Source organism: Rhizopus delemar, genomic scaffold (assembly GCF_000149305.1).
Source record: "Rhizopus delemar RA 99-880 supercont3.9 genomic scaffold, whole genome shotgun sequence".
NCBI lineage: Eukaryota > Fungi > Mucoromycota > Mucoromycetes > Mucorales > Rhizopodaceae > Rhizopus > Rhizopus delemar.
Window position 1 is genome coordinate 705,125 of NW_027137835.1, and position 136,774 is coordinate 841,898.

Genomic DNA, 136,774 nt, shown 5'->3' on the forward strand with positions numbered 1-136,774 from the left:
TCAAACAAACTTTAATTCATGTAGACTCGACACATTTTTACTATGTACATATCAGTATAAGCTTTATAAAGATTATTTACTATAAATCAACTCTGCTTATGGACAATATACCTAAATGTACTAGTGCATTTTATTGTTAAAAATTCTTTCTTGTTTAAATTTATGCTGTACTTCTATTTTTCTTGGCGATGTGTACTATATGCTTTTTGGATGTCTCCCTTAGCTTGCTTCTCATTATTAGTAGTCATATCAGGATATTTACTTACTTTATCTTGATCCTTATATCATTTTGGTCTAGTTTGATCAAGTGTCTCGCGTTTCCCTCATCTATCCTTCCTCTCCCCTTACTCATTCTTGATAGGCTACACAGGAATTCCACAAGTAAAACCTTTGGAAAGGAAAACGACATAATAATATAAAAGGCTGGGTTATAAATCATTTAGTAGTGTAACATTCATCGTAATATTAAGTAATGTCGTCAATACAGTAGTCGCTCTATTTAAGGGTAGCCAAAATTTTTGGAATATCCACCCTTAAATCGAAATTTGTAGCTGTTAAAAAATTGAACTCACTTCACATGTATTGTAGCTACATTATAGACATGTTTGTACAACATGTTTCCACATAGGCCACTGTCGGTTGGTATAGATTTGGTAATTGTGTAAGAACAAATCAAAACTTGCTTAAGACTTGGTCAAAATTGCTGGAAGGATAATATACGAGTCGTAGACTCAAAGTAATTTTGATGAGAATAAATATATGACATAACAAAATTTATTTTCTTTGTTTAGATTCTATCTATAAAAAATGTCTAATAATAAACGTGTACGCCTTTCTTTCTCAAAAAATTGAGCTTTTGGATCAAAATGCTACTGGCCGGCTTAATCAAACAGAATTAGATGAATGAGCTAAGAATAAATTCAATTTAGATCAACCACTTGCCCAACAGACTATATCAAACATTCTCAAAAATGCTGAAACGTTAAATAGTGATGTTAATGTTGTCAATAATGGCAAAAGTCTAAAAACAACACGCTATCCTCAACTTGATGATGAAATAGTAAAGTTTGTTGCAGATATGAACAATAACAATCTGCCAGTCAATCGAGACTCAATCCTTCAATATGTAAGACCTATTGCTTGAGTAAAGTATAGAATCCCTAAAAGTGAAATTTCATTTTCCTCTGGATGGCTCACCAAACTTTTTAAGCGAGTTGAAAGTAAAACGCAGGCTAATGCATGGTGAAAGTGCCTCAGTAGACGCCACTTCTGAAAACATTCAGAACGGGTTGAGGAAGATAGAAGAACTTCTTGAGCCATATGATCCTGTAGATATCATGAACTTTGATGCAACAGGCTTATATTACCAGAAACCACCAAGAAGAACCATATGTTCCGAGTCGCTTGATGGCCTAAAAAAAGCAAAACTCTTCTGACAGTTGGGTGGCTCTGTAACTCGGATGGGACTTACAAAGGACAGCCAATTGTTATCGGATAACACAAGAGCTTCAAATGTTTTAAAGCAAGAGCTGACTTGTTATCCATGGCTGCAATTGGAAAAAAACATGAAATGGAATACCATTTTTCTACTATGCTTGGATGACAACTGAAATTTTCATAGCCTGCATGAAAAAGTTAAATGTTGCTTTTGGAAGACAGAATCAAAAAATTGCTCTTCTTTTGGATAATGCGTCCGTTCATAAAATAAGAATTCCGCTCAACAATATTAAATTGATATTTCTCCTAGCAAACACGACTAGCAAGCTACAGGCTCTTGATGCAGGTAACCTATTATTTGTTGATAAAATGCTATATAAGCTGTCTTTTTGTTTTACAGTTTTCTCATTCATATTTTGTATACACAGGAATTACTAACAACTTTAAGGCGCACTTCCAAGCCCAGCAGTACGACTGTGCTTTATGTCTGTATATCAGTAAAAAGTTGGATAATCCAAATGTTTACAAAATGGATCAAGCTCAGGCTATGTTTTTTCTAGCTAATGCATGGCTTAAAGTAAAGCCAAAAATAATAAAAAACTGCTGGCAGCACACAAAAATATTGGCATTTAAAGAAAGAACAATTTGTGATTTTGAGCCAATTGAGTCTCCAACAAGTGCTTTGCCATTGGAAGAGGATATTACTTCCGAGCTAAATGGAATGCTCCCAGATCTCCCCAGGAAATTTGACAACAAAATTACTGATGTTAGTCAGTTGAACCTTGAAGCAGATGAAAGCGAGATGATAGTATGTTATACAACAGGTACTACTAATGATGAAGAAACGGCAGAAGGCAACATAGATGAAACAGAAGAAATCGGTAATACAGAGCAAGATGAGCAGTGTGTCGATATAGTAGAGTGTAAGAAACGGTTGAGAGAAGCCTATGAAACCATTCTCATGTACAAAGTTCCTTGGACGATCTTGATCGTAAATTACACCGCTGAATTAAATAAGTCAAAAGAGTAAACAGATCTTTGACCTTATTTTACAAAGTAAAAAATTTATTGTTAGAGTGCTCCAAAAAACAGTTAGTTATAAAACATTTTTCTATTTAGTGGCAAAAAAATATTTACACTGCACCTTTAAATAGAATAGTGGTATAGTGGTATTTATGCTGGGGACCTATGCCGTTCTTTAGAAATACATCCATAAATAGAAAATACCCTTAAATCAGACACCCTTAAATAGAGCGACTGTTGTATTTATGTAAGATAAAATGAAAGTTTGGAATGTCGATAAATTTTGAGTTGCTATTTTACTGTCTTAGTACCTCGCATTCATACATTGTTGACTTATCTGATGGCATTTGGAAAGATCACATGAAGCAAGAAAATTTTGAAAAAACATCGACTTGCTATGATAACGCCCTCAATGAACCATTGCCTGATTATTTGAAAGAAATATTGTGCAAATTGGACAAGAAAGTAAGTTTATAAAACTCCATGTTAACACTTAAACATGTTCTAATTATTTTCTCAATTATCAGTATTGTTCAAGTGATATTTATGACGAGTTTAGTACAATTACCGTACACCCGGTCAAAGATCCACAGGTGTTTCTGGTTGAAGCAGGCTGTTATTGACTATGTATTATTATTCATGGATCAAAATGATGCCACCTTGAAGATGCCTTCAACGGAGCAGGGTCTTTTGGAAGATATTTTCGGCTTCATTAAGAAATCGAAGAGATTGACTGAAACGACCTGTGTGACGTATGATCAAATACAATATATTGTGTTTTAAATACATTGTTAGAACTAACGTACTTCCGCTAATATATAGAGGTAATGAAAGTCTTGCTTCTTCCCAGCATAGAAACAGTATGCGAACGATTGGCAGCATATACCAGGAAGAAAGAAAGACTTCTGGTGAACATGCAGATCTCTGTTTTTACTGCGGTTCCAATGAGCTCGCATGTCTTGAGCTCGGACTTGCCGATAGTGGCTCTCATGGCACAAAGGAACTAAATGAAGTAGGCATCAAGGTGCCAAGAATGATGAAGAACTTCGCTCTTCAAATATCGCGACAGTACGGCATCAATATGAGCGGCATTAAGATTGTTGGCTTCATGATTAGCGGTAAAGGGGAAAAAGAAAAATCAAAGAATAATCGTCTCATTTATGTAATAGGTTTAAACTTGACTGCTCTTTTAATGACATTTAGAGGCTCAACGTCTTTGATCACTCGATCAAAACGACTGCGCTTGCCTGAAACGGTGGCTGATATCCCCCGTCTTCTTCCTTTTGTTTTGAAGCTGGTTTTCAATGCAGCGCAAATTGTCAAAGGTACCATGAATACCATTAAAGAAGCATCGAATTTTGTTTGTTTGGATAATGACAATGACTTGCTATTTTTCCCTCCTTGTTATGTCAGCAGCAACAAAAGAAAAACTCCTGAAGACTATTAGCTGATACCATCATGTCTTATGCTCCCCTATCTTTAAACATTCCTACTGTTTCTACCAATCCTCAAATATCATACATTCTTTTACCTCCTATACCTTTCCGTCCTTATAGCCTATGCCGTTCTGTCCTTATACCCTGTTCCTTTCTTTATTTATGCCATCCTACTGTCACAATTACTACAAAAGCAAAAACAAAAAACAAAAAGAAACAAAGAGACGACAGTAAGATTTATTTTCTATTGTTCTTTTTTTATTGTTTTCTTTTTTTTTCCATTCCTTTCTCTAATACCAGTTTGTGGTAAAACAGGTATTGATATTCGACCGATTGTCTCTGTGGCCTTGCTGGTTTGCTGGTCATTTGTGCCTTTTTTTTTTCATCAACAGTATCAGAGCAACATTCGTTGAGCAAATTATTTCATTATTTCAATAGCTTATAAAAATAGACGTATATATAGTTATTATAATACTACGATATAACAATGTCTCCTACAGGGGTCTCTTTTCGTTTCAAAGCAACAAGCTTCTACTTATAGGAATAACCATGAGAAAGTGGAGATCATTTATTCCCAACCCCCAGATCCCAAACTTGAAACTCTATCAAGTTCGCGCTGAAGTACGAAGACCCAGTAGAGGAAAACGCAACATTCAGGTATCCCTTGATCGTTCGCGCTGAAGTACAATGCCGCGACATTCAGGTATCCCACAAGCTTAATGCTCATGTTCGCGCCGAAGCACAGTATTGCAACATTCAGGTATTACGTGAGTTACAAGATAGCCCCAGATCCCAACTATTCATTACGATAAAAATGTAAAGTTTAAGGGGGGGAATGTTCGCTTAAAATAAGGATTTTGATGATGACGTAAGTTATTCAAGCACACACAGACTTCTAAGAGGTATATAAAACATACGAAATTTGATTGGATAATATTAACTTTGATGACGTGTTTTTCACCTTACAGCTTATGAAATGGTCAAAATGGTCATAGTATGAACTACTGTACATTGTACGTTAAAGTTTCTTTAATAGCCTCTTGAGAAGTGTCTAGCAATAATTTTGAGAAGATTTACAAACATTTTGCATAATGCCATGGACTGGGAAAACAATGTAACTTAATTCTACTTGACAACCCTAACTCATATTAGACAATACTGTGAAATACAAGAAAGTGAGCAGGAGCCTGGCTTGGAGTTAGATGCAACCATGGAGGAGATTGCAAATACAGTTAAACTGCAGAGAAAGGTGTATAATAACAAAAACTTTTTTTGTATACATGAATAGAATTAAGCTTTTCAATATTGTCAAGTCTGATCGCTTAGCTGACAGTATTGCCGAATGAACGGCTCAAAAGTGGGTTAAGAGATTTATAGAAGATAAGGACTGGAATATTTTAGAAAGCAGACAAACTTGGTTACTAGACCAAAGCCTTAGCTAGGACCAGAGCATAAAACTCACTTAATTTTTTCGATGACTGACGCAGCTGATTCTCTCACTCACAACTTTGCAGACTTAAGTATTAAAAAGAGTACTGTTCATAACTTCTTGAAGACTGAATGCAATCTTTCTTTCAAGCACGTAACGCTTCAACCGGTTGCTAGAAACAATAGTACCAAGATTAGTAATTGACTGGCTTGGGTCAAACAATGGACTGCAACAGATATGAGTTATCTTGAAAACAGCGCTTTTGTAAATGAATCTGCTTTCAATATCAACATGCGACCTTCAGGTGGTTCGGCTAAAAAAGGAAAACCAGCTATTGCAATCACTTCCTCTACGAGAGCAGGATCTCAAACGATTCTGGGAGCCATTTCCTCTAAATTTGTTGTATCCATGGAGCTTCAAAGCCCCCAAGAGGAATGGTCCAAGCGCATCAAGATCGATTTTTATAATCGCAAAAGAAAAGCGCCTACTAGTAACAAAAAGTCTGTGCCTAGAGGTACTGTTACTGGCCATTACCTTGTATTTCTTGAGAAAACTATAGATGGGATGAAGGGCCGTTATATAGTTATGGACAATGCGCCTATTCATACTGCCAAAAAAAAATAGATGAACTTATAACTAGGAGAGGCTATAAGCCTATTTATCTTCCACCCTATTCTCCAGAGCTCAACCTAATCGAGCAGTTTTGGGCGATATTTAAGAACAAAGTCAAGCGTAGTAAGTTTGAGGACAAGGAGGACCTAGCTACACGAATTACTGAAGCTTGTAATTCTGTCCTTCCCAATCATCTCCATGCATTTTTACAGTATTCTGTGGACTTTTTTTTTTTTTTGAAAAGTACTTAAATGAGAAGCATATTTAAATCAACACTCAATAAACAAAAATTGTTAAAGATAGTGAACTTCAGGGAAAAGAAACCCGTCCTTTGAGAGAATAAATGCCGTCCTTTGGTGTTGGAACGACTGTACGAAAACGACAAACTGAATTAGTCTAAAACGACAGTTTGGGAAAACAGTTACGAAATTAAGTAACAACAAACCTGCTAATTTGAGTAATCAATTTCCGACAAAATTTTGGAAAAAAAGGGACAATATTTCCAGAACTGACTGTACACTCTCTAGAAATCAATGTTGCGCTAGCTTGTAGTTTTTATGTGTTGACTTTATTAAACTTGTGAGAATAGTAGACATGATTTTAATTGTGTCCCAACCTAGTACAGCACTTGAACAAATTCCTTTTACAAAAAAAAAAATATATTTAAGCACGTGCCACATAGAAGGCAAATCTGATCTTGGCGAATAAGAGATGCTTACATGCGCGCTATATAAATTAGTGTTGCACTTAATTTTGATGTTGCTGAAAAGAAAGGCACAGTCTTCAGTGAAAACGAGGAAAGCGAGGATTGGTACATGTACTTTGTGTATAGAATTGCTGCAATACGTCATTATCTCTCTTTTTTGTAGAGTCACAAAGTGGTTTTTTAAATTTTTTGATCCAACACTGCAATCATAATAAATATAGTCTTCTTTTTCTTTTTATATACAAAAATATGTCACATAGTTCTGTGTCTGCATCAAGAGTAGCAGACTATTTCTTTATTGCAGGCTTGCACGATGAACACATTGTACCCACTTTAGAAAATGCCAGAAAGCATCAACAATTAAGTGACAACGATAGTGTTTATTATCAACAACAAGAAAGGGCCCTTAACAACTTGAATCGTCCTCGCATTCAAACTGTGATTTCAGATCCTACTCCACTGGCATCTTTTCCAGACAAAGAACAAAATTCACTATTGGGTGTATTAGACCATGTTCAGCATGTGATTGATAACTTTGACAAAGAAAGAGATATTGCTCGTGATAATGTGATTGCTGTTGTTCACGAAAGATACAAAAGAAGCGAAAGTGAGAAAACGGGGATTCACAGAGCAAATACCAGAAAATGGAGAAGTCCTTCCGATCCAAAAATAGGTAAAGCTGCGTTTATGCAAAACCTGTTTAACATTTAAAAGATGAAGGGAAAAAGCTGCTGGAAGAGAAAAAAGCACCTAATCCGCTTGAATTAAAATATACACCGACTGTGTTGATGCGTTATCCGAATACAAATTATTGTGAGCAAGAACCATTTCCTGCTTATGCTGCCATGGTAAAAAGCATAAGAAAAATGAAAAAGAAATAGGGAATTGACCCTTTGATAGTTTTGCTTTCCTAAAGATATATCCCTGTTTTATGGTGAATCTCCACCACCAGAAAAACACCATTCATTTGTAAAGTAGATAATCATCGTTCCCATCCTAAACTCATGCGTTATGTAGGTAATGACAGATGAAAATGGATCGACAGTGTATGGATCATGTATTGTATTTTACGAAAAATTAACCTTCAAACTACATGAACCTGTCAACAAAACCATTCAAGAATGGGTCACTGCCAATATACCCCCAAGTACAGTTGAATATGCCCAACACTTGCAAGAAAAGATCAAAGCCGAACAAGAAAAGTTGGCACAAGCAAAAAAGGATTATTTAAGTGGCGCTATAGAAGAACAAGTGAAAGCATGTCAAGAGAATATAGATTTATATAGAGAGCTACTAGAGCCTGTAAAGATGGGTATATGTGATGCGCAACAAATTTGGGTGCCCAAGAGTATTGGTTTGTTGGGAAGAATGCCTTGGATTGATTTATATGGAGATTGGCTTCGAATTGTGTTGGATAATGTTGTAGGTGTCAGTGGTTATAGACACGATAAGCCTACGATTGATATCAAAAGGTATATAAAAATCTTTGGCATAAAAAAAAAAGTAAACTTATCCATCGGTACTAGTGCCATTGTAAATTTAATTGATGAGGTACCTTTACCACCACCTGGAAGGTTCGAAATTGGTTTAACCATTAATTCAAGACCTCTTTTCTTTTCTCGACCACCTATCAATCAAGTTCCTATATTAAAAAACGTAAGCAAGACAATAATGACAACTAGAACTAACATTCAGAGTAGTTTTCACTCTATCCACTATTTCGCGCTCTATCACCCCATTTAATTCTTGTTGTTTTAGAGGTAACGGTGTACTCGTGTCACTCATACTTGTAAGCTCATAGTGATCTGTAGAATTTATTAGCCGAAGGAAAAGTTGTGTTTTTATCCAAGCATACAGGCATGCTTTCTCTTGCATGTGAATCATTCCGTTATTTATTATTCCCCTTTTACTGGCAATTTGTATATATTCCTGTTTTACCCGAGAGATTATTGACATGTTTACAAGCTCCTGTTCCATACATGGTTGGTTTTCAAGGTACTATGGCTGAACTGGATGACCATGCACCGGATGACGTAAATGGCATTTCTTGTTTGAAAATTAAAAAAAAATTAAATTGAATAATAGGCTTGTATTGTCAACATTGATAGCAACACAATGCATCAGAGTCAAAGATCCATGCCACTTCCCGATCGACAGAGGCGTAAGCTTCAAGTAGCGCTTGAACAGTATGCACCACTCCATACACGTTGCAAAATACCGTATGGTGTACCGCTCCCTGTTCAACATACGTTTCCCAAAGGAAAACTCATTCTGCGTTGTAACCGGTCCAAAACGACCGATACTTATGTAAGTCCGGCCAGATTGCCTCGAGACTCTGAAAGTTCAGATACCAATTCCATTTGGTCCAACACGACCTCATTTATATCCAATCCTACGTCATTCATGTCTAATCCTTTTGGACTAAGTAGCAACATTAGCACACAAAGTTCAAGTAGCAGCAACACGTCTTATGAAGATGAATCCAGCATGCCTCATTTACCCCAGTTTCCTGGTTCAGCCTTCTTCTCAAACAATTATGCATCTTCTTCCACTACCTCTTTACAAAGCGCACCTGTGAGTCCCATCCGACCGTCTATGTCCAACTCATCCCTTAAATCACATCAGCAACGTGTTTCCATGCCTATTACAGCTGCTAATCCTACCAGCAATGGCCATCATTCATACAGAAAGGCAGGACAACGACAGTCAGAGCCACCTCTTAAAGGAAATGGAAACACCTCCTTTAGTTTTGATCAAGGCGATGTAAGACTACTTAGGTTCCCTACACATTTATACTAAGCAAATATCGATAGATGACAAAGAACAGGATTTCTACATTCATGTCTAAACCCATGGCTGTATTTCAACAAGAAACCACACATCCATCACCACGTATATCTGTGTCAGCACCTCATCCGACACATGAGTTTGATCCTTATTACTATAATCAAGTGCGTCGACGTGTGAAGCATATGGAAGGGCACATTATGGCAGAGATTTTTAGTTCTGAATTAGATCGTTTCCAAGGCTACCGATGTGTGTGTGGTAAACAAGTGGTAGTTGAAGATGGAAGACCTCGGATGTTTATGTGCTGTCAAGGTAATTCTAGCTATCGATATCAGTAGACAATACTTACCATCTGGAATAGGATGTCAACTGGTGACGCACGATAACTGTACCGACCAAATTCTTCATCCCTGTTTGCCAAGTTGCTTTGATGAACAAAAGATTCAGAATGCCTTTATCCGCATGTTTGCTTCCCTTTTATATAACTATCGAACGGGATTCGTAGATCACTTGGATGATCATTCTTCATCAACCATCACAGCTTCCAACACAACCAGCTCAGGTAGAATCAAGCCACTGTATTTCTCTAAAGAAAAATTCTTGAAGCATTCTGATAAAGACTCGAGAGTATGTAACCTCTCTCCCTCCTTTTTTTTTTCTGGGAGCTAATGAAATTGTATAGGAATTCCTTTCACATCTAAGTGGCTCACAGATGTTTACTCAATTCATTACTGATCGATTGTTAAAACCAGATCAAGACCCTGAAATCTTGGTGTTTGATGAATACATAAAGCTAAAATTGAATCGATCTAGACTAAAACTTGTAAAAGACGACACACCCTTTTTAAACGTGAGTCTAATTTCTGTTTTTACAAATATGATATTTATACATGTGTATAGGATGATTCTTTTAGAGTCTCGCAAATCATTTGGGCAACTCCACCCTCAAATGAAATTGACTCAAAGAGATATGAAAGGTTCCCCATTCATCTCTCCTTTAACAAGTAATCCTGTTTTGTATATTGTTTTTTTTTTTTTTTTGTAATATTTAATTTTGTATTTTTTGTTACATTGTGGCTAAAATAGTGGACTCCTTATAGACAAGAAAGCCACACTAGAGCTTATTTTAGAGAAAAGATGTTATTAAAAAGGGCGTTTTAAATCATCATCTATTGTCTTCATTTTCTCCTGTTGATTTGGTTTTTTTTTTTTCTTCAGCTCCCCGATTCTTTTCTCACTCTCCCGCTTACTCCTTGATAATTAATGAAGCTTTCTTTTTCCCTGAATTACTGCAAAAATAACCTTTTTTTTTTATTTTGCCACATTTTTCCTTTGTAAAAGAACAAGGTCCCTAGATTATAGAATTCTCCTTCATTATATGCTTATATATCAATAGACATATATATTCTTGCTTTTTTTTTTCCTTTTTTTTTTTTCTTTGCAAAAATGATGACAAAAGAACATCGATTTAGGTAAACCGTAAGAAAAAAAAAATTGATCAATTAGCTACTAACTAAAAAAAAAAGGGTCCGAGTACAAGATCAACCATTACTTGACTTTTCTTTATGTCTTTTGAAGGAACCTTATCAAACAGTACAGTTAAACGATCTTGTCCACAGAATATATTTACATACCAAGGTACGCACCTAGAGATAAATAAGCCCAAGTGTGCTAATCATGTACTATAGAATGAAATTCAAAATCTAAAAGATTATGACATCACCATGAAAAGAAACAATGTTTCATACAGGATTCAAGATGACATCGACCTTCAGAACGCACTCAATTCGACAACAACTAATTTTGAAATTGAACTACACAAAAAGATACAGCATCAACCCATCTGTCTTGCACAACCCACCTATCACTACCATCGAAAGGATTCCGGCATATCTCTCAGTGATGAACCACTAGACATAAAGAAACCATCGAGCCCGATCAATCTCCCACGGCTCTCGACCATCATCGAATCCATTCCACCCTTTTATCCATCTCCGTACTGTAAAAAGAGAAGGATGACCTCACCCACACTACTCCTTCATAACGAGACTCCTTTTACATGTAAGCATGTTATTGACCCAGCCACAGGGAGAATGTGTCGACAGGCATTTCGAAGGTCTTACGATCTATCAAGGCATCAAATGATTCATCTAAAAAATAGACCCTTCTTTTATTGTTCTGATTGTGATCGAAAGTTTACTCGATTAGATGCTTTAAGAAGACATGAACGTATCCAAGGACATAGCCGTTGTAATAATAAAAAATAATTCCTCCCCTAATCTATATCCTCCCTGAACTGTCCTAACGTCTTCCACGACCACGGGTACCACGTCCACGCGACATGCCGCGTCCACGTCCACGTCCAGCGTCGTCTACAGAAAGTTTTTTTTTAGAAATAAAGAGTGATTCAAAACTCGGTGTGTTTACCATCCTTCTTCTTTTTAGATTTAGGTGCATCGTCAATCAACAGTGTATCGAGTGGTAAACTATCGGGCAAAATAACACAACGAATGTTGTTGCCACGAATGCTTAATGAATCCAAGCTGACGGGATCTCTATTCTTGATGGTCATTTTCACAGTCTTCAAATGAGTGTTCATGCTCATGTCGACACCTGTAATCGTACCGTGAACAACAGTACCATTCTTCATTTCCACTGAAACAGTTTCATTATTTAACTTCATCAAGAATCTAACAGTCAGGTTCAATTCCCTATTCAGTTCATTCAGCTCTCTTTTGCTTACCGAACCAACTTCATCTTTTCTGCAACACACACTAGAAAGAAAAAAAAAAAAAAGGCAGGAAAAAAAAAAAAGAACCAGAGGGCATACAACTCCATGCGGAGTCTGTAAGTTTTTTTTTTTTCCTATATATTATTTCAGTGCTTACGCCTCACAGGTAGAAGAAAAAAAAAAACACACATAAAGGCTTACTTTCATAAAAACATGCTCCTACGGTATGTCAATAAGAACAGAGCAGGCTATTTTATTTTCAATCGCATAAAAAAAAGTATCAGGTTTGGTTCTTTGTCTTTCTCAAATCACTGCATACCATTTGCAGCTCAAGCACAACAAGGGACTTGCGGCTGACATGATGGGAACCCCAGATTGAAATCCGTGGTTCTGTGCGTCTTCAGGCACATGTTTGGGTGCTCGGATAGGAACAAAGATTACTTTCCTTTCAACGTCACTTGGATTGTCATGATAATCAGCCCAGCCAATGCAGATCACATCGCTCTGAACCCACTCGCCTTCGCATCCTTCCCCTTTCCTCTCTCCTTCTTTTCGATAGTCTCGCGTAGCATGATCGTGACCAGTGTAGGATCGCGAGCGTGTATAATACGTGTTGTGATATCTTCTTTCTCTCTGACGATACTGTTCATCCGCAGCGGATTTTTCCAAAGCGATAAACATGTGGATCAACTGGCCTGCTTGAATTCCTTCTTTGTGACATGCTGCATTCACCCTCTTTTGGGCCTCATGCATCTCATCCTTGGTGTATCTTACAATAGGATCTTCATCGTCCACAAGCTGTACGGACGCTAGCGTTTCATCTATGACGTCCAAGAGCCAAGAAGGTTGGTCTGTGGCCGTTTGATGACTATCCTCACTCTCTTCACGTGACCGGTTGGGTTGAACGGTAGCGTGAGGAATAAAGGGACGATGAGGATCGGAAGGTGCTTGAGCATATGGAGTCTGTGGTAAACCTGACGGATCGCGAGAGGCACTGTATATGCTTTCCTTGGGATCCATCTTATTGGATGGTAAAGGATAAAGACCCATCGTCACACGGGCCTCACTTTCTTCTTGTTTGTTTTTCATGACATGACGCCAAGGCATACTGGTATCGGATGTGTTTGGATTCCCTATGTCTTCAAAGCCAAGTAGATCGCGTTCTTCATTGTGCCATGAAGAAGGGGGATCTGTGGCTGTTGGATATTCGGAAGTGACAGACGCGTTAGAAGTTGGACAGGTAGAGACCGTACATGAACCGGTTTGTGCTGTGTCAATAAGAACAAGTGGAGTGGGTTTGTATCATTTTTCTTTTTTTTTTTTCTTTGACTTACCTTCTTGAGCAAATATCTGCCACGGATTCATCGTTTCAACTTCTCCGATTGGTATGATATCAAACAAAGAGAAAGAAAGAAAAAGGACAAGAAAAGAGAGGAAAAAAAAAAAGATTTTATATAAAAAAAAAGCAAGTAACAACAACTTTAATATACCAAATAAAAAGTCTATTGTTTATTTCTTCTTTTTTTATGATAAATAAGCATACTTGATGTGGTTATCATTTCCTATAAAAATGGTCATCTTTTTTGCATTCATTCTCCATCTCACTTTTATTCATGTTGTTCATCTGCTTGGCTGCCCTGAATACAAGTGTTTTGTGAAACAGTTTGCATGATTTTTTTTTGGACTGAGTATCCTTTTGTCCGTTTAAATCCCCCTCACTTGGCTGCTTAGAGCGTAGTTTGACTTCAACTTTCAGGATTTTATTAGATGAACTTGACTTTAGAGTGCAAACTTTGATAAAAGCATGTATACATCTACTTTGACAAGTCATGATAGTGAGCCAGAAACGTTCTTACATCCCCCCCTCTTATAATTAGCCATCTAATTTTTTATACAAAGCTCTTGTTATTAGCATACACTGATTGAATCAATTCCACTTTTATAAGCTAGAAAATAGAGAAGGAAGAGAAAGGATGTAAAACATTTACTATTATTAATCATCGTGTAGAGTCTCAGTTGGTCAAATAAAGACAAATGTGAGTTGTTATTGTTTATTAGAGTTCATTGTTTCTATAACATAAAATAGAAAATTACATTTTTCATAAGCAAATCATGCCAGCTGCTCATGTTCAATATTTATTTTCACACAGTGTTGAATCATGTTGTTCTATCTGTTTCAAACATAACATGCTTCCTGGTTTTAGGATGGAATAAAACAATCTGTTTTAACTTGCAAGGTAGGAAGAGGATAATTTCATCCGTCAGTAACCCTTCCTAAAACGTGGATGATGATGTCGTAGTGCTGATTTTTTTTTAAATAAATTCCGATTCAAAATCAACTGTTTTACATCTGATATTAAATATCCTGTTTATAACAAGAAACAGTAATGAACTCTTTTTGTCATTCTCGCTTTAATTGATTTCATACAAGAAAATAAAACAAAACCATTTTTCAATCAACTTGTTACTGACATTCTATTGGAGAATAGAATATGTGATCATTAAGCTTTTTTTTTTTTTTATAAAAGAGAAACAAGTCAAAAAGAAAATTCTCAATGATACACACATTGGTCATCACCAAGTTTCACATACAACAACCAAAAAAAAGGGAGGAAAAAGAAAATAAAATCCATGAGAATTAAAAAAAATGAAAAATGCTGAATGGTGTTTTTATTTATAGATTAAGAATTTCATAAATAGTTTCTCTAGTTTACATAATTAACTCTACATGGGTTTTATAAAGATGACATCGTGAGTGCGGTGAGAATCAAAGCAGCCAAGGTGACTTTAAAGTTAATGTCATGTATCGACCGACTTGTGCTGGACGTATCGGACGTGTTGGACGTGGACGTACCATTCACCGAACTCACACGTCCTCCGACCCCTTTGCTTGCCGCCAGACCGACCCGATTCTGTCGCATGTCAAAGACCATGTAAGTCGAGCGAAGTACAGAATCCCCGACGAGGTACATGTTGGATCCAATCCCGCCGGATCCACCCAAGGGAGCGATACCAAACATACAGGCAGAGGCGGTCGATGGATCATTGGTATCGAGAGGAATGACCAGTTGAGAAGCAGGGACGCTCAGGATGACAGGGTTGGAACTGTTTGCACTCGATTGGGACATTTGCAACTCGAACCTGGCCGGACTGTTGGCCGTAGCGCAGTCGACGGCAAACACACCCGAGGAACGATCAAGCGAGTATCCATCAGGTCCAGCAAAAGCAGAGACGATCTCGGTCGCAACGGAGGTAGGCAAGTAGGTCAACGTCGTGCCGGTATCAAGGATGAAGGCGCCCATCTCCCGTAGACGCCAGTAAGGATTCGATCCATGCGTCCCATTGCGTACACCCAGTCCTTGGCCGTAGACCATCCAGTAATAATATCGGCTGTTATTGCCCCCAAGTGGGCCAGACCGTCTGCTTCGGAGGCCTGCGACAGGCAAATAGACCAGTTGGCCCTCGTACTTGCTTTGATCCACACCACCAAAGATGATTTCACCCGACCAACCTACTGCAGTGATACTATTGAGGTAAATTGAAAAGACGGGGTCCGTGATGATATTTTGTGCCATCAAATTGAAAACGAATGGATTGTAGGCACCATCTCCTTGACTGTTGGATTGGGTAAGAGAAGGATAACCAAGGCCGAGGATACCGTTGGCTTCGATTTGAGTCGAGTTCCTGCCTGAAGAATTCGGTGATGAATTGGGTAACAAAATGTCCTTTGTAAAAGTAGCCAAACCAAATTGTTGGTTATTAATACTAGCGCCACCCACGGATACAGTATCTGTCGCATAAGTACCATTGACACTACCAATACCGTACTGTATACCAAATGGGGCATTCAATGATTTGAATGTGGAAGAATTGGAAGAATCAAATCGGGAAAACGGACAGGCATTGGACGGACATTGATTTGATGGCACCCACAAGTCAGCACTGAGATAGAGGCATGAGCCAATGAAAAAAAAAAAAAATGATGGTTTGTTACCTTCCAGTGTCCAGAGTGACAATGAATTTTTGACCAGGCGTACCAATGCTGACTTCGATCAAATATTGAGAACCTTGATCATTGTATAAGCTTGCGTCGAATGTATCCCTTTTATCAAACCTTCTTCTTGACAAATGCTGATATCTTTTCTTTGCAAACTCGAGTGCATAGCTTGGGTCATGATTTCGAATGATGGGAGCTCGAATGATACCTCCGTCTAATGCAGCCACAGCTACAGCCATTAATGTCAGAACGGCAGCAGTCAGTTTCATTCTTTTTGAATAACAAGGATTAAACAAAAGAAAAATACTCTAAATACACCTTTCATTTTTTTTTTCTTCTTTTAAAGCGGATAAAAAAAAAATTATATCATTGCACCGACAAGTGACCCGAGGTGGGATGAAACCCCACCGTGTTTTTTTTTTTTTTTTTTCATAAGGCACGTCATGGTTACCCTTTGTCAAAAGCCGGGATAGATGTTCTTTTTCTTTAAAATCATTTGATGTCTTGTGTATTCTGTATACATGCTTTATACACAATGAATGCTATAAAAAGTGTCAAGTATCTGTCATACTCTTACGTCAGTGCCAAACGTACAATAAAACCCCTAACGATAGATTGAAGGAACCAGATGGACTCAATTCCAAAACGAACCAGATCATCCTATTCCTTCTGCTATTTTGCTCTGATTGTTTCTAATTTTTATTCATTTGATTTATGCAAATTTAACTTGCATTCAGTCAGAGGTCGGAGAATAGGTTGATATCAAGAATACACTTTCAATTCATACGTCTACTTGGACATCATTTTATTACACAAAATTAAATCACATGTTGAAATGAGTAAAAACAAGGAAACTATGACATCTGTTATAAACATACTCGTTTTGTTGGTTGCAAGCATCACTTTTATTTTTCTCTGTAAAACCAATGTCTGATGTAATACATACTCAGAAGTTTCAATTCATACAAAACGAGACATGTACATGCAACAAAATCTTAGAGACGATCTGTTTTTAATTATTTACAAACAGATTCCTTTTATGGTCTATCGTTTTGGATTAGCTACAATTCAGTTTGAACTTTTACAGACACTACTTTACAAAAGTTTGCAGAAAGCTCTAGGTTGTATTTGGCGTATGAATAGTGCTTTTCCTCATGTCTTTAAGTAAAGTTTGGTATTCAACTTGAGGACTAAAAGTGGGTATAGACATTCAACGAGAATAAAATGGTATGAAAAAAAGGGGGTGCAGTGGACTACTTGAATTCTCAAAGTTAAATCATTACGAGCCTTAAAACGAAACGATTGTAGTTGAGTCTGAAGATCATTTTCAAATTTCAATTTTTTTTTTTTTTTACATTTCAATTCATTCAAAAATGAATTGAATATAAAATACAAGAGTCGTGACACCCATAGACGGTTTTTTAAATTGAGAGGTATCCTCTATTTCTAAAGTTTTTGTGAATCAATCAGTCATCATTGTATTATTGACATATGGGAAGAATACAAAAGATTGAGTATTACAATTGTAAACTGTACAAACATGTGCTGTGATCAGGGCTGTTTTAAATACAATGATGATGTTGTCAGTTTTCTCCTTTTTCTGTTATTGCTATGAACAAAAGGCAATTTAAATTCATTCTTGGAAAAAAAAATGATATGTTTTTGTTATCCGTAGTTGGATTGAATCAGATCATAACCAGTGAGAGTTGTATTCATTTGGTCGTACTAGAAATACTCGTGTGGATAGAATGATCCATATTCTTTTATGGGGTTATATCACTGACTATCGACAAGATGTTATACAGTGATATTCTTGAAATATTAAATATAACAGGAAGATTAAAGTAATTTATATGATCATGTCATCTCACTTAACTCAACCTCTAAGAAACAAAACTAGATTTAGTATTTGGTTTCTTTGTAGCTGCTCAAAAAGTGGGGAAGGGCATTTAGAGACGCTCTAAAATGCCTATCTTTAAAGAAATTGGAAAAACTTGCAAAAACATAGTCAACTTTATACTCTGCAGAGCTATCGTCAGTAACCCAGAGCTGCTCATACATCTACCTTTGTCGTAGTGGTGACAACAACCTTTTGGTTCTCACATGCCCTGAACTGATACTTTCTCGTTTTGCCAAAGACATTAAAGATATTGCCCGTGACATAGAAATCCCCCTTACAACAAGTTTACATCAGAGAAGAGCGAACTATTCTCATGAAAATATCAAAAAGTCACCTCACTTGAGCATACTGAAACAATCATCAAATCAATGAAGTTAGTTTCCCAATTAGGATTACAATCTTGTTTGTTTCATTTCTTTAGCCAATAAGTTAGTTCACCTACAACTTATGCGAATGGTGACTAGAATGGTTTTTAAATGTGAATACCTTTGCTTTTCTTTAGGTTGTTGCTATTGCAAAGTGGTCAACTTCAAAGACATCACTCATAAAGAAGAACGGTAACAAGAGCATGTCTATAATGACTCGTTTGATCCATAGTTATGTTATGAAAAGGTAAAATATATCAAGGTCCCCATATCAAACAAATTTAAAAGATAAACTAGAACAGATCGCCTTGTTTGTTCCTATAGAACGGAATATCATGTCATTCTCATCAAAAACTTGAAATAAACAAACGAAATAGATCACAATGAAAAAAACGTCAAAGTAGACCTCATTCATTTTAATAACCAATTTGGGGAAAGGAACTGTTCTACATTATCAAAAAATCAAGGCAATCATCTCCACAACATCATCTCATCTGTCTCCAGTTGCGCACTTTCTGCTCACTATCATGTCCTTATAAGCTCTACTGCTGCTTTCATTGTTATTTTTGATACTTGCTATTTATATCTGCTGCTGCTGATAGAAGGTTATTATTCTTAATCTAGAAATAACGAAAGCTAATTGTAAAGCGGCTTTGATAAACTGTTAACTTTCTCTTGTCATACGGAGGAGTAACCAGCAATCTGTTTTCTCGAGACAACTCATCCTTGTCCTCCACCGGAACCAACCGAGCTTCTACCAGCACCGAGCAAGTCTCAACCACCAGTGGAAACAACTGGAAGCAAACAGAGCAATCCAGAAGGGTTGTACAGTTGATTGATCACAAAATTGAAAGAATGGACCTTTGATGATGACAATTTTGACTTGTGAAGACCGAGAAGATATGCTTTGTCTCAATCAAACTGGCGTTTCAATTTGCTCTTTTTCTCGGTTTCTGTGCTTGCAATTATGTCATTCAAGAACACACAAATATAAATATACCATTGCTGAAATGAAAATAGCTTACATTATTGCCGAAATACTGCGTATACGATACAATCATATAGATTGCTTGTTTTGTAGTATATATTCGTTGGTAGTTGACCAAATATGATTTAGGACTGAAAATCTACTTTACTTCATTCACAAAAAAAAAAGGGCTTCAAAAAGTATACTCTGTTTTCTTGCTTTTATTGCTCTGAAAGAATGTGCTGATTAGGGGCTAAACATGCTTCTTGAACTCCTGGCACGATAACTACTTCAATATTGTGTTTCTCTAGCAGCCCAATGCCTTCACAATTGACCAAATTAGGAGGTTCACGTACACCAACAACAACTCGCTTGATGTTGGCTTCAATGATGCGATCCACACAAGGACGGTTTCCAGAAAGCCTTTTAGAGCAAGGTTCCATGGTGGTATACATGACAGCTTGACTTACGTTGGCATCTGTCTTGGCTAATGCACATTCTTCAGCATGTGTGTTTCCAGGTAATTCGCGTGAGTAGCCTGTACTAAGCAATTGCCCTTGGTGAACAAGGGCAGCGCCTACACAATAAGCTGAGGGTGCAGGTATAGACTTATTGGCTTCTTCTATACATAGTTTCATGAACTTCAAATCCTCAGGATCATGAGTATAAGGCGTTCCGTAAGCGTCTGTCATGTTTACTAAAAAAAAAAAGCAAGCTTTAAATAACCGCAAAAATGCAACTTTTTTAGTTTTGCAGAAAAAAAAAAACGACTTTTTTATTGTATAAAAAGAATTTAATAAATATGTACAATAGATGAATTATATTTAGTTTGTAGCCTTTTTGGCCTTTTTGATGGCCTTCTTCTTTTGTTCTAATTTGGCTTTTTCGTCTTCCTTTTGTTGAATACCATATTTCATCTTTGTGTAGAGTTTCTTTTGTTTACTGGTCATCATGACGGTTGCCATTTCCTTTACTTCTTCCTCTTCAATTTCAGCAGCTGTGCGTTTCTTTGGTTTAGCTTCTTCTTCGACCTCTTCCACTTCTTCTTCTTCAGCATCACTTTCAATGCCCGCCTTGGGAACGTAATCGCCAGCCTTAGCTTCCACAAAAGGTGACAAGTGAGCGGGCAATTCAGCACCTGGTTCATACAAGCTAGGCTTAATGATCTTTCTGGCATTGATACAGTCAGCTACCCACTGAGGTTGAACATATTTACGAGACAAGATACGGTTACGGACTGAGGGACGATCGGTGATTTGATATCCAATGGTTTCGTCTGATTCAGCAAAAGGTGGATTGACACCCACAGAAGGATCCCAACTGACCTGTCCACCGCAAGATCGAATCATGAACTCAAGTGCATAACGAGGTGTTTCACGAGACAAGAAAAACCTTTGTCCTTCAAATAGGCGTCCTAATTCAGCGGCTTCATGCGAAGCGGCTTGGATCTTTTTCAATGTGTCGTCTTCTTCTTCATCTTGAGCAGTCGATTTGAATTCATCCAATTCCTCATCCTCTTCTTCATCCTGCTGTTGTCTGTTACCCTTGGGCATATGTTCATCTAAATGAAAACCACCTGTCTCGTCCACTTTGGGAGGGTAGGTCATGTTGAGTTCGGTATACAACTTGAAATTCACAAATCCAACCAATGTACGATAGAATTCTAAAAAGGTCAACATCACACGGAAATCAACATCGGTAGGAATGTTTTGAGAAAACTGATAAGGCACGACCCAAGTGATCGTCTGTCCCTTGATCTCGGCTTGATAATAGATGCCCTTGATGGAAAAGAAGACACGACGCAAGCTCTTGCTTTTCACTACGTAAGCTTGGAACTCGGCAATCAACTGTTGACAATCAGCAACGATACTGGCCTTGATCTTGTTATCAGCAGGCAACATGGCAAACAAAAAGAGCATGGAGAGCGCATCGTCTAAATCACGCAGGGCATCAATGAAGGAAGGATATCGCTCTTTCACGATATGGTCCAAGCTGTAGACCGGTTTATTATTCTCTTCTAGGGACTTGGCAGCAGCAAATTCACCCTTGTGAAGCACTTTGTTCAAGCGCTTGGTAAAGGCCTTGTGTTCACGAAACTTGACCAAAAGAGGCTCATGTAAAAGATACTTGATATCTTTGACATAGTAGAAGGTTGCAGGTGCCGTGCTTCCCTTGTTGGCTTTCTTTTTGTTTTTGGGTTCACGAGGATAGATTCCCTTCAAGATACAAAGACGTCTATGATTTTCCCATTTCAACATTAGATCTGATCTATAAAAAAGTGCAATCTATTTTGTTGTTACCTGAAATCAGCGAGTGAGATTTGAAGCTTATTCAAAGCTTGCTGTCTTGTAATAAAGTTGGCGGCAGCTCCCTTGGTTCCTTTCTTGATCAATTTTCCCATCTTTAAAATTATAAGAAGAAGCTCAAATATCCAATTTTCCAAAAAATTTTCTAATTTGTTGAAAAGATGAACATAATTTTATAAACTCAGCAAACTCAATCAATAATCAGTAACAGAAACAAGTATTTTTTTCTTTTCTTTTCTACATTCAGCTTCTGTCGATTGGTCATTTATAAAATAAAGCTTGATTGATTGCAGATTTCGTTATTTTGTCTTTTAATGTGTGGTATCTTCTGATTCGCTGATCAAGCATAAAACCAACTTGCCCATCCATTTCCTGAATTAGATAATTATCCTAGGGATATTTAAGAGTACTATCAAGAGTACAAACAACAGTGCAGATGTTCTATATGAAAATTTGCTAAGCTACGACAAAGTTATGCTTAGTTTCTTGTTGCTAGAATAAAGCACACTTAAATTCAGGACACCAGTACTAATATTTGTACTATTTACGAGTATCTACCAAAGCAACAACCATCACGGTGTAGCAAAGAAGTTAAAAAAATCAAAATACTCTTTCAACATTATCAGTCATATGATGGTTGGCGTTTAATGGATAGGATTGAACTCCCCTCGACTTGCACAGTTCAATAAAGCGTCACAGATAAGGAATCTCTTTACATTTGAACGCCAAAAAGTAAGGCATGGTGACCTCTTGAAATCATTACTGATTTTAAAAGAAACGCATTTGAACACTAAGCTTACGATTCAAAGATGACATGTTGCATATAATTAGCATCAAAACTACCAAGAGGATAAGAGAAAGATTGGTTAGGGTTTAGGAGGAACAATTAAATTGGGTCAGAGGTTTGTGTAATTGCTTGCTGTTTATGATCGAGATCCTAGCGATTTACTGTTTTTAGTTACTTTGTTGGTCGAGCAAGTAATATTATATATAAAGCAACAGCTTTCCCAAATTTAATGAAATAAAAACTAAAATAAATGAGTCTTGTGTGCAATACCTTTACTTTAGAATGAAGAAGGATAAAAATCACAAAAAATAAATATTGATCCTCTTAATGTTGCTGTCTATTTAAAATATAAAAACCAACAAGAATTAATAGACTACCAACGATGGTAGAGGAAGAGACCATGACACCAGTGACAAGGACATCTGTGATAGCTACAGCAGGAACAGTCAGCATCACGCCCACAGCTGCAAATACGGGATTGACGAGGGCAATGATGACCATAAAGGTAGCATTATAAATCACACTCATGGAAGCAATAGCTAAGATATATCCAAACGTACGAGCATCAGGCCAAGCAAAGGGTTCAATATCAGCCAAATGGAGAAGGGGAATAGGAATCCATAGAGTAAGAAAGGTAACGAGACCGATCAGACTTGTTACAGCATTTGCAAACAAGACGGTAGGCTTGGATGGCGAAGCATACTTTTTATAATAGACCTCGTAAAAGCCATAAAGTGAGGCACCTATACAAGAGACAAGAATACCCACCCAACTTCCACTTTCACCTCCATCATCTTGAATTGGTTCACTTCCTGGCCAATAAGCCATGGCTAACACACCCAGCATGCAGAGCATGACAGCAACCACCTTGGATGCCATAATATGCTCTTGCAGCATCACGATCGAAAAGAGATAAGCAAAGAGACAACTGGTGTTATAGATGGCTGTGAGGTTGGACATTGAAGTCAAGTTGACGCTGAGGTACCAAATATAGGCAGGTAAAGTTATGAGTATAGAGAGTAATAAAGTAGTCTTTACGATAAATACAAATACATTTTCGTTATTTCCCTGTGCATGATACTGTAATTCTTTAAAGGAACGTTGAATAGATTGCTGACTTGTTTTCATGATATCTTTGAAATCTTGTACCAAGCTGTGTTTATGTTTAAGTTGAATATATTCGAATATGTGTTGTATAGGCATAATGAATACATAACAGCAGTGACTTATATATCTTTAAGAAAGTATCAGAATAAAAAAAAAAGTTAGGATAATTTTTTGACTTTACAATATGAAATAAGGCTTTGAATAGTTTGTGGTTTTTTGAACGTATTGAGCAAGTTCGGTTTGTAAAACAAAAGTAATTATACAAACTGTCAACATTACTGTTGCTAAAGTTGTTTGAGATGCTTTTTCTTTTGTTTGTACAAAGTTCTCTTCTTCTTGTTCTTCTTCAATAGGTACTGTATAATAAGATGTCATATTTTATATGCAAAAAGGCGAGAAAAAAGAGAAAAAGGATGACCAATCAATAATGTCCCACTAATCAATGACTGTTTATTGCTTCTTTAATGCATTACTGTATCTGAATGTATCTTTTGTTGGTAAATCCGTCATGATACTAATAATATTAAGAAAACTTATTCATGCCACCTAATATTTCTATTTACCTCATCATCTTTAACCTTGTCTTTGCTGGACTCTATTTTATATTATTTAGTTTTCATCAAGAAACCAACACTTTTATGCTTAACTTGTTCGTCTTTTATGGATTGTAAAGCAAGTAATGGATATTGCTGTAGTGTATTGGCAGCTGCTTGCCTTTCATTCATTGTAGCATTGTCATTTCTTTTTGAAATAGGAACTAGCTGTTCATGATGACTTCCCATGTTGGTTGAAAACAGAAAGAAAGAGGAAAAAAAAGAGCGGGCTTTTGTTTGATTTTTTTTTCCTTATTTCTTTTACACTTTTAATAAATATGCACATAAAGACATGCACCAAGAGAGGTCTTACTTATACCTTTCAATCTCCTATCAAGCCTCATGCGTATACACTTTGCTTTATACCTGGCTTTCGGTCTGATTTCATTACTTCTAAAAAATCACAAGCCATCTATGACTATGCAACCAAACAAGGTCTTGGTTTTTTATCCTGGAACCATGCCCCTCAGGGTCGATCTGTTTATGACTATTATCAAGACAGCCTATTACTCGTTCAAAAGTATAAACCTCATTATCTGATAGGAGCTAGCATGGGTCTCTGGATAAGTTTACTTATTGCTAAACAAATACCAATCAAAGGTATCTTGGGTATTGGAGGAAGTATCCATTTCACAGAACGCTTGTTGAGCGAGTTAACACCGCAACAGAGAACAAATCCTGATTACGTGTGGAAACGACCTACAGTCTATGATCCAAAAGGCTATTACGAAATACCCGTATCGTTCTTGCTTGAATCAAGAAAGGCAATCATACATAATTTTAATGACATTCAGTGTCACAAATTGATTTTGGTACACGGTACTTTTGATCAAGAAGCTCCCATTACAGAAGCTAGAGAACTATCAAATAAATTGAGCAAATCTATGGATATCTCGCTCTATGAAATAGATCAAGGTGATCATCGTTTATCGAGCCCAAAAGAGCTCAACATTGTGTATGAAAAGCTTGAGGAGTTGATGACGTGAAAAAAAAAATTGAAAAAATTTCTTGATGAAAATATTTCAAAAGCCTCTTTTTCATTTTATAAAAAATGTGGCAAGAAGCAAAAGCCAATGATAAAAGGGTAAAGAATGGAATAAAAAAGAATTTTATAATAAAAGTAGTAAATGAAAAACAGATTAAAGATTTGATGGCCAACCATAAACGGCGTGCTGAAAGACGCCGTGCTTATCATGAATCAAGAGTAAATATATTCATTTATTGTGTTTCTCTTTCTTTAATTGCTTTCTTAGTTGGGCGATCCACAACAATTACTACGTGTTATTGGATCTTCTTTGAAGCTTTATCCAGATGCGGAACAATTTTATTATCATGAAAACCCAGAAAACCTGTAATAGATACCATTTCTTTTTATAATCGTATAAAAACACTACTATTGTTCAATACAAACAACATGATGAACTAAAAGGAAAATATTCTATTGTTTTTGTATAGAATGGCTTGGCAGGGAAATCCAGATATAAAGATAGACAGGTAATGATAGATATGTCTTTATAAATGCACACTTACCTAGTATGTATTTAGATTTGATGGGCGATCTTTATTGGATTTTGTACCAGAACCAGTTCAAGGATTAAAGGAGAACAACGAAGACAGTGATGAACTCAATTTTGAGAGATACAGAGATTTGATTGAAGCAGATCGTTTGAATAGTACCTAGTATTTAATATAAATGTAAGCAAATGACTTACATATCTTTTTAATAGTTACCGAAGCAGAAAGATTAGCACAAGTAGAAGAAGAATGGACAAAGTTATTAGATCGTCATCAAGCAAAGTTAGCGTTAATTGATAGAGCATCAAAGTAAGTAATGCATACGAATTAAGAACTTACTGATTTGCTTTTGTTAGCAAGGGAAAATCGAATGCTATTGGATTTGATTATGGAACAACCAAAGTAGTAACTGAAGATAGCAATACAAAGCAAAATGAAACAATACTTGCATATGATATCCTTTTTGCTGTTATTATTACTGACTAATAATCTATCAATCCTTATTTTCCTTAACTGATATGTTTACAGACAGACATTTTAGAGTATGTAGATGATTTAACAGAAAGAGACAAGGAGATATTAAACAACATGTCAGCAAAGTACGGTGTCAAGAGCTATGCTCGTTTACTCCGTGTAGCCAAAAAGGATCGTGATGCTGAATTAAAGGCACTCAAGAAAAAGCAGGATGAAGGCAAACCAAAGGAGCCAAAGAAAGGAAGAAGAAAAAGAAAGAGAAGAAGAAGACGTGATGATGATTTGAAATGGCAGAGATCGGTACAGGCGTAGATACAGTCCAAGCTATGAACCTTATCGGAATGATGATGAAGGCTCTATGACTGACAGTGGCAGCAGTATGACTGAAGAAGATGCTACGGATTCGGATGGTTCTGAATTTGTCATCGAGTTTGGGTCCCATGCACCGGAAGAAAAATCGGTCGCAGATGCTGAAAAACCACAAGAGACAGTACCATCGGATCAAAAAGCTGGACAAGAAAAGAAATTGACACCAATGGAAAAATTGAAATTAAAGATGAGAGCAGGATTAGAAAAACAAAGTAAGACGAGTATATTACATTTATTCTTAATTAAATAAACTTTTGTAGTTGTTTCGGACGAAAGAAGCAAGCGACAAAAAGAACGTGAAAAAGAAGTGGAACAATTGCAAGAACTTGCCAAGAGTCAAGGTTTACCTGTCCATAGTTACATGAGACCAGAGCCACCTACTAGGCCAATAAAAGAGCGATATCGTTCTCCTTCTTCATCACCCGAAAGACCTACTGAGGAACCCAAGAAAAGATATAGATCACCTTCTGTTAGCTCGCCTGAAAGAAAACCAGAAAGAAAACCAGCAAGGCGATATAGATCACCCTCCAGCTCAAGCGAAAGTCCCATCAAAGAACGCTACAGAGTAGCTTCTAGTTCAGCCGGCAGAAAAGACCGCTACAGATCGCCCTCGAGCTCACCAGTGAGAAAATCGAAAGCATCTTCATCAGGTCGGTATCGGTCTCCATCTGATAGTTCAAGGGAAAGACCTAGGAGAAAGGAGCGTTATAGGTCACCCTCTAGCTCAAGAGAAAGATCCAAAAAGGATCATCGTTACAGATCTCGCTCTAGATCTCCTAAAAGACGCCACAGATCACCATCACCTAAGCGACGACATAGATCTCCCTCTAAAAGATATAAGTCACCAGAAGATAAGCGTTATTCCTCAAAGAGGTACAATAGCAGTAAAAGACGATCTCGTTCCAGAGAACATGATCGTAAAAGATACTGATTTATTTTTATACAAATAAACATTTCTGTTTTATTCATTCTTGATGACCGGTTCCTCTGTTACATAATGCACTTTATCCCATATATTCTTTCCAAATGATTTCCAAGCAACAGAAGCGCAGAACAATTCAATAATTATGAATAGACTGATAAAAAAAAAGGCGGTCGTTATTGTTTTATGATACATATAATATCTATTGACTCTATGAGTTCATTTGTTGTCACTCGTGTTACCGTCTTACCTCAAACCATGGAAATCAGCCACGATGTTTAGAGTAGCCTTATAGAGCTGTAATTGAGGATGAGAGAGTGTGATCCTAGCATGGGTCACTGGCTGATTCTATGTCCGAATGTGTTATTCAATTGAGCCATTATGCTCTTCCATTACCTTTCTTTCAACAAATCCCTTTATCAGAGGTACATTGATACTCTGGCTTTCATCCATCCAACCGATGATCAGTGGCACCACTTTTGCAAGTACACGAAGGATACGTTGTGGGTTTGATTGATATCTTAAAATGGCCTATAAAGAAAGAGCGTCATGAGACACGACAGCATGCACAAGGTTATTTACAGGTCGACTGGACGTTGTCAACAAGGATCCATTGTGTAAAAGTAAGTCGAGGTGAACCATAAAATTACCGAGGTTAAAGTTAATGTCTGAAGTAGGCACGTAAAGTTGAACAGAGACATCATAGGCTTGATCAGTTGCCAACAACTAATGTATGCATAAGTATGGAAGGGAACAAACAACAAAAACTTACATGGCCCGGAAGATAAACATGACCTTGAGGTAAAGCATCTTTGCTATAATGAAAATAAATGGGCTCTACATGAACACGCTTGGGTATATAACGACGATAGAAACTGACATAAGCGATGAAGCTGGACAAAAGAACCGATATGATCAGGATAATGCTTGCCAATGCCTTTACATAAGTCCTTTGTGCTGAAGGAGTAAAGATGATTTTAAAAATGGGTGAAAGGATTCCAAAGAGTCTTTGGCTGAGATACCGCTTTACTCTCAAGGGTTCTTCTTTATCATTGTGTGAAGGAAGAAGGGCAGGATTGGAAGACTATCGTATATATTAATTGTGTTGTATTTTCAAAAGAATAATAATGGCTTACTTGATCTGAATATTCGTCTGTATCTGTACTCGACATTGAAATAAGAAAGAAAGAAAAAGTTTACTATTCATGCGAAAGTGGGCCTGATTTTATTCGCCGCTTAATACATGTGAATTCCACTTTGTTTTGAATGCTTACAATTTTTTTTTTTGATTGCAAGCCATTCAAGGAAGGGTCTTTAACCTCCCTTATAAATTTCATGAACAAGAAGATTCTATTTTGAACTTGTTGCAGTAAAAAAATATAAAAAATATTCCGTATTTATTATAATTAAACTATTATTAATATTTATTCTTCTTCTTTTTCTATCCCCTATAAAGATGTCAATACGTGTGAATATCGAATGGGCAGAGCAAATCATGAATAGCAATAACTCCACCCGAAAGCAATGGCTCCGATGCATCATTGATCAAGTCCAATCCCGCCGACGATCCATTCAACTCTATCTTCTGACCGTCCAAGTGATCGAAAGGCACTACCAACAGCAGTACCAGCAACGACAAGCCTGCATCGACCAACTGAGTGACCGAGAAATAGAACTGGAGAAAGACTTGGAAAGGCTGAGATCCCATCAAATGGATCTCAAGAAGCAGCAGCAAGACATTGAACAAAGCCTCCTCCTCCTCCGTCAAGAGGTAGAAAAGCATCGAGAGAAAAAGACGAGATGCGAGCAGCATTACGCTCGTCTTTCCTTTGTGCCCATCTTGCGCGATCAATCCAAAAAGAAGTACCTCAAGGCACGCAGTAGAGATTGGCAGCTGGAGCAGCAACTCTCCGAGATGCGTCACGCCCTCGATCTCTGTCGAGACCATCTTCGGATCATCAGCAAACAGGCCGCGGCAGGGCAATCGGAACGAGAGGCGATCTGTACAGAGAAGCAAGGGTCGCTAGATAAGGTGAAGGGGGCGTCCGAGACGTTGGATTATTTGAAGCAAGGAAGTGAATTTTGGTCTGGCTTTGATGTCTATCAAGCTCAGGTGGTGCTTGAGGCAGCTCAATACATTTTAAAAAATAACCGACACAAGGCATCCAAGAAATTGACAGTGGATGTCGATCAGGTCTGGATCAAGACGTTCAAGCTGGCTTGTCTTGAATATGGCGATCGTGAACTGTATGGTGATAAGCACTGGAATGCGAGTACTTTGAAGATTCAATTTGATTGTTCCATCTGCCAAATGTCGCTTGTGTGTTGGCCACGGCTAACACCAATGGATGAGCTTGTCTGTGAAACTTGTTTTAAATCGATTCAAAAAGAACCTACCATTGTATCTGTGTCCAATCATAATATGTTAAGGAAATTATTTCATTCTTTAAGTCTTTTTAAAATAAATATTTAAATGTGATTGGTGTAAAACAAGACGCGTATAAATTAAAAAAAAGGCAAAAGTTTTATGAAGAATATTTTTTGAAAGATCATTATTAACCCTTTTTTATTATTATTATTATGAGCTTGGTTACTATCATTCTTTTTGTACTTGTTTCTGTCTTTAATCTTAATGCCGCAATTTTCTATTGCTAGTGTCAACCTTATGCTTGATCAGAACAATTCCCAACTAACTATGCCCATCGCTGATATTGTGTTTAAACTAAAAAAAAAAAAAAAAGAAAATAGTACCCGCCACCATTTTAGCGCCTATATTGCTTGAAATGGCATTGTTCCAGTTGCCTTGATAGCTGATACAGTTAAATGTATTAGCTCCAACAATATGAAACGTACGCTCAATGGTCTACTACTGATTCAACTATCGTTGATTCTAGTTCAAATGTAATCTTGCGGCGATTTTATTACTGTAAAGCACTCTCTAATAGAAATGTATTCACATATACCATGTCCTTCTCTCATCTTCATGAAACTTACTGTTTTAAACTTGCATTTGACGATGGTGATAAACGGTAACCGAGCTCGTTTCTTTTTACAATTTCTCACAGACCCTTTGTACATAAACAAAAGAATTTTTTTTTCATAGTTTTGGTGCGTTTAAAGACAATAGTATGGCTCATGAGAACTTTTCTCTTCATATTAAATTAAATCCATCGTTTTTTTCATCTTGTCGTACCTTATTCTCGTGTAACTCATTGTTCACGTCATTATTTCTCCTTTCTGTGTTTGGCGCTTTTTGAAAATAGAGGGTCGAACGCTGTCTTTTTTTTTGAAACTGTTTCAAGTTTTTTTTTTTTTGCTTCTTTAATAATGAAAGTAACATCATTAACCACTATTGTTGCAAGTTTATTTACAGGAGTAGTACTTGGTAACTAGTAATAATAAACAACTAAGCAAAAGCGTATTGACTCTTTTCTATCATAGCACGTACTCCTGTTTATATCTTTTCCAATGAAGTGAGCACTACGCCAGAACAAATCTCGTTTGATACTTTCTCCATGTTTTATTCACACATGATGGACACAAATCAGCGCACTTCTGTTGTAGTTCAAAAGGAAGAGAGCAGCTGGTTACCTAAAAGCAATAATTTATTTGAAAACAAGTTGGATGCTAATTTAGTGGTTCTTGTTTCCTCTGTTCAAACACCTCAAGGTAAAGATAATCCTTACAACTCACTTCTCCTATTCACCTTCTATTTAGATATCTTGCCAACAAAGGATACTTCATTCTACATCACCGATGGCGATGATATCGATGAATATTCTACTTTGGCTAAAAATATTGTTGAAGAAAAGATGGATCAAGATGCTACTGTTACTACCTTCAAATTCCCTCAAGTAAAATAGATTGATATTTATTTATACAAACGGCTTATACTTTATAGGTCTGTCATAAAGAAACAGGTGTATCTAACGTCTGTAGCAGCAGAGATACTATTACGCGTTTCTCTAGATATTTTTCTGATTTTGAAACTGACTTGTTTGATGAGAATAAAGAGGTAAACAAGATAATAAAAGAAAGCAGATACCAACATATTCATGCGTATATAAAAGGCGGATAAACAATTTATGCTTGAAGTTGAAACAGTTCAAGAACATTGGAGTACTCCAGATATTTCTTCTACTAATTTGATTCAATTGAATTCACTCAAGGTAAAAACGAGAACGAAAAGAAAAGATAACTTACGATTGATAGGCGCTTGTTGAATCTTATGGGGCTCAATCTGAACAATACAAGGAAGCCACCCGTATTATTTCTTACTTGTTTGAATCCACTGTTATACCAAATTTCCAAACTGTTTACCCTCACAAATCTATGGCCGCCTTTGTCTTTACACCCGTCACTCGATTTGGAAAGCGTGCTGTTGACCAAGACGTGTGTTACAAATCAGCCCGTGCATGCAGAAATAGTACTGACCACTGTCAAGGTCACGGTCAATGTGTTGAAGACAGCAATGGCTGCTTTAGCTGTCAATGCAAGCCTTCCTATGTAGGCGAGTCGTGTGAATATGTGGACGCTGTAGGTGATTTCCAATTATTGTTCTGGACTAGCGTTCTCTTGATTGTTATAACTACTTCTGTAGTTGCTTGTATCTATCAAAGCGGAAGTGATGCAGACACGGGTATCATCATGACTCAATCTCCTCCAAAGCAAGAATAAAAAGAAATGTATTTTTTATTATTAATATTATGAAAATGCATTATATGAGAAAATAAAATGTGTGTGAATGTATTTACAAAGCAGAAAAGAGTGTTAAAGTTAATGCATGCGATTCATGTATGTATAATGTAATGGTAAAGGAACCACTAAAGGAGGCAATGATTCTTTTCGATATTTGAATTGAGGAGGAGGTGATGGTAACCAGTGATCTTTGACGGATTCGGAATCGATAGAACGCTTACGTGATTTACGGATACCTTGAAGTGTACGATATCGATTGAAACAAGTAGCTCGTTTTCTGTGAGGTAATTGATGGGATATTTGTCCCCAGGTCAATCCTCTAGCGACTCCTTCACAAATAATAGCATCTTCTGCATTCGAGAAACGACTTCTTGATTTGCCTGTCATCGATTGTTTTGTTTGAGGTGAAGGCGGAGGAGAAAGTAGTTGTTGTTCAGCAATAGTTGGGTTAAGCATGTCAGTAACTATAACAACAGTTAGTCATCTCAATTGAAATCATCTTTGCTCTTACTCTTCATTTTGAATATGAATAAAAGAAGAAAGAAAAAAAAAAAGAGAGAAAAATAGCGTTTTATTATATATACGCAATTAATGTACTACTTTAGATGCAAGGGTTTGGAGTAAGTATGCTTTTGCATATAACTATGTTTGGTGTATATTATTGACACTTACTATAGAGAGAGAGAGACATCAAATAAGATATGAAGGGAGAGTAAAGGGGAAGCTTAAATAGATAAAACCCTTTCTGTAAGGGGAGAAACAAATGGATTAACAGTGATTGGCTATTGTTGTTGTTTGTTACTGTATCTAATGTCATCCAACACACTCCTTGATCGTCTCATTGTTTTATACAAGTGAGGAATGTACATTATATGATGTACGTGAGTTAACAACCGTGTTTCTTTTGTGTGTGTATGTATGTGTATTTATCCCATTTTCACATTCCTTTTGTTTTATGAAACTTTAAAAAAATCAATTATTTTTACTACCAATAAATAATAATAAAAGAAGCTCTTATTTCAAAAAGAACTGTTTTATATAAATGTGTAAACAACTATAAACAAATGCATCTCATTCAATCTGCTCTGTCTTTCTCACTCTCACACTCTTTCACTTATCCCTTCTTTTTCCAATTCTTCTCCCTTACTTTTTTTGTTTTTATATTAAAAACCCCAAAGTTTCAGCAATGTATATTTCCTTCCTTTGTTTGTAACTTTTTTTAATTAAAATATATTAAATAACACGCGTTGTCATACATTGCTTCTATAATGACACGTATACACCCCTTAATTTCTCTTTCTTTATTCTTCCATAGCATCATCATCATCACCATCAGATTCAATTTCTAATTCTTCATTCACTTCTTCTTCCTCTTCTTCTACAGTTTCAGGAACAACTTGATTTATAATCTGTAAAAGTTCTTTCGAATGTTCAAACATGGCTTCGTCGTCAGATCCAATCATTTGGAATAACTAAGAACATATAAGGACCTATGCTATTCATTCCACTTCAACTTACTTTCACTGCTGTCTCTAGACAATCTCTTGCATCACCCCATAACGTAATACGCTCTTCTTGTGTTCTTTCTTCATCATCTCCCAAACAATAATAAGTCCATCCGTAGAGATACCATAAATCAACCACTTCATCATTTTCCTTTTGTAAATTTTCCAAGACTGTAAAAGCATGTTCAAACATGCCTAATTCTAACAATAACTTTACTAGCGCTAATCTTGTATCATAAATGGGTATCGTCGCATCTCCAGGTTCTTTGTGGATCCATAATTCCATGCTCTTATTTAATGCTGAACTTGCTTCTTCATTACGTTGCTGACTTAATCTGACAGAAGCTAATAATTGATACACTTCTGGATTTTCAGGATCCACTTGCTGTGCTTGACTCAAATACTCTTCACACTTTGATTCTGCTTCAGGTTCAAAACTATCTCGAATGATAAGAAGACGTACCACTTGACCTATTTTCGATTCTTACCAACAATCAGTTAAATAAATTTCTGTCATGGAACATAAAGCACTCGATATTTTTGAACACAAGAATTTGGCTTCTTCTGAGGAGGGGTCCTCGATTTTCTTTCTTTCATTCATCATTAATTCTACACCTTTTTGAAATGCCTCAATAGCTTGCTTTTCTGTCAACATTTGTCCTAAATACATGTATTTGCTGTACCCTTCGTTAGGTGCCACTTCAATCGATTGCAACAAATGCTATCCATACATTTAGTTTTAATTTTTAAACAGGTCGTATAGCTATTTTGTTCTTACGTTGTGTGCTTCTTCAAACTTTTCGAGTTCTAGTTCTACTTGAGCTGTCAGTTCTAATAATTCAGCGTTTCTGGAATCTAATTCAAGTCCCTTTTGACAGAATAAATGAGCTGCTTGATAATCCAGTTTATCAATATTTTCATTAATCTTTAATTTTAAATCATCGACTGTATATGACATTGTGTTGTAATTTATCAAACAAAAGAGATTGTTTTTTTTTGGTGTTGGTAACTTTCCTCTTGTATTTTAAAAGAAAAAGTGGTCATTTTAAGCCACATCACGTTAATTAAAAAAAAAAATCAAAACTGCCCTGAATTTCTTCACGAAATATCAAAGCAAAAATAAAAGAGTGATGAAGACAAAAAAAAAAAGAAAGAAAGGCGTATTGATTCTATTTTAAATATAAAGCTAACTTCAATGAATACATCGGCTGAAAGTATCATGTATGATTCAAGTTATGAGAGAAACAACAAATATAAGTATAAAAAAAAAAAAAAAAAAAATTTTATAATTAAAATGTAAGAAATGAGACTTTGTATATTTGATTATAAAGTTCTGCTTATTATTGCAATCACCAAAAATGAGTGCTTAACGAATGAATAAAATAGTGCACAGTGCTTCCAACAAGTAATGTCACAGGCCAATCAAAATCAATTTCATATTTTTAAAAATAAAGTCACTCGTCGTTTTGCTTGGAAATCACGTCGTGATTCTTGACTCCTGAAAAATATAGAGTATTTTTTTTTCTTCTGGTATTTTTTTTCTTTTTCAATACTTTACAATTTAGCATGAGTACAATATTTTTATATGAAGATGGGTATGGGAATGTTATTGATGAGAATGGTGGTCCTGAGCCCATGGACTACATTGTTGATCAGAATGAATTTATTGTTGAGACTATTGCTATTCATACAGAGTACTTGGTAAATACAGTCCCCAATGAATTTTCTTTGACGTGCCCAATGTTGTTAGAAAAGCCTAAAAATGAAGACATTCATGTGAAGAAGGCAAAACCAAAACGATCATATGTGCGCTATACAGTCCAGGATAAAACTAGGTTTTTCGATCTGAAGATTGAAAAGTGTATGACTGCATCCGCTGCATCAAAGCAGTTGGGCATTCTCGAACAGCTTATAGATGGGTTAGCTAGTATAATGCGTGCCCTGGCTGTATTTTTGAGAGTTGTAAAAAAGTAGGGCATAAGTGCATCTTAACTGAAGAGCATAAAGCGACGGTTATCAGCTTTATTAATGCTAATCCTTCTGCTACTGTTGTTGAAGTGTCCGAGCATTTATTGAAGCGATTTCATGACCTTAAAGTATCACGCAGCACTGTTAATAACTTCATCAGACGTGAATGCAACCTTTCGTTGAAAAAAGCAGATTTTCATTCTATTGAAAGAAACAGTTCCAAAAAGATTGAGGAGCGATACAATTGGGTTTGTAAACAGGAAAAGACAGATATGAACTTTCTGACGAACTGCTTGTTTCTAGACAGGTCTGCTTTTGATATAAATATGAAATGCTCAAGAGCCTGGTCCAATAAAGGTACTCATGCTATTGTTACCAGGCCTACCATGAGAACAAATACAACGCCCATATTGGGCGTAATCTCTGCCTCGGGTTTGATTACCGTGGGCATAAAAAAACCTAGACCTGTAAAGAAGAGAAAAGCTGATGGATGTATAAGCTCAGGAACTGTAACAGGTCACTACATTAGTTTCTTAAAAACGACACTCGATGGAATGGATAAACACCCACATATGAAAGGCCACTATATTGTTATGGATAATGTACCCATTCACATGCATGAAAACATAAAGAAGCATATTGACTATCGAGGATATAAGTGTGTGTATCTTCCTACTTGCTCTCCAGAGCTTAACCCAATTGAACAATTTTGGGCAGTGACAAAGAATAAGGCGAAGCGTCATAGACTTTTGCAGGAAGACACTTTGTCCAAGAGGATTACAGAAGCCTGCAGCAGTGTGAAGCAAAGTCATTTTAAAGGGTTTGTCTCGCATTCTTACCCGTGTTGGGACAAATGTCGAAACAGACAACCGATGCAATGACCCAAATAAATGTGTGATTAGGGGAAAACAGCAGGTGGTGTTCAGACAAAAAAAAAGTTTAAAAAAAAACTTGGATTCTTTGTAATCTTACACAAATGTAATTCCTCTATTTCATTCAACTAATATCAAGCTTCTGCCTTTTTTTATTTGCTTTTTAACTAATTATGTAGATGTTTCAAATGACAAGACCGTTTACGATTTTGAGAAGCAGAGAAAAGTTTGTTGAAGTTAGAGCTGCTTATGGTTGGGCGTTGTCGTTCGGAATGTGGAGAATCAACCGAAGGAATACAGAATCGATCGAAAACGTCAAAGACAAGCAGAACGTTAGAAATATCCATGATAAGTTTCGGCAAATCATCCAAACAATCAGGTATCTTAACTTTGGCAAGTTCATACACGACATATAAACCACTTGAAGGGAGCACCAAACTATAAACGGTGACTGTTCTACCAATGACCTGTAAGCCCATGACTCCCATCATCGTTTGCATATCCAGCGCGTTTTTGCAAAAAAACGAGATGCGTAAAAGGTCTCGACAGATCATATAGCCATTCGAAGCCTGATGTGCGAGTTTTGCTTCCCTCAAACCCAATACTTGACTTCCATTGCATGCCTTGTCATTTGGTGATACAGATGTCAGGACGCCAGCACAAAAGGTTTTGCTGTTTTTTTTTTTATTTTAAAGTCGTTTCATCGCAGAAAAATGCCTTCATCCAACAGACCAGACAAGAAAGGATCAACATGCCGAGAGCAGAGTTCCATTTCGTTTGATTCTTCTGCAAATGACATACGGGGAAGCTTCCTGGCCAGTTTAGCGACTGCTTTGGCAAACTTATACTCATTGGTAGCAAGATCCATTTTGAAGAGCTTTATCACAGCCATTTCTCTTGTTATCTTGTTTGCGATAAGGTCTTGGGTGACTTGGATGATTTCCATGACTGTATTGGTAGGCAGTGGTAGCTTTCAGATTATACTCGTTGAAAAACGGCAAAAGGTCGTCAGGACATGGATTGGAGGGGACAAGAATAGAATTGAGTTGGTAGCCAAGGCATAATGAATGTAATCTTCAAGAGAATGTTTCCATTTATGCGTTAAAATTGACGGTTGAAGCTTATAAAACGCGTCTGTAGCGCCGAAGCCATGGATCAAGAGATGGTCCTCATTGCAGGGAGGTACAAATAATATGAATAACGAGTCCAATAATTCTGTATCAATATCTTCGTCGTTGGTATCGTCTTTGGCGCTTCGTTTCCTTGATGAATGAGGTTCAGAATCATAGTTTTCTTGCTGAGGTGATGGTGGCATGGCTTCAGAATGGTCATTGATAAAATGATCTTATGATATCTGATACTTGTAATATGAAAACAGTAAGAAGTCAATAGCTGACAACTTTTATTTATGAAGTAAGAAAAAGGAGAGAAAATAATAATTTAGAATGAACACTGGATTATATCGTCTGACTATGAATTGTATAGTCTGAATTAGGCTGGACTGAGATCAATGATAAAATAATAAAGACATCATTAATGACCAAGCATGACAACCTTCAGTCAGCATTCTTTTTTTTTTTTTGAAAAGATAAGGATCTCTTTGACCCATTTGTCCTCCTTTGTTTTCTGATTAAAAAACGCGAGCATTCTCGTATCTGACTGGCCAATAGCCATGTTACGTTATATCAAATCTGTTGTAATATTTTAAGTATTAAAAATAGGACAAGGAAGAATTAACGAGGCCGAACAATAGTTCTAAATTCCAATACATTTACTAAAGAAAGATTTCAAGGCTAGCCATGGAAACATTTATCCTAACTGAGATATTATCATTAGCAATGATATCCAATCACGGAACTAGAGGTTTTTATATTCATCTGTACCGTCTCCTTAAGTAGTCCTATATCCATAGTTATCTGAAACCTTCTCAATAGCACACGATTGACAATACAAGCTAGGAACAGGCTAAACTAATAATTAGAAATAGTAATCATCTATTCCGTCAAACTCATTATACATCTGTCCTCATTCTTTATCCGTATCATGTCTATAAATACTCTCGCTTTTTACATGTAGAGTTCATTTTAAATCTTAATCTTAGTTATATCTTAGCTTAATAAAGAGATACCAAGTTCTAACAGTATTTCTTTATCTTTGTTGTTATACTACTTTTACCTAAAACTCTCCTATCCTAAATAACAGTGATGACTTTTGTTGTCCGCTGATTCATTACAAAAGCATTCATCGATATTCAACTGCTGCAATGTATGGTTGTTTAAGGAATTCCAATAATCGCGTTGACGGCAGCAAGAACAGGCCTTTTAGTATCATACAGTACTCTTCCATCATAAAAATAAGATTCATCCCTTACATTTTTGCTGCGATTGCATGAAATTGAGCCATCAACGCAAATTGTATTATCTCGTAAGAATAAAAAGACTATAAAATTCAATGAGACTTATAGAGTCTTGTTTTTATTTAATATCATTGTACCTAGTATTTATATCCTTTTCATGAAGGTTCAATTAAATCTTTTTCAAGATGCTTTAATTAATAAAGCATTCGCTATTCTGATTTCTTACAAATTGAATATGAATCATGTTTAAAGTATGTCGGGATATGACACAAACTCTCTAGAGAAATGCCGATGAAAATCGATCGTAAATGGTTTGAGTAATACCAAAAAAGCTAGTTGTGCTGTTTTGTTCAAATACGTTCAATTTCAGCAAGAATGAATCGAGTTTGTTAATATAAAAAGAAAGGAGGGCAGTAACAGAATAAGCGCAAATACTGTACGCGATTTTTTTTTCATGAAACTGAAAACATGAAAAACGAAGTTGCTAGCGCAAGCCTGTAATGCCGTGTAATGTTGCGAGCATGTTACGCAGATGCTCAGCCTCCCTACCATCATGTTTACTTGAAAACGCTCACATAAAACTCTTTGTGTAATGAATTGTTTTTTTTTTCAAGCCAAAGAAGAGAGCGAGAACGAATCGGACAGGAGCCAAGAAGCTTGGATGGACATCTAAAAGAGGATAAGAGAGGGTGGCGTTGAGGACTTGAAGTTGTGACCTGCAAATAGGACTTGCAATAGTTGACAAGTAAGAACGAGACAAAGATAAGTAAGATAGGAATAGACGATGTTGTGCTCCAAAGATAATCGTTGTGTAGCAATCAAGCATTATTAACGATTGATAGTGTGAGTATATGGAAATGTAGGCTTATTAATATGTATGTATATCTACCAAAATAGACTGGTGAATGAGAAGCAAGTGCTTATATTAAATTGTGTAAATATCTGCATAAGGCTGTGAGCATTTCGCCGTCCGCATAGTACATGTATTAATATCTACACTGTGAAAAACATATAAACTCTGGACATACACTATTAAATAAAGTCATATATAATTTTGGGTCCTATTGAAATCTCCATTTTGATTTTTGTGAACAAAACAATAAGAAATCAGAATAGTGAATGCTTTACAAAGATTTGTTACAGTCTTTTCTCTATTATTCAGTCATAACTAATTCCACTTCTTTAACTCAATACAAGTTGTTTTAATATAGCTCCTGATGCAATGAGACATGAATAAAAAATAGATCTATTTAAGAAATAATTATAAACAGTCCACTTGCATAGTCAGGAACATATCGTCAGATTAAAATTGATTCAATTAAAGCATCTTGAAAAAGATTTAATTGAACCTTCATGAAAAGGATATAAATACTAGGTACAATGATATTAAATAAAAACAAGACTCTATAAGTCTCATTGAATTTTATAGTCTTTTTATTAATACGATATAACATACACTTTCTTTCTATTAAAAGTAATATTTTATTGCGAAATGTACAAACCCTCAAAACTAGATCCCGCTTATGATGAATGGTTGAAAAAGGCCCATTCGCTTGTTCCTCCTTTCGACTATTTCTCCTTTGCCGATTTAGTTTTAAGAGACAATCGAATCACAAATACTCTTTACACAGGTATTTTGTCTAAAAGCATGGAAACGTCCAGCAAGTACTTGGATGAGAGCGAAAAAGCGTTGAAGTTATTTGGGGTAATTTATTGATGAAACACGTTGTTTTTTAAAGTGTACATGTTCTTACGATTCCTTACGAACTCGTCAACGAGTAGTCACGTTCAAAGAAAAACAGTGCTTTTTGTGGCACTTATGAAGCATATTGGTCGAAAAGGAAAGAAGATTCTGCTATTAATAGTATGAGAAAGAGACAGCTTGAAGGTGCATTGAATATTACTAATGATATTGTTTCAAATATGGAGCGCATCATTAAAAAGGTTTGTTTCCATACCTTTACTTTATATCAAAAATTTACGTTGATATATACGTTTATAGTCTCGCATTACAAGCTCGTCCACATCTGTGGAAGCAATTACAAACGTGGCTCAAACAGAAGAACCATACACTTCTAGTAGCAGCGAAGACGAAACAAACGGTCTTCTAACCACCACAAAACATGTTTACAGAAGATAGGAATAAAAGAAAAATACATACGTTTGCTATTTCACTTGATGGATTGTGCTTGTGTTTTCCTTATTAAATGCTTAAATATCGTTTGAGATTACTCAAGACTTTCATGTTGTATAATTTAAAGCTATCTCTATAGTCGTCAGTACACATGAACAAATTTAGTAATTTGCATGTGTAACTTCGGTTCTTCAATTATAAAAGAAGACGTAGTTTGCATTTAATAGACTTTTTCTCCTGTCTTCACTCCATAAAGAGGTTCAAGAGACTCATCGATAATCAAGTGTCCCTTTTTTCAACCTTAATTGACCACAAGCTACGTCTATATTACAATGCTGATTATTATTTCGCAGAATCTATACTCCAGCATTTGTATGGACATCTTCTAACATAGTATTTGATGGTTCATTATTTTTTTTTCTGCCTGAATAGCCTACAAATGATGACCAGCCCAAGAAACCCTATTCTTTTTTCAATGAAAGAAAGAACAGCTGCTCCTATCACAACCATTTACTTGCTGCATACCCTTTTTCTTAGTTGCAATGACCTGGTTTCTTTCCACTGGTGAACTAACTTGCAACAAATGAAAAAGTTGTCCACTCTAACAATATAAAATAGGATTGAGCGAACAGTGGAGATCACAGGAGCAACTAAATGGGATGGGGTATGCTTCTCAACAAAAGACGAACGGTTCACATCTGTTCTGGTTGAATTTTCTGGTGGCGTTTATTTCAACAGTACCACAGCAAAGGAACAGGGTGACGAAGCAAAAATGATCAAAAGCATGATCAAATGATTGGAATATGGCAAGTAGGTCAGAAAATGCAAGTCCCCTGTTCCGCAATTCTACTATCGCTTTTTTGGTAAGTTGATGATTGTCTATACTTTGATCATTCAAGTCATAACGAATATTGCATTTAGACAACCAAATCTTTTTTGAGGCTCTTTACCTGGTTGATGATGAAAAGAGCATCATCAAAAGATCTTTTTGTAGGATTGCCTGCCCAACAACTCCTCGCGAGTTAAAAACTTTTTCAGAAAAGATCCCTGATCTTTTAAAGTGAAAGCAGGCAATCCTAAGCTCCATAACTGAATTATATGAAAATGAAAATGAAAAATAAAATAAAAAAAAAAAAAACAGCTTTAGTCTTTTCATGTGATGAATACAAGTAAATGAAACCAGTCTGGAAAAAATAGTCATTTTTTTCTAATTCCCTCACAGTATTTTCAAAATAATGTCCAACTGACGGTGGAAGCACTGTGATTATTCATGTAGAATTAAAGAACAAACGTTGAGTGTTCTGCTTACAATTGAAAGTGTGAGGGCTATGATCGTCAAGAAAACAAAAAACGGGAATGTAACGATATGATAGTAAGGGTAAAAGGAGCAGCACAAGCATTATTGTAGATAAGGTCTACTTGATTGAAGCATGATACACAATAAGACATCACAAGACAGCAAGGACAGTAACATGAAAGTGATTTGAGTCTAGCAAAAGATGTAATCATCGATCGGCTTTTCATTGCGGATAAACAAAACAAAACGAAAAGACCCGACGTGGTTGCATAAACATTTTTTTTTTTATTTTCTTTTTTTTTTTTTTTTTAAAAAAAAATGAATAAAAAGAAAACTCGGCCAAAAGAGAGCAGTGAGAGAGCAGAGAATCCTTCAAGAAGATTTCGATTATCAACGACATCTGGACATCCTCTTCCGATACAAACCATCCAGCAAAGATTGAAAGGTCTCTGGCAATCATTAACATGGCCTATTTGTCTAAAGATTCTGAAAGCCAATATGGCACTGACCATTGCCTTTGGTCTCTTCCTGGTCGATCCGATCCGTCGTCTGACGGGAGCCAGCGGGATTCTGGCGGCCGTCGCGGTCGAATTTGTGCATCCATCGAAATCCTACGGGTTCTTGGCCGAAGACGTCTTGTTTGGTAGCATCATGTGCTGTCTGGCCGCCGCCTGGTCTATCCTCGGCACGTTTCTCTCCAGTCTGACTCGAGACCCAAACGATCCCAGTGTCGCACAGCCCAAGGTGTGTGCTGTCCTGGTCTTCTTCTTGATCATCGGCTGCTTCTTTTTGAGCATCATTCGTATCAAGATCGAAAAGGCGAATGTAGGTGGTATGCTGGCAGCGACGATCATGATGCTCAGTTTGACGACGGCTGTTTTAAATGTCGAATTCACTGTGGTGCCCACGGTAAGTGAGACTGCATGCGTTGATAAGTAGAAGTTGATGTTCATGGGTCCTAGTTGCAAGCTCTCTTATCCACCCTCGTCGGATTCTTTCTCATCTTTCTTGTTTTCTTGTTGATCTTTCCTGAAAATAGCACTGAAGTTTACGTAGAACAGCTGGTGAAAGTGTTGGAGGCATTCAATGATATCTCGAGACACCAAGTCCATCGTTTTCTCCAGACCGACACAAAAAAAGTAGATTCTATCGCTCTAATGCACAAAAAGCTCGATTTGCTGATCACAGCCTTGATCGAGAAGAAAAGGATGGCGAGAAGGGAACCGTCGTACAATGCGATGGCCCCAACGGACATCAGTGAACTGACGGCTTTGATCAAACAGATTCATGTCCCCTTGCGAGGTCTCGGTGTGAGTCGAGCGATGGAAGAAAATATGAGGCATGCGGAAGAGAAGATGATGGAACAGGAAGAGAGCGAAAAACAGACGGATCCAGGAGAAAACGAGAGGATCGAAAGGCCACGAAGTTATTATGGCGATACGGATGATGAGGAAGAAGGAGTAGGTGAAATTGTTGAAGAAGAAAATGAGGATCAAAGATCATTGTCCCACGACAGTAATAACAGTAATGACAGTAGCCCATCTGTTCGGCATCGAAAGGTACAGTGGGAAGATTCAATCAAAGTCATGACCTATTGGAAACACGAATACGACAAAATCTTGACGATCGTCAAACCAACCTACCTTCATCTGGCAGACGCATGCATTCAAGCCTTCCAAGAGTCTATCAAGCGATTAAGACGTATGCAGTCCCTCGACCCTCGATATCAAAGCAGACCCTACGTTTACCGATACTACTATCGGTGGAAGGTGGGCCGAGAAAGAGAAAGGGAAGAGGCCAAGATGCTTGAGTATGATTCAAGCCAAGATCCCTCTGTACCACTTTTCGAGGCCATCCAACGATTTCACCAGCACCGACTGGTGGGTCTCGACAGGCTGTACACGACCACCGGTGTCCCTCGACGTATTCTCTTTCTACTCCTCACCTTTCAATTCAACCTACACACGTTTGCCAAACTCCTCTATACACTCACCTCACTGATCTATGAGCTTGATCACTACCGAAGTCGAAAACGGCTTTGGTGGCCCCACATCACTTTCAACAAATGGCTCTTTCAAAGCCACGGGACAGAGGACTCCTTCGAGCTGGAGACGCCGGCTGCCATCGCAGATGCGACGCATCCGATCGGCATCGAAAGAAGTCTGACCCGACGAGCGACCTTGATCGCGGCTGCCAGTCGGAGACGTTCGACGACGATCATTGCCGACCTTGAGAGCCAAGAAAAGAAACAGTCGATCTACAGGCTCGATACACCTTACCGAGGTCGCGTTCGGACGCCGAGTGAGCATCGGGAAAAGAAGCAGGCAGTGAATCCTTGGCGAGAGAACGCGTTGGATCCGATGGATTACCATGACCCGGATGTCTCTTATCCCGTGACACGAACCCAGCGCACCTTTTACAAGCTTCATACGTTCCTGACCGATTATGTCTATACCACCGAGGCAGCCTTTGCCTTTCGAGCGATCATCGTCGTCGCCGCTCTCTCCCTGCCTGCTTTCTTGGAACAGTCAGCGAGATGGTACGCGGACTATCGAGGCCAGTGGGCAGTGGTGGTGGCTCTTATCTGGATGGGCCCCTCTGTAGGAAGTAATCTGTTTGGGTACACGGAAAAAGCAGGACAAGAGCATGTAATTATTAACGTTTTCTTCTACTAGGACCATGACGCGTACTGTAGGTACCTTCATTGGTGCGATCCAAAGCATCATCATTTGGGAAATAGCGCGTGGAACCGCACCCGGTCTGATCGTGTTATCCTTCGTTGCCAATTTACCTTGGCTCTTGGTTTATATTCACGGAAAATTCTGGAAGGCAGGGGGACTCTTTGCCCTGATAACCACCTCACTCAGTAAGTAAACGATGAATAGAGACAAACACTTACAAACTCATATCAGTCCTGGGTTATACATACAACATAGATCCCCATAACAGAGACACGACCATTTTTATCATTACTTACGAGGTACTTGGAATCCATAGACATTTAATCTTGTGAAGCTCATGTTTTGTCCAGAGAACGGTGACTTGTATCGTAGGCGTGATCGCAGCACTTATCATCAGCATATTTCCGTATCCAAAAACAGGCAGAGTCGAGCTGCGCCATCGCATCTCAAAGACCATCAGTGAACTGGGTGCTCTCTATTCCACCTTTTTAGCTCTCCTTGTAAGAGACACACCGGAGGATCCAGACGAAAGACGAGCCGATCGAAAGCTATTTCAAGCTGTGGCCACAGGGATCCGTCAGCAAATCAAGGGAGAACGCGTCTTGCTGGAACAGAGTCGGTTTGAACCTACCTTACGTGGCACATTTCCCGAAAGTAAATATGTTCATCTGTTGCAAGTGTTGGAAAACATATTAAGTTTGGTGATCGGTATGGAATTTGTGACTCAGAATATTTCGTTTGAGTGGCGAATGATGGTTGTCAAAGATACTTGGAAAGCAAGAAAGCAGATGGTAGTCAACCCCAACTTGTATCCACAAAGCAAGCTCTAATTCATTTCTTTAGATCGCATCTTATCTAACCGCACTTCACCTGAGCGCTGACTCCTTAAACAACAAAACACCACTGCCTCCTTATGTCATTCGACCCACAAAGGCAAGAAGAGTATTGACCAACATGGCACGTAGAATGGATATTTTTAAAATAGAGCATTTGGGAGAACGAGAATATACTTATTATAGCACTTACATGATGAACTCTGAACAGCTTGCAGTAGAATTAGAGCTATTGATGGCTACAGTCCGAGATCTTGTGGGGCCTGATAGTGTTAGTATCTGGCTTAATTATAAACATTAGAAAGAATGCTATGTATACCTCTACTTTTGTAACTAGATAGATTATAATAGAGCTTTTCATTTGATAATAAATCCTTCATTGTATAAATGTATTTTTATTTTGTTAAAAAGTCTTTAAAGGCTCAAGGGTGAATGATATCCACTATCGAAGGATTTTTTTACTATATTTATACCTATACTTTGTAATTCATTACCAAAATCACAAATGAGCTTGTAAGCACGATAGGAAGGACCCTCACATCATGATGTGCAGTACCTTTATTCATCATACAAACAGTTTGAAGGACAATGTGTCACACTAAGTATATCTCTCTTTACTCTCCCTTTCTTGAACCCCAATGGAAGCAGGGTGGTCAAAAAGCAAGTATCTCTTCTGTGCCTAGTGCTTTAAAATCACGTGCTGTAGGGCTAACTGATAAATGTTCAACAGCACACTCTCACAAGCATTTTCAATGACTGTTTCTTAAAGACTATCCAACAGCTTGCTATGTCTTAAAGCTGTTGATGACGGCCATTACTCACTATGCTTAATAATGTAATTGAGGTCAATTTGTTTTAGGAAAAGACGCAAGCTTGCCTATGTTGAATAATCCAAGCTATTCATCCTACAATCTACATGAACAGAGGAATGGTGTGAAGCGAAAAGAAGAATATTTATTTGCCAGAAATATAAGCCTAGTTCTTCTTTAGGAAGCTTAAAATGTCTTTAGCCAAAACCTGGTGAACAGCGAAGGTTGGATGAAGGCTATCGTGCCAAAAATACCTGCAGTGAAAAACAAAAGAGTCAGTTGATTGTGTTCTACAGTATTCTTTTTTGCTTACTCTTGCATAGACTTGCAATGATGTTGCTTAGGTGCTGACCTATATGTATATTCAGGTCAATGAAAAGAAATATGTGCAGGACGTTTTTTTTTTTTTACCAGTCAGTGCAATAATGAGTAATGTCACTTATATTGTATTTGGCTGGATGATCAAGAACGTTTGTAAATAAAGTCCAAGCATCGTATTCCAAAAACGTAGCATTGTGATGTTTTGACTTTAATGCTTTTACCAGCTGAGATAATCTATCATTGAAAGCTTATAGGATAAAAACAAAAAGTTTTAGTCAAGAAAAAAGGGGAATTATTTTTGCATCTATTTTTTTTTTGTAAAACGAACCTTTGACATGTGCTCTAATTGTATTTGCTTGCTGAGTCGTACTAGACCACAAAGGAGATCGTTCAATGGCTGGCACATTCAAAAACAGAAAATTAGTCTCTCCGTAATTAATCAATTGGTCCTACAGTTAAGAAGACGTCAATGAGATGAATGTTACAGCTTTTTCTATATTTGACATACAATCAAGGATTCATATTGAGCCATAATTTCTTTGTCAATTGCCGTTGTATTACTCCAACCATAGGTTAATCCAATATCGTTAATACCTATCCAGAACGTGTTTAACGTAGAATGAGCAGTACGCGTGCCAGTTTTATAGGCTGATTTCACAATGCTTTCAATTGTATTGCTAGGAGCAGCAAACACGCCGAGATAAAGCTCTCGAACCTGGTCATTCAGATCGGGCACTCTAAAGCAAACAAGAGAGAATGTTATCATCACTATTTTGTAAAAATGAACACTTCTTACGGAGGATACTGTACAGCGATAAAAAACGTTAGACCTATACCCAATTTTTCAATGAATCACTTACTTTGTGAACCAGAGCATTATTCACCGGAGCACCACCAAAGGCCAGGTCCCAGCTAACCCATTTCGTATAATCTTCGAGGTAGACAACGTAATTGGGACCACCAGCAGAAGTACAGTCGCGACACATGTAAGTCAAATCAGTCAAATTGATATTTCTCATGGTATAGGAATCACCAAACGAGATCATCGTGTTGATGCCCTTAAAATCAAATCCTTGTACAGCGACAGGTGAGGCCAGTGTGCTTGATAAAAACAAAGAGAAACTGAAAGCTAAAGAGAATAACATTGCTTGGATGTAAAACAAAAAAGCAGCAAGAGAGTGCAAGCGCCTCCTCCCCCTTTTTTTTTCCCTCCTCTTCTTATCACTATCGAATGTAACACGATATTCTTATCCGGATTCTACTGAATAAACGGGAAATTGAAGATATAAAATCCAATCTGAAACCATCTACTGTTTACTCTCTTCTGTATTACTGGTGCGGGAAAAGCATTCACTGGAAATCGATCCGATTAATTTTTTTTTCTAGGGGCAAGTTGCTAAATACATCCCGCTTTGCCCTATACTTCCTATCGGACAAAAAAGTTCCGAGCAAACGCAGTATGATTCGACGCTGTTCATTCTCTACCTTGAAGGACTCCATTTGTCCTTTCCATCCATGGCTTTCATTGTACAAAACCGGCACCTATTTTGTGTGAAACATATCCTCCTGTCTTACATAAAGCATTATGTACATAAAACAGGGTAAATTCCCGTACGCTTTAAGCTTTTTAAAGAAAATGAACATGCTATTGTACCATCATTAAGTTCTTTTCCCATACGTATTTACTGAATTTATATTTCATCAAGCCATTGTCTGTATTCACTGTAAAGAAAAAAAAAAAAATAGAATGATAAATTGAAACGTATTTCAAAAGTTTTATTTCATGTTTATGAATTAGAACTTCAAGTCGTGAGGGAATTGACCCTTTCTCAAACCAAAAGTGGAAGACAAGTATTGGCGAAGGAAAGGAGTCTTGACGACGACTTCAAGAAGAGCCTTGTCAATAGCCTTTTGGTCAGCAGCCTTGGATTCGGGGAAGGCAGCCTTCTTCTGTAATATGGATTAACATTATGTTTTTCCTAAACTTGTTTCTATCATTTACCTGTTCACCTTCAAGGAAGGCCTTTTCAGTCTTGGCAGACTTCTTAAAGTAAGCGTCATTGAACTTTTCATCAACCTATTTCAAAAGTAAGATATCTCTTTCTCATTCCTTTTTTTTTTTTTTTTTTTTTTTTTACCTTGACATTGGAGAGATCAAGCTTGGTGGAGGTAGCAATAACGTAAGCTTGGTTAACGCGTCTCAAAGGAACACCGTTGATCTTGAAGGGGCCAGTGACGAGCAAGAGACCAGAGTCCAATTGCTTCAAGACAACAGCGCGCTTACCACGGTAACGACCGGCCAAGAGGATGACAACGGTACCGGGAGTGATGGTAGAACGGAGAGCGGTCTTCTTGGCAGTCTTGCGGCTGACCTTGGGTTGGGGAACATCTTCAGCAGGGTAGAAGCGAGGAGCCTTTTGAGCAGGGACAGTACGCTTGCCACCGTTCTTGGCACCCTTGACTTCAACAGTCTTTTCGGCAGCGGTTTCCTTGACAGGAGCGGCAACAGTTGACTTTTGACGCTTGTACAAGGCCTTCTTGCTGTAGGCAACAGAGCGAGAGTAGCGAGAGACGCCAGGAGCAATGAAGCTATTTCTAGGAGCGTGCGACATTTTAGCTATTGAAAAAAAGAAAGTTTAGCAACTGATTCTCCCTTTAAGCACCTTCTGTTTCTCCCATCTTCATCTCTCTTTTTTCTTCTCGTGTCAATGATGGATGGATGAATAAAAGAAAAAGAGCGTGATTGTGTTGTATTGTGCTGATTTATTTGTTCATCAACTTTGTCATGTTTATACAATTACTTGTTTTATAATGATTTGACGACAACGATCTCGAATGCACCATGTTGTTGTAAGTTGTAATAATAAATCAAAAAATGTCGAGCTGGTTGAGAGAATTGTTTTAGCAAACTGGCTCTTTTTTTTTCCTTTTATGTCTTGACATACAATACAAAAAGACAATTTATTCATTCATCCATCCATCCATCCATTCACGGTATCCTTTCACTTTAATTATTCCTATCATCGTATGTTTTACTCTACCTTTTGGCTATGACGAAAAAGAGGATGTTATCTTGTTTGCTTTGTTCTTTTTGCTATATGAGGACACATCGTTGGTGTATGCGATGATGGACGCGCCGGAATTTAAATTGAACAGTCCGACACGCTGCAAGCCCTATAAGCTTTTCTTTTTTTTTTTTTTTCTTTTTTTTCTGTGATGGATAGTAACTTTGATTATATACACTGGAATAATTCTTCACTAGCTGCTATTTCAGATAGCTGGGCCGATAACTCAAAGTCTGGTGATCCAATTGATGTTCCCACTGAAATTGATGTAGAAGAGACCATTGATCTTCAATTAAATGAAAAGGAAAATAATAAGAAAAAGCGTGTCAATACCATTTGGAGACCTCATCCAATGGATCATTAAAAATAAATAGTTAAAAAGCTATCGATTCATGTATCAAAACAAATACTTTATTTGACAAAAAGCAATTATATTGCATGTATTTTGCATTGTAAACGAAGTAGAATATAAATACTCCTTTATCCCTGTTCTATCTCTCTCTCTCTCTCTCTCTCTCTCTCTCTTTCTCTTGTATTAAAATTTCATTAAACTATTTTAAAATCATGAAATTTTCTTTTATTTTTGCTCTTATTCTGACCTTTACATTTGTTATTGCAGCCCCTGTATCCCAATTGGATGATTTTCATATCATTATTCCTACATGGAATACGATCTACAAGAAAGGCGAAATGTAAATAATCTAAACTCAAAGTATGCCTTTATTTGTACTTATAATCTCAATTAGAGGACAAGTGAATTGGTCGAACGGTATTGCTGGTTCAATTACCGTTAAGATATTTCATGGTAAAGATATGAACTCGATGTTGTCTAATCGATGGACGCCCACTATTCAAGTATCTGAAGGCTTTGGAAAGTTTGCTTTTTTTGTAATATAAAACAGGAAGCTAATATGGGCGCGTTTTCTTTTTACTAACAAAAAATCTCAGATAGATTCATTTTTTAATGAAGAGGAAATGTATCGATTCCAAATTGTATATAATAAAAATGGAAAAAGGTAAAGTAAAGCTTCTTTTTGATTGCATCACGCATTGTTGATTACTTGTGTTTCTAGATATGAAGTTTTAACTCCTTGTTTCAAGGTTACTTCCTGAGCTTAGTTCATACCCCTCTTTCCTTTTTAATTCTAAATAGAAAAGACATATATTCTTTTGGTGATTTTGTATTCAAGCATATCAAGTAGATAACATTGTCTCTTTATCATTAAAATACATGTAGCATACTTTATTGTCATAATGTTAATTCCAAGCTTATATGTAACCAATTGTTTAACCTTGATCATGCGATTGATATAATTAGGGTGTTCATCTGTGGCTAACAGATGCATTACTCAATGCTACTCATCAAATAAAAAAGGAAATAAAAGGTGAGTGAAGTCGAAATTTTTACTTAGTTCATTGATGAGTCAATGAGATTAGATAAAAAGAATATGAGTAAAGTGTGATTATCTACAAGGGTTTGTTTATTCTGTAACTGAAAGGGTGTGTCTCAAAGGCTTTTTGTCGATTTTACTACTGCAAATATTAAAGTTCATGTTCTTTGCGCTAAACAGAAGTATTTTCTTTTTTAAATATTCAGAATCACTTGAAAACAGGACGCATAGCATAAATCAAATAAAGCATTAGAGTGAGGAACTACTTTTTTTTTGTAATTGTGCTTAATAAAGTCACCAACTGTGGGCTCAATAGGTAATTTTTACGCCTTTTAAAAGACAAGATAAGATATTTTATTCTTGAAGTAAAGGTTGTAATGTATTGGAATAGTAATCGTAATACAAAATAAAGAATTGTGCTTGTTCTTTTTTTTTTGAGTTATTCATTTATTCCTCCGATTCCTTTTCCCCTCTCTCACTTGTTGTTTTATCGGCATGTAAACCAGTACTGTTATGTTACACTGGTCACACATCAAGATGCATGCTTTAACATTGGAAGAAGCTTTACCCCTTTAAGCCATGATAATTGCACCTTTCCCCCTTTTTTCTTAAAAAACGATTATTTACTATACCTTAATGATATCATTAACCTACATATTGGCAGATTGCCAATAAAAAAATGCTTTTAGAATAAACAGTGTATACTCCTTAATCAAGCTCAGTCTTATCTAGTTGTAGACCAAGTAGAGTATCAATGATTGAAACTGTAAAGGCTTTCAAATGTGTATAGCTTGTTTAGTCTAAATGAAGAAAGATCTATAAATCCCCTGCGAAAAAAATTATGAACAATGCATTCTGTCTTGAGAATAAGTTTATCTCATTCTCGTCCAATGAGTTTATTATTGACTATTTAAGAAGATAAAGCAGAGCAAAAATTGTTTTGTATTCCAAGTCTCAGAGATGATAATGAAGTTTAGTTGCATAAAAGAACCAAATTCAAAAGGGTGTATTAAGTGTAAATAGCATTGCCGTTTCAAATTGGATTCGAGTTTTAAGAGGTAAAGCCGGTAAAAACTTGTTTTGTGTCTAGAGTTGTATGAACAGAAACATCAGCTTTACCGATTGAGGATTTGCTCATTATTGAAAGTTGCTTTAATACTTACTTCATATGTTGTATATAATGTCAATTGGCAACTAAAGATTTCTTTGATCTATCTTTAGTAATGAATAACATGAAGTATTGTAGAGAAAAGCATTTTTCCTTTTTCTATTGAATAAGTCATATCGTACAATCATAAGAAATTCTTTTAATAAGTAAAATTAATATATTAATATATAATGTATACATAAAAAGTCCCTTATCAATGGTCTCTTACTGCATCTGCATTACTTTGACTTGAAGAAGAAGACAGTGGGATGAGATCTTTGTTCATTTGCAAAGGTTTGCTGTACATAGTCTTTGACAATGAATAAACAATACCTGCGATGAAACCTATCATACTCCATAAGTCTCTGTTTTTTGTATTTCTCTCTCTCTCTCTTACTTACCAACAATGATAGCAGTAATATTTCCAAATGTGGCAGGGTCACCAAAGAATAAAATACCTGAAGCAGCAATTGGCAATTTATTTAATGCACCTACCATAGAATAAGTAGTGGATGATGTCGTACGTACACACCAGGCGGAGGCATAAGACATGGTAAAGGCAGACGCTCCAGAGAATACCATGGCCACAATCACCTGTTGACGAATATGACTAGGACTAGTATTATTGAGCCTCTTTTTCCCTTCTCCTTTTCACTTTTACTTACAAGTTATTAGACAGGTTTTCAGTGGACCAGTCTTCAAAAATAAAGCTAGGAATGATCAAGAATGGAATAGAGATGATGTTGTTATAAAATACTGTATCAAAATCCTTAAAGTTTGTCAGCTTGATTCTCTTTCTCATGTAGAGCACAAAAGCTGCTGATGAAATACAGTTAGTCGCCATCCAAAAATATCCTGCGATGGTAGTATCCAACTGTACGATCTCTGTTAAACTGTCACTGATATCTGCCCATCCTGCAATGATTGAAGATAAAACCTAAGAAGCATCAGTGCTGTGAATAGCTCATCGCTCTACTTTGTTTACCATCAAACTAAAGGAGACCAGCATCAAACGGGTAACGCTTCCACCAAACCAAAGCACTTCACCATAAGCAATAAGAATGATGGTTAAATTTTTAAAGATGGTATAAATAGGAATACGAAGAAATTGAAGGGCCTTTGATCCAGTATAGATCATACCGACAAGTGATATGGCCACCGGTAGCCATTTTTGTGCTTCCTCTTTGTCAAAATCACGAAACTTGATAAGGTTTAAGAATTTAAATAACACTAATAAGAAAACTGTAACCACGTTCTAACATGTAAAACATCTGTGTCAGTCCCATTTAGTTCACCGGTCACTTTATAAAAGTTACCTGAATTGTTAATAACAAAAAGTTCATATTAAACTCATATCCACTCAAGACGTACTTGTTTGTCACAGTCATTAATATGGAAGCAAAACAATAACTTGCAATAGGTAGAATAGCTCTTGCAGCTGGTGAAAGATGAACACCAGATGGTGCTACTAGTGTCGACTGTTGACTGTTGCTTTTTTTCTCTTCTTCCTGGTCAATCACCACTTTATATTCTTGTTTTTTGTTTTCCATGTCTATAAAGAAAAGAAAAAAAACAGGGACAACTGATGAATAAAAAATAAATAAAAAAAAAACAGTCTGAGTTTACAAAATGATCGCCCAACCTGGTCGATCCCTTATCTATCAAAACATTACACAAATCCTGAGTGTTCAGTTCCATTCAATTGAAACATTTTAACTGGGCTTAAAAATTATTTTAAAGTGTCCCAGTCTCTTGTAATTCGTGTCATTACCAATAAACAGATTGATTTTATTTTCTAACAAGACAGCCACTGCCTATGTGATCCTCAATATGAATTTACTGATGGCATTTAATAAAAAAAAGATAGGGCTGTTAGAGTAATTTGTCGTCTTGTCAGTGGTTAAAATAGGTTCTTTGTTGAAACAGAGGGCTGCTAATCAAGATAATCGACTTCAGATATGCCATTGAGATACTATTGCTTCACTAATTTATCAATTGGATTGCATGAATTAGATAGTTGCTTTGACGAGCTCTATTTTCATTATATTATGCTTTGGTATTCTGCTGTTTGATGACATGGATGACAAAGATATCCTGGATTCGGCGAAATCATTTTGAAAGAAGCACGAATCAATAGCATGTTTGATTGCTTAAAACAAAGATTGGGTAACTATAAAGTTTAAGTTTTCGATATAAACCAAGTTCAAGGTCAAAAAATACCTCACAACTCTAGCCTTTTTTTTCTTCAAAAGATTTTTTTTGCCTTTTAGATATATATTATCTAAATGCTGCAAATTTTTCAACCGTTTATAAGAGACATGCTAAAACAACCTGTACTCGGTTGAATGAGTAGAGTTAGCTATGACCGAATAAAAGAATTTAAAAGTCTCTGTGAAGTATTCATTAGCCTGATTTTGTAATTTAAATTTAAGATATTTTTAAAGCAAGACAAAGTATAATGTATGCTCTTATGTCTCTTTATAATATTGGCATATATAGAATTGAGTTGTCACGACTTGTATTAAACAAATCAAGTAAGCTTGGAACTTTTTTGTTTATTTTCATAGTGTTAACAGCTTGTTACAAGGTCTGAAGTCATATTCTCTTGTTAAAAGACTAGCCAGCGACTTTAATAAAGAGACAAAGTAATGAGATACATATTTTGTTCATGGATGAAAAGTTTAATGCTTATTGAAATTCATCAAAGAACACATGAATATAAAAGTAATACAAGTGTATCGGATATTGACTTGCTACGAAAACATAAACAGATTTAGAATAAATGATTGTAGACGGATAGTGCTAGGTGTTCTTTCTAAATTTGCTATATTACAATCTCGTCTAAAATAGATATTGCTGCCCATATAAATGACAGGCAAAAAAGACCTTAGAAGAGGCTTTGCTTTTAAAGTCCATTTTGATGTTATCCATATTAAACCAAATGAGTAAGAAAAAGGCAAAAAAATAGAGTGCTTATAAGTTGGTGCCATTTTGCTTATGATAGGTCTTTGTGATATTTTATGTGTTGATTCTCCACTGGAGCCCATTGTCCTGTTATACATAATTCTAATCATGTTAACGGGTTTATCCACATTTATGAAACACACATCCCTTCAAATAAGATGATGCAATAAACACCTTGCTGTTAAAATATATTGCCTGTCTATAGCATGTTAATGCTTGGAACAATTCAAGTAGTAGTTCCCATAGATTTGGTATCACAAATATTAAAAGAAAATGACATTATAAACTAAATCTCCGGTTAAATTATTTTTCTTCTTTCATGGATACATTTATCAGTGAACAAATAAAGAGGCTTGATACATCTCTCGATTTTGCATTTACAAAACATGTACAAGAATACAGTTCTGCACAACAAGCCAATGGCAGTGAATTCTTGGTGCGTGCAACTCAAGAATTATCTTCAACCACACCACTACCATTTGAAAAAGTTCGCGACTATTTAGAACAATTTAGTCAAACCAAAGGCACAGAAGACGATCTAGGATGGTTATTTATCGGAAAATGTGCACTTGCTGTCTATGGGCACGTCTTTTCGGACGTGCTCAACTTGACACTGCCAGTTTCGGAATCGATCGATTACTGGAATTCCATTGAAGGCAGTAGTTCTCGAGAAATGTACTATGCTTTACAGAGTAAGACAACAATTCTATCGCATAAGAAAAAGAAGAAGCTAACCTGTTGAAAAGCGATGCCTTTCCGTTTATATACTTTATTCAGTGATGCCATGAACCGTGTTCAATCCATCCCGTCTTTGTTTTCTTCTTCAGACTATCTGCTCACTCAACTCTTTCCTGTACACAGTAAAAAGTCTTTTAGTGCACGCCGATTCTTTCAATTGTCGTCATTACAAAAGCGTCGTCCATTTTTACTTCAAATGATTCATGAAGAGATCCGACTAAAAAGAGAGGCATTGGAAAAGTTTCGATCGGATCAGGCAGCCAATCTGGGAATGCTCCTGATGGCTTCACCTCAATTCAATACTCATAACGTAGGTCCAGAGATCTTTAGGACGACCGTCGCCAATCAAGTCAAACAAAGTGTCCATATGCTGAACGTCTTGCTGAATCCAACCAAAGAACAACAACAAGCCGAGACATTGACCCAACTGAGCAGTACTGCTACCGATAGAGATGCTATCAATCGGGAACAGGTCGTGGCTGATCTCCTTCAAATTGTGGAACAGTGGCCAGAGGTGCGCAAGTCAAACTTGGGAGCCGTCCAGGCCTCTCATGGTATCCCTTCCACCTGGATGCGTTATTGGATCCCTATCACTGTCTCTTATTTTGTAGGACAATGGTCACTGCGTTATCTATTGAAACGAAGGGGAGATATTATACAATTTACGCAAGAATTTGCAAGTACTGTTTATGATTTCCTGACGAATTGGGTTTGGGATCCTGTTAAAAAAGTATGGGAAACGATCCGATTAAAGGATCAACGGTTGGGTTTGTTAAGTAAACAAGGATTACAAAGTGATTTAGCTGTAAAAAAAAACAACGAAAAATAGGTACATTCTTCACAAGAAAACTAAATATATTTCTTGTCTAGTCACTTGAGCGTATGGTGGTGGGATTTGCAAAAGACAATATGCATTTAACTGAGAGCGATTTAGCCAAATTAGCAATAGATATACGTGAAGGTGATATATCTGTTGTGTTGAAAGAATATGAAAAGGAAATAAAGGTAAAAAGAAATATGAATAAATTCTTTTTATTATTGACCCATTTGTTATTAGAATCCGTTAAAGAATGTCATTCTTGGTAAAGACAAAATGAAACGATGATTTACTTTTTCCTTTGACTCATATGAAATCTAGGTGATTTGCTTCAAGCAATCCTTATTCAAATTCAGAAAACTAAAGTAGATGTTGACTTGGCCATGTCAGCTTTGGATAAACTATTGAAATCCAATGAGCTTAATTTTGCCTTTTTGGGTAAATATATGCATGTACATTATACAAGGAAAAGAACTCATGTAAAGAAAAAAAACAGCTGTCGCACCATCCATGCTTGTAACATGGGCATCTGCTTCTTGGTTAAAGGATATATTACAAGGTAAAAGTAAGCAACGTATGACTAAAACTGGATTGCCTATACATGAAACACTCAGGTATGTCTTTTTCATATTAATTCTCTTTATTCTCATCTTCCCACTTGATAGACGCATAGAAAGACAGTTGATTATCAGAACACCACAACAACCATCGAGCGAATGGCAGCAGAGGACGATGATAAGTGAAAAAGATAGATTACAGGCTGACTGTGAGACCCAAGGACTTTTATTATGTGAGATTCATTTGTTAAGAGCCTATGCAACCACTTTACCCACAAGAAAGAATACAAGAGCAAGATTTTTAGAAGACATACGTGATTTAGAGAATCCTAATCTGACAAACACTCAAAAAATACAAACCATTGCTCGAATGTGTCGATTCTGGAACTTTTTGTCGAAATAAAGAAAAATAATTCACGTAAATATAAAAATAGATTCATAACAAATAAGCTCTTTTCTCTCCTTAATTCTCTTTATATAAAAGGGGGCAAGCAAATGTTCCCCCTTTCTTTGTTTACTTTATCATGAAACTTTCAATCGGTTTATTTTTTATTCATCTTTATTTGTTGACTTTTATTGAAGCAGTTACAAACAGTGTAACTGGTGAAGGAAGCGCCCACAGTTTAGAAAATACACAATCCATTGTTTATACTTTTACTTCACCCGATGGAAAAGAAATAAAGGTAAAATGTTAAATTTAGAAAATGAGCAAAAAGAGCTTATCGTTATCTGCATAGTTTACTGAGCAGGATTTAAAAAATAATCCAGAAATGAAGCAAATGATTACTAGGAATAACAAGGTCTATCAAGAGAAATCTATTTAACAATAAAAACCCTATTTCTCTCTCTTTTTTTTTTTCCGCTCTAAAATGGATTTTTCTTGTGGTTGCTTGTTTGACAAGAAAGTGAAAGAACCTCATTTTAAAAAGACAAAATATTTCCAAGATCTAAGCGCAAGCTTTGCAATCAATGCTAAAAATGAACAATTAGGAGCTCAGTGAGTTTTCCTTTTTCTGATTTCTATATGCTTTAACACAACTCTTAGTTACTCTTGGTTAGTTGAAATGGTCAAACCAGTCAAGTCAGTTTATGTTGAAGCCACTTTTGAAAATCCAAGCGATCCTTCAGATCCTATTATTGTACCAGGCGTTCAGTTGGTGAACGAGGCCTTTGAACGTCCTCGCTATTACTTTTTATCACCTGCGCTCACTTCTTTAGACTGTAAATTGTATGATATCAAACTAACAGCCTATACCGACAAATCAAAAAACAAGGTGATTACGCAACATGAAAACCAAATCTTGTCAAGAATCAATACAGATGCTTGTGTCAAGTCTGAATTTATGGAAAGAATGGCAGCTGCAACAAAATATGCTGACTGGGAAACAAAACAATAATAAAATTATAGCAAGTCATCGAATGGATTTCGAGTAGAGACACGTGTCTTGTCAGCTTTTGGTAGACCTAATAAAAAAAAAGTTTTGATAAACTATTCCCTACATGATATCCTTGTTACCTTCACTATCTTCCCACCATTTCTTTGTATCTGAACTAGGTGGTGGCGCTATACTGGGATGTTAATATCCAGTTGATAAATTGTTACAACTTACGCGTTATAGAATCCAGTGAGACATCTATCAGAATATCTACAAGTGGATCTTTTGAAGCAGGAAGAGGCGCGGTCATTTTTCTTTTAGGTAATTCGGGTGGAGAAGTCTTGACTTCGATGGAACTCAAGCTTTGGTATATTTCCTTTTGCAGTTTTGATTTTGCTTCATTGTCCAATGTAATGATCTTTTAAAGAAAAATGAGCTCTGTAATCAATCAATAAATAAAACAAGAAACTTACGTCAGCATCAAATATTGCAAACACTGATACAAATAATGCTTAGTGATAAGAACAATATTTTACAACTACAAATTACCTGGTCTGTGATCTGAAGTATAGAGCTCCGCTCTGTTATATTGAATTTGTTTTAATTGTTCGCCTTTAAATAGGATTCTATCCGTCCATCCTGGTATTCTTTGCTTTTCACTAAACGCAATAATGTAAGATATAGCAAGTATACATTATTTGTATTTTATACCTGGTATCATAAATATCTGTGCCGACATCATATTTATAAGTTGGAAGAAAAGAAATCAATCCTTCTTTATAACCCTTAAACACATTGCCCCTTTTCATTTCACGTATAAGCTATCATTTTTTGTTAAATACAAATAAAACTTGTCATGTAATTTCTTGACTTACTTGGTCATGATTTAATAATGCTTCAATGTTTCCCTGGTATGCATATTCTCTAGCCTACAAATAATATTTAGCATATGTAATACACAAACGCACGCATTGTCTTTTTTTTTCTATACCTCTAAGTTTGTCATGGATACTCTATAATTAAAATCACTGACCCATATAATGTTGCTTGTAAAATATAATATCAGTCCATATGCCTAATATACACCCTATTCAACTACTTACTCATGACTGTCTATTGTCTTTCCTCTTAAAAAGCGCAAACCCTCATTGATTGTACGAAAATCATTATTACGGTCATCCACGTTCGATTGACCTGAAAAGAATTATTACAGGCTGTAGTATGTAATCATATTAATATATACCAGAGGCAAAGTGTGCCGCAAGAAAGCAAAAGCTAGTATCACCATAGTCCATGCGAATGGCTACAGCACCTTTATTTCCAGCTATGCCCATAATACCAGTCTAACAGATAATGGGTAACTTGTTTTTAAACTTTCCACATTACCTTTTTAATAGCACTTTCTACGTTTCTTATTTCATCAACAATACTTGATTTTGCAAATATGACAAGTGCAGCACCCACCAATTGATTTGAACGTAATAAAGTATACTTTTCTCCATTTTTTGAATTTAAAGTATGTTCAATTTGTTCTTCCCATACTTTTCTATGGTACTGTTAAGCACATGATTATAACGAAATGTTTTGCTTACCTTGTTTCTGCGTCTGTAGCCATCACTTGCTGAGGTGATAATTCAACTATTTCTTGAAACCCAATTGCATAAATGTCAGGCTCATTGGTATTTCCTATAATGAAGGATAAGCACACAAAAAAAAAAAAAAAAAAAAAAATAAACAAACAAACGTTTGTAGATGTTTACCTTCAAGGTGTTGAAGTAACCAAGGATCTAATGATTCACCTTTAAAAGCTTTGCCATTCAAATTATAAGATCCACAAAAAATGGATATTTTCCGACTCTTTGAATATTCTTTGACTCTCTTGGTCAACTGGCGTGTCACAGAATCAGACAGTGGATCATGTATCGCAATCACCATTTGATTGGCCAACTTGCCCAACAATAAATCAATGACTTCTTGTCTTGCTTTATCTTGGAAATTGTTGATATAGAACCGATTGACTGACCGTGTGGCATCACTCAGTACATTCATAAATGTCACTTTGCCTGTTCGCGTAAAGGAAGACTTTAAAGCGCCTGTGCCCGCATAGATTCTTGACAGTCCGTCGCCATTCTCGGCCCAGAGGTGGGAATGACGAGCGACGAGTGAATCCATCGCATGTCTACTTCCACTACACGAATTCAAATAATCCAATAAAAGTCTCTTTGAGATCTCATTTTGTACAAGGTTTGTACGATCCAAGCAATCCATACAGTTGGTTCGAAATACACCTCGCTGTTCACATATAATCTGGTTGTCATCCGTATCCATCAAAAAATAGCCATAGTCTTCTAGATTGTCCTTGATGTCGCTCATCAAGTAGGCTACATTATCATAATTGCCACCTCTGCACTCTGCATGTAGGTCAAAATTAACCATACGGACCTTTTCGGCACAATTGAGCTGATTGACGGCTGTGTTGAACGCATTGCTCAGCATGCTTTCGCCAGAGACAGTACCTTCCTTTTGTGATAATAGGTTGACGTTGCAGACGCCTCCGTAACGATGAGTAAGATCGTCAAAGTGACGTTTCACGGCTGGTAATGTGGCTCCTGGTCCTCTTGATATCTGTATCTTGTGTTGAACAAGTTGCATACCTTGCTGCTCCCAAAATACTATACATATTTCAGTATACAACAAATATAGATGCATACATTATTATATTACCTGGTACGCTTCCTCTTATTTGTGTATATGAGTAACATATTCTATCAGAATAGAGTATAGTCTCCGTCTATACTATTTTGTGAACATTTCATTCCCATCTATTTCTCATAAATTACCTCTACAAAATTAGCTACGTGTCCATTATCATCTATTCCTCTTGAGTTAAATCGAGTTCCAGCACGTTGACAACTTAATTTAGAAATAACTGATAGTTCGTATTTTTCGTGATCTAATTTTATTGTTTCTACTCCAACATATCCTCTTATTGCAAACACCTATTCGTATCGTTATTATCCTATATACGTATCGATAGTCATACGGATGATTTACCAAGAAACCTCCTCTGTCAAGGTCCATCTGCTTTTTTCTGTCTAATTTGGATCTATATTCTAATAAACCAGATATCATGAATTGATTCCACAAAAAGTGCCGATCAAAAGAATAAACACCTGATGAAGCCACCGAGGTTCTAGACATATTTTTTATGAGTTTTATAAAGGCAATTCAATATCATTTGTACCTTGCTTGCACCGTCTTTGTTAAATCAAAATCAAGTGTAAAATAAAAGTTTCCAGTAGAAAACAACTTTTGCAACTGAATACAAGGGTGCTCTACGCGGTTTGTATCGATATCATCACTGTCATAAGCATAATCCATTTCATCATATCTTGCAGAAGAAAGTGAATAAAACGAGACCGACTGAATCTTGTGTACCTCTTCTCCAGCTCTTATTCTTCCAACTGATACACAGTCGGTCACAATAGCCATAAAGCACTCTATAGATAACATTTAGTCTTTGAAACCTCAGGACAATATATAAGAAAGGGACAAACCTGATTGAACTGTGATGAGGCCTAGGCAACCAAAGACTGGACGTGAGTTTAGTATACGCCATTCAGAGTCTTCAAATTCTGTAGGATTGTAAAGCTTGGCAGTAGCTTTATTGTTTTCATGTTCTTGAAGTACAAGTACAGCAGGTGGAGCCTCTCCTAAAACAGTAGGTCGAAGTGCTAATGCTCTCGGATGTTCTCGCAATAACAAGTGGGTTTGCATTTTTTAATTGTACAAAAAAAAAAAAAGATTATGAGCGGAAGGGGGGGAGAAAGACAAGTTTCAAGTTTTTTTCTCTCTCCAAAAACTAAGATTTTTTTTTCCTTTTCTTTCTTTTTGTATGAATATCTATTATCACTTTAATTATTTTTTAAAGGGATTCAAAGAAGCCTTTGATTGGGCTTATGTTTTTCATTTAATTAAAATGTAAATGGGAGAATAAAGACAGAAAGAAATACAGATGACCAACATCGTGTAGATCTAAACCAGTACAGCGCACCTTAATCAAGAGTATTGCTCTTAATGGAATAATATACTTGGGAACTCTTGGTTTATTAGAGATATTTTATACAAATCACCAACTATTTGGCTATTCATACATTGTAAGAAAAAAAAAACTAGTTTGTTATATGGACACATATTTATCATGTATATGTAGGATTTAACTGGTTATCCTTTGTATTTGATTTGTCTTTTATTTAATTCGAAGCTTTATTCAAAAATTGCTCAGGTTGAAGAATATGAATTGGTCGACAATAACATGAATACAATTATCTTGTACTGTAATATGGCATTATTTACCACTTTATTAAAACAAGTGCCGGTGCTTGGATGGACATTGGCCTTTTTTATTTATTGTATTGTTATGGCTTATTATTGCTTTGAATACAAATGGATGAAAGAAGAATGGCCAATTGAAAAGCGTATTTCTTTTGCAGAAGAACATTGGAGTTATTATCTTGGTTTTGGTATATAGAATATGAATATATATTGCGTATAATGGAAACTGAAAATTGCTTCAGGATTGCCAGGTACCCTATTAACTTTTTTCCTCTCTACGCTTAAAGCTGGCGCAGTATTTGCTTTGATTTATCCTTCGGTAAGTTGATAACAAATAAATATGAAGAAAAACTGAATAAGATGGGTAAATAGTATATTATGATGGCTTCAGTAGCTAGACCTAAACCAATGGATCACATCAATGATGATCGACTACCAATATTTTTTGGTGTCAGAGTCATGAATCAATGTATTAATACCTTATGGTCTCGCTTTTACAAACACTCACGAGTGACACTCCCACTGAATAGATTAGATGTAGTTAAATTTTCAAAAAGAGAATAAAAGGCTTATACACCTATAAAAACTCCAAATGAAATCCGCCCTTTTTTCAGTTATTCAAAGTTGATCAAAAATAGCATATTTTTCAACATTGTTGTATCCAACATGGTCATCTGTTTTGTTTTTCGACAACAGACATTTTTTTATTCTATTTGAGAGCGTGAAAATGTATATTTAAAATATCGGTATTTTGACTAAGTGCAACAAATGGATTTCGTTCTTTGTCAAGGATAATTTATTTAACTAATAAATGATTGACAAAACACTTTTTATAAGCAAAAAAAAAAGCAACTTGTAAATGTACTACATTCATAAATTTTGAGTATGTCTTCGGGTTTCAGCACACAGATTTTTCTGCAAATGTAAATGACCAATCATTTTTTCTATTATAATTATAAATACTCTTGCATTGGTCATAAAAAACGCATTAACTTCTAATGACAACTCCACTGAAACATCATGGACCTGAAATATACCATTAGATAGTCAAATGTTCTCCATTAAAGCACTGTATAGGCTGGCATTTCAAGTATGATTAATATAATACTATGCAGCAGCATCCTTTACCCAAACGTCAGGGCCTACAACCCAAGTCGAGAACAACCTCGTTATTTACATTAGCCTTGTGTAAAGAAATTGCCGTTGAACAACGTCTTGAGTGCAAAGTTCCGGTTGAAAATGCAATCTTATTTATAATTATTGAATATTTAGTAGGTTGAGAGGGTGAGTGGAACTTTTGTATTTTTTTTTTCTTTTTTTTTGTATATGTACCTTTATTTTTAGTATTTTCCTCTTCTTGTTCAATACCTTTGTTGAAAAAATATTTTCTTTTGGATATTGGGGATAATGCACTTTTAATTTTTGAATAATAATAAAATTAAAAAATTCTTTCATCATACAATAGATTTCATAAATATAGGGTTCAATAAATCGTTAATTTACAGCACATGTAATACCTTTCTTTAGCCGCTTATTTGTAGCTTATTGAATAGCAGCTTTTTTATTTTCTTCTTAGATATAGTAATTTAAAAATTAAAACAAATAAAAAAGTATCTTTATCTAGAAAGCTATATTTCTCGACTCAAGTTATAAAAACTCATGATGTAATCATGAAAAACAAAAGACGTAAAAAAAGAGGAAACATCGAAGAAAACAATGTTAGTTATAAGCAATGTCCTATTTAAAGAGCTTTGTATCCTATTCATGGAGATCATGCCCTCTTAAATTTAAATATGGGTATTCTTTGGCAAACATCCGCTTCTCATTATTAAAAACTACTTCGTTGTAAATTTAATGAATAATAACAGGACCTCTTACTTTATTAACCTGATAGTTATTATGGCAGGAAATAATTGAAGGAAATGACAACAGTAAATAATTACAGATTTCAACAAATGATTATCTATCATCATAGGCTATGTGCCTGATTATATTTCAATCTTTTACTCTTCATTAGTTTTTAAAGTAACACAAAAACCTCTGTATAAATAAAATCAGAAAATTACAACCGCAAAAAATGGCATTGATAGACTATTTTATATATTTCCTTGAAAGCCATCATTTTTGCTTATTAAACAGAGAGTTAAAAGCTAACCAAGATGAAAAGCAAATTTTTAGGAAGCCAATAGTTTGTTTACTTGTTTGTAGTGGTGAGAGTAGTCTAATTTTTTTCTAAACTGTATGTTACACATAAAAGTGAACCTATATTTACTCTCCATTTTTTTAATTAAACACATGAAAAATATTTGCTATTTTTATATATAAAAAAAAGGCTTTTTATATAAAGATTTACTTATATACTAGGAAAAATGGATTCTTTATTTTGCATATATGTTGTTAACAGCCAAAAACAATAGTAAGAAAAATGGTAGGTCTTTAAATCGCATGTAAGGTTTATGCAGAAAATGGTTGCACAAGCCAAAAAAGAACAAACATCTCATTGTATGCTTTAAGATAAAAAGATCAATTTATTAGTCTCAAATAGTAATTGCAGCTTATAGGAAAGCTTAATGATCGAAATTAAGCAATTTTATCTGCCTGTACCCACTCTAGTCCAATGAGTCTTTTTCTCTTTACTTACTGTGCGTTATAGATCAATAAAATTTTGAAAATAATTGACAACGATTTATTGATTGTATTGAAAATTGATCGTCAATACAAACAATAAATGCGGTAAATAGAAACAATATAAATTTGGAGGATTCAATTGAATATGTCATATTTAATTGAAGCACTCGGCCTTGGTATTTATGTTATGTAATACGCCGGATATTGCTTTTTGTCATTTTTTACAAGATCTTTAGTATACCTACAAATCTACTAAAATTGGAATATGTGCAAAATAAATTATTATTGCTGATCTTTATTTTTTTCCAAAAAAAAAAAGAGGTTGACCGAAACTAGAGGAAAATCAACGGAAACAACAACAATGCTTTTATTAATACGAAAAACAAGGATTAGCATTTAAGGGGTGTAAACAATTTGAAATTTAAGAGTTTTATTTCTATTGGTTGACATTAACAATCCGTAACTATATGGTAAAAAACTAGCTGTATAAATCCAACAAATTGAAATGGACAACGAAGTTTTATATTAGAAAGGCAATAGGAATGCTGCTTTTTGCCTTTTTTTTTGTCCTTTTCATTTTGGTTCTTGATATGTCTTTCCATATTTTATGTTTTAAATTCGGCCCATTTAAAGTGATTAATCTAGATTTGTGTTTCTAACTTGGAAGATAAGTCGCAATTTACCTTTCTTAATAACTGCTTATCTCAATTTACTATGGCTGAAAAATTGGTTTGCCCTATGATTTGTAACTGTTCAAAAAAAAAAACTCATCAGACATACAAGTTACCTATTGCAATAGCCATGTGCTTACACATTAGCACATCGATCGATAAAGAAGAAAACGTAATGTGTCAGATTTTTCTTTCAAATAATCATTTGTAGCATATTTCTTTCAATACTAATGACGATATCACGCGTCGACAGTTAGAAAAAATTGTAAAAATAACAGCAAAAGAAGAAATCAGATTTGACGGGTGAAAAGTGCCCAGTGTTTGTTATTAGTATCTCGCTTGAACATTACAAGTATCAACACAACTATCAGCGTATGACATATGCAAAAGAAACTGCAGAATAACAAAAACAACCTGAACCCGTTTATCTTAATAGCTTTACCGAATGAGACACTCTAATTACAAATGAAATTTTTCTTTTATATTTAAAATTGTAATACTTTTTAAGCAAATTTATTTATTCATTAAGATCAATTCTAAAAGAAAGTAATAAAAAATAAAAAATTCATTGGGCCAAGGATAAAAAATGGTCAATAAGATAACATGTGGACGACGGCAGCATCCATAGCGTTTTGAGATCCAAATCGCAAAAAGTTGGCCATGTGAAATCTGGTAAAGTATCTATAGGATAGCGATAGTGATCCAGTTCAAACAATATATAGATGGCTAACCAAGAATCCAAGAAAACTTGTTGGTAAAAATCTTAAAAAGAAACAGCAGAGGATCATCAACGGTCAATAAACTATGCATGTTGAAACAATGAATTGCATGCTTTTTGTACGAAAAGCTTAACTACATCCAACTTTTCATCAGTCACTAAATGTGTGTATGTTCCTTTTTTTTTAATTTTCGTCTACTTCTGTTCTTTCTTGGATAACGACATTAATTACATTTATTGTGAACAAATTTCCTATCATGGAAAAGTGGCTCATCTTTAGTTCAGTTGTGAAACTTCATTTTACTTCACCAACAAATTGTAATTGGTAAACACACTGATTGGTGTCGTGTTGAAACATACAGTCAGCTAAGAAATTGGCGTCACCAGTAGTAATTTTCCGGCTAAAAAGAGGATGATTTGCTGCGCCATATTGAGATATCCGCTATTCGTAAAATATTTTTCAGTATATTATTATACTATTAGGATATGAAAAGAACATGAGATGCATACATAAGATCAAATATTAATGTTACTGATATCACAATGAAGTGTATACAAACATTTACTTAACCAGGGCTGTTTCAAATGCTATGATTACATTGCCAACTGTGATTTTTTTAAATCTGAATGTCAAAAAAATTTCTCTTTTTTTTAGTTATTGCTATGAAAAAGACAATTTGAGCTTACATTTAGTAAAAAATACGCTTTATTACTAATAACTATATATTGAATCATCTCATAATCAGTTTAAGTTTATTAATTTGGCCTCACTAAAATCATTTGTTTGGATAGAACGAACTAGTTCCTTACAAGCTGCATTATTAACAATTGACAAGACGTTTTACACATTCAATTTGATGCAAAAGAAAGGGATAAATTGTATTAGTATTGATAAGCTATCTATATAGTCAATAAAAACAAAGATAGTACAAGTTGTTTAACTTTAGTATTCTCTATAAAAAAAACGTCGATAATTGACAACAATAAATATATATTCTCAAAAGATCCATAATTTAATTTATCTATAGCTGCTCAAAAGTTGGGAATATTTGAAGACATTCTTAATACGGAAAGTATATTGTATCTCGTCCCTTACAAGAAGGATTAGCTGATCCAACCACCTCTGAAATTTGTTCAGCAAGCCTCTATTTCTATTCCTGTATTGTCACAAGAGCAATTGTATCAACAGTCAAGGACGACGGAGAATCTCAGCCAACAACTGCTAGACTAGGGGATGTATTTAGGTTTGAGAGTCTACCTGAAAGTATATCAATATATTTGCTAGTTTTATCCTTGAAAAAATTGATTACAGATGGATACGGCATATTAACATTGAAAGGTTAGACCAGATACAAAAAATCGTATCTCATCAGGTGTTGCGGATTATCAAATGTTGGAACTATTCGTCTTGTACCAACCTGTTCTTGAAATGAGTCAAATTGATTGTGATGCAAGAGAAGCAGATTCGACATTTTTGCTTGATAAGTGTTATGATAAAAAAAATGATGCATAAATTATTTTAAAAATCTGTAGCCTATTGTTTATTCTCCTCTCTTTATATTTGCATTCTTCCTTTTAAGTTTTTTATGGAAAAAGAAAAAATGTCTATTTCTCACCTCACTTTATTTTTTTTATTTCTAGGAATTTTTTTAAGATGATGAGCGGCTGTTTTCTGATGATTGACTTCTAGAGGGACTGCGCTCTCTAGTAGAGGGTGATCGAGAGCGACCAACACTTCTCGAACGATCTTCTCTACTGTATGAGCGACTACGCTTGGGTGAGCGGGATCGACTATCTCTTCTTCGACGTGGGGGGCTTCTGGAGCGTGACACAGATCGAGAGTAAGATCGTTTGCGGCTGTATCTGTCACGGCTGTCACTACGACCTCTGCGTCTATCACGACTATTACTACGGCCTCTACGTCTATCACGACTATCACTACGATCCCTTCTTTGACGAGTACTATATCATAGAGAATAGATGAGTTAGACCATTTTCTTCTTCTTTTGAAAATACGTAAATCTCTTTCAATGTTTTGTGTGAATTTACCTTGTACAATAGCGTGCCCAATGTCCTCTTTCTCCACATTTGAAACAATTCGAATCACTTTCTTTGCGTGCACCTTTTGCTATTTCAACTGCAATGCGAACACCGTCAATTTTCTTAAAAAAAAAAAAAGGCATGTTGAGTATTGGTGCAATCTTGTGCATTTAAAGTTTTTCATTACCATGCCGTCAATGTCTTCCATTGCTTTCTTGGCATCTTCAGAATCTTCAAAATCAACAAATCCAAAAGCTTTTTTTTTTTTTTTAAAAAAAAAAATAAGAATCATTGCTTATTCAAAATGCTTTTTTTATATACCAAATTTGCTTCCTCGTTTAACTTTGCAATCAATTATTTTCCAAATTTATCAAAGAGTTCTTCAAGTTCTCTTTTTTCAAAATCAGAAGGTAATCGACCTATAAACAAAGACATTTTGACTATTTATAGCTTTAGACAACAAGGAAGAAGAGAAAAAAGAAAGCTTGTGTGCTTGGGTTTTTTTCTTCTTTAACTTCAAATTTAAAGAGCCGATGCTTAACCTATTCTTTGTTTTGCAGCATACAATAGATAGTTTGATCCAGTCGATAGAAGTATGTGAAATAAAGAGAATACTTAAGAAAGAAGTTTGATCTGATAGTTTTGAAATGTGTTTTTAAAAAGGATGCAAAAAACAGACGGATAAGGGCAATAAAAGAAAAAAAAAAGGGGGGGGTAAAGGATTTATTCGTATTGTTCAATGTGAGCATCAAAAACAGCTAGAAACAGTGCAATTATTTTTTCTTTTTCGCACACTGGTGTTTTTTTTCTTTGGTACGATTTCGTACCAACAGTGTGAGTCAGAGTGTATCTCGTAGTAATGTACATGTGGCTTTGAAAATTTTTTCAATATAAAGTTGGGTTTTTTTTCTAAAACTGGTTCTTCTTAAAAAACTTTCAACTCTAAAAATGTCATCAGCTGAAAAATTTGACAGAGCTGCACTTGAGGTTAGCCACTTGCACATTCAGTTCTTTATTTTATTTTGGGATCTAACCTGTTCTTTGTCATTAGCAACTTGTCGTCAAGCGATTCTTTTACGCTCCCTCTTTCCAAATCTACGGAGGTATATTTTTCAATTGTATCACTCTACAAGTTTATTTAGTCATCTTTTTTTTATAGGTGTTGCCGGTCTTTATGACTATGGACCATCCGGTTGTGCACTTTTAAACAACATTATTTCAGTCTGGCGTAACCATTTTGTGTTGGAAGAAGAAATGCTCGAAGTCGACACCAGTATCATGACTACCTATGATGTATTAAAGACTTCAGGCCATGTTGACAAGTTTGCCGATTACATGTGTAAAGACTTGAAGAATGGCGAAATCTTTAGAGCTGATCATGTGATTGAAGCTGTCCTGGAAGCTCGTCTTCAAGGCGACAAGGAGGCAAAGGCTGCTAAGGCTGGTAAGTCTGCTGAAGAAATTGCCGCCGAAGCTGCCGAAGCTGCTGCTGCTAAGGCTGATAAGAAGAAGAAGAAGAAGAAGGGTGTTGTAGTTGCTGTTGAGTTGGCTGATGATGTACGTCAAACTTATGAAGAGACCTTGGCTCAGATTGACAACTACAATGGTGAAGAGCTTGCAGCTATCATGAAGAAATTCGATATCCGTTCTCCTGAAACTGGTAATGAACTTTCAGAACCCAAGGAATTCAACCTTATGTTTGAATCCTCTATTGGCCCTACCGGTCACCTCAAGGGGTAATACAATAAGATAAAAATGAAGAAGAGAAGGGGAAAAAGATATTTAAATATTGTTCATTTAGTTTCTTACGTCCTGAAACTGCTCAAGGTCAATTCCTTAACTTTAAGAAGCTTTTAGAATTCAACAACGATAAGATGCCTTTTGCCTCTGCTCAAGTAGGTCGTTCTTTCCGTAACGAAATCTCTCCTCGTTCTGGTCTCTTGCGTGTTCGGTAAATAGTTTCATGCTCTTGGATTAATTTTTCTAATTTTTTTTACAGTGAATTCACCATGGCCGAAATTGAACACTATGTTGATCCCGAAAACAAGAGCCACCCTAAGTTTGAAGACTTTAAGGATGTTGTTTTGACCATCTTACCCAAGGATGTTCAATTGAGCGGAAAGACTGAGACGGTCGATATGACAATTGGTGAAGCTGTTGCCAAAAAGGTGGTTGACAATGAAACACTTGGTTATTTCATGGCTCGTATTCATTTGTTCTTGACAAAGATTGGTATCAAGCCTGACCGTCTTCGTTTCCGTCAACATATGGATAACGAAATGGCTCACTATGCTTGTGATTGTTGGGATGCTGAAATCAAGACCAGTTATGTAAGTGCTTACTGTGATATATCGACTGGGATCATTAACAAGTAATGATAGGGTTGGATTGAATGTGTTGGCTGTGCCGATCGTTCTGCTTATGACTTGACTGTTCACTCCAAGCGCACAGGTGAGAAATTGGTTGTCCGTGAACAACTTGCTGAACCTCGTACTGTTGAACTCTGGCAAGTCGAGATCAACAAAAAGACTTTTGGACCCAAGTTCAAGAAGGAAGCTAAGGCTGTCGAAGAGACCTTGATGTCCTTGTCTGAAGAACAATACGCTCAATTGGCCAAGGATTTAGAAAGCAGCGGTGCTGGTTCTGTTGAAGTTAATGGACAAAAGTTTGAGATTAGCCAAGACAATGTCACCGTCAAGCGTGGTACTGTTACAGAACATGTACGCGAATATACACCTAACGTAATTGAGCCTTCCTTCGGTATCGGTCGTATCCTTTACTCTCTTCTTGAACACAGCTGGTGGGTTCGTGAAGACGATGAAGCTCGTAATGTTCTCTCTTTCCCTCCTGTTGTTGCCCCCTTCAAGTGTTGTTTGTTACCTCTTTCTGGTAATGCTGTCTTTGAACCTTTTGTTCGCAAGTTCTCTCGTGAATTACGTCAAGCTGGTGTCTCCATTCGTACCGATGATTCTAAGGCTTCCATCGGTCGTAGATATGCTCGCAATGATGAACTTGGTATTCCCTATGCTATCACCATCGATTTTGATACTGTAGAAGATAACACTGTCACCCTTCGTGAACGTGATTCCACCAAGCAAATCCGTGATACATTTGAAAACATCTTGAAGATCCTCAAAGATGCTTAAACTATTTGTTTATATATTTATATATGAAAACATTGTATAATAAAGAAAATACACGCCCGTTGTATTTGTATTAATTTTATTACTAGTTTTAAGAGGAAAGAAAAAAAAAAAAAAAAAAAAAAGAAAAAGAAAAAAAAATTAGAGGGGGAATCCTTTCAATTTACGAACAAAGCTAAGTTTTTTTTGTCGCCATTCTTCTTCACAATCTTGAATGCGACGTACGATACCTTCTTCTCCCAACAAACTACCGCTGCCTACGACGAATGCTTTTGCAAAAGTATATTTCCACAGCACCTGAGCATCGACACCTGCGCCTTCCAGCATGTGCTGCAATCGAGACAGTCGTGTATGACATTCATGCGTATGAGAGTGAATATAATCCAATAAGGTTTGCGGTAATTCTTGAGTGAGACAATCATGATCCTGCTGACGAATGATGTGATCTAGAACAGGCTCGGATAGTGGATCATATTTAAAATAGCCTTCTTTGGCAAGCACCTGATTCAACTGAAGAAAGCTACTTTCATAAATCTGGTTGGTTGGTATGGAGGGCCTTAAGCCAGAGATGATCCAATCTAATGTGACACGGATCCATTTGATATTTACAGAAGGTGATGTGGAGGAAGTTGTGATGGCACGAGAAGTTGGATAGCCACGAGAAGAGAGAGGTAGAGAGGTGATTGATGGTGTATTGGATTTGCTGATGATCGTTTTTTTTGGTTGATAAGACATGGATACAATCAGCCCTTTATCACCAAGGTAACGAGTCTGTTTATCTTGATTTTTATTGTGAGGAGGCAATTCATATATTTTCTCTATGGAAGAATTATAGTTGTAGTGGTACAAAAAAAGCGCTTGATCTTCGGGCTCCAGGTGTTCTAAACAGAGTTCAGGTTTTGGTAATTTGTTCCACATTGAGAAATGAATTTTTAATGATCTGTGGTAGGCAAACCGTTTGCTGTTATTTACAAGTGATAGATTGTTGTTATATTTTGGTACAAATTCAATAACACGATTCTTTGGATCATAGCTTTTGGCTGTTAGCTCCATTGAGATATTTTTATGTTCATCCAACTTTAACTGAATTGTTTGCTTTAATGACTTTACTTGTTGATAAATATGATATTCGCCCATGTATTGAAAATACTTGCATACACTTCTTATTTCATACACTTGATCATAGGTCAAAAATGAGAATATATTGAAGATTATTTCTGAAGGCAACGAGGTCAACATTTTGCATTTAAAGAAGAAAGAAAAGCGCTGATTATTGTGGGAAATTGATTTATATTGCATCATTGAGTACATTCCCCATAATGTGGGTAAGTCCTTGTTAACCCTATTTGCAGTAACCAAGCCTTCTTTACCTTATTTTACTACTCATACTCTTTTATATATAGCCACCTGTTTGTCTATACATTATAGATTCTATTCATTTTATATCTTATACCATTCTGTATGTGTTACTTTGCATAAATAAAATTTAAGTTTACCCGAAAGCAAAATAATAAACTTTTTACCAGTATTCCTGTGCTTATTTGAAAGGCATATCCATGTATTTCATATTTCAATAACACAAATCAGTTTATTTGATTCATTGACAGTCATCTTCTGTACCCTGTCATGGTTTCTATCGATTTTATTGTGGCTTTATACTTGTTTAAAGCTCTTTTCATCATCCAAGTCAATATTAAAATCTAAAAAATATGGTTTATCCTAACCTTATTGAAAAGATGGAGAGGGGGACCTGCACATAAATGTGTAAATTCGTTTCTCGTTTGTTGTAAATAACTCATTGCTGTCTGCTTCATACTCCGATGTAATCTTGTGGTGTTTTTACTTGAAGTTTAGACACTATCTTTTTTAGACAAACTTGTTCTATTTACAGATTCGTAAGGTTAACTCTAGACTTTTTATTGCTCACTTTTACATTAAGATTTGGTCCATTTTTTTGTGAAACAAGCAAAACATAAATATACTTTGAAAGCTTTGAAACTATGGCCTTGTTGACCAATAAATTCGATACGTTACTTTTATAGAGTATTAGTAACGTAACAAGTTAATAGTATCTTTTGGACGACACTTTACGACGAGAATAACCCTAAAAAGCTTAAAAAATAAAGCCCTGTCTCTCACCGAAATATGCTTCTTACTATCAAGCACAAAGTTGAATAATCTTGAAGACATTACTGGTTTAAACCATGGGCATATAACAACGAAGCACTGTTACCAAGTTCCTTCTCATCTTTTTGGCAAGGCTTTTGAGTGCCCACTATTAACTTGAAAATTCAAAACATTCAAGGGTCTCATTCACTAGTACCAAAGTCATATATGCACTTTGCTATAGTATATGCAATAAATTCACATACAAGAAATAAAAAATGTATACAGAGCTGTAATCAGGCTTACTGAGTGACGATGAAACAAAATGAAAAGCTACGAGTGGCTCTAAAGTCTTTCTACAACTGCATAGCGTACCTGTGGTACAACACACGATTGCAGCAAATCATCGTATAAATAGCATAGCCATCATTTCATTAAAGAACTTTGTAATTAGATTGGACTTATTGTGCACATTGTGAATAAAGGTTAAAGTACCTGAAAATAGGTTAACATGATTTGGGCTTCTATCTATTCTTAGATGTACCTTTGTTTAGGACCTAGCCCTTGCTATTAAGCTTTGATGTACATCGATAAGCTGGGCTACAGCATCCAACATTTAAAAACACGCCAACAGTTTTCATTTCTAAAATCCTATTGAAGGCGAAACAATATGCTTTTTAATATTTTTTTCTCGAAAACTTCTCTTGAAAAAACTTAGATTATCTTTACCAATGTAAAAGCATTATTTAAACCGATCAATTGTTCTTAAAAAAAAAAAAAAAAAAAAAAAAAAAAAAAAAAAAAAAGGCTTAACTTTTAATCACAAAAGAGGAAAATAGAATTGATGGTTATTCAGAAAAATATATGTTTTTCATTTTAATATTAACTGGAAGCAGAAAAGTATCTTTTTTTTTTTTTTTTTTTTTTTTTACCAGTGTAAAGATTTATTTGACTATATAAACCAAACAATTTAATAGAAACTATCCAATCGAGTTAAAAAAAAAGAAAAGAAAAAAAAGTTCTTTACTTATTCTTTTACAATTCATCATGGGCCATGTGTTCATCAGAACATTTGAACCGGTTTTCTCTATCCTTTATATAGTCCAGATTTCCATCTTTTATCATCTTTTTAAAGTAGGCTTCTTTTCTGAGAGGAGCAAAAGCGCACCAAAAAGCAAAGTCGCATTCATCTTTTAAAATACCACCTTCAACCAGAGGTACATTGTGATTTGTTATATTGGCACCCAGTTTTGCAGAATGTATTACCTCATTCCTATTGCACAAGATTATTCTTTTTTCAAACAAATATACAAAACAAGCTTACATATTAATCATGATTTGAGCAATACCACTCTTGTTGAGATCAGGAATGGACGTCCCCCAGACAACACGAGTTACTCCTCGATAGATACTTTGTGAGGCGCACATTGGGCACTAAACATGTAAGAGATAAAAGAATGCTTTGATTTTATATGAACTTACTGGTTCGCCAGTTGTATAAAGTGTTTGGTGAGACCAATTCAAACCTGGGTTTAACATGTCATCATTCGTTGGTGATGGGTACATTTCTGTGCAACTATCAATAGGGGTTTAATGGAACTTTACCGCTCATAATAAACATTTTACTTCCAAAAGGCAGCCGTTTCACCTAAAATAGAATCATCAGTATATCATAAAGCAATCCATCTGTCTTTTTAACCGTGGAGTAGTATGTTTTTTGTGCCTGAATTCACACCATAACAAGATATCTTGTTGGTTGTATGATCCACAATTAATGCACCAAATGGAAACTTAGGATTATAGATCAGTGCATGATCTAATGCTATTTTCATATAGCATTCATCGGTTGCTCTTTGGCTAGATAGGTTTTGGCAAGGATCGCAAACTACAGTAGCTATATAACTTAAAGTCGCCAACCAAAAAATCTTCATTTTTCTGGATAGAAAAAGAAAAACAAAAAAAAAGAACAGTTGATGATGAGTTTTAAAAAAGTTTATACATTTTGGTTACTCTGTATCCCTATCTGCATGAGAAAAGCGATGGGTGTAGTTGCTGAAATAAACATGACAGATTTAAGGATTCAGGAGAGCAAAAACTTGAATAAAAATTTATCCATAGCGCATAATGATTTCATATACTATTAAAAAAAAAGAGAGACTTTAATAACAATATGTTATTTTTTTAGTTAAATTGATTATAAAGCTATACGATAGGATATAAAACCTAATCAGTTTTGGCACAGTCATTTATATAAAGTCTTGCTGCTATTGATTAACTGATTTAATACCCATGTTTTCTCCAAAATATAATAGAAAAATAAACTACTGACCGCAGGAAAAGAGAAAGAGACTGATATAAAAAGTTCATTAAGCATAATTACTATTTCCGTTAAAATGCTAATCTCTCTGAAAAGGATCTCTGTGGGTATAAATATTAACAATTAACCTTTATTAGATAGTAAAAAAATAATAATACATGCTTATGCAGAGCAACCAGCTTTGCCTTCTCTGATACCATAATAATAACTGTGATCATCAATCGAAGTGAAGGGAACGATGGAGTTACTGCAATACTTTGTTTCGATTTCAGAAGTACAGACTTGAACATTAGTGTCACCTGACTTGATCCAATATTCAACACCAGGATGAAGGAAACCCATGGATTGAGGAGGGAGATGAGGCACGATGTCTCGCTTGTCAACAGAGCGATACACAGGGATACCAGTGGATTCGACATAGTAAGCAAAGGTAGGATTACCCACACGAGGACCACCAAAGGTATAGATGCTCAAATTCTTGGGAGACAATCTCGATTCACGCTGATAAAGATCCATACCAGCAAGCAAAGCTTGAGCGCCACCCAGGGAGTGACCAGTGACAATGATCTTATAACCGGGAAAAGCGGTCAGTTGGTCTTGGAATGTCGTAAAGTAATCATTGGCAACTTGTTTGTAAGAAGAATAGAATCCGGCATGAACTTTGGCGCCCTTGACAGGAGTATAGTCAGAAAAGTTAAAGACGATATCAGTGACAGCACTTCTAAAGGAGCTTGTGCCTCGAAAGACAACATAGATTGCCTTTTGCTTGTCGCTTCTCATGACATAACCATGTGTGTCGGAGAGGGTAGAAGTGAAGGTGGTGATAATCTTGCCGTCAGGAGCCCATTTGGTACATTGGTTACAAGTCCAGCTGTTACCAGGCACAACGTCCGTACAGTAGGCGGTGGAGGCAATGGCGGCGTACTTGGTGAGCTCCTCGATTTGGGCAGCTGTGGCCGTGGTGATTTCATCGTCGTCAGCAGACGTAGTGATAGCGGCCGAGGTGGAGATGGAAGGTGCGCCATCAGGCAAATCCAAGGTCATACCACCCACTGTATTGTCATCACGCTTGTTGATAGAGGTCAAGTTGCCGCCGTGAGCAGTATACCATTGTGTGTTCTTTTGAATGTTATAAGGTTCGGATTTAAGATCATTTGCAGATCCTTTGTTAGAAGGAGGTGAGCAACGACTGGAGATCAAAGGAGGAAGTGTAGAATTGCTGTTGGATACAGAGACAGCTTTGTTAGAGGATCCTGAAACAGGAACAGCAGATGAACCAAGCATCATGGAGCTGACAAGAACACAAAGACTAACACAGTGAGAGATGGAAATGAATGAAACCATGATCTTTAGAAAAGAATTGTAAAGAGAGAACTGTTTAGAAGAATGCCAATTGGCTTGATGGTAGAATAGACTTGTAACAAAAAAGAACGCGCTCTTTTATATAATTTTCAGCTACAAGATCAATATCCTTTAATTACAAAAAAAAAAAGGTTTCTACACCCGATTGTGATCCTCATAAAGATTGCGCAATAAGAAGTGATACTAAATGGTTGTGAAGGATTTCTTTTTTTAAATGTAAAACAGGTGTAACACGAAAATGAGACACACATTAATCAAAATTTGGGTTATCTTACATCCATGCTTAACAAGAAGGTATCCACATTTGTTCTTCTGGTTGGACTGAAAATGATTCGTCGGTCTTTGTGACACAACAATGTTTTGTGTAATATTTAACCTTGAAGAAATATAAAGATTTATCTGCTGAAAAAAAAAAAATAGAAAAGAGAAATCGAACTATCTTAATGCAATGTCGTAGATAATGTACTAAATAAATTACATGTTTAGCATTGAAGGATCAGCAAAATCTTTTTTAAGATAAAACCATCCTGAAAAGTAAAGCTTTACCCTTTAGAGCTATAGTGTAAAATTGTGTATCTGGTGATCCATTCAATTATAAAAAGTTTAATTATTTTGCCGCCCTGAAAATTATTGCAGGATTTCGCTATTTGCTGAATGCAGAAAAATCAAAATGTGTCTTGTAAACTCCCCTTTTTTTTTATTTACGCCTTGCTTATGAAAATAGACAGTGAACTGCATGCTATTAATAAGGTAGTCCTTTTCATTGCATCAAATGTTCTCAGTTCTCTTAAAAATAATAATAAAAAACTTTGATGACACACCTGTTGGCCTTATTTTACTATTAATACAATCGTGACTTTTACAATTAGAATAAATATATCAAATCATAAGTTAAACAGCCGATGTTTTTTTCTTATCTAACTTCATCTTCTGTCAATTTCATAGTAATGACTGCTTACTATGCCTCTTGAACAAATACTTTGATTTCCTTTAAGCGTTTTATTGTCATGTTTATCTGAAATACGGTAAGATTTCTGTAGATCAACATTGTTACACGATTGTTTTTGTGTGTACCCTTTTTTTGAAATTTATTCAAAGTCAAGTATATTGAAAAAAGAAGGACAGAAATCAAACAATGTTTTGCTTATAATAGCACAAATTACTATACAAGTCAAGAAGTGAGAGGAGAAAGAGAGAAAATATTATCTGTGAGATAGTCGAGATGGTGTGTGACACGGATAGAATTAACATAGGTAGGTCAAGCAAAGTTTATTTCTTTTTACCTATAAAAAATACTCACAGGCACCACACGCTGTAGAAAAACAAGGTTGAACACCAAAGCAAAAGTACCTCAGTCATGTATGTACCACTTTTCACTTGATCTCAAGTACACCAATCGAGTATGATTCGATCGTTTATACATACAAAGCATTAATTTGTACGCCAGGCTTTTGTATCATTCCATTATTCTAAAGTAAATGATTTGCCAGTATGCATTCAATAAGTTTGTTTGACAAGCAAAATTACTTTTTTTCACAGTAAAGTTAAAAATAAGCAATGAATATCTGCCTATGAAGTTGACACGACTGAAAAACCAGAAAAACAATCCAATCAGAGAGAAAATGAACAATTTTGCTTACTGGAGTCATTGTCGTATGAATCAATAGGACATATTGACAACTCAGAGATTCGTATTTTCCCATGAGTTCACATCGACGTTGGACATTACTTTCTGCTCTTTCTTTTAGGTAACAGAAACCTAAATGATGTATCCAGTTGACTCATGTTGGAATGGTCATATACTATTAATAGGCGATGTATGTACGCACGTACATTATTTACCATGGGAGAAGACTACAAAAATCTATTCTTTACAGTGAAACCAATCAATTCATAACTCCTTTTATGGTTATTTTCATTTAAAAAGAATCATCAATGTGCTAAAGTTGTCTCTTTTTTTCTTTTGTAAATAAAGTTGGGCACTGTGATTCCTAGTGTACGTTTGCATTCTATGGATTACCGTATTTTGGCTTTTCCCTTTTGTACCATGCCTTCCAAAGGGCTGGAAAAACAGTGTAACTGTTCCTGAGCAAATAGAAATGAGACTCAACCTTATTAAGCTGAGATCATTGTTGTCAGCAATAGTAAACACTCCGCGACTATTTCCAACATTTCCCATTCCTGTGGTAAACACGAAGAAATCACAAAAGCAGCATTGATTTTGATCTATTTTTATTTTTTAAAGTCACTTTTGCTTACTATGAACCTTTTTATAGATCATTTGATTATCATTTTCTGGCACTGCTCCTTTGTGTTGAATTGTGACTGGTCTATGAAGTGTATAGAATGAGTTACAAGTTTGTTTGTAATAAATGTTGTACTACTCTTTTGTATAGTTACTGTAAAATGGGATTGTTTATATGTGAGCTATAGATAGATTATGTCTTTGCAAAGAAAATAACCAACGTTTATGATTTTAATGAGTCTGCGTAGTTGATAATTCAAAACGTACAAAGCCTTTAGTAAACATTCAAAAGATATTCAAAGCTGTTTTTAGAACAATTCAAATATTAAATCAATAATCTGATAAGGACAGCTGTACTTGAATGATCCAAGTTTAAAGAAGACAAGGCTGCAGGCTCAGTGGAACTCAAAAAGAATATCTGGATCCATCCATTAAACCTTGCTGTTAGGATCAGCAAAGATCATATCGGCAAAGGGGTGTGGCAGTCTCTTTTTATTTTTTTCCTAGCAGCTTATGAGTTACTAGATTGAAATAGAAAACAGCTTATTCAAAATCTAGTCTCTGCATTAAGACTAAAGATTCAATAAATGTAGCACTATGTGTATATTTAAAAGAAGAAACGTCAGATCATTTTTGTTCGGAGTTGAATCTGCTCATTTGCTCACTTGAAAGTATGTTATATTCTTTTACTTGAAACATTGATACTTGGATTGAAACAATGTACTACTTTACGCGATCAAGCAAAAAAAGAAAAAAAAAAGTAAATAGACTTCCCTTGGATCCCGTTGAGTTCAGGAATGTTTAATAAATGAGTATCTTAAATCGACAAACTGGGAATCAATAAAAGATCGGGTTTAATACTATTTAGCAAAAGGTAGTAGGCTCATGGATCAAAATAACTTTATGCTTATGATAAAGAAACGTTGCGATTCAGCTTTTGTCCGAAGTGTAGATGAAGTGCAATTATAGAGAAACATTGATGATTAGAATATGATCATATCCATCACATACTTGTTCTTTAGCAGAGGGTTTTTGTAAGCTTATCACTTACAAAGTACGAAAGCTGTTGTCTTGATTATTTTCTTTTTTTGTGATTACTTTACTCTTATGGGAAACAAATAGAATCTAATTGATATCATCAGTTTTAAGAACTGAAAAAACAGAAGAAAAAAAAGCATTAACGGGAAAAATGGCCTTTTCAGTTAAGCCTTCAGTGCCTCCGAATATAGCTATGGCTGTCTTAATTTAAGCTGAATTAGTTTGTAATGCGCAAATGGGGGCTTTACGACTGTCTTTATAAGCGCCTGGATTAAAAGGATTATCTTCTATTGTTTATATGCGTTGCTTTATTCAAGAAACACAATACGATAAAAAATAGAAAGAAATGGTATTGTCCCTGAACTGCACTTTCGCATGAGTTAAGCGACAGATATCTTAAGTTTGACAAAAGGATCGGGTTACTGGCGGTCCTAAAGTAATTGATTTATTTTTTTGCATTCAACTAATATCATATTTTCATGTAATTTAATCTTAAAATAGTCTTTTATAAACAATGTGGAAAGTGATACTGAACTAACCCAAGCAAAGGATTGTCATATTTGCTTTATTAAATACTTCTTCCTCGTATGGATTTAATCAAATCTTATTTAAGAGACAATAAGTATTGAGTATATTATATTATTTATTGCATACTCATTAATGATCCTTTGTGATATGAGTCATATAAGAAGTATACTGTTTTTAATTTCATAGATTGTCTCACTCGTTTTGAAATATAGTAAAAAAAAATAGTTACATAGGGTCTCACTCACTTGTTTTTCAAGTATTACTTTCTTTTTTTATTATCTACAAATATTTTAAGGATGTCTGTTTTATTTTTTTTATTTATTCAATGGGGATTGATGTAATAGGGACAACATAATCAGCGTCTTTTGCCAAACAGCTGTCAAACCATTGGCTTTCATTTTGTACTTTTTCATGAATTGTTGAGGTAAGGATATTTCTGAACTTAAATACGTGCTGTTTTATTTGCCAAGCTTGAGCAAGTCTCAAGAGTACTTTCTCACCAAAATATGTCTTCCCTTAAGAAATGCCAGCTAAAATTTTGAAATACCGCATGTTTTCAAATGATATAAAAAAAATATTATCAATAAAAATAACAATCTAATCCATAAGAAATGCTCAGAAAGGCTTATATAATAATTTTTATGGCTTTGTCTTATTGTTGGATTATTTGTGGAAAAGTTTATAGCTTTTGAAAATTGTCAAAAAAATTTTAGATTTAAGCTTGGTAACACGTTAACATTAAAAAGTCTGTCTATGAATGATCAAATATGGATGCTATGTCATGCGCAAAAAAATAACGGCCACCCGGATAAGATCAATCAAAGGTAGGAAAGGAGAGCAAAAAATTCCATAGGAAACAAGAGCAAAAAAAAAAAAAAATGAAAAAAAGTAAGTAGAAATGGAATCGAGATGTTAAGGATAAGAGCTGAGCCAACGAAGGAAGTGTTCACCAAGAGAAGTATTATTCTGAGGAAGACAGATATGCTATAATTGGTCAACCTCAAGAAGGATTGAGCATATAACGGGCCAGCAAAATCACCAAGAGTCAGTTCATTGTGAGGAAACAAAGGAGCGCATGGGAGTTTATTAAAAAGGAATGGTAAGGGATCAGGAATAGTTGCAGGAAGACAAAGTCGTTGATGCATATCAAGGCAATTGACAACATATGAGCATATGTGATGGATGTCTTGGGAATGGCTTTGATTTGTGTCATATTTTAACAATCTTTGTATAATATACCACAACCAGTCAAAACCGTGGTATCTACTTCAATTTCCCTTTACTGACTGCACTGAGTTGTCAGAACAGCCCTTTGAGCATCAAGCTTTGCCCACTTGGGGATAGGCATTCAGACTGCTGGTATATAAGACATATCGGTTTCATTATAAACAATATAATCAAAGCACTTTATACTATGAATTTTCTCTTTATGAGTACTAGTCCTACTAGATGTCAAAGCTTCATTCTAGTCACACATACTAGTACATTTAATGACCTCAGTTAGACTGTGTCTTGCTATTATTTGAATCTACTATGGAGAGCTGGAAGTCTTGAAGTCAATTCAAAACGGTTATCTGCATATGATATATGGTAATTCCAGTACAGTCTCTACCGAGGTAACCTATCATATGGCGAAAATCCCATCCATGCAGGAAAAGGCACACATTTTATAAGCCAAGCTTTTGTTGCAGTCCATTTAAAGAAATGATGATTGACAACATTAAGTGCCTACGTTATCGCAAGAACGACAGTAACATGTTTGGCTTATATTTCTACCATGGCTCTCTTCTGATGATCTTTAAGGGCAACACTCTTTCAAACTTCCTTTTCACTTTTTAGTCTTAATCTTAATGTGATTTCTTAGCCCTTTGTATTACCTTAATTGATCTGATCCGAGCGAGAGGGTGTTTATTAACTAATCGCTCACCAGAGTCTTTGAACACTAAATAAACGTTAAAAAAATAAAGCACATAAAACTTACCTTCAACATCCAGGTGATGTTGAATTTAAAGGACACTTATGGTATTCATATTGCAAGCATAAGTATATGACTACTTACAACTTTTTTTTTAATGAAAGAAAAAAAGTGAATAACCTTTGTCAATCTTTTTTACGACCACTTTATTAAATTAATAAAGTCACAGATTTGAAAGAAACCACTTGTATTTTATATCATTAACTAACAAATTTCATTATTTTATTTCAGTAATAAAGCATGATTATGCTCAAAAAGCACATAGCTACTCACAGACACTCATCTTGTAAAATTTGACCAAGTAGTTCTAGAGATAAGTATACATATTTATAATTCCCTAAAAATCACACTAGCCAACTATGTTACCAAATATAATGCTTGTATGAACACTCATCAATATGATTAATAGGATGTTGCAAAATGGATTTGAGGTATTTTATATGAACAAGATCAGATGCTTTTGCCATCTTTGTTCTTAGGCTATGTTTATCAGCAAACTCATTATGCATGAATTTGTTCCTAACTATTAACTAGAATTACTCAATAAGATTCATTTTAGAAGAAACAGGAATGATAAACACAGTAGTCGCCGATGGCCTCTGCTTAAGCTCGGCTCATTTTCTCTGCTAAAAGTTTTTTTTTAAAAAAAAAAAGAGACGCTATAGATGTACAAGCTATTTTGTGACAGATAATGAATTTGTTTATATAAAAAATAATAGTTGAGGGATCTATAAAAAAGTTACAGATGCTTTCAATTAACATCTTGCTTATCTGAATTAAACCCTATCGAATAGTTTTTAGATGATTGCTTCAATAAAAAAAGATAATCTGAAGGCTTTATTGCTTTCTTTTTGCAAAAATAAATAAAAGTTCGCAAGACTATGTGGGAATTATTTTCTTCAAATACAAGTTTTAAAAGTTAACTAAAAATGTATCGTTACAAGGATTTGAGATGAAAACACTGTGCCAACAATAAAGTGTCTTGTTAAAAAAGATTGATTTTTCGACTCTATGATGTAGAGCCATGGTTCAATTAAAGAGCCCATAGCCATTCACACATTATGTTGAAAGGAACCTATACTAATAAAACTATAAAAACAAAGAACAAGGCAACACCTATCCTTCCCCTTTTTTATTTTAAACATCTTGTAAACAATTAATTTATTGATAATCGACTCATTCCACTACCAAGATTTCTATGTTATAAACAACCTGTGGTTAATACAAATAAATAAATAAATAAAAAAGAGTATGAATATACCGTATCATCTCTTCTGATTCAAGTTCACGACTATGACAATAATCCTTGCATGCAACACAAAACGTCTTTAGGCCTTTTGCATATTCGGTATAAAACTAGATTTGAAAGTTATTAGATGATGAAAGATGGGTACAAGGAACCTTACCTTGAGACCCTCTGATAGATTTGTTTTAATCTCTTTATATTTAAGGTAAGCTTGGTGCAAGTTTTGTAAAGCCTTTTCTCGTTTAGCCGACCCACTGTGAGATGGCCTTGAGATGTATTGGTGATAAGCATCATTCAACTGTCTCAAAATAGCATTTTGTTTTTCATCCTCTTTATCTACCGTCATCACAAAATAATCATATTTTCGTAACCCATCAACAAACAATTCTTCAAACTGTGCTGCTTCAATTTTTACTGTAGGTGACTTTGCTGTTAGTTCGGCCGCTTTTTTTAATAAAGCGGGGGATATATCGTCTGCATTCGATGCTTTTTTAGCTTGATCAATTAGGTTTCGACGCAGTCGTAAATGCTGGTTCATGTCCTCTGTTAGTCGCTTGATACGGAGTAACTGATCCTCTTGGCTGTCACCGCTCTTGTTATCATCCGATGGAATTGAATCTTCAAGTTCTTCTCTTGTGAGTGTTAAAACGTCAATGATCTTTGACCAAGTGTCTAGTTTACTCCGGACGACCACGTCTGCCTTTTGGGCCGACGTCAATGTCTGTCGGTGCTTTTGGCCCTGGGTGACTAATTGCTGTGTTAAAATGTTGGACTCGGGTCGGTTCCATACTAAGCAAAATGAATACTCATGAGAGAAAGAGCTTCTTTTTCTTTTACCTGATGTGTATTTCGATCTCAAAGCCTCATCTGTCTCATGCTCTTCATCCAAAGCATTAAACGCGTCCTCCAAAATTTCTGCATTATTAAAGGAAGCCTTATGAACTTGCTCCCACATATCATACAATATCCGAGAACCTCCTTCACTTCTTACTTCCGCAGCCTGTCTTAGAATAGATTCGGGCAAACCAGTGCTGCTTCCGGCTGTGGCTAGTAATGTTGGCAAGTTTAGGGATTCAATCGAGCTAATTAGAGATGAGAGTTTTTTTAGCTTTTATTTTATAGAGTTAAATGAGTTACCTGTTATATACACCTGTCAATTCCTCCAGTTTTGCAATAATATCTTCTTTAATCAATCTTTCTTTTCTATCAACATAAACGCTAGCTGCCTGATGAACTGCAAATGGTACCAGCTTCTGAAACAAAGGCAGACCAATAATAGGATGAGGAGGAGCATCTGCATTACTGCTTTCATTGTTCAACATGAGTGATACAGGATCTGAAATCTCCAAGGGAGGCACAGGGTTGACCATTTGCGTCTTCAAGATGGGTGGTAAAGAAGAAGGGAGTGGTATCCGTGCTAAATAAATCACGTCATTATCTTTCTCGGCTCTGGCAAGATTGGTCGTAATGATTTGCTGTAGTGATTTCAGGTCATTGGCCACAGCCAACGATACATACCTCGAGTTGATTTTGATCATCTCCAAGGCACGTTTGACATAATCCAAAGCAACCTGCAATCGACATAATTCCTCACCATACTTATCTTGAGAGAGGCATTCGCACGATTTTCGAAATTGTGCTGCTGCATGAAAATGAAGGGCCTTGATTTGTGTGTGGATCAACCAGGATACGGGGTATACATTTTGAATGGATGAATTAGAGGCAAACTCGTAGGCTGAATCATAAAATTCGGATATCTTGATGGCTAATCGTGCAATCGTTCCATCTCGAAGTTGATCCATGGCTGCTTTTTGCCATACACATTCTTGCGCTTGAGCAAGCATCAGGTTTATCAAGGTCTGTAAAGCATAGGCTGACATATCGATCGTAGGTCCGATTCTCATTTCAGGTATAACTGTGTTTAATAAATGTTGAAAGCATCCAGCTGAGCTCTACTGGTTCATAAAAAATCTGTATCAATATATGAATGCAGCGCATTAAAAAAACTTGCCTGAAAATAATTACACGCTCTCTTCACTCCCTCCGTTGTTGATTTATTTTCTGCATTACCCAGTTGACTATAAATAGCACCAATCGAATATAAAATACAGGCTTTTTCGTAATTCATGTTTCGATGTGCTATTTATGCAGCATTAGATTCTTTGAATAATCTGTTTTAAGGAAACTTACATGTTATTTGTGGCGCATCTGTTGAAATAGGCAGATACCAAGGAAACTCAACACCAATCTAACCAGCAACTGTTAGTGAATTATTGAGATAAGTGAAAATACAAACATCAATAGGAAACTTGGAACTAATAAAAACAAGCTGAGCATAATATCTAAATGATGTATTTTGTTAAATAAGCTCAACTCTGGTTTGTTATCTTGCTTATTTTTACTTGATGAGTCTGTTGAGTGATTTCTCATTTGATTCCATAAATATACAATCGTTTCTCAATTCGTCTAGAATTCGAAAGTCATCTGTGTATAAATCGGGATGTTCTGCATAACTGTTGGATATATATTCTTTTAAATAAGGCGTCATAGACACACGTATCGTTTTCTTGGGATTACAGGCCAACATATTTGTCATTTCACTCGGTTTTTCACAATGTAATGAACCCGGAGAGAACATGTTTACGAATTAAAAAAAAAAAGAAAGGAAAAACGGTTATTTTATATCTCTTACTTTTCTTGATAATAGGGTGCGTGTAGTAGTTTGAAGCGTGGATTTGCTCCAATTAATAATCAACTGAAAGCTTATTTTGACTGAAGAAAGTCTCTGATCCCTCCAGTATTTATTTCTCTTATTTATATCAATGCCTTTTACATTTTGAATACAAGAAAAGAGCGATATCGTTTATTGAAAATTGAGTAATTTTATTCTTTTAGTATTTCACTGTATATGTTCACGCGTAATCCAGTAACCAATACAAAAAGCTAAAAATACAATTCTTTACCTTTGACTAGGTCAAATAGAATATTTTTACAAAACAAGATCAACTTTTTTGTGTACAATAAAAGAGGAGTTTAAAGTTGAAATAATAGATTTAACTTTTTCATTGGCTTTATACATGTAGTCTTCAGAAAAACAAACAAATATTCTTATTGGCTGATTTGATTATGCGTTTAATGATTTACATGGCATAGAGCGGGACGTGCTTATAAACGAATAATTTCCTTTTTGCATAAAGTACTTTTTAATGACTCCTACTAAGTAATAAAAATTTGCTTTTTAATATAATTCTATTTTTGGTACTTTAATTATTTCAAGTGTAAGTTTGGCTTATCCAATAAAACCCATGTATTCAACGGGTTAGAAAATCGCCACTAACGTTTTTTATGAACTGTATAGACTCATATTGAATGAAAACCAAACTAAGCAATTTTAAATACGATAAGGGTCACCACCAAATCAATCCTTTCATGACAGGTTCATGTAGTCTTATGCATTAACACGTGTCACTGAGCCATTGCTTGATGGTAGTGCCGTATAAAGCCTTGAAAGAAATGGACGGAATTTATCTATACAATGATTTTTTAGATCCACTGATGACTACCTTTGTAATTTCCTTTTTTGGTAGATTCCTATGAAGTGCATCATTTAATGATCCGCTATTTATCCAATTGAACTTCTAAATCAGTAGAGCCATTATTCACATTGAGCGATTTATATTCTCCAATGAGTGTAGTGTCATTACCATTCCAATTTTTAATCCAAAAGTAGGCAAGTACAATGAACAATAAGACAGTATATGTATACAAAAGGTAAAGAAGAATAAGGAGCTGTAAGCTAGTAACACAATATGTTGATAATCTTTATAGTTGGTACATGCTTTCAATAAAGGAATAAGCACTACTAGCTCAAATTGTTTCGTTGTTCGATTATTTAAGTAATGGATATTGTATTTCACCTAGATGATGTATCTTCTGCTTAGTTCCGCAGTAATGGTCATGTCCTTGTTGAAATCGACGAATGCAATGAAGAGCAACCTAGTTCTTCCTATAAGGTAGATTATAATAAAAAAACGGTCATCTTTGTCACCCGGGGTAGGATGTCCAAACACTGTCGCTATTATAAGGCTATGATCCACAGGCGCGAACTTTGTCCTGAGAAACTTATTGAATCCTGTGCTTGTTTTACATGAGGTGTTAAAGGTCATTTAAGTGTTCACTATACGCATTCACCTACTACCGAACCTAAGATTTCCAAGAGCTCCTGTCATGTCGCATTTGAATCCAATGCCCCATCGCAAGCTGTTGCTGCTCCTCGCGGTGCTAAGATTTCTTTTTTATCATGTATACTATTTTATAATGAAAATATTTTGAAAGGGGCAGTTATCAGCTGCCATGACGTTTAAAATTGTAAAGAATGTAAAACACTGCGATTGCGTTATATTAGCACTTTAAAAAACGTCGATAAACTGGTTATGAATGGTCAAATTAGACCAGATACTTTCAAAGGCAACACATTATGCTGCTTTGGTCATTACCGTATCGAACACAGCTTCGATTCTTGAGTAGGACTTAGTTATATATGACAAGATTCATTTAAACTTTTTTTTTAAAAAAAAACTTGAAACAAGCTGTAAATAAGAATCATTACTACTCATAGATCCATATCCTTTAACCATTTCTCTTATTTAGGTAATATGACTTCATTCTAAACATCTGTGATTAAACAAAGCTATTTGAAGCTTTCACTGTTTTCATTTGAATTCTTGTCTCATTTAAGAATAATAATCATAAAAAGCAAAGCACATTTCAAACTTCTGAAAATTCTTGTTAACCGGTTATCTTTCAAAATATAATGCCACATAGAGAGGCTTTTAAGGTTGGCACAAAAAAAGGGAACCTCACAACAAACTATAAAAACTATTCAAAAAAAATTTATTATAAAAAGCATGCGAGGGTATCTCAATTCTCTTCATCCTGTATTCTTACTCCTTTATACGAAATAACAATAAAAAAAAGATGTGCACACATCTCTTATATATACACATTATTTACTTTTTTTTTTTTGCTTTCTTTTTTCTCTAGTTTCTTTCTTTCACTTTTTCTCCATTATTTGATTAATTATGTCTCCATACTTTTATACCCAACTAGTCCATCCTTCGTACATGAGACAGAGATTATCTGCAGATGTAGCTTGTTCAATAGTTTTTGATACTTGTTCAGAAACGCTCATTCTGTGTTGTACTCCAAAATCAACTCCTTCTAGTTTGGATCGTATCCTTTTCATGATCTTTGCTACATGTGTAATCTTTGGCAGTTTATCTGAGAAATGGCAGTGAATATCATAATAGACATATGTAAAACAGGAACTTACTGGTCTGTGATTCAGCTGCTTCGTTATTTTGATCGTCTGTGTATTCTGTATCATTATCTTCAACTGCTTCGCTTTTTGGCTCGTCTGTGGCAGGAACAGCAGATGTACTGCTTGCTTTGCTGTCAGGACCAAACTCTTCCAATATTTTAAGAGAAGAACAGTATTCTACATACGACGTTTGAATTAATTTTATAAAATCTGCCAGCTGGGCATAAGTCCAATCTGATTCGTAGTTCTGGTTTGTTTCAGCTTGTTTCTCTAATTTTTTAAATTGACTATCCATGCGTGTCAATGCATCAAAAACAGTCTGATTACAGTATAAAATATTAGAGTAACAGCAGATTGCATATTTTTTTGAATACCAACCTTGGAAGCCTTTTGGGCAGGGCGCAACTCATTATCTTCGTCAGCTTCGATAATAATAATAGACTCCAATAAAGGCAAAATGCCCTCTAAAGGGGATCGTGATCGAGTAACAATGGACTTGACACATGAAAGCCTTTCCCTCACTTTAGAAAGAATATAAGAAGGCACTCGATAGACAGCCGTCTCATTTTCGTTTTGGTCCGTAGCTGGTTGTTCATCTCTATCTTCTTCTTCCTCACTGTCTTCCTCTTCATTCAAGTAATCGTTTCCAAATATCTGCCATCGATGCAAATTTTCTTCAAGCGCAGCCAGTTCCTCGGCTACCGTTTGATGGTCATGCTCCAGTTGCGTCTGATTTCGGTTGATGTGAGTCGCTACCAAACCAAGGCTCCTCTGCAGCTCCCTCATCTGTCTGTGTCCAGCTTCCTCGGCTTCGTACTCCCAATCAACGAGCGGATCATAGACGAAGGCATCAAGTAAAGTAATGAGTACCTCTTTATGTTTACGAAGCACCATCAATGTTTCTTCTGCAGCCGTTCTAAACGGACCATCGACACTCATGATGCCAAGGGCGTTATGCAGATTTTGCGTTAAACGATAAGGTACAAGCTCAGGTACACGAAGTCGACGGCCCTTTTCAAAGCATACGTTGTAATCAATGTGAATCATCTCGCCTGATCTGAAATCAACCAGCATATTGTCTAAGTGTCTGTCGCCCAACCCGATAATGTATCCAATCATTGAAGTCACAGCGAGGGAACGGGCAAAGGAAGTGCTTTTGTTAATCCACTCCTCAGCAGTAGAGCTAGAATAATACAACTCTTTTTCTAATAAATCGCCAGGTGTTTCCTTAACCAGTTCCAAATAAACTTTTTTCAGTATGTGTTTGGGCCAGTGCCTTCTATTGGTTGATACGCGCAAGCCAGCTGCTTTTAGGGCAGCATAGACCTTATTTGCAAAGTTCTCAGTAGGTCGCATGGAAAGTGCGTGCAGGATGGCTTCGTTGGGTTTATCGTTATTGAGAACCATATGAGCGGCCGCTTCCCTCTTTTGCCATTTTTTGAATAATGCATATAGAGGCGTTGCTTCGTTGACCCATTGAATCATGCCGGACCTGTCGCGTAATGGGATAACAGCGTAAGTTCTGGCTCTCATACCACGCAAGGCAGTTGTTTCATTTTCATTCAACAGACCATTGGTCGTGGTCAATAACTGCATGATACGTTCATCAAGATGGAGGTCTTCGTGGCCCTTGAACAAATATGGGTATTTCTTGCCATCAGAGCCTTTGAAGTCAAGTTTTTTGGGTTTTGTCTTGGTGGGTATGACAACGACACTAGATCCAAATGAATCAATATAGCAATCAAGATCACTGTGTCCAGGCATGCCAATAGAAGTGTTCTTCAAGTTGTATAGGTAAGGTGATACCTCACTGAGTTCAAGTACACGTACTTTATGGGTTTCTTCCATAAGAGTACGATGAAGCTGTTATAAATATTAAATACCGCTTCAAATATACATTATCGCTTTTTAGGGTTACCTGTTGAAAGCGTTCCCATCCTTCGCGATATTCTTTGATGCTCTTTGGTTTCTGAAGAAGCAAAAAGGCATCTAATATCTCTTTACCGTACATCCTCACAAACCAACGTTGGTGAGGAGTCAATATCTCGCTTATTTCAAGGCCATGTATGGCAGTCATAAACTTATCGATAGCAGATATAATAGGTTTCATGCAATTATCATAAAGTTCAAAAAAGATTTTTTCCTTTTCTGCTTCCTCCTTTACATTCGATGTTTCCAGTTGAGCAATTTCTATATCCAGATCAGTAAAATTTCCCATCACATCAAACTGCAAGTCTCCAATCATGTTCATCATATGTTCTTCCACCAAGATCGTCATTCTCTGAATCTCTTCAGCCATGCGACTCGTCGATACCCACAAGAGCTCGTTACGTTCTATCATTCGATTGGCAATGATGTCTAATGCCTGCTTCGTGTCTTTGTTGGTCTTTGAAGAACTGGAGCTCACAATGACATCATAAATGATCTCGCGAGGATATTCATCACATATACGGCAAATTAGCTTGCTAATTACCTGCCGAATGAATTCATTAGGGTGGTTAAGCTGTGCAAACAGTTGGGGTGTCACTCGCTTCCAAAGATCGATTCGGACAGTATCAATGTGCTCACAATAGATGGATTGTAATGCTGTGCCGTATTTTGAAAGAATACGCAAGAGCCTTAGAGTAGCTGTCGTTACCATTGAAGTATTAGAAATTTCATCATTCTGTAATAATAAAAGTGAGCAATTCAGTCGTCTTATTGAAATGATACTTTACGTGGGATATGTGTATATCTAAAGAAAGGTAACGGAAATAGGCTTGAGCAGATGCATAAAACTTGTCTATGACCATCTTGTGTAATATATCATATATCGATATAATATTGGTCTCGTTTTCTGGTTTCAGAAATGGAGCAAGTTGGCGTAAACCACTAACAAGAGAGTGACACGATGAGCTGCTATCATTTCCAATAGAGGAAGAGTAATTGATCAGTAGCTCAAATATCATCTAATAAAAGCAATAAGTTATGCTATTCTTTTCTAGAGAACTTTGTACCTTCTCCAATTGCTTTTTATCCACTGTGTCATCTGCATCAGTCAGGTTTTTTTGGATTTGTGTCTTTGCCCATACAGCAATAGCTATTGTAGGTTCTGATTGAAGAATTTCTTCTAGAATACGCCATCCTTGTTTATAATGATGCGTTGCATATTCAAACCAGGGCCTGCCATCTGTGGTATTTGTCTCAATCGATTTTTCTAAAGCATTATCAATGCAAGCTTCCACTGGTGATTGCATCTCCGTAGCGACACGTTTTACAAAATTAGGATCGAGTTTCTCAAGCAAGCTAGTTGCCTTGTCTTCAGGGCTGTTTTTTAAATAGCGAGCAATATTGCGGTATGTCCTACTTGCCAATTCCTTGTATTCTGGTACAGAGGCAACATGAGTCATGATTGTATTCAAGGTATCCATTGCTTCGGCATAAGAAGATTGGCTAAATAGGATTTTGGTGCGTTCATACAACGCCCTGTATTTTGTATCAGGTGCTTGGGCTGCCTTCTCGATTAATTTCTCCGCAAGCAACATATTGCCTTGTCTTCGTGCTACCTTGGCTGTGTGGAGGTAAATTGAGTTCATGTACTGAGTAACAACGGAATCTGCCTGCGCTCCTCCGTTCAGGTGATACAGCTTCTCAAATTCAGTACATAATCGAGCCCAATGTTTAGTTTCAGACACTGGATGCAATGTACTGTTTACTGCTACTTCAGAATCATACCAATCTCTAGCACTGGCTACCAGATGCTCCCAACCTGTAAATAACAACTGCAACTCCAACAGATTGGTGATGTTTGAAAAAATACCATCTTTCAACGTATGAAGCATTCGGTTGGTTATTTGGGAAGTGATGTCGTCGTTCTTTTCCGCATCAGGTACAAGCCAATGTCTGAAATCGTCCAGTCGATTGAGCTTAGTGCATGCTTCTAAGGGAGCAACCTTGACAAAGTTTTGCATTTCTCGAAAAGCGTCTTCTTGATTTTTCAATGTTTCTTCTCCAGAATTGAAAGCGTGCAAAGCCTGGTAAATGAAATCATTTTCAGGGGCTGAGGTGAGAATATCTCCAATGGAATGATAATCTTCTAAACAAGTATAAAAATCAATTGCCTAGATTGAATGTATGAGCAAACTGTGAGCTTGTAATATTTTATTCTTACTTGGCGATCAAGCATATGCAAAATTCCATGTTCATCAATTGTACCAAGTGATCTCAGAGTTGATAAAGATTTAATAGCTAATTCATCACGTCCCTTTAAAACCAAATGGTTAATATAAGCATTAATTTGCACTTTTTTTTTTTTTTTTTTTTTTTTTTTTTTTACCGAAGCAAAAAGCGCAGCTGTTTGAAACCATGAAACTTTTACGTTATCAATCGTACCAAGGCTTTTGTTCAAGGGGCCAATGTAACCTTCAAAACTCCAGTTTTCTTTAAACTCTGGGAACATCTGGTAGGCTTTACAAATGATCTTCTTGTACCATGATTGAAGGCCGTATATCATATCTGTATATTTCTTTTTGATATAAACTTCTACCAAATCCCTTAGATAGCCGTTCACTTCTTTAAACCAAAGTACAGGGTTAGAAGACATATTTGTTTCCATTTCCTTTAAAGCCTACAAAGAAAAAGATTAGTAAATAAGCTGCAAACAATATTAAAAAAAAAAAAAAAAAAAAAAACAAACCTTCATAATGTTAACAATCATTAAATCATCACTTCGAGCAAGTTTAGCACCTTTGATCATATTTGGTCGAATACGAGAAAAGTAATCTTGACATGTCTTTTTGTTGGTCCTAAAAAAGACGAGACTAGGTCGAGGAACAGCGGGTAAAGTACCTGTGGCACAACCATCAGATGCATTTAATATTTGAAGCTCTAATCGATTAAGCAAAAGCAAAAGATGCTGAAGCAGACTGTTTTTATCTGAGTCACTTAATAGGAGAAAAAATAAATATGAATGAATATATGAAGAAAATAAAATATAGTCATCTTACGTTTCTTCTTCATTTGTAACAAAAGAGCTTAATGTTCGCTCAAAAGCGGCTAAAGTCTATAAAACATTTTTAATCATTAATCCTCTTTGTATTTCTTTTACCTGTTGAGGATTGCCAAAGGGTGTACGTAAACGGGATAGTATACAATAGCGGGCTGATTCCCACATAGCCCAATAATGCATCAAAACTTCGCTGTTATCAATTAAATCAATAATCTCGTCCATTGGCATTTCTATAAACAATTTAAATCGTCAATTATTACTTTACCCTTTTTTATTACCTTCATGAAGCTCAGTAAACAGTGGTATATTTTTCATGTTGCCTAAAGTATCGCAGTGATGAAATAATCTTCTAGCCCATTCAGTTGTAGAATTATACTCCATTTTGGATGTATCGTTGGACCCTAACAAGTGCTTGCCCATCCCTAATTGCTTCATAACAATTTCATAATGTACTGGGCGGAAAGATCCTGTATGAGGAGTAGCCATAATTGTATTCTAAGAAAAAATGTACATTAAGCAAATTATGATACATATTGGTTTCCATTCATTCATTTTTACTTGAAGCGATAACATGGCACTATCTTCCAACTTAGTTACATTGGATATCAGAAAAGGATTAAGTGAGACAACCAAATCCTTGCTTGCATCTTGAATTTTTGGATGAGGATCATTTATACTATATTTTCTGTATTTACTACTTTGCCAAAACGAGTTAATATATATATGCATACCTTCTTTGTACTAGTTGTAAAACTGAATCTAAGGTGCCTATTGATCCACAGAGTTGACAATAATATGTAATAAGGTTCAATACACTTTCTTTTATATCTCTGTTTCTTTCAACGCCTAAGGATGAAAAGCAAAGAGTTTTAGAAAAAAACTATACGCACACAAAAGGAGCCACCTGATTTTTTTCTTACCTGCTGCAAAAAGAAAACCAGATATAATCGGTTTTAAGTGGGCAGTTATATCAAGTTGAATAGTCTCCATGTTACAAACAGATGTCAGAATCGATTGAACAAGCTCACATAACATTTGGCGCGAATTCAAAGTTAGTTCAACCCAATAATCCAGCATATCAGAAATAATGCAGCTCATCGTATTAAACCCATCCTCATCATCCCACATATAGCTTAGACTAATGTGATAAATTAGCAAAATAAACAGAAACCATTGTTCAAATAAGTTCGCATCATACCTTGACCAGTAATTAAACACCATTTGCAAAATAGGAGCAAATAAATCACCACGCCTATAAGTCCAAGCCATACAGAGAGTATTTGCAGAGATCAATAAATTTTTAAGCTGGTATTCTTTCCAAACTAGGGCAATATCAAGCAGAAAATAATTGAAAAATAAAATCTCTTCTATAATTGCAGGGCTTGCGCTTAGCCGAGTATTGCTATTCTCATACTGAAATGCACAATGATGATGCTCCAACAAGTTCATTGTTCTAGAAAACCTCTTTGGGACAACCTCCTTTTCTGTAGACAATCCTTGTATGGACGCTTTCTTTTTTTCAAGATGTTCGGCTAGCTTTTGGTTGATATTTGCCCTACCTTCATTCGCTGCTCCTGTTCTTATCAAGTATCTGAGCAAAACAAGAATACTTTTCTTTAACTTTTTGTTTTCTGGGTATTTTTGGCGTAAAGCAAATAGTGGTGAAGTGTTGACATCCAGCATTCTATGAAAGACTTCTTTGTCAATATCGGATTGCCATAAATTAATAAACTATAAAGAATTCAATAATTGATATATACACCCTTTTTTTTTATTTACCTGCATTAATGTTTCTAGGTATTTGATAGGATCAGCTGAAGATTCTAATTCGGTTTGCTCTCCAAGATATAAATATATTTGGTATTGAAATTGACGATACTTTAAAGGGCAATGGGATACAATGAGTAAAAGTATATCTCTCGCTAAGTAACATATAAATAGTCAAATTATGCTTGTTTTAAAGGCTTAGACTTACACATCTCAATCCATGATATATCGGGTAGAAGCGTTAATGCATCTGTAACGACATGCAACGTTTTTGGAAGCATCACATCAAACGAAGTTTCTACTATATTTTTGTCTCTATAAGCTTGAACTTCTGAAATGAATGGAATAATTGTCTTTAGCATTGTATGATAACAACTACAGACAAAAAATAAGTCGTCTTTTTGTTACTAATGAAGCTATGACTTTACCTTAATACAGTTGTACAACTTTCCCATTTTTGCTTATATTCTTTCATATCCTTCCTATAAAGTGATCTCAGTTCACTTATGATACTTTCGATATCTGATAAGAGATGCCCCAAAAGCTCCATTGCGAAAGGTATATGATTTGCCCAAAACCGATTAAATTTGCCGTAAGTGGATATAAGAATTGATTTTTTTGCATCAGGTATATTTTCATCCATATTCCATCCTACCAATAAATCAATAATATCCTATGATGATAGTTTTACAGTAAGCCATTTATGTTCATTCTAGCAGTAAAAAAAAAAAAAATTACTGTAAATCGTTGATCAAATAAATCTGGGTATTGTTCAGAAATGACACTGAATATGTCAATTATAACTGGAAGATATTCTGAAGAATCCATTGTGTCCAAGAAAGATATAACACCAGCTAAGATTGTAGGTGACATTTCAAATGCCTGCCGATAAGTATATTGGTCTGCTGCTGAATCGACGAGTATCTATTAACAAAAAATGGTTCATTTGGGTATGTTCTTTTCCTTTATGCCTTTCTTACTTGCTTCAACAAATTAAGTAACCATTTCTTCCATTCGCGGTCCTTTCTGATATCAACTGCGGAGATATCCACACTGGGCCAAACAGTCAATCTGTCAAAAATCCAACTTAAAGCAAGATCTAAACGGGTATAACATGCCAATCCAGACACAAGATTAACAAATACTTGTTTCATTGCCAATGGCGCTTTAGGCATCTCAATAGCACGTTGAAGTCTTTCGTCATGAATACAAATATCGAGTAATTTCATTTGCTCTTGTCGGAATTGAAGTGAATCAGATGCTACAATAGTACGAGACTCTTCCATCAATTTCAATAACTGTGTTGCATTGGTAATTCTGTGGTTAAAATTAGCTTCGTCATCATCATTTAAAATACGTCGTAAGATCTGAACTGCTCGTGAATCGTTCTTTTCTTCTGCTTTTTTTTTTTTTTTTTTTTTTTTTTTTGAAAAGTTAGAATGGAACCTTTTTAAGAAAATATAATTGCTGTTCTTTCTTTACCATAATTTGGTCTCTGTCTTTGGTGTCTTTCCCTATTAGACCCTCGTTGCGCATTCCTGTTATGGTTGTTTCCTGTTCCATAAGAATTATACTTTCTGGAACTCATTCCATATATAAAATACTAGACAAAAATAGAGAAAAAAAGAATTTTTGCAGTATTTTTTTAACTGCCGTGAATTAAAAAGGCTTTAGAAACGCATTTTATGCAAATAATTACTGAAAGGTTCGTATGGCAATAGTAACTTCAGCTTCCAGTTATTGCATCTCATGAATGCTTTCAAGAACATTATGCTTTTTACTTTGTATATGTAGTCTTTACAGTGTATTTACTTTGATTTAGATAAAGTAAAATGATTTCAGATATTTAAAAGAAATGTAAGAAGAATAACGAGTATCGGCAGTAAGACGTATCAGAATTTAATATTAGATATCGTATCTTGAAAATGTCTAAATCACCTATGAGAGTGAAACTGCGATTTTTCGCTGGAAAATGGACTTTCTTCCTTTACCCTTCCCAACGGAAAATGATACGTGCATTTAAATCTCTATTCCAAACTATATGACAGGTTTTTAAATATAATATATTGCTGGTATACCTTCCGTCTGAGAGCTTCGTTGGACGTAAGAATTTATTCTTACAAGAATTACAGATCTAACTATGTCAATAAAATAAAAGCCAGTAATGATAGAACTTTGCTCTAATGCTTATTATAAATACTTTTGATGTCATGTTTGCTACAACAAATTGAAAAACTTTGGATCTTCTTCTTAATTCCTTTTGCAATATCGCATTTGGCCCAGAGATAAGAATTAGTAAAGTAATACATATCATCTAAAGGGTCATTTACTAAATCATGCATTAGTATTTATTGAATGCTTTTTAGAGCACCAACAATTCATATTTTACTGATAAATAGAAAAATTACGCTACCTTTTTTTTTGTCATGAAACACTGATGAATTCCATCTATTACTAATAAAAAGATTAAATATATAAATAAAAAAAAAAACATCTTTAGAAGAAACACTGTATCCTTTATGAATTATCGATTGAGGAGTTATAACTAGTTTAAGCATTTCGTTTTATATATGTTTGCTAATGTTGAGAATAAAATCACTAAAAAGTTTGCCATTGCGTCGATCATTACTATTGTAACATTAAATCTTATGCAGGGGTAACTAACTTTTGAAAAATATAAAATAAATCGCTATATAAAAAAATCCTATTATTTCTTCTACTGTACATTGTTACCAGGCGTATGGATTGATAATAGGATCAGCATACTGATGTCGATATTGATATTGGATCTTACCACCTTTAGGCTCATATTTTATTATTCATCAAGCTAAATAGTTACTTAACTTTCACAGACCAAATCATAGAAACACTTGTTTTATTTAGCGTAGATTTAAATTAAAAATCTCACTCTAAAACCCTGAAGACTCTTGAAAGCATACACAGGGAGTCAATAATGTTTAAAAAAGGGAAAATTGTTTCTTGACTACAGTTAAAGTTGCAGAAAAATTGTGTCGACCAAGTTTCGATACTTGTTACTCCAACTTAATTTTTGAAATCAATGTGTTAGTAAGATTAAACCGTCAATATGGCCTTGTGATGTTTGTCTTGGATTTTATCTCGGCATCGTAAAGTTTAGATATGTATATATGTATTAGATGATGACTTGGGTTGAACCCAAAAGAAATTAGGAAGAGGAAATACATTTCTATTTTTCTAACTAATCCTAAAAAATGTAACATCATGATTGCCAATATTGACAATAGCACCAGAGACAAATTTGACAACCAGTTAGTCCAGTTAAAAAAGTGATCATATGAAGAAACTTTGTTACATATATTTCAAGAATCGAATTCAACACAATATTAAAAAATACACTTTGCTCTTTGCTGATCACTATAACATTATACCTATTGCTATAATAGATGACGAAGGTGTGGAACACAATGTGGTCTTGTCGTCAAAACTTGTTCAGCAATTAGAAGACTCATTGAATTCGCTAAAATCACTGCAACTCTCCTTGCCTGACCATAATCAGTATCGGTCAACCAATCACATAATCCGCAATATTGATATCAGAAGCCTTGCTGAATCCGGAACAGTGTCTCAATTTTTGGCTGATCGAAAACACGGTCAACTCAATAACGACATTACCGCCAATCTCAACAAGGATTGGACCATATCGTCTCAGCAAATATATGTAGTTGCCAAAGGTTTCTGTGGCCCAATCATCATTAATCTTGAAAATGATCGTTGATTGCTTGTCAATACAGCTGATGTATATGACAGAGACCCTACTATTGAAACGCATCATGTACTGCAATATCCAACTGTATCCAGCAAAAATAAAACATCGACCCCACCATCACATGGTACTCGTCACAAGAATTTTTGGGTTCTCACTCTCCACCAAGTTGAAGGAAATAGAATCACTAAAAAACTAATTACTGATACCAATGCTTTCGACGCTCTAGTTACGTCAAGCATCCGATTTGATCGACCTACTGAACCTGAATGTGGTCCAAATACCTCTAACTTTATCTTGGATAACCATACATCACGCACTTGCAAATTTTTCGTTGGTGATGAGTCTTGAAATGATGGTTTGAAAATTGCAAACGATCCAAACCCTGAACCCATTGATCCATACTTTCGACTTCAACAACTTCGGCAACTTCGAATAAAATTTCATCGTCTTGATACTTACGAATCATCCCGAGCATCCCTATTGAATGGAACTCTCCAGCTGCTCATCCCTTATGTAAAGCATTATATGTTTACACTTTATTGCTCATTTATTTGAATAATATAACTTTTAAACTTCTTGAGTGTAGGGGGCCAAATCCTGAATATCCTGTATAGTTTAACCAATGTTATGGATATGACTGCATATGGTTTCTTTTCACTTGTAATAAACACAAGGTAACTTCTAAGAATGAAAAGCAGGATTTTTTAAATTAATTAAAATACACAGGTATCATACTTTAAGACAAGTACATGATAGAAAAAGAAAATAGCTCAATAAACTTTTTCGTTTTCGTAAATAGTATAGCTAATCTTTTCCTTCAAGTCACTCAAAGCTTTCAATTATTTAAGAAGCTACTTTTAGTAAATCAATGTAGTATTGTAATTTATAAACTTCTTTATGCCTTACGGATACATTACTCTTACTGCACAAATCAAGAATTTAGCCAGCTTTAAGACTGTAACAAACTTTCTCAGTGAAGAAAGTTTTTTCGTATACCATTTCTTATCCGAGAAATTAGTTACACGCACAAATTTAATCTTCATCAATAGCAAATATTAGTTGGGAACGTTTTTCTTTTGGGTATTACTTGTGCTGTTATTATCTTTTTTTTCTATCCCGATTCACAGCCAAATAATTCATAAACAAATTGTCAGTATAAGTTTTCCAAAAGCATGTTCTCACGCGTCAATCTTAGATGAAAATGTTATATTTCTTATAAGCCTGACTGTACATTTAATGCACTGAGCAACACCAGAACAGTCTTTTGAGCAAAAAGGTAAACCTTTGTAGAGAAAAATTATCTATAAAATGCTTTGACGCCTTTTGGTATTTTAGGTCTTGTTAATTTTAGAAACATTCACAAACCAGGTATTGCCGAAAAAGATTTGCCTTGCTAAAAGGTTACCAAACATTGTTGCGAAAATCTTGATCTTGCAAAGAAGCTTCAACAATAATATCAAGAGAAACACGGCATTAGTAAAAGCAGAGTATGCACTATGTTTATTTTAAAGTAGAATGAGTTGATGATAAAAGCATTCTAGATATGTCTTAAGCAAGATATAACCATCTATGTAATATTACTGCAATGAATAGCCAAGACCAACGGTTAACTCCGTTTTCTTTCGTGAAAATCCCGCTTAAATGTAACGCAGAAGAAATTCTGTTTAGAAATAAAAGAAGCGAATTTCAATTCTGTAAGCAAATTTGTTTTCACCAAGCATTGCGCTTTCAATATAAAATGAACGCGCTTTATAAACATCTATCTAATAAAAATAGCTTAGAAAAGAAGCCTAGAGTAACTTTTTATTTAGATTTTGATAACCCATGATGCATTTTTATAACACTATCTTATAATACTTATGGGAAAGCACTAAGTATTAGATATCATCCGACGCAAAATATTGGACATTCTGTCTATTTTTTCAGTAAGTGCATGAATTTTAGGCTCCAATCTGTTTACACTCCCCGCCTCCTCCCCCCCTTTTTTTTTCTTGGCTTGATAAGATTTCCCTGCCGAAAGTAATGAATTAATAAAGAATCAATCCAGCTTTGTGTCATCATATCGTGTGTATCGTGAAAGTTTGAAAATGGCCATCATTCTACTTTTGGCTTTGACTCCAGAGACAACAACTTCTAGTTATAATGTAATACCGCTACAAAACAAATTGTACAATGTAATAGTGAAAGCTTCTCTAGAAAAATAGAATCATTTCATTCAACTTGTTAATCTGAAGCATTATTCCCGATGTCTGTTGATAATAACTGTAAATTATACTCGTGCTTTTTTTTTTCTTAATCACACAGATTCCAATTCATATATTTTCTTGAAAACTATCCTTACAAAAATGCAGCAGGATCTTCTTTTTTGTTGCTCAATCGTGAAATGGAATTAAGTGAATGTTGATATACCCCCTTCTTAAATTATAATAGAAACAATGCGTTTTTATTCTTTTTGATTGTTTGGTTCTATTTGGTCAATAAATTCTCCATGTAACATTTTACAAGAAAGCATGTAGAAAATAGAAATAGTGTGTCAATTAGTTTCTATTTAAAGTATAGCTAACATCATTAATGTAACAACTTTCATATTTCGTGCATTTTATGGAATCAGCTCCAGTGTAAGAACGAAGAGAGATCTCCTCCTCTTTTCATTTGCTAAATTTGAGTTTAATTGGTCGATATTCGAACACAGTGTATGATCCATATTATGTCCATAACAAGTAAATAAGCGTAGTCTCAGGGCTTAAAATTGCAAGAATAGTCAATTGATTTGAATGAGGGCTTCAAATATATTAGCTAAAGATAGAATAATAATCAGTAAGACAAAGGTCTTGGCATATACTATATTGTAATATTGAAATGGTTAATTTTACTAATTATAGAATTTTTTTAAAACTAAATAGGACGTGTATCGGAAGAATTATTACCAGCAGCTAAATATAAATAGAAAGTCAATTTTTTTTGTTCCTTTTTGTTTGTAAACAATTAAATAAAAATGCAATTCAAATTGATTACAATTTCGCTTGCTCTTGCAAAGATTGCAACTGTTGTCTCTGCTGATGTAACTGCTTCCAACTATTGGGAATCTATCTCTACCAAGATTGATCCTAAAAACATCACTCTTCCGTCTATTAAACAAACCACCAGTTACGATGTTGATACTCAATGTACTTACTACACACCTGATTCTTCCTTGATTACTTTCAATGAATCTGAATGGCCTACTTCCTGGGAAACAGCCACAAGCAACGGTATGGATGAATCTGATGAATTTCTCAGCCTGTACAACTCTATTGATTGGACCAAAGCCCCCAACATCAACCCACGTACCTTGACCTCTGATGGTGGCTTGGACACATCCAGCTACTCTGATTCTGATCCTGATTGTTGGTGGTCTGCTAGTACATGTACTACCCCCAAGTTGTCTGATGTCAATGCTGATATCTACGCTTGTCCTGAGCCTGAGACTTGGGGTCTTACCTATGATGATGGACCCAACTGTTCTCACAACGCTTTCTATGACTACCTCAGCGATAACAAATTGAAGGCCACTATGTTTTACATTGGTTCTAACGTTATGGACTGGCCTTACGGCGCTATGCGTGGTATGCGTGATGGTCACCACATTGCTAGCCATACTTGGTCTCACAACTATACAACTATTCTCTCAAACAAGGAAGTTCTTGCTGAACTTTACTACACACAAAAGGCCATCAAACTCACCACTGGTGTCACTCCCAAGTACTGGCGTCCTGTAAGTTTCACATAATTATTCTAGACTTCATTTTTACTAATATTATATTTGAAAATACAGCCTTATGGTGATGTCGATGACCGTGTCCGTTGGATCGCTACTCAATTAAATCTTACTGCTGTTATTTGGAACCTTGACACTAATGACTGGGCTGCCGGTGATACTGAAACTGTTGAAGATGTTCAAGCTACTTACGATGATTTTATTACCATGGGTACCAACGGAACCTTTGCCACCAGCGGTCAAATTGTCTTGACTCATGAAATTGATAACACTACCATGCAATTGGCTGTTGATAATTTGGCTAAGATTCAAAAGGCTTACAAGAACGTTATTGATGTTGCTACCTGTTACAATATTTCTTACCCTTACTTTGAAGACTATCAGTTCACAGATGTCATGAATGCTACCACCACTACCGATAGCACCGCCAACTCTGCTGACTCTGATTCTGCCTCTTCTACCACTATTTCTCTCAAACTCGCTAAGGCTGCTGCTTCTGTCAATGCCGGTAGTGCCTCTGTTCCTAGCTTTGGCTTAGCTATTGTTCTCATTGCTGCTTTGGTTTTTTAAAGTTTTGAATAAATAAACCCATTAAGTTATAGATTTTTGTACAACAGTAACACACATATTTTTGTAACATGTTTCAGATCCAGAACATATTTAAATTGACCTTTTTGAGCTCTTTTTAATATATTGCTCATGATTGTTTTCATAAAAAAAATCTCAGCCAAATAAAATAAAAATCGCCTAATCTCTCGATTATGGACCCCTTTCTGTGAACTTTTTGCATGTATAAACTTACTTTTCATTGGGTATTTTATGTGACTAACCTAACCCAAATAAAAAGGAACAAATCCAATCTACTTTCTCCACATTCAATTTTCGGTGTTGAAGCATTACCCAATAAAAAAAATTTAAAAACTTGTCAACTGGACCTGAAAGTCTCTGGATTCACCAACAGTGTTTGAGGAATCTCTAAACAGCTATATATTGTAACAGCCACAATTCTTTATCAACTTAAAAAGACTTAATGGAAGGCTTTGTTGTTACTCTCCTTTTGTTAGTAATTGCTTCATTTGATTCAGATACTTCACCAGAAGGTAAGCCTCATGATACTAACATGTTGATTGTTTCTTTACCATTTTTGTTTTGCTGTGTTCGCATAAGAAGTAACGCGTCTTCTTCGGCAACAAACAAGCTTTCAATACCTCTTCTTTTTGCATATAAAGATTTTTTCTAGAGTATTTAGACATGCAAAGAATATAAATTCACAATTAAAAAGTTTAACTTTTATAACTACAATAATTTTTTTTTCTATTGGTTTTGTAGTTTGCATATTGATGATAAAAGGTTTCTACTGGTAATCCAAACTTTCTATTGAGCTCAAAAATTTCTACTGGATTAAATATCTTTCTATTTGTTGGACCAAAAATTCTACTTTCAAACGCAAAACACTGCACTAAAAACGTAATAGCATCGTTTTTTATTACTATCAAAGCGCCAAGGACAAAGCTCGATGGTTCTTTTCTGAAGATAAACATCCTTTATATTAATATACGTAATACCAATTCCAGTTTTATACATTTACTTAAAGTTGTTTTATAGGATCAAATGTATTTTAACATCAAATTTAACATTTCAAAAAAAAAAAAAAAAAAAAAAAAAAAAAAAAAAAAACTTTGCTTTTAAACTTCAGAACAGCAAGTTTCACTTCGTTTTGATTTTCTACTGCGTTTGAATCTAATTGATATTGTTCAAAAATCTTTCTATCCAAAGATGAAGTCCTATTCACATTTCATAGTCTTTGTTTACTTGTCGCTTAGCAATTACGATATAAATTTCTTGACATTTTATTTTTATATAAATGAATTGATAGTTTTTACTCTTTTTTTTTATTATTACAGTTTATTGTACACTATTTTCAGGATTGAACCCCACGTTTACTTGTTGCTTTTTATATAAATTGTATTATATAGTTTGTAAAATGCCATTTTACTTTCTAAAAATGGTGTACAGACACTCAAAATGAGTATGCAATTTTTTTTTTCATAAAGATGGGCAAAGACGTGTTGTCAATGCACATGGAGTTGAGTCTATGGAACTTGTTGACGATGAGCTGCTAGTTAATTGGAATAATGAGTCCTCGTACTTGATTACTAGAGATAAACCTCTAGAAAGATTTTCTAATTACGTAATGCATTTAACTGTAAATGCAAGAAATAGTGAAATTGTTGATAAGAAGTTATGTAATAAGCGATGTTATACATCTTACTTTAATGATTAGAAAGCAAGGTTTTTTCATCTATTTTTTTCTTTTTCTTTTCTAGTAAAGACCTATGTGTCTCTGCTGTAGTGAGACAATTAGGTATTTATAATCGTACAACCTAAGGATGGTTCAAACGCTATTAGAAAGACCTTGAAAGTATTTTCGAGAAAAAAAAAATCAGGTAGCTACTGTATTCTTGGAGAGGAGCATAAGCAATTTCTATTAAATTATGTCAATGAGAACCTTCCTGCTGTTTAACTGAAGCTGCAGAACATTTTAAAGAACTCTGTAGATCTCTGTGTTTTGGGCGATACTGTTTCCAATTCCATGGCAACCCAGTATAATCTATTCATCAAACAAGCACAATCTCACTTTGTGAAAAGAAATAGCGAGGAAAGATTCAGCAAAGGTATGAGCGGGTTCAAAAGTGGCAACATGTGGTTGTCCAGCGGAGGACCCAAGAGGCAAATGCACAATTTGAATGAGTAACTTTTGTTGGTAAAATATTTAAGAAAAACAACACAGGGTCTTCAATAGTGTTAAACATTTGTAGACGGCTGTGTATATTGAGAGAGTAGGTCTCGTGCTTTTTTGTCAACGCCTGATTCTTATAAAGGAGACAAAGCCTAGATTTACCCTCAGGAAGTCATCCAAGGCACCATATTAAGCAACGGCTACGTTATAGTCTAGTCATTGGCAATCGAAGGATCGGATCAAGTAAGATCATTGGCCGACAGCAAACAAGCAGTTTTGAATTTTTATATTATTTTTGAGAATCCATAATTTGTTGTATGAACTGCTCCTTAATCGGTTTGAAAGACTTGAAACTGAGCCTTTTGATTACAAAAGGTTTACTTCTTGATAAGAAGACCTTGGTTAATTTTTGACATAGCTAGCGAATGTTAGGTTTCATGTAGAGTATGACTTTTGTCAGGAGTGGCTATGGATAGCATAAAGTATCAAAAGATAAATTAAGCCTAGAATATATTTTTTTACTTTCATTTCTGATAAGCGTAGTAGATGATGAACGGCTTTGGTAGATGTCTATTTAGATTCACTGTATGTTCGTTATAGGTCTAATGTGTTAAGGTGTTGCTAAATGAGTTTTAAATATTTTGCTAATCCTGAGATTTAATTTTGGCAATCCAGTTAAAAATATTTTGCGAACTTTGGGGTAAAATCAAGCATTTTTATAAATCAACATGGATTCAAAAGTTGAAGGTCACCGTCAGTCAATGCTTGAAAAGCAAAGACAAAAGATCTATGAAGAAGCAGAAAGAGAACGCCAAAAGAATGCAAAAGTACATAAAAAAGAAACAATTCAATTGGATATTCATCAACATTCTGCTTTTTTTTTTGTGAATAGATGAGTGAAGTCCGTGTTGGTTCTGATAAATTCGTCAAGACAAAATCTGACATAGAGTCTCAGTTGAAAAGCAGTACAGTGGGTTTGACAGAATTGAAAGATTATAGAAAGATTCGAGAGAACTTAGAAGAACAGCAAAAGAGAGAAGCAGCCAAAACAGCTCCATTAAGGTAAATAATTGACTCAACCCCCCGATTTCTTTTACTTATTTCTATCAAAGTGACGAAAAGAAGAAGAAAAAGAAGAAGAGACAGCTTTTGAAATTGTCATTTGCTGAAGAAGAAGAAGAAGGCGACGAAGAAGCAAAAGAGAATGGTCAAGACAGTCCAGAAGAAAAAGAACCCAAAAAGAGAAAGATGTTAAAGGATCCTTCGATTGATACAAGTTTTTTGCCTGACAGGGAAAGAGAAGAAAAGGAACGTATTGAAAGGGAGGAATTAAGAAAGGAGTGGCTAATAAAACAGGAACAAATGAAAAGTAAATAACTCAAAAAACATATACGAAGAACGGCATACTAATGTTCTGTTATTTGCGTGCATAAAGATGAAAAGATCGATATTACCTATTCATATTGGGATGGAAGTGGACATCGTAAAGTTGTGACTGTAAAGTATTGAATTCATCTTCTATTGTACAATTTGATTAACAAAAAGAGATACAATATAGTGCAAAAAGGGAGATACAATCCAACAGTTTTTGGAATTATGCCGATTGCAATTCCCTCAATTAAGGGGCGTGAATACAGACAACCTGCTTTATATAAAAGAAGATCTTATTATTCCGCATGTAAGATGTTAAAGATATTTAATAAGCATAAAATTACTTACAACTTATAAATAGCATCATACATTTTATGACTTTATTATCAACAAAGCAAGAGGAAAATCAGGACCACTGTTTAATTTCGATGTACATGATGATGTTCGATTAGTGAACGATGCAACAATAGAAAAAGATGAGGTAAATTTATATTGAACAGTAAAGAATTAAAATACTAAATTCTTGACAAGTCCCATGCTGGTAAAGTGGTTGAAAGATCTTGGTATGAAAGAAATAAGCATATTTTTCCTGCCAGTAGATGGGAAGTGTTTGAACCAACTAAATCTGTAATATAAAGAAGAGAAATAATCACTAATCAGTTACTAATCACTTGTTTTATTAATTATTTAGTATGGCAAGTACAGAATCAAAGATACAAATAAGAGTTTTTAATGAAATTACAAACAATAAATTCTATTGGCTAATGATTTATAAACAGCATTTGTAAAGCTGAGTAATCTTTTTTGGTAATTTTTTCATATATAAATCTTTGATTTTTTTTTTTTTTTTTTGTATACCCATTATCAAATATTAAAAACATGTCTTCTACTATTTCAAGAGCTGCAAGAACAATTACTAAATCAATCATATCAAGAAAACAAGCAGAAGGTGCTGGTGCTACAGTTTATAGATCAATTGGCAGTGCTGGTCTTAGAGACTTGGACCCCTTTTTGATGCTTGACGAATTTGACGTTAAAGCTCCCGGAGGCTTTCCTGATCATCCTCACCGTGGGTTTGAAACGGTGACTTATATGCTTGATGGTGAATTTTTACATGAGGATTTCAAGGGACACAAAGGACATTTGCGCCCAGGTGATCTTCAATGGATGTCTGCTGCTAAAGGTATTGTTCATGCCGAGATTCCAGCCAATAATAAAAGAGCGCACGGTTTGCAATTATGGGTTAATTTAGCTAGCAAAGACAAGTTATCTGAACCAAATTATCAAGAATTTCCAAGTGAAAAGGTGACTTTGGTTACTCCTGAGGAAGGTATCACGATCAAGGTGATTGCAGGTGAATCTTATGGTGTAAAGAGTTCAGTGATGACAAGAACACCCACTATGTTTATTGATGTAAAGCTGAAGAAAGGAAAGACGATGAAGCAGGTCATCCCTGAGAGTTATGCTGGATTCATCTATACCCTCTCTGGTACAGCGCTTTATGGCAAAAATAAGCACCAGTCAGAAGCTCATCACACTTTAGTCCTTGATAATGAAGGTGGAGACTTTATTCCAGTCGAATCACTTTCAGACGATTGTCATTTTGTAGTAATCGCTGGCCAACCTATCAAAGAACCCGTAGCTCAATATGGTCCTTTTGTCATGAACACCAAACAAGAGCTCCGTCAAGCCGTTGCCGATTATCAACAAAGTAAAAACGGTTTTGAGGGAGCGTCAGAGTGGGTCTCTTCCATTAGAGATAAATGGTCCTTTTAATACCATCTTAAATGCACACTTATCATTCTTTTTTTTTTCTCAACATCATACATATATAAATCAGTAAATAAATAAAAGAGTCTAGTTTATTATTCATTCTTAAGATTGAGTTTCTTCTTGTGCGTCAAGTTTTCGCTTTTTACGCACTTCGTACTTTTCTTTCTTTAATTGATCAGAGTCACATCTTGGTCTTAATAGGACGGGCTTATATTTGTTTACTCTTGTTTCTTTTCCTGCACCTAAGGGTATCAGAGCTGCTCCATCTGACCAATCGGATTCACGTTCTTTTACAAGGTCAAGTATGGTTTTGGCGCTTTTATCGGGCATGACAGCAGGAAAGGATCCCACTTTTGTCAAATAATACTGATATGTTAAAGATCGAATCATCTGTACATTCCATAATTCGTTGTAGTGCAAATAAATTCGTAAAGAGGATGGGAAAGGATCATAAGTCGATGCTTTGAAGGAGTAAAACCATTCAATATCCTTAAACTCGCAATCATAAAGTACCAAAGGCAAATCACTTGCCATTGGAAAATCTGGCTTTGAAGGTACCTTTTCAATATCCAATACATCTCGAATTGTCTCTGGTGGCTCAAGCCCTTGTCCTACAAGGAACAAGACAGACATCATATATCGCACCTGATGCCACAAAAATGCCGTTCCCTTCAATTCCACTTCATAAAAATCAGTTCCATCTCCTATATGGGCTGTCTGTGTATGATCTACTGGACGAACAGTCATGGAAAGTATATGGCGATCATAGCTCTGAATATTTTTAGCTGGATCCATTTTACAAAAGTTGCGAAAGTCGTGCTCCCCTTCAAAGTATTTGCATCCCTGTCGCATCTTTTCGATATCCATTTTGCCTCTTGAGAAAAAGTATTTATAAGTACGCGATGTGCAGTGATATCGAGCACTGAAGTCTTCAGGAACAGGTGCCCAAGCAAGTACACGAATATCAGGTGGTAACATACGATTCAATGTATCAACATATGGAAATTCTTGCTCGGCCGGTAAGAGATCAGGTGAAGGGTCCGAAGTCAACTTTTTTGATCTAACCCATAATGCAATGACCTGTCCTAATCCACTCACGCCTCTATCTGTTCGACCACAACGTGTATAATCTATGCTGTCATCTATCTCTGCAACTAATTTACATTCCTTTAAAGCTTTAAAAAGCATGTCTTCAATGGTCGGTATTCTTTCTGGGTCTTGCTGGCTGGCAAAGCCAATATAATTCCATCCGATATAAGCAACTCGTAGTGCTATCTTTCGCTTTGTGTACTTGGTCATATCAAACGGTCGGTTTTTTCCTTGCTTTTTGGGCTTTTTATGCTTTAATTCTTCTGTGTTATCAGTATCATTTCTCTTTGCTGCTGATTGGCTTTCCAGCTCAGCGATGCGTTTTAGTAGCTGTTCCCGAGTATATTCGCTGTATTTTGATTCCATATATAAATGAAATGAAGACAAAGGGTCAGATTCAGTGGATATTACTATTTCGCTCTTTATACAAGCCACACAAAGCCACTGTTCAATAGGAAAAGGGGAGTTTTTTTTGGGAGCATCATGAAATACAGCTATACTCTTGGAAAAAATCTGAAAATGAATGACATGACACTACATTATCTCTCACCTATGTATCCTTTGCTCTATAAACGACAGCTATAGCTTACAAATTATGACTGCGGCCTTAGTGTGCAGGATATGTCTATTAAAAGAAAGTCGGAGAATGAAGCGCCTTTATTCAGGGACGATCTTTCTATTTTCTGTTTTAAAAAAGGCAGAATAAAACACCTGCTTTTTGCAAAATAAATGCTGTGAGCAAAAAATTGGGGGGGGGGATAAGGCTGTTTGTGATGATCTAAAAAAATTAAAAAAGATATATTAAAAAAGGATCTGAAGAATGTTTTATATAAAACACCAAATCTGAAACATTTTACTTTGAAGGGCCACGCTTTCAATAATGGTTTTCAATAAGATCTTTCGTTCCCATTCACATGCTGTTATCATTTACTTTTTCTTTTATTTGTCTGAGACAATATTTTTTTATCGCTATTAATTATTTTGTAAATTAAAATTTTAAAAATATAATAAACATCAGTCATGATTTGAGATAAAAGAAGCACTTGTATAGAAACACATTTGTTTTGTTTTTTGTTTTTTTACTTTTCAATTCTGAATATATCCTTAATAGTAAAAAAAAAAACTTTCTCTCAAGAGCAACATTTAAAAAAGGACGAATGAAAGACAGAGTGTTAAAGAGGAACGTGTAGCATGCTTACCAAAATAAGTAATTCTTTTTCTTTTTTTAGTCTTACCTTCAAAGAAGCTTAACGTATTCATTGTCCTTGTTTGTTATTTAATTTGAATTGACATAAAATGAAAACAATTTTCTTTTGCTTATAAGCTAACGAATATTACAAAGTGTTTTTAAATCCTCAAGTAAAAGTAACCTTTCACAAAATAAATTTTGTAGGAGGCTTTTTTTTTTTTTTTTTTTTAGAAAAAGCCAATACAATAACAGACAATATTTAAATGAGATATTAAAATAGGTCATTCATAGAAAGAGTTTGGAACTGGAAGCATGCAGCTTCATAGGAAAAAAGAACAAGTCTATGATGGGTAGAGATAAAAAAGCAACTCTAAAATAAACAGACTGCAAGAAGACCATACTTTAGCATACATTGGAAAGAGTACCAAATATGATTGCAAAATAAAAGAGTGGGTATCACAAATAAGCTCAAACATATAATAAATTGGCGAGATCAAGAAGAAAGCTCTATATTTTCTAAATTTGGTTTAAAATTTAAAATATCCATTTTTAGTTTATTTTACCTTGCCTGGGTAAAATATAAAAAGGGGAGGACAAAAGAAAAGCCTCCAGACCTTTATCAACGTAACTTTTCTTTCTCTCTCTCTCTCTCTCTCTCTCTCTTTTTACAACTCAAAAATAAATGATTAGCGTGCTTTCATCCCACAAATCATATATTAATAGTTTGATATCTTATACTGCTTCGAACGTAAAAACACTAATAGATTGTTCAAATGAAAGATTACATTATCAACATCGCTTACTACCAACATTGCATGTTTTTATAAAGCACACGTTTTACCATTGTAATCTAACACCTACCATTCTTATGGTGGCTCTTATCTATCTTGATCGACTAAAAAGTAGTTTACCACGCAAATCCCAAGGAGGTAATTCAATCCCTTAGGCCATACAACATCTTTACAATAACTTTTACTCTATAGAATTCGACACACCTTACAAGTTGTTTATTGTCGCAGTTGTTTTGGCTTCAAAATTTATTGAAGATTCAGATGGTGTTACACAATCCATTCATAGCTTTATTTCTCCGCTATATAGCGCAAGAGAGCTAAATGATATGGAAAGGAGCTTTTTAGGTAAAGAATACATCATTCCCCTCACTTTATTTGATTTTCTTAAACTAACTCTTACTTCCTTTTCCATATTACTACATATAGCTATTGTTAAGGTAAATGCCTCATACACATCTTTTTTAAGCTCATTTACTTTTACTAACCCACCTAAAATAGTACAAATTGTATGTGAATCTGTTTGAAGTAGATCAATTCGTCAAGGATCATAAAGACTTCTTAAACTTTGCATTTGATTAATACCTTAAACTTATTCCCTTTAGTTGTATAATAACGCATAATTCATATGTAAATAATCATCTCCTTATACTATCTCCTTTTTATAATAAACCAATCTTGGCAATATTACCCATATTCATTCTCTAATCAATCGGCGACGCGTGTGTACCTCGGAAATTTTTGTTGATAAATTTTTATGTTTCATAGTTGTTTTTAAAGAAATCGCATACGTTTGTGTTTCTTCACAATGCTTGTTTTATATAGAAAAAAATTGACGTTCGATTGATGATATCGGGCTTGTACGAATGGTATGTTGTGCATATAAAAAAACTCAATAACTATTGTTTATTTCTTCCTGTTTTATTGTATGTATCAGCAATCAGCTTGCTATTATCCATTTTAAGTGCAATCGTTGTACAATGCTGTCATAAGGGCATTACAACCCTTGATCTAACAAAAAAGAAACTGAACAAAGCGTTATTCCAGTTATAAGCATATGTGGTACATGTAAAACAAGAAAAGAAGTGATCTCAACACGACAGTTTATAAATTTGGAGATAGTAAAATCTTATTTGACCTTGGGGCTGAAGAGATAAAAAAAAGGGCGGAAATATGCGTTTTATTTTTAAAAAGAAATTGCGCCCGTGCAAACATATGAACTACAGTTACATTTTATTGCTTTGTTTAAAAAGATCCCTAGGCCAAAGCTAAAGTATTGAGCTGAATGAACATTCTTGGAATTGTGGAGGACGACAATTACGGGATTTATCTCGTCTTACCTTTAGTGTATGTACACAATCAAAGTTCTTCCAGCCTATTTTCTGTGTTCAGCCTTTCACAGCATATCTATTACAGGTGTACAAGTATAAAAGGATGTTTACCGGCCTTTTTCTATTAGGAAATTTTAAATGTGTTGCATGTGAATACAAGAGAAATAATGACTTTGCAACTGAAATAACACATAAGAATCAGAGTCTTTGGTTGATGAATCTGTCTTTGTTTACATCTGATAATCACGTCAGATTATATTGCAACCCTAAAGAACCTGCCACTCTTCTTATGATACCTATGTGTCTAAAAAATATCTTGAGCTTATTGCAAGTTTCTTTTTTAAAAGGATCAGTCTTTCTACTTCTACAACTCAGCTGCACACTTTCTCGGTATGGAGAATCCCTCCATCATGATAGACATAAAGCCTTGCTGTGAAATTACCTTTTATGTTGACATGATTCTAAATCTCTCTTCAATTTTCAAAGAGTTGTTGCTGTATTTGCAATTTCTTTCTCCACTATGTATTGCCCGTGGTTCCAAGAGATATGTGTATCATATTCCAAGTCTGACAGCCTGTTATCTTGTACAACGGATTTATTTACTCTCTTTTTCTCCTATCTTACGTTAACTTGTAGGCAAATGACTCTAGTGGTACAACTGCTTGCATAAAGTGTAATTAATAACATGTAAACATATCTTAATCACTTTAATGCAAAAAATGTAAAATAAGACTAATCTAAATACTTTTATTTTAGCTTCAATTTGTACGTTATCAATAGTTCTTTTGTTTTGTAGGATACAAGTTTTCTTTTAAAAAAAACTATCTGTTTGCTGCAATCTCTAACTAAAGAACACAATAAACGCTGCAAATAATATAGAATGTTACTTGAGTATTAAACTTAATATTACTAATTTTAAGAGTGCTATTTTCAAAAATCAATAAATCACTCAAAGCCACAGATGTTGTACTGAAAATGAAATATGAGCATCATAGTTATATACACATTTAGACTATGACTTTAAAAGAGCTATTATATATAAGAATAAAAGTCTGTTTTTTACGTCAAATGTAAGCATGTTAACGAGGTAAAAATAACTGATGTTAAAAAGCCCCGTCACTGAGGAATTTGAATTCACTTTTTTTCTTTGGTAAAATTTTACATTAATATACTTCAAAATCATCACTTTTTTTTCCCTCATTTCAAAAACTCTCTCGTTTCTATTATAATGCTTAACAAAAATATCTATATCTGTGTTTGCCCTGAATTTTGTGCTATCAAGGCTAATGGCTATGACATTGTTAAAAAATCAACTTTTGAACGTCATGAAATAAATAGACGGGACTCGACAGTTTATTCAACGTACCCTGTTCACCATTTACACGGCCAACACGGTATGAATACTACATAATATCAATAAAGCACTGAAGACCATGAACCAAATGACAGCCATTGGTGTGAATCCTACTGGGTTTGATAAACCCACCTCCACGCGGTTTTATTCCCAAATTGTTCGTCCACAACTTGAATACGGTCTTGCCATCAGTGCGGTGAAATCTAGGGAACTTCAGAAGATAGAATCTTGCCAAAACCAATGTCTACGTCGAATATTTGGGGGCACTTCACGCTCGTCCATCAAGGTCATGCTACACCTAGTAAATCAACCAACAATGAAAGAGCGTATCCACATCTTACAAGCCAAATTCTTGCTTCGAACTATTGATACACCTGATGATACTCTTATGTTTAGACTGCTTCCTTACATTCGAACGTCAACAAGCCACTCACAATGGTACAAGCTCACTACTTCCCCGCTATGGAGGCTCTGCGCTGAAACCGATCCTGATCAACTTGATCGACGCAAGTTCAAAGCAATCCGTAAAGATTACCTACAAGAATCTTTTGAAAACCGCTGTGCAGATACTAACTCTATCCTTCTCTCCGCTTGCCGCCCTCAATTAGTCGTGGATCCCATCCTCTGGCTACCGATGTCATACATTGAACGTAGCCGATTGATTCGTTGGCGTATGGGCTGGTTGCCTGGTGGCCGTCCCAAACCATGTATCTACCATCCTCATGACCTGCTCACTCGATCGCATGCTATTGCCTGTCTAAATATGCATCATCGGCTTCTTATGCCAAGCACTGTCTCTGACCCTTTATCTTATCTCCTCAATCTCCTGCCTACTTCAAGGAAGAAACCTACTATACAACATCGATCAAAATATTCAGCATGGTTTATTCGATGGCTGATCATTTGCCAAATCCTACATGAACTTGACTACCTCCACCATGACAAAACCGCTCCTGAAATTCCACCTCTGGGTACTAAACTATTGCATTGGCTCAGCTCTACTTAATTTCGTATCGTTTGTTACCGTATCTTCTTCATCTTCCCATCTTTATCCTTTTTCCCTTTTTGACTATCAAAAAGGTTTTTTAGCTCTTTAACCATCTCTTGATCTGACCCGGGCAATACAATAATTTCCATTATTATGTGCTCAATTGGGTTATTTTAATTCTCAGATAAATAAAATATTCTTTAATCGTATGAATACTACTTTTAAACGTCATAAATGTATCCTAAGGCTTTTAACTACTAACTGATGACATGTTCACGATATTTGGCCAATCTCAAACTGAAATTACTGAAAATGTCGACGGTAATTTTTATTTTCTTTTGCCTCGAAAGGAAAAAAAAAAAAAAAGACAGAATACTGAAATTTATCTATTGTGGAAGCATCATTGTATACCAGTAAGGGCTTTCCATCCCTTAATGAACCACTTTCATTGTACCCATTCTTTTTTGTGATTTTGTTCAAAACAAAATTTTTGACTGATGAGCCAGCTGAACTATTAATGGTTGGCCCAGATACTTTGATCCTGTCATGTTTACCGTTGTTGATCCGATGCACAACCTACATCTTGGTACAGCCAAAAAAATGATGATGATTTGGCGTACAACTTTGATAAACAGAAGATTGATGCTGACAAATGAAGATATGAAGACGATGGTAGCCGAGGCGAGGAATATTCAACTGCCAGTTGGGTATGACTCATCCTCTTTGGTTCGCAAGACGACGACTGGCGAAATCGGATTCTCTCATTTGAAGGCTGATGAGTGGAAGGTCTGGGTGGCTTCCATGTCAAAGGTGTTGTTATTTGGAAAATTAGATCAACAGTATTACCAGCACTGGTTAAAATTTGTTGATGCTAATATTCTGATTGCATCACCATCAATCACACTTGAAGATGCAGAAAAGGCCCATCAATTGCTCGTTTCTTTTTGCTCTGAAATGGAGGGGTTGTATGGTGCCAAGAACATTTCAATCAACATGCATCTTCATGCACATCTAAAAGAAGGAATTGTCAACTATGGCCCTGTGTATGGCTATTGGGTGTTTAACTTTGAACGCTATAATGGTGATATCAAGAATTTCAATACAAATCGTAAAGGAAATATTGAATCAACCTATTTAAAGCAGTTCCTATACAGCATCCACAGTGGTGATTATTTACGAGAGCTCAATGTTTCAACAAACAGCCTTGGATATTCATCACTGTTAAAATTAACAACAAAAACCAAAAAAAAATCAAAAAATAGAAAATCTACAAAAAAATATGCAACCATTTATGAAAAAACATTTAGAAGATTACAACATCAATGTTTACATTTCCCTGGCCCTCCCTCATAACATCAATTTAACAACTGGATCAGAAGCTCTGCCTCTGTCTACCATTGCATCTATGAACTTGGTTTCTATAACCAGTTTAATAGATGACATGTGTATTCATGAGTGCATCTCCACCTTTTATCAAAATGTTTATCAGACGAATCAAATGTATGTTCCAGGTGAAATAATTAAGTTCAAAACAATTAACTTGCTTGGTCAATCATACAAGTCTGCCGCCTGCTATTCCCCTCGTGGTTCTTATCTTTGCTCTTTTTTCCCTGGTCCTAACCAAGGTTATATTCTTCGTCCAGGTCAGGTCCAATTTTTCTTTTGCCATATCCTTGAAATGGACAACAAAGAAGTAATCCATACCTTTGCTTTTGTAAGATGGTATAAATCTACACCTTACACCTTCGGTATGGACAGCAGCAATGATTTAAAAACATGGTCTGACGAATTTGAAGAAGTGGATAGTTCTTGTGTGCTTCCAGTACAAAGGATTTATGGGCCTGTTGGTGTAATGAAATGGTTAACAAATGTTAACATAATCATTCCCATAGCAAGAAAAATAACAGGATAATCTCTTTATTTTTTTATTCGTATTATTTTGTACTTCTTATTGTATTATTTCATTATTTACAAACATAAAACTTGTAGAATTTGTTTACTCTTTTTTTAACTGGGATTGTAAGAAGAGGGGGGGGGTGCGTCTTGTAGCATGGTCTAAAAAGGGAACGTCTACAGAAGTGGAAGTTCAACCCGAAGGTATCAACTTGAGTATTTTGGGCTGCCTATCCATGTATGGATTGATTGCGGTTTCCCAACAAGTTCCCAAACTAAATAGACGAAAAAAGCAAAAGATAGCTGGTATCAAGAGGAGCTTCCCACCGACGGGATTAACCCGAGTTATTTTTGCTGTCTGTGTAAGAAATGGCAACCGTGCTGAATAAACCTGGACTGCATAATATGTATATGGGATGAGTAATGCTGTAATTCGCAAAACATCGGAAGTTTTCCAAGCAATTCATGGTTATGAATACATTGCATAGTTTCTACCACCTTGCTTGCCCATGTTGAACCCTACTGAAGAGTGCTGGCCTGAAATATAGAAAGAAATTCGCAAGGCACCTTTAAAAAAATACGAAATAACAGCCGATCGTATTGAAGAAGTAGCAAAAACAATTACAGCAGAAAACTGTAGGGGATAGATTTATCATTGCCATAAGTTTTTTGCTAAACGTATGAATATGTAGAGCATATAAATATCATATAGCAATAAACTTTGTATTTTTTTCTTATTTGGTGGCTAAGAGAATTATACCACTTATTAAAAAATTGAATGATTATAAAAAAGCTTGCGTGCACTACAAAAGCTTGAATTTTAAACGCAAATCACTGTAACATTTGAAATCAGTTTTTTTTTTATCTCAATGAAAATAACCGATTTGTCTTTCTTTTTCTTTTTTTTTTTTTTTTTGTTGTTGCTTATACCAATAATCTATGAAATAAATTAAGCTAGATAAATACGAAAGTATAATACATTAACATAAATTCTGACGTAATGAGTGATACAATCCCCGCCACCTAGGGCCTGCGAAGGAGGGGTTTGCAATTTTTTTTGGTAAGCCAGAGAAATACCACTGTTTTTTTTTTTTTTTTTTTTCAAAAACAAAATGGCTTCCTCAGTACGTGCCGCTGCTATCAACTGGTCCAAGTTAAACGTCACTCTTCCTCAAGAAACAGTTGCTTCTCTTCAAGCTTTCCGTAAGCGTAATGAAGAAGTTAAGCGTGCTCTTTCCGAATTAAAAGAACAAAGTACCACTGTTGATTTTGCTCATTATCGCAAGGTCCTCAAGAACCAAAACATTATTGACCAAGCCGAAAAGGCTGTCGGTAGCTTTAAGCCCGTCTCTTACAACTTGGATGCTCAACTTAATGTAATCAACCAGTTTGAATCTAAGGCTGTATGTAGAATTTAAAAAAAAAATGAACCAGGAGAAAAAGAATTGTGTGTTGAAAAAATTGTTTTTTTTTCGATATAGGTTGCTAAGGCTGAGAAGACCGTTAAGCAAATTGAACAAGAACTTAAGGAACTTCAAGCTACTCTCAGCAACATTCAACAATCTCGTCCTGTCGAACAACTCAAGGTGATTTTTATAAAAGCATGATATTTTTCTTATTTATATTCATTCATGTCTACAGGTTGATGATGTTATTGCTGCCAATCCCAAGCTTATTAAGGAAGTTGAAGAAAGCATCAAGAAGGGAGAATGGAGTGTCCCTGGCTACAAGGAAAAGTTTGGAGATATTTCTTACTTTTAAGCAAATTATTTATATTATTTGTTACATTTGCTTTGTATTCAATTCTTTGTTTATTTTTAAAATCTAAAATATGACAGTTTTTATATATAGTGGCTGAAATGATCAGCATTAAAAAAAATAAAAACAAAATTTCTTTTTTTTTTTTTTTTTTCTCCCTCTTTTTCTACTCTCTTTAATGGATTTTTCTTTAATTACAGGGTATTTGTCTATATTATGCTGGCTTATAGTTTTTACACCGTAAATTGAATAGATATCAGTTCATAATCGTCACTTTTTAATCTTGTATTTACAGACAGTTGTGGGAAAACTATAGACGTAAAAGTGGAGATGGTCTTTCGATGACCTTTCTTATTATTTGGTTAGCAGGCGATATTTTTAATCTTTTAGGTGTTATCATGCAAGACTTATTGGTTACAATGGTAACAAAAAAAAAGAAGGTTTGATATAAATTAACAAAAAGAACCTAGTTTTTCCTTGCACTTTATTATACGGTAGCCGATATGGGATTAATATGGCAAGTTATTTATTATCAACAAAAAGCTATTCCGGTAGATGAAGATATTGCATCCGAAAGAACTCTTTTGATCAAGCCTTTCCCGGGCAGACAAGATGATTTCCGCAGGAAACTCTTCAATTGGATCTCGGCTTGCTCTATCCTATTGGTAACCGTCGTGTCATGTTACACATATTATAATGTCCATCAAAAACACGACACAAATTACGTGAGCTGGTTGCCTCAGATCATGGGGTGGTCGAGTGCTGTACTTTATATCGGAAGTCGTGTACCTCAGTTACTTAAAAATTATTATAATCAAAGCACAGAAGGGTTGAGTATAGGCATGTTTTTGTGTGCTGTAATGGGAAACATATTTTATACAACTGTAAGAGAATAATTCATGATTAGATAAATATTAATACACAAACATAGTCTATCTTCTTAAACTCAACAGACCCGGATTATCTGATAACAAATATGTCATGGATTGCTGGAAGCCTAGGTACTTTATTATTTGATTTTTTGGTAAGTTTTTATTTCTATATTATACATTTCTATTTACCATTTTATTATTTTAGATCTTTGTACAGTTCTTTGTTTATAAACAAAAATAAAAATAAAATACCCTCAAACTCATCTTTTTATACAAACGAGGGGTTTACACTACTTTACATCAATGCTTCACAAGGAAATGGCTTTGTCTCAGAATACACTTATGAACTATCCGGTTAATATTGGGTTAATAAGGGAAAGGAGAATTATATTTGCTTCTTCCTTATTAACTTTGCTCTTTTATTTTATAAAGCTGGATTATTATTCAAGTCGTAAAATTGATTTAATAATCCAACCATGTTTTTCTTTGTCATATTCCTATCCTGACCTTCTTCCTCTTCTTCTACTTCTTCAACTGTCGTAGGTCGTTTCCATGTATGATTTTCTTGTTCAAACGAGTCTCCCAATTGACTAGGAACTGCAGGAATACCATATTGATTTAACCTTATTGTAGATGGCTCAGCCAAGTCCTTTCTTTTCTCATTTTTAAATCTTTCAAGTCTCGATAAATAAAGAGAGCCCGCTAGATCATTAGGTTCCCAGTTAGGATTATTGGCCTGTCGATAAAGAAAGTGTAAGCATTCTCTTAAGAAGACTTGTTTTGTACCTTGAAATTCAGAAAACTTTTTTCCATCTTTCCTTCTTTGCTCAAATAATATTCATCATCCACTGTAGCGCCTTGAACACCATACTTGACATTACCATGTCTTTCAAAATCAAATTGTGCAAAGCTACACACATAACCTAACCCATTCACATGAACCGTAAACTCTCTAAAGAAATCAATAATCTGGTCTGCACTCTTTGGTAAAGAAAAACAAAGCACGAGGGGAGCAAACAAGACACTGAGCAATTCCTGAAAGAAGAGTCCCACCTTGTAATCAAACAACAAACAAAATTCCGCGCGCACTTGGTCTGTGTGAAGTCTGTATTTCCATTCAGTAGGCAAATAGTGGGTATGTTCAATGACCTGCTTCAAGAGTGTCTCGGGCTCAAACACTTGATGCTCATCAGGTATCATCCCACGTGTCACAGCAAAGATTGTGCCTGTGATACCCAAGTAAAATAGTACCGTGTTACTAGGTGTGATTTCAAAACTTAATAAAGCTTCAGAATCAAACAAACTAAAGAGTGCCAATACACCAGCAAAGGATCCTGCAATGAATGAAATAAATCTTTTCTACAATCGTCAAAAAAGTATTGAAAAAGTATTTATGGCGGTTACCTGGCTAAAAGTACTGTTTTTTCTTTAGGAAATTGATTGATATACAGATTAGCAAATTCATAACTTTGACTAATACGCATACGAAACAAGTGAGGAAGTTCATTAAATTCACGAAATTTCCATTTTGCAAAAGGAGAATAAGTTCTTGAGCCAATTTGGCCTGGATCTTTGTGATATTCCTAGTTGGGTAAGATAATGAGTTATCCTTGTGGGTGCATGTTCATCAAGTTATTACTTCAAAATATTTAAAGAAAAAAAACAGTAAAAGATAAATGAATATGAAGGGAGCTAATGCACAATTCAATAGCCCCATAAATATGAATCTTCTTTTTAGCCTAATTTATTTTTGATCAGTTAAAAGAGCTGTACTAAAAGAAACCTTTACCCTGCGACTAATATCTGCTTATTTTTTTCTTTCAAGAATCTCTTTCGTATTTGTCCTCTTTGATCAAAGACAAAGTCAAGTAAGCAAAATGACAAATTCCATTCAATGTCCTTTGTAAACAACTGTCTATTGTTTAAGTAGGGCAGTGGTATAGTCAAATTCAACATTTCCTTATTTAAGAGTGCAATCAAATAATTCTCTTTACGCATAATTCTGTTTGCTACATCATGCTCTGTAAGTCGAAGTGATGATTGTTCTGAAGTATTCGGATTTGTTTCTCGTATATCAATGATACGTTCCAAGACAGTTTGCCATGATACCGTCTGCATATCTTCCTATACAGGATATACTTGTTAAAAAGAAAAAGAATACTCTATTACTTATTTACATCAGGTATATTCAACAAAAAAATATAAAAGTTATGCATTTCACGTAATGCTGGTATATCAGTAATGAATCGAATCGCCTGCCATGTCCACCACAAGATAAACATGATCAAATATAAAAATTTAGTACTTGATAGTTTGGATAAACATTGTGGGACAACCACTTCGCTTAGTGTATGATGTGAAGGGATTTCTGAATAGTTTACGCAGCCGATCAAAAAGGTTGAAAATACAATCATAAAAGCAAGCGTTCTACGAAAAGATGAGCACAAAGTATCGTTTTACTTTCTGTACTCACAATAAATTTAATAATCTTGCCAACAATATACAATAAATCCCTTTTCCTTGGTAATATTCATATACTCTTTGAAAGAAATAATCCATATTTTCTACATTAGCCCATCTCCACATGGTTCTGTCATGAGTAGAGACATGTTCCCTTGTAGAATGACGAGAGGTAGTAGTATTATTAGCATTTATTGTTGTTGCCGTTTGTGGTCTTTCTAGAATGAGTGAAGCAGGTGCTTCTAAATCTTCGTCTTCAGAGTATGGGTATTGTTGCTGTTGTTGTTCAACTTGACTTAAAGTATATTCTTCGTCCTCATCTTCAGAATAATCTCTCAGCAATCTTGAGCTGGACATTGTATTGATAACGACAAACAAAAAAAAAAAAAAAAAAAAAAAAAAAAAAAAAAAAAAAAAAAAAAAAAGAAAATAGGCGGAATATGAATGTTTAGCATGAATACAAATCTTCATCCAGGTGATTCAGTCACATAGTCATGGAAATGAAATAGGGGGGGGAAGAAAATGGCATTAATTAATCAGATAGACAATAACAATGAGGACCATTAATTAATTAAAAAGATCTATAAAAGAAATCTTTTTAATAAAAGAATACATCTGTTCTTTTTCTTCTTTATTCAAACATGCAATGTTATTTGACGCTATTATTGTGGACCTTCTTGTATTATTTGGTCAAGGCGGATCAAATAGACATCATTCAGCCTCGCAGTTCTTCAGTCTATCATGTAAATGATGAGATGACCATTAGATATAATAGTAAGTAACATAAATCTCAGTAGTAATAATAAAAATACAGATTTTCTGGTTTATATTAGTTCGTTCTATGGGCATGACAAGAATATGGAGTACTCTAGTCACATTAACTCAAGCAGATAATAATCAAACTATCCAAGAATTTCCTTCATTGGCTTATAGTAGTTCCAACGATAATAAGGATATCAATGATACCTGGATAATTCCAGACAAAATGCCGAATGGAACTTATACGTTAACCATTGCTGCAAAGTAAATCACAAAAACAAAAAGAGAGGGGGATGAACTAACCTGCCATTCATAGCATAACTTATCTTTGTTCTAAATCAAATGATGGCAGATCACCATTTAAGCAATGCAAGGATGTATTGTATCAAAGCTCTACATTTACTATTTTAAATAATTCGTAAAATAGATTACCTTATAAGAATGTTTGAACATCATCTGGAAATTTCCCATTTCCTACTCTATGTTCTTTAGCTGTTTCCCTTTCCTTGCTTTTTCTTTCTATCCTTCAAGAAATATGTTGCTCTTTTCCATCACAGCTTTTTTCTTTATCGTTTTCTGTACAAAAAAAACATTATTTTCATCTGTAAAACAATAAAAAAAAACTTGAAAAGCGTAACTATTTTCTTATGTTCAACATCTTTCATTTAGGCAAATGAGATTGAACAAGATTTATCTAAGTTACTTGACACAGTAGAGAAGCTATTAGAAGCATTGACTGCTTGGTCATTAGGCAAGAGCTCAAAAATTCAAATTTGTGAAAATTATGATGCATTGGAATTGCATCTTTCAAATCTAACTCGTATGCTTCAACCTGTGACAAAATCGACAGAGTAAGGAATCACATTAAAAGATCTGCACTTGTTATTGACAAAGTACGTATTATAGAAAAGATATACTAGACGATAATTTACGCACATACATCAATGACATCTTGCCAATCACTCATTCCCCCGGCACACTGCACTCTACCAAAGATGCCGTACTCAAATTACTTCGAGCCATAAAACTAAAATTGGTCATTTTGCACAAACGATGTGATTCGATTCCAGCTCATTCTGCTTTATCCAAAACCAAATTAAATAACCGCTTTATTCAACGGGCTATAGAGAGAATCACCTTGCAAGAAAGATTGACCGAAAATACCTTGATGTGTAGCGATAAAGCCGCAGTGACATCCTTCCAAGAAGGTAAAAAAAAAAAAAAAAAAAAAAAAAAAAAAAAAAAAAAGGATTTGCTATATTGTAAATAAAATTAATCATAAAATAGATGGAAAAATAGAACTCTATTTAAAAAAAGGCGATAAATTGAAAATGATTCTTTTCAGTAAAAAGGATTTGAGCTTATCGAGTATTCGCCAATCATTTGAACGAGACTTTGATAAGGTGTCTGAGTCAGCAATCTACGTGTTAGACTCATGTTTTAATATAGAGTATGAAATGAAAGACACATCTGAAATTAAGCCTTACTCTGTCGTCTCAATAAAAGGCAAGTATCCTCAGAGAAAATACAGCACACATAATTCATTCTTTCTCATCTGATACCTGCTTTACACAGAAACAAGCAACATACAGCAAACTGTAATGAATGAAATAAAAGTTATATTCGAACAAAATATGCAAAAGTCGGTACAAGATTGCATAAAGTATGTCTCAAGTTTACAGAGAGACAACCAAGAAGAAGAAACTCGATCTCTGCGTCATGAGCTGAATACTCTACATCAAACGTATAGCAACTATCAACAAGAATCAAAGCATATGATTGAAGAGCTACAAGAAAAAATCAAAAACCAATCTCGATTAGAGATGGGAGAAGGCAAGGAGATTACGCAAAAAGTCTCGCTCTTGATCACAAACAGGTTGGAAGCTTTACAAGAAGACGTTGAGCATTTTAAGCAAGATATCGCTCAGCGCCGTTATAGGCCATCCAAAGTGCGTTTGAAGCATTGTATTGATGAGTCTGGACTTTTAGAGAAAGAAATTCAAGAATTAGAAGAGTGTCTAAAGGTGTACAAACCAGCATGGAAAAAGATGTGGGAAGCAGAACTCCAGCATATTGTTCAAGAACAACAGTTTCTAAAAGATCAAGAAGCTCTTTTGGGCGACCTTAAAGAAGAACACCAAGCTGTAGTTGATGTTTTAAAACAAGCTTCTCAGATTTCCGAAATACACGAACGCAAAAAACAACAGAAGTACGACAGGATTTACTGTAGACTAACTCGAGAGGAAAAGTTGGATGGTATGGCAAGTGTCATGAAGCAAGTAACTGCAATTCATGTAGATCATGAAAGTCGATTAAAAGCACTGGATGAAGCAGAAAAGATGAGATTCAAAAAGTTGGCTCAAAATATTGATGCCTTTGAAAGAGAACTTTTGAATTTTGTATGCTTAAAAAAGCTAAAAAATGTAGGAGGACCAGAGGCTGTTGATAGGCAAAGAGAGGAAAAAAATAAAGCTGTCTTAAAACTCGTGTTTGAAGAACAGCAAATTAATCTCATTCCAAAAATGAATACTCTTCAGGCCTTGCCATAGATATAGCAATTTACTTTATACTTTTATCCTTTCCTACATGTGGCAATTTGATTAAAAGTATTATGAAAATCTATCCATTTTTTGTGTCTTTAAAATTTTAAAGAAATTATGTCTTCTAGGATAGGGCTATGAATTACTATAATAGATTAAAAATCATCGTGTTTACCTTAATGATTTCTTAATGCCGTGTGGGATTGCTCAAAAGTTTCTTAAACTAATAATTTGACTGTATATCATGTACAGCACGAAATGCTATATACGATATACAGCCCCACATAATGTATAACGTACTGTCTCGGTCCTCTAAGACATATTATTATATTCTAAAACGTATTTTGTATTGAATGGACTCTTTCTCTCGTCCTTGCTTAATAAAGAGACTTAAGAAACTCATCGTTTGTTTGACTTATTTGTTAGTCTTATTGCTCAAGAGATGTAAGGCTTCTATTCCACAAAAATGCTATAATACTTATAGTCTTAATAACGGAAGTGCAGGATATACATTTTGCTTACATAATCTGAGACGTTGATTAAACATTATATCATTTGAGATGACATCTCTTCTATTCCAAACCGTTTGATGCGTATAAACATTAAAAGAAAAATACAAATAGCATACGGCTAGTCTATAAGCTCGGTGTACTTTAATTAGATATCATCTTTTTAAGTTTTTCCATGATCAAGCAATATACTTCTAATAAGCATTTGGGTATAGATCATAAGTTCACCTCAATATGTCTAGTCCGTTTTTTCAGATTCACTAAAATCGTCAAATTGTAACACATGACTGCATGGACTGTATTTAATGATTTGGTTGACAAAAGATACTTGAGATGACCTGGGTATATGACAGCATTCAGGTTTCTAGTTAGATATGCTTTGTACTTTTGTCTTCTTTGGTGTCTTCACAGCCCAATAAGCGCTTTAGTTATTCTCTTGATATGTACGTAACAAAATTGTTGCATTTAGTTTTACATTAAACGGATTTATGTCAATAAGCTTCAATATCTCATTCATCATATCATCTTTGTTGCTTGAACCATGAGACATGCTCAAAGCCTGATAATTATCTGCAATTAAAACTTGGCTCTATTCGCCTGATTTAGGAAAGACGGCTGATCTTGCAGGTGGAGAGTGTTTAGGATAGGGGAGTTTTAGGTAAAAGTAGTATAACAACAAAGATAAAGAAATACTGTTAGAACTTGGTATCTCTTTATTAAGTTAAGATAACTAAGATTGAATATATTATAAATTCTACATGTAAAAAGTGAGAGTATTTATAGACATGATACGGATAAAGAATTAGGACAGATTTATGATCAATTCGACAGAATAGATGATTACTATTTCTAATTATTAGTTTAGCCTGTTCCTAGCTTGTATTGTCAGTTATGTTATTGGGATCGTTTCAGATAACTCTGGATGTAGGACTATTTAAGGAGACGGTACGGATGAATATAAAATCCTCTAGTTCCGTGATTGGATATTATGGCTAATAATAATATCTCAGTTAGGATAAATGTTTACATGAATGATGATCCAGTAAGTAATTGTCATTCCTTATTCAACATGCTCATATCGTCAATAAACTATATTACAACCATGTCATCTTATTTGACTACGTGAAGTTAATATGAATAAAGCTTAATATAAAAATCTAATCAAGGTCTTTTATTGATCTGTGCTGGGAATAGTGTTATAAATGATTCCAAGTTATGTCAACATACTATTCAGGATCATATCCGATTCCTTTTACTAAAATAAAGTGACTATAATCTTATGTATCCTTAACAGAGAGTTTAGAAGAGTATGAGCACTATTGGCGATATTAGTATCATTAGTGATTGTATGTTTGACTTAGATATGTGTATCTTCAATTCAAAATGGCCTTTGAAAATATCCTAGAATTTAGGATAGACGTAGTACTTGGTAGCAGAATGTTGTTTTACAAAAATTAATTCAAAAGACACAATGGTAATTATAGGCTTTACCTACAATTCGATTGTCATCATCTTCAGTAAACACTTGGTTCCTAAATGAGAATTACTAAATGAATATTCTTATTTGTAATTGATACTCCTTTTGAGGCCTTTACTGTTATTATTTATTTAATGCTAATGTTTTTAATATCTGTTATGCTTCAAAGATAATCATTGTAACGCAATCAAATATTATTAGATATTAATAATGTGAGTATATAGAAATGTAGACTTGTTAGTATGTATGCTTTACCAAAATAAACTGATGAATGAGAAGCAAGTGCTTATATTAAATTATAGAGAAATCTCCATAATAACTTGTAGCATTTAGTTATTTGCATAGTATAGAAAAGTATATAAACCCTGGATGTATAATATTAATAAAAATCAGATATAGCCTTGTGTCTTATCGAAATCTAAACTTTATTTTTTTGTAAACAAAACAACCATTACAAGTATATTAGTGATTTATATTCGATGGCGTTCCATATGACCCCACTACTGTCCATAGCCAGATTTTGCTTATAATTGGGTCAATGCGATCTAACGCACTGAATTTATTATTACAATACTCGTATATCTCCAAGTTGATTGATTTGATTTTGTCCATCAGAAGAAGTTCACCGTTGCCTAACATATGACTTTATCACTTATTCGTTATCATAAAAACTAGATTTCTAGCCCCTACAAAAAACACCCATCACAAGTTCCTTTTTTGTGATTTTAATAAATCAGATCTATCTTTGGTTTGTTCCCTTTATAGCCAACGAAATGAATTTGATTTTTTATTGACATACCATACTTGTAAGAATGTAGATTACAGCAATTGAACAAAATTATGGAATTATTTGACAAATCAACATACAGTACACCTTATCGCAGTATGCAGAGGAAAGCCACTGGTTTATGAACATCGATTTTTTGGTATATTCGTACCGTCACTTAATACTATTAAATTCTGGGTTTATTATTACTATTTTTTTTAAAAAAAAAAAGTTTTATGGCAATGAGCATGTAGCAACGAAGCGTGCAATTTTGCCCGAGCCAGTTATGAATGTAAGGGAATAAAAACCTTCTTAGGGGACAAGAAGGGAAAAAAGGGAAAGAAAAGGAAAAAGAAAAGAGCAAATTATTTGAAATATGAATAAGTATAAGAGGAGGAAGAAAGAAAAAGTAAATAGAAACACAAATTTAATACAAACCAGATCAAGTACCAGAAAGAATCACACTATTACTTGGGTAACTAATTCAACAGCTTGCACCAGGGTCAACAGGAGGAGGAGGGCATTCATCATGAAAATAATAATCCAGTTCATGGAGAATCGTACAAAGGATAGGCCATAGAGTAAACCAGCTATGAGAAGCAGTAGGACGAGGCTTATGTAATGGTAGCAAATTAAGAAGGAAAGAGATTGGATCTTCAATTGAGCGAGGCAAGTACAGACGATGATGAATATGTAGACAGTCAAAAGCAGATCGACGACTCCAGTTATGATAAGGATGGAAGATGTATTCTTTAGGTTTACCGCCAGGTAGCCAACCAAGACGCCAGCGAAGAACACGACTACGTTCAGAACAAGTCATCGGTAACCAAAGGATAGGATTCACTTGGATAGTAGGGCGAGTAGAAGATAACAGGATGGAATCAGAGTTATTACATAGATTTTGAAATTGATTGTTATGTTCTGGTAAAGTAATTAGAAATAACAATAAAACCAAAAGAATACTTTTTGAGACTGAACTTTATTTAAGACAATCTTAATTGTTAAAAAGAAATCATTACAAAGTCTACTATTTATATTCTTCTATCAGTTGGCGGGTAAATGAGTAGTTATGAGCGTAGATTCAATCATTGACATGTTTGATTGAAGAATGATCACTGAATCGATTATGAAAATTTTTAATTCGTTGTTTTTATAGATCTTATTGTTCTTTAACTGACCTGGGAGATTTGTCCCGTCTTCATTGAGAGGAAATATATATTTATATGAAATGCCTCCAGTCAGATCAAAGTTGACTAGGTACCTGATCCATTATTATTCATTTACAGAAATGATGAATAGTAAAGATCATGACTTATTTATTGTTCATGTTTACTTTATAGAATGAATCTAATAGTGATAGCTTTATATAAAAAGAAGAAGAATATATTTTATTTAATAAAGATTTAAATTATTATCTTTTATCAATTTTAATATACTTCTTTTAGTTGTGATTATTGATTTATCCAAGAGAATAAAAGGAACAAGAGAGGACGAGACTCGATAAAGAGATTGTTTTATTTAATAAGAAAATTGTACTCTATTTATACTTTTCATACACGGATAATATTTCATGTCATGGATTAATAATTAATGAGTATGATATAGCTGATGACAAATAGATAAGGGTTACGTGTTCTTCTATTGTTATATTTGTCATAGAATATTCGTATATGATTGACTGCGGCTGACTGTGATTTAGTTCCTGGATTTAATATAGTTTAACCGTGCAATTACGCAGCATCTTATCATGTAGCTTATTAATACTGTTTTCATATCGAGTTATGAATGATGGATACATCACTCTTGAGGTTTAGGAATAGTTTTACAATGAAGATTATTGACTTCAAGGGACTTCAGTATTTAGAATAGAACACAGACCAAAGGGTTTCAGTTGAACGCTTGATGGATTTATTGTTTTATAAAATAAAGAAAATATAAAAAAAATATAAAATTCAAAAGTAAAGTGTGAAGTGGAGTGAAGTGAAAATAGGGATAAGATATAAGGGTATTTATATGTTTTTGGTTTTTATAATTTTATGTTGTTTTTGGTTTTCAAGCAAAAGAGTTGATACTCCGTTTTCAAATAGGTTGTTACGCAAAAGTTCATTTTCTTACTGACGTGGTACTGTAACTTGTTAGTACTTGGGACTTGGCTTGTGTTAAAGTGATGTAGATTTGTTTAAATTGAGGTTTGAAGTCTTGAATGACTTGAGTTTAGGGTAACTGATTTGAACGTTTAACAGTTCTTTAGAGTAAATTGTCTGTGAGTAGTGACCACCAGATCTTTTTAGATCAATAAGGTTAAGAATAAGATTGTTTGATAAACGATAAAAATAAAAGGGAACTTTCTTGATTTGTGATAACTCGGGTATCAGATCAGAAAGAATAAGTAAAAATAAAAAGAAAAGAAAAGGTTATTGTGATCCAATAAGAAAAGATTGCTTTTTAAGCGTAAGAAGATTTGATTTATTGAATTGGATTGGATAATGTTATTTTGTTTAAAAATATTCATCTTATTTATATAAAAATTGGCGTGGCTTATTGTTTGTGTTGTTTGACATCTATGTCGAACGACATCAATGTCGCTGGACATCAAAATTATTCTTGTGATCAGCATTGTTCTCTTGATCTAAAATTTCATCATTTGTGCTACACTACTTAATAATTTATCTGTACCTTTGTTAATTACTATAAAAGGACTATTCGTGATCAAACACGACAATATTATTATTTGCTTCGTCACAACATTGTAATTTTAACGTTTTTCTCGTTATGGCCTTAAGAGTTTAGAAGTAAATTTGACTTTTCTTTAGAGTTTAAAGGAATTTGAGATCAAAGATTTGTGTTTAAATGAATAAATTTGGTTTGCTTGTAGTAAGTGACCACCAGATCTTGTATTGTAGATCAAACAGTAAAAAGTAATAAAGAGTTTTCTTGATAAGAGAATATAAAAGTGATACGATGAAGTTAATTTGACTTCAAAGGACTTGACTTGCTTGAGTTATAAAATAAAAATAAAGAGTTTTGATAAAGAGGAACTCGATGTTTATTTGGATAAAAGATATTTTTCAAGTGAAGTTCAGTCAAATTATAAGAGGGGATATTTATATGATTATTATTTTTTTGTGTTTTTCTATTTTTTTTTTTTTTTTTTTTTTGTTTATCTTTAGGGACTGAGGTCCCTCCTTCGACTGAGTCCTTTCTTCAGCAAAAGTTACACCAACTGCGTCACAACATAATCCAAAAAGAGAATGAAACACATGACAATTTAACCTCTATCTTTCTGTGAAAGATGCGCGAACCGGGAATCGAACCCGGGCCCTTCGCGTGGCAGGCGAAGATTATACCACTTAACCATCCGCGCTTGGATGTTGTGAATTGGTATAGTAGTTAAAGTGCACATTTGGATAGATGTTGCCGACTCTGCAAATAATTGGTGATTTTCAACATCCACAATCAGTTGTTGCATCTAATAATCAACGTTTTTGACGTCTTTGATTAAATGAAAAAAAATTAACTTTCGCTGCATTGGTCATTTTCGAATTTTGAAAAAAGATTCAGGTGCGAAAAAATAAAGAAATTGAACAATACTTTTGTTTTTTTTGTAGGGTAAGTATTCATAAAGTTATTCACGTTTTAAAAAAGTGTCTGTTTTTTTTACAGATGATCTTTTTTTGGAAAGCCTGTTCCCCTCTATTGTTGAAAGACCGATGTCTTCTTTTTTTTATTTTTGAGGGCAAAATGCGGAAATCAAAAGCAATTTGCGATTATTTTGTTCAGAAGAATACATATTAGGAAGGCAGCCTGTGGTTTTTAGCTTAGATCATTACAAACGTGTTACAAAACGTAAAAAAATAATCGTGTTTGGGAAAAAAATGACCTGGTGAAAAAAAACGAGTCTAGCAATAGAAAGTTCATTGTTCAAATGAAAACACTAATCTAACACAATTACACTTCATAGAAATGCAAATACCTTTACATTATAAAAAAAGAATACGTGTATATTCTAAAAGAATAAAAAATAAAGAAGTTCTGCTAACATTTTGTTACAAGACACTTATAATTAACAAATACATACAAAACGCTTTTGTTTATCAAGTAAATATATTGTTTTATTATTTTTTATGACAAATATTGTAAAAGAATATATGTTTTTAAGCTTGTACTCGTTCATTACTTACTTTATGTTTGCACATGGGTGTAATTTGCCGTTAGTCATTAGCCATTAAAGATGTGGAGCAATGACAACTTTCTTTACCAAAAAGGACTTTTCAGCAATAAACAACAATATAAGTTTGATATTCTTATAGTTTTATCGTATTGGAAAAAACAACTTTGCTCATGAGGTTCATGTTCGTCATCCGAATGTGTCCCATTAGGAATTCTTAATGTAAGAAAAAAAAAAGAAACCGACATTAGACTTGGTTGCTATTTTTTCTTATAAACTTGCATTTGACCAGAACTTGAGCTTTCTTTTTTATCTTTTGTACCTTGAACATCTAGTATATTCCATGAAACAAAACCAGGGAGAAAAAAAGCTGTTTTACTGCTGTAGTCCGTTAAGACCGAATTTTTTTTAACCTAAAATAAAAAAAAAAGAAAAGAAAAAAAGAATACTCCCCATGTTAAAGATATTGCACTCAAGTAATAAAACTTGTTCAAACAATGTATAAGTTATCTTTTGAGACATAATTAAGTATAAACTACATGAAAAGTAACTGTTTTTGATTTCTAACATGGATAGACAGTGAATAAGTGTAACATTGGTAAAAATAAGGCTACAAAAAAAGCACTTCTCTCTTTTTTTTTTTCTTCTTCTTCTCTTTTTTATAAAAGGTAAGTTCTTAATATTATATATATTCTATTCCTGCTCTAATAGTACTTTTACTTTAGTAAAATCGTATTGCCTGCTTTCTTTATGGTTTAAATGGTCTTTATAAAGTCTCTTTCTCAAGACTACAGTTGTTTCTTCTTTTACTTGTTGGTACAAGCATGGATGGCGTGTTTTTTTTTTCTTTTTTTCCTGGTTCATCTAAAGTAAGGTGATATTATTTTTACTACATATCCTTCATAGCTAATACAGTGGCTACCAAAACCGTTCGCACAAAACGTATTTTTTCCTTTCTGAATCTTTTGTGACCTATTGCGCGTAAAAGATACCATATCTAATACATATTTCCTAAGAGTACAAACTCTTGGCTTTCTGATGAAGTATAAAATGTCACCCTATGCGCACCCTAACTCGTACTACGGAGAATCAAAACTCAAAGGCACATTCGAACGGTTTTGGGGCCACGCTTGAGGAATTCTTCGATTGTGATAAACGCAGTCACTGCATCCTGAGATTCTTCCAGAACTTTCTCTGCTTACTAATTCACCACTGCACACTATTTTTTTTCTTTTTTTCCTTTGTCATTCGCACATTCCCATTTCGACATCTCGACATTTACCAAGTAATTACTCAACATGCAACCATTAACAGAAGATCGCAAGAACACTATCGAGTTTTACCTTCGTCAAGGCTTTTCTTATCATAAAATTGCAAAGTTAGTCAAAGTATCATCCTCCACTGTTCATAAAATTCGTTTGGAGTTAGGTTTGCCTGCTCGAATTGACAAAGGTGGCAGGCCAAAGGCGCTGACTAAGCGGGAGCAGCAACATCTCGTTCGTGCTGTAACAGTAGATGGGCTCGAAAATGCTGTACAAGCACAGCAGTCGTTGGAGCAGAACTTGGGCAAGTCAGTTTCTGTAAATACTGTACGTAGAGCGTTAAGAGATGCTGGTTTGGTCTCATTTGTCAGGCCAAAGAAACCTTTAATTAATGAAAGAAATAGAAAGAAGAGGCTCCAATGGGCTCGTCAGCATATTGACTGGACAGTAAACGATTGGATGAACGTCATATGGTCTGACGAAACCAAAGTCAACCGTTTTGGGTCCGACGGGAAGTCTTATGCATGGAAAGTGCCAGGCCAACCGTTAAAAAAGCACCAGGTTTGTGAGACAGTGAAGCATGGAGGAGGCTCTATAATGGTATGGAGCTGCATTAGCTGGTATGGTCCAGGCTATATTGTGGATGTGGGCAAGAACATGACTAAGGACGTTTATTTGGAGGTTTTACAAGATGACTTGATGAAGTCTTTGGCCTGGTATATGGAAGAAAGTGGAAAATCTACGAGTAAATTTATCTTTATGCAGGA

General features: G+C 35.1%; 55 protein-coding genes and 1 non-coding gene across 56 annotated transcripts in view; 28 read left to right on the plus strand and 28 right to left on the minus strand.

The window, feature by feature from the left end:
* Positions 1-1,253: 1,253 nt before the first annotated feature.
* Positions 1,254-1,545, minus strand: RO3G_11347 (uncharacterized protein; the record flags this gene model as incomplete). The annotated part of the gene is made up of 3 exons (XM_067665931.1): positions 1,254-1,326; positions 1,368-1,412; positions 1,472-1,545. 3 exons carry the CDS (start codon positions 1,543-1,545, stop codon positions 1,254-1,256), a joined length of 192 nt encoding a protein of 63 aa, XP_067522032.1.
* A 1,554-nt stretch (positions 1,546-3,099) lies between these two features.
* On the plus strand, positions 3,100-3,907 carry RO3G_11348 (uncharacterized protein; the record flags this gene model as incomplete). The annotated part of the gene is made up of 3 exons (XM_067665932.1): positions 3,100-3,212; positions 3,283-3,578; positions 3,630-3,907. The coding sequence occupies 3 exons, from the start codon at positions 3,100-3,102 to the stop codon at positions 3,905-3,907; spliced, it is 687 nt and encodes a 228-aa protein (XP_067522033.1).
* Positions 3,908-5,616: 1,709 nt separating this feature from the next.
* On the plus strand, positions 5,617-5,949 carry RO3G_11349 (uncharacterized protein; the record flags this gene model as incomplete). The annotated part of the gene is made up of 1 exon (XM_067665933.1): positions 5,617-5,949. The coding sequence occupies one exon, from the start codon at positions 5,617-5,619 to the stop codon at positions 5,947-5,949; it is 333 nt and encodes a 110-aa protein (XP_067522034.1).
* A 943-nt stretch (positions 5,950-6,892) lies between these two features.
* On the plus strand, positions 6,893-10,438 carry RO3G_11350 (uncharacterized protein; the record flags this gene model as incomplete). Its single annotated transcript, XM_067665934.1, has 10 exons — positions 6,893-7,316; positions 7,358-7,491; positions 7,661-8,115; positions 8,170-8,299; positions 8,455-8,676; positions 8,729-9,406; positions 9,457-9,742; positions 9,792-10,057; positions 10,113-10,280; positions 10,331-10,438. The coding sequence occupies 10 exons, from the start codon at positions 6,893-6,895 to the stop codon at positions 10,436-10,438; spliced, it is 2,871 nt and encodes a 956-aa protein (XP_067522035.1).
* Positions 10,439-11,731: 1,293 nt separating this feature from the next.
* RO3G_11351 (small nuclear ribonucleoprotein Sm D1) lies at positions 11,732-12,113 on the minus strand (the record flags this gene model as incomplete). The annotated part of the gene is made up of 2 exons (XM_067665935.1): positions 11,732-11,802; positions 11,858-12,113. The coding sequence occupies 2 exons, from the start codon at positions 12,111-12,113 to the stop codon at positions 11,732-11,734; spliced, it is 327 nt and encodes a 108-aa protein (XP_067522036.1).
* A 351-nt stretch (positions 12,114-12,464) lies between these two features.
* RO3G_11352 (uncharacterized protein) lies at positions 12,465-13,526 on the minus strand (the record flags this gene model as incomplete). Its single annotated transcript, XM_067665936.1, has 2 exons — positions 12,465-13,429; positions 13,496-13,526. 2 exons carry the CDS (start codon positions 13,524-13,526, stop codon positions 12,465-12,467), a joined length of 996 nt encoding a protein of 331 aa, XP_067522037.1.
* Positions 13,527-14,896: 1,370 nt separating this feature from the next.
* On the minus strand, positions 14,897-16,397 carry RO3G_11353 (uncharacterized protein; the record flags this gene model as incomplete). Its single annotated transcript, XM_067665937.1, has 2 exons — positions 14,897-16,103; positions 16,156-16,397. 2 exons carry the CDS (start codon positions 16,395-16,397, stop codon positions 14,897-14,899), a joined length of 1,449 nt encoding a protein of 482 aa, XP_067522038.1.
* A 3,214-nt stretch (positions 16,398-19,611) lies between these two features.
* Positions 19,612-19,833, minus strand: RO3G_11354 (uncharacterized protein; the record flags this gene model as incomplete). The annotated part of the gene is made up of 1 exon (XM_067665938.1): positions 19,612-19,833. One exon carries the CDS (start codon positions 19,831-19,833, stop codon positions 19,612-19,614), a length of 222 nt encoding a protein of 73 aa, XP_067522039.1.
* A 381-nt stretch (positions 19,834-20,214) lies between these two features.
* RO3G_11355 (uncharacterized protein) lies at positions 20,215-21,791 on the minus strand (the record flags this gene model as incomplete). Its single annotated transcript, XM_067665939.1, has 2 exons — positions 20,215-21,625; positions 21,691-21,791. The coding sequence occupies 2 exons, from the start codon at positions 21,789-21,791 to the stop codon at positions 20,215-20,217; spliced, it is 1,512 nt and encodes a 503-aa protein (XP_067522040.1).
* Positions 21,792-22,807: 1,016 nt separating this feature from the next.
* RO3G_11356 (uncharacterized protein) lies at positions 22,808-24,161 on the minus strand (the record flags this gene model as incomplete). Its single annotated transcript, XM_067665940.1, has 4 exons — positions 22,808-23,636; positions 23,772-23,946; positions 24,064-24,104; positions 24,154-24,161. 4 exons carry the CDS (start codon positions 24,159-24,161, stop codon positions 22,808-22,810), a joined length of 1,053 nt encoding a protein of 350 aa, XP_067522041.1.
* Positions 24,162-24,461: 300 nt separating this feature from the next.
* Positions 24,462-26,184, plus strand: RO3G_11357 (uncharacterized protein; the record flags this gene model as incomplete). The annotated part of the gene is made up of 7 exons (XM_067665941.1): positions 24,462-25,138; positions 25,267-25,387; positions 25,437-25,534; positions 25,639-25,677; positions 25,729-25,847; positions 25,911-26,007; positions 26,055-26,184. 7 exons carry the CDS (start codon positions 24,462-24,464, stop codon positions 26,182-26,184), a joined length of 1,281 nt encoding a protein of 426 aa, XP_067522042.1.
* Positions 26,185-26,551: 367 nt separating this feature from the next.
* Positions 26,552-27,472, plus strand: RO3G_11358 (uncharacterized protein; the record flags this gene model as incomplete). The annotated part of the gene is made up of 2 exons (XM_067665942.1): positions 26,552-26,753; positions 26,802-27,472. The coding sequence occupies 2 exons, from the start codon at positions 26,552-26,554 to the stop codon at positions 27,470-27,472; spliced, it is 873 nt and encodes a 290-aa protein (XP_067522043.1).
* A 354-nt stretch (positions 27,473-27,826) lies between these two features.
* On the minus strand, positions 27,827-28,635 carry RO3G_11359 (uncharacterized protein; the record flags this gene model as incomplete). The annotated part of the gene is made up of 4 exons (XM_067665943.1): positions 27,827-27,994; positions 28,046-28,189; positions 28,236-28,547; positions 28,600-28,635. 4 exons carry the CDS (start codon positions 28,633-28,635, stop codon positions 27,827-27,829), a joined length of 660 nt encoding a protein of 219 aa, XP_067522044.1.
* Positions 28,636-29,174: 539 nt separating this feature from the next.
* On the plus strand, positions 29,175-29,936 carry RO3G_11360 (uncharacterized protein; the record flags this gene model as incomplete). The annotated part of the gene is made up of 1 exon (XM_067665944.1): positions 29,175-29,936. One exon carries the CDS (start codon positions 29,175-29,177, stop codon positions 29,934-29,936), a length of 762 nt encoding a protein of 253 aa, XP_067522045.1.
* Positions 29,937-30,978: 1,042 nt separating this feature from the next.
* Positions 30,979-32,140, plus strand: RO3G_11361 (uncharacterized protein; the record flags this gene model as incomplete). The annotated part of the gene is made up of 5 exons (XM_067665945.1): positions 30,979-31,132; positions 31,181-31,317; positions 31,365-31,478; positions 31,534-31,632; positions 31,676-32,140. 5 exons carry the CDS (start codon positions 30,979-30,981, stop codon positions 32,138-32,140), a joined length of 969 nt encoding a protein of 322 aa, XP_067522046.1.
* A 99-nt stretch (positions 32,141-32,239) lies between these two features.
* Positions 32,240-32,679, minus strand: RO3G_11362 (uncharacterized protein; the record flags this gene model as incomplete). The annotated part of the gene is made up of 2 exons (XM_067665946.1): positions 32,240-32,625; positions 32,673-32,679. 2 exons carry the CDS (start codon positions 32,677-32,679, stop codon positions 32,240-32,242), a joined length of 393 nt encoding a protein of 130 aa, XP_067522047.1.
* A 783-nt stretch (positions 32,680-33,462) lies between these two features.
* RO3G_11363 (uncharacterized protein) lies at positions 33,463-34,624 on the minus strand (the record flags this gene model as incomplete). Its single annotated transcript, XM_067665947.1, has 4 exons — positions 33,463-33,633; positions 33,680-34,103; positions 34,155-34,387; positions 34,445-34,624. 4 exons carry the CDS (start codon positions 34,622-34,624, stop codon positions 33,463-33,465), a joined length of 1,008 nt encoding a protein of 335 aa, XP_067522048.1.
* A 608-nt stretch (positions 34,625-35,232) lies between these two features.
* On the plus strand, positions 35,233-36,515 carry RO3G_11364 (uncharacterized protein; the record flags this gene model as incomplete). The annotated part of the gene is made up of 2 exons (XM_067665948.1): positions 35,233-35,593; positions 35,665-36,515. 2 exons carry the CDS (start codon positions 35,233-35,235, stop codon positions 36,513-36,515), a joined length of 1,212 nt encoding a protein of 403 aa, XP_067522049.1.
* Positions 36,516-37,206: 691 nt separating this feature from the next.
* On the minus strand, positions 37,207-37,452 carry RO3G_11365 (uncharacterized protein; the record flags this gene model as incomplete). Its single annotated transcript, XM_067665949.1, has 1 exon — positions 37,207-37,452. The coding sequence occupies one exon, from the start codon at positions 37,450-37,452 to the stop codon at positions 37,207-37,209; it is 246 nt and encodes an 81-aa protein (XP_067522050.1).
* A 2,902-nt stretch (positions 37,453-40,354) lies between these two features.
* Positions 40,355-41,002, plus strand: RO3G_11366 (uncharacterized protein; the record flags this gene model as incomplete). The annotated part of the gene is made up of 3 exons (XM_067665950.1): positions 40,355-40,567; positions 40,645-40,806; positions 40,865-41,002. 3 exons carry the CDS (start codon positions 40,355-40,357, stop codon positions 41,000-41,002), a joined length of 513 nt encoding a protein of 170 aa, XP_067522051.1.
* Positions 41,003-41,799: 797 nt separating this feature from the next.
* On the plus strand, positions 41,800-42,047 carry RO3G_11367 (uncharacterized protein; the record flags this gene model as incomplete). The annotated part of the gene is made up of 2 exons (XM_067665951.1): positions 41,800-41,859; positions 41,991-42,047. The coding sequence occupies 2 exons, from the start codon at positions 41,800-41,802 to the stop codon at positions 42,045-42,047; spliced, it is 117 nt and encodes a 38-aa protein (XP_067522052.1).
* Positions 42,048-42,791: 744 nt separating this feature from the next.
* Positions 42,792-43,232, plus strand: RO3G_11368 (uncharacterized protein; the record flags this gene model as incomplete). Its single annotated transcript, XM_067665952.1, has 1 exon — positions 42,792-43,232. One exon carries the CDS (start codon positions 42,792-42,794, stop codon positions 43,230-43,232), a length of 441 nt encoding a protein of 146 aa, XP_067522053.1.
* A 1,740-nt stretch (positions 43,233-44,972) lies between these two features.
* RO3G_11369 (uncharacterized protein) lies at positions 44,973-45,804 on the plus strand (the record flags this gene model as incomplete). The annotated part of the gene is made up of 2 exons (XM_067665953.1): positions 44,973-45,159; positions 45,347-45,804. 2 exons carry the CDS (start codon positions 44,973-44,975, stop codon positions 45,802-45,804), a joined length of 645 nt encoding a protein of 214 aa, XP_067522054.1.
* Positions 45,805-47,656: 1,852 nt separating this feature from the next.
* RO3G_11370 (uncharacterized protein) lies at positions 47,657-48,082 on the minus strand (the record flags this gene model as incomplete). The annotated part of the gene is made up of 2 exons (XM_067665954.1): positions 47,657-47,674; positions 47,798-48,082. The coding sequence occupies 2 exons, from the start codon at positions 48,080-48,082 to the stop codon at positions 47,657-47,659; spliced, it is 303 nt and encodes a 100-aa protein (XP_067522055.1).
* A 649-nt stretch (positions 48,083-48,731) lies between these two features.
* RO3G_11371 (60S ribosomal protein eL6) lies at positions 48,732-49,549 on the minus strand (the record flags this gene model as incomplete). The annotated part of the gene is made up of 3 exons (XM_067665955.1): positions 48,732-48,887; positions 48,940-49,014; positions 49,076-49,549. The coding sequence occupies 3 exons, from the start codon at positions 49,547-49,549 to the stop codon at positions 48,732-48,734; spliced, it is 705 nt and encodes a 234-aa protein (XP_067522056.1).
* Positions 49,550-50,153: 604 nt separating this feature from the next.
* On the plus strand, positions 50,154-50,366 carry RO3G_11372 (uncharacterized protein; the record flags this gene model as incomplete). The annotated part of the gene is made up of 1 exon (XM_067665956.1): positions 50,154-50,366. One exon carries the CDS (start codon positions 50,154-50,156, stop codon positions 50,364-50,366), a length of 213 nt encoding a protein of 70 aa, XP_067522057.1.
* A 200-nt stretch (positions 50,367-50,566) lies between these two features.
* Positions 50,567-51,115, plus strand: RO3G_11373 (uncharacterized protein; the record flags this gene model as incomplete). Its single annotated transcript, XM_067665957.1, has 4 exons — positions 50,567-50,694; positions 50,749-50,890; positions 50,951-51,018; positions 51,076-51,115. The coding sequence occupies 4 exons, from the start codon at positions 50,567-50,569 to the stop codon at positions 51,113-51,115; spliced, it is 378 nt and encodes a 125-aa protein (XP_067522058.1).
* A 1,664-nt stretch (positions 51,116-52,779) lies between these two features.
* On the minus strand, positions 52,780-54,090 carry RO3G_11374 (uncharacterized protein; the record flags this gene model as incomplete). The annotated part of the gene is made up of 5 exons (XM_067665958.1): positions 52,780-52,850; positions 52,942-53,150; positions 53,206-53,477; positions 53,526-53,741; positions 53,857-54,090. 5 exons carry the CDS (start codon positions 54,088-54,090, stop codon positions 52,780-52,782), a joined length of 1,002 nt encoding a protein of 333 aa, XP_067522059.1.
* A 1,733-nt stretch (positions 54,091-55,823) lies between these two features.
* On the plus strand, positions 55,824-57,732 carry RO3G_11375 (uncharacterized protein; the record flags this gene model as incomplete). Its single annotated transcript, XM_067665959.1, has 7 exons — positions 55,824-56,196; positions 56,332-57,047; positions 57,113-57,247; positions 57,300-57,324; positions 57,381-57,497; positions 57,556-57,624; positions 57,725-57,732. The coding sequence occupies 7 exons, from the start codon at positions 55,824-55,826 to the stop codon at positions 57,730-57,732; spliced, it is 1,443 nt and encodes a 480-aa protein (XP_067522060.1).
* Positions 57,733-58,140: 408 nt separating this feature from the next.
* Positions 58,141-58,440, plus strand: RO3G_11376 (uncharacterized protein; the record flags this gene model as incomplete). Its single annotated transcript, XM_067665960.1, has 2 exons — positions 58,141-58,299; positions 58,354-58,440. The coding sequence occupies 2 exons, from the start codon at positions 58,141-58,143 to the stop codon at positions 58,438-58,440; spliced, it is 246 nt and encodes an 81-aa protein (XP_067522061.1).
* Positions 58,441-59,018: 578 nt separating this feature from the next.
* Positions 59,019-62,769, minus strand: RO3G_11377 (uncharacterized protein; the record flags this gene model as incomplete). Its single annotated transcript, XM_067665961.1, has 18 exons — positions 59,019-59,080; positions 59,133-59,180; positions 59,227-59,410; positions 59,466-59,488; positions 59,542-59,651; positions 59,704-59,813; positions 59,868-59,921; positions 59,984-60,005; positions 60,096-60,186; positions 60,236-60,335; positions 60,379-60,538; positions 60,585-60,678; positions 60,753-61,664; positions 61,717-61,783; positions 61,833-61,991; positions 62,047-62,098; positions 62,237-62,492; positions 62,607-62,769. 18 exons carry the CDS (start codon positions 62,767-62,769, stop codon positions 59,019-59,021), a joined length of 2,667 nt encoding a protein of 888 aa, XP_067522062.1.
* A 1,667-nt stretch (positions 62,770-64,436) lies between these two features.
* Positions 64,437-64,704, plus strand: RO3G_11378 (uncharacterized protein; the record flags this gene model as incomplete). Its single annotated transcript, XM_067665962.1, has 2 exons — positions 64,437-64,598; positions 64,672-64,704. 2 exons carry the CDS (start codon positions 64,437-64,439, stop codon positions 64,702-64,704), a joined length of 195 nt encoding a protein of 64 aa, XP_067522063.1.
* Positions 64,705-66,669: 1,965 nt separating this feature from the next.
* On the plus strand, positions 66,670-67,030 carry RO3G_11379 (uncharacterized protein; the record flags this gene model as incomplete). The annotated part of the gene is made up of 2 exons (XM_067665963.1): positions 66,670-66,798; positions 66,905-67,030. 2 exons carry the CDS (start codon positions 66,670-66,672, stop codon positions 67,028-67,030), a joined length of 255 nt encoding a protein of 84 aa, XP_067522064.1.
* Positions 67,031-68,993: 1,963 nt separating this feature from the next.
* RO3G_11380 (uncharacterized protein) lies at positions 68,994-69,592 on the minus strand (the record flags this gene model as incomplete). The annotated part of the gene is made up of 3 exons (XM_067665964.1): positions 68,994-69,306; positions 69,394-69,506; positions 69,572-69,592. The coding sequence occupies 3 exons, from the start codon at positions 69,590-69,592 to the stop codon at positions 68,994-68,996; spliced, it is 447 nt and encodes a 148-aa protein (XP_067522065.1).
* Positions 69,593-70,332: 740 nt separating this feature from the next.
* On the plus strand, positions 70,333-72,530 carry RO3G_11381 (glycyl-tRNA synthetase; the record flags this gene model as incomplete). The annotated part of the gene is made up of 6 exons (XM_067665965.1): positions 70,333-70,371; positions 70,436-70,487; positions 70,544-71,120; positions 71,186-71,335; positions 71,384-71,714; positions 71,766-72,530. The coding sequence occupies 6 exons, from the start codon at positions 70,333-70,335 to the stop codon at positions 72,528-72,530; spliced, it is 1,914 nt and encodes a 637-aa protein (XP_067522066.1).
* Positions 72,531-72,668: 138 nt separating this feature from the next.
* Positions 72,669-73,445, minus strand: RO3G_11382 (uncharacterized protein; the record flags this gene model as incomplete). Its single annotated transcript, XM_067665966.1, has 1 exon — positions 72,669-73,445. One exon carries the CDS (start codon positions 73,443-73,445, stop codon positions 72,669-72,671), a length of 777 nt encoding a protein of 258 aa, XP_067522067.1.
* A 2,158-nt stretch (positions 73,446-75,603) lies between these two features.
* RO3G_11383 (uncharacterized protein) lies at positions 75,604-76,199 on the minus strand (the record flags this gene model as incomplete). The annotated part of the gene is made up of 4 exons (XM_067665967.1): positions 75,604-75,613; positions 75,673-75,906; positions 75,958-76,067; positions 76,116-76,199. 4 exons carry the CDS (start codon positions 76,197-76,199, stop codon positions 75,604-75,606), a joined length of 438 nt encoding a protein of 145 aa, XP_067522068.1.
* Positions 76,200-77,112: 913 nt separating this feature from the next.
* On the minus strand, positions 77,113-78,294 carry RO3G_11384 (lipase; the record flags this gene model as incomplete). Its single annotated transcript, XM_067665968.1, has 1 exon — positions 77,113-78,294. One exon carries the CDS (start codon positions 78,292-78,294, stop codon positions 77,113-77,115), a length of 1,182 nt encoding a protein of 393 aa, XP_067522069.1.
* Positions 78,295-85,274: 6,980 nt separating this feature from the next.
* RO3G_11385 (uncharacterized protein) lies at positions 85,275-87,248 on the minus strand (the record flags this gene model as incomplete). Its single annotated transcript, XM_067665969.1, has 4 exons — positions 85,275-85,310; positions 85,505-86,133; positions 86,182-86,426; positions 86,482-87,248. 4 exons carry the CDS (start codon positions 87,246-87,248, stop codon positions 85,275-85,277), a joined length of 1,677 nt encoding a protein of 558 aa, XP_067522070.1.
* Positions 87,249-87,592: 344 nt separating this feature from the next.
* Positions 87,593-87,940, minus strand: RO3G_11386 (uncharacterized protein; the record flags this gene model as incomplete). The annotated part of the gene is made up of 2 exons (XM_067665970.1): positions 87,593-87,686; positions 87,747-87,940. The coding sequence occupies 2 exons, from the start codon at positions 87,938-87,940 to the stop codon at positions 87,593-87,595; spliced, it is 288 nt and encodes a 95-aa protein (XP_067522071.1).
* Positions 87,941-90,439: 2,499 nt separating this feature from the next.
* Positions 90,440-98,903, minus strand: RO3G_11387 (uncharacterized protein; the record flags this gene model as incomplete). Its single annotated transcript, XM_067665971.1, has 23 exons — positions 90,440-90,624; positions 90,677-90,809; positions 90,992-92,527; positions 92,583-93,329; positions 93,382-93,612; positions 93,661-94,764; positions 94,815-94,907; positions 95,022-95,270; positions 95,340-95,586; positions 95,650-95,705; positions 95,751-95,881; positions 95,930-96,146; positions 96,210-96,327; positions 96,383-96,419; positions 96,572-96,789; positions 96,850-96,903; positions 97,066-97,382; positions 97,431-97,573; positions 97,627-97,793; positions 97,847-98,091; positions 98,157-98,342; positions 98,399-98,716; positions 98,901-98,903. The coding sequence occupies 23 exons, from the start codon at positions 98,901-98,903 to the stop codon at positions 90,440-90,442; spliced, it is 6,735 nt and encodes a 2,244-aa protein (XP_067522072.1).
* A 2,056-nt stretch (positions 98,904-100,959) lies between these two features.
* RO3G_11388 (uncharacterized protein) lies at positions 100,960-101,229 on the minus strand (the record flags this gene model as incomplete). Its single annotated transcript, XM_067665972.1, has 1 exon — positions 100,960-101,229. One exon carries the CDS (start codon positions 101,227-101,229, stop codon positions 100,960-100,962), a length of 270 nt encoding a protein of 89 aa, XP_067522073.1.
* Positions 101,230-104,158: 2,929 nt separating this feature from the next.
* RO3G_11389 (uncharacterized protein) lies at positions 104,159-105,490 on the plus strand (the record flags this gene model as incomplete). The annotated part of the gene is made up of 2 exons (XM_067665973.1): positions 104,159-104,917; positions 104,978-105,490. The coding sequence occupies 2 exons, from the start codon at positions 104,159-104,161 to the stop codon at positions 105,488-105,490; spliced, it is 1,272 nt and encodes a 423-aa protein (XP_067522074.1).
* Positions 105,491-108,388: 2,898 nt separating this feature from the next.
* Positions 108,389-109,667, plus strand: RO3G_11390 (FAM50A protein; the record flags this gene model as incomplete). Its single annotated transcript, XM_067665974.1, has 7 exons — positions 108,389-108,487; positions 108,553-108,722; positions 108,773-109,029; positions 109,096-109,157; positions 109,219-109,338; positions 109,393-109,512; positions 109,563-109,667. 7 exons carry the CDS (start codon positions 108,389-108,391, stop codon positions 109,665-109,667), a joined length of 933 nt encoding a protein of 310 aa, XP_067522075.1.
* A 243-nt stretch (positions 109,668-109,910) lies between these two features.
* RO3G_11391 (uncharacterized protein) lies at positions 109,911-110,807 on the plus strand (the record flags this gene model as incomplete). The annotated part of the gene is made up of 1 exon (XM_067665975.1): positions 109,911-110,807. One exon carries the CDS (start codon positions 109,911-109,913, stop codon positions 110,805-110,807), a length of 897 nt encoding a protein of 298 aa, XP_067522076.1.
* Positions 110,808-110,906: 99 nt separating this feature from the next.
* RO3G_11392 (uncharacterized protein) lies at positions 110,907-112,259 on the minus strand (the record flags this gene model as incomplete). The annotated part of the gene is made up of 1 exon (XM_067665976.1): positions 110,907-112,259. One exon carries the CDS (start codon positions 112,257-112,259, stop codon positions 110,907-110,909), a length of 1,353 nt encoding a protein of 450 aa, XP_067522077.1.
* Positions 112,260-113,950: 1,691 nt separating this feature from the next.
* On the plus strand, positions 113,951-114,452 carry RO3G_11393 (cyclin domain-containing protein; the record flags this gene model as incomplete). The annotated part of the gene is made up of 4 exons (XM_067665977.1): positions 113,951-114,011; positions 114,066-114,218; positions 114,300-114,310; positions 114,372-114,452. 4 exons carry the CDS (start codon positions 113,951-113,953, stop codon positions 114,450-114,452), a joined length of 306 nt encoding a protein of 101 aa, XP_067522078.1.
* A 2,182-nt stretch (positions 114,453-116,634) lies between these two features.
* Positions 116,635-117,561, plus strand: RO3G_11394 (uncharacterized protein; the record flags this gene model as incomplete). The annotated part of the gene is made up of 1 exon (XM_067665978.1): positions 116,635-117,561. The coding sequence occupies one exon, from the start codon at positions 116,635-116,637 to the stop codon at positions 117,559-117,561; it is 927 nt and encodes a 308-aa protein (XP_067522079.1).
* A 528-nt stretch (positions 117,562-118,089) lies between these two features.
* Positions 118,090-119,455, plus strand: RO3G_11395 (uncharacterized protein; the record flags this gene model as incomplete). The annotated part of the gene is made up of 2 exons (XM_067665979.1): positions 118,090-118,651; positions 118,851-119,455. 2 exons carry the CDS (start codon positions 118,090-118,092, stop codon positions 119,453-119,455), a joined length of 1,167 nt encoding a protein of 388 aa, XP_067522080.1.
* Positions 119,456-120,548: 1,093 nt separating this feature from the next.
* On the plus strand, positions 120,549-121,197 carry RO3G_11396 (uncharacterized protein; the record flags this gene model as incomplete). The annotated part of the gene is made up of 3 exons (XM_067665980.1): positions 120,549-120,839; positions 120,918-121,022; positions 121,078-121,197. The coding sequence occupies 3 exons, from the start codon at positions 120,549-120,551 to the stop codon at positions 121,195-121,197; spliced, it is 516 nt and encodes a 171-aa protein (XP_067522081.1).
* Positions 121,198-122,490: 1,293 nt separating this feature from the next.
* On the minus strand, positions 122,491-123,550 carry RO3G_11397 (uncharacterized protein; the record flags this gene model as incomplete). Its single annotated transcript, XM_067665981.1, has 3 exons — positions 122,491-122,802; positions 122,853-123,400; positions 123,547-123,550. 3 exons carry the CDS (start codon positions 123,548-123,550, stop codon positions 122,491-122,493), a joined length of 864 nt encoding a protein of 287 aa, XP_067522082.1.
* Positions 123,551-124,535: 985 nt separating this feature from the next.
* Positions 124,536-124,883, minus strand: RO3G_11398 (uncharacterized protein; the record flags this gene model as incomplete). Its single annotated transcript, XM_067665982.1, has 1 exon — positions 124,536-124,883. One exon carries the CDS (start codon positions 124,881-124,883, stop codon positions 124,536-124,538), a length of 348 nt encoding a protein of 115 aa, XP_067522083.1.
* A 2,036-nt stretch (positions 124,884-126,919) lies between these two features.
* On the plus strand, positions 126,920-127,834 carry RO3G_11399 (uncharacterized protein; the record flags this gene model as incomplete). Its single annotated transcript, XM_067665983.1, has 1 exon — positions 126,920-127,834. The coding sequence occupies one exon, from the start codon at positions 126,920-126,922 to the stop codon at positions 127,832-127,834; it is 915 nt and encodes a 304-aa protein (XP_067522084.1).
* Positions 127,835-128,572: 738 nt separating this feature from the next.
* Positions 128,573-128,884, minus strand: RO3G_11400 (uncharacterized protein; the record flags this gene model as incomplete). Its single annotated transcript, XM_067665984.1, has 2 exons — positions 128,573-128,698; positions 128,810-128,884. The coding sequence occupies 2 exons, from the start codon at positions 128,882-128,884 to the stop codon at positions 128,573-128,575; spliced, it is 201 nt and encodes a 66-aa protein (XP_067522085.1).
* Positions 128,885-133,870: 4,986 nt separating this feature from the next.
* Positions 133,871-133,941, minus strand: RO3G_19135. The gene has a single exon. It is a non-coding gene; the product is annotated as a tRNA-Gly (tRNA).
* A 2,102-nt stretch (positions 133,942-136,043) lies between these two features.
* The window catches only part of RO3G_11401 (uncharacterized protein), a gene marked incomplete at both ends in the record, with an annotated part of 1,032 nt that continues 301 nt past the window's right edge, over positions 136,044-136,774 (plus strand). Inside the window, one exon of the mRNA XM_067665985.1 lies at positions 136,044-136,774. This exon is cut by the window's right edge and continues 301 nt beyond it. Within this exon, the coding sequence (XP_067522086.1) occupies positions 136,044-136,774 (731 nt within the window).